The 121,896-nt window shown below is 35.0% G+C and overlaps 1 protein-coding gene across 1 annotated transcript; it reads right to left on the bottom strand.

The window, feature by feature from the left end:
• Nucleotides 1–5,231: 5,231 nt before the first annotated feature.
• On the bottom strand, nucleotides 5,232–96,435 carry inaE (inactivation no afterpotential E). Its single transcript, XM_089233723.1, has 18 exons — nucleotides 96,152–96,435; nucleotides 46,519–46,730; nucleotides 45,806–45,907; nucleotides 45,533–45,710; nucleotides 40,833–40,917; nucleotides 37,402–37,536; nucleotides 33,089–33,166; nucleotides 32,148–32,272; nucleotides 30,888–31,035; nucleotides 26,487–26,570; nucleotides 26,271–26,348; nucleotides 24,250–24,330; nucleotides 21,584–21,726; nucleotides 21,148–21,289; nucleotides 20,717–20,919; nucleotides 19,528–19,551; nucleotides 18,821–18,953; nucleotides 5,232–6,700 (listed from the first exon to the last, which is right to left on the bottom strand). Exons 1-18 carry the CDS (start codon nucleotides 96,244–96,246, stop codon nucleotides 5,492–5,494), a joined length of 3,255 nt encoding a protein of 1,084 aa, XP_089089849.1. The 5' UTR covers nucleotides 96,247–96,435; the 3' UTR covers nucleotides 5,232–5,491.
• Between the last annotated feature and the right edge of the window lie 25,461 nt (nucleotides 96,436–121,896).

Below are 121,896 nucleotides of genomic sequence, written 5' to 3'. Positions count from 1 at the left end.
CAGTCTTACTTATGTTATGCTATTAACATTGTGTTTGCTGCAGAATGAAGAAATTTGGTCAGCTTGAGCTAGAAAACAAATTACTTACATTGCGATACAGAGGATTAAAGAAATAAGGGAACATTGGATGAGAAAAGTGTTTAATATGGTATTAAAAAACCCAAGGAATCAGAAAATTAACTACTAAGTTTTTACAGCTGCCCAGATTGTAGCAAAAACAAAGCACAGTCATGGTGAAATCAAAAGGAATGGCAAAAAAAACTTTCACTGAATAGAATTAGAGATCATTGCTTCTCTCTCTCATATGTATGATTTGCAACAAAACAAACTATGTCAATGTAGCAAATTATTGAGAAAACTCCTATACAGGTATCCTGTACAACAGTAGCTAATATTCTGAAGTAAAATAAAAATATTTTCTATTCACATGCAAACACAGAGCTCTGTTAATGCAGAAGCATGAAGCTGACAGATTTTACAGTGGGCAAAAACCACCATCACTAGGTTGGATAGTTGTATTTACAAGTTGGAAAAAGTTTAATTTGGATCAGAGCCAGAACTAGAGATAGGTGGTAGGCCTTGGGGGAATCTTGAGGATGCGGCAAATTTTATGAGGAAGAAAGAATTTTTTATAAAATAATGGAATTTTGTAGTGAAAGGGGCAAAAAAAAAATGGGCTTCCCCCCCCCCCCCCCAAAAAAAAAAGTTTTAGTTAGGGTGTGTGGATGGTAACAAATTCCATTAGTATGATTTGCAACACAAACCCAAATAGTTTTTGACAAGAAGGTAGTGTTCAAGTTATATGAGCATGTTTTGAAATGGTCAAAAATACCTGTGAAGACTGACCATATATCACTTGTTAAGGAAGTGAAAAACACATAAATTTAATAAATTAGTATTATCCAGTCTATTACCACAGTTGCTCTGCATATTAAATACAAACTAAAGTCTTAACCGGCAAATTGCCGACCAAAGCGGCTAAGGAAAAAGAAGATACTTTTTTCCCAACAATAATTTGTAACAAATAAATTAGCTACTGAGTGTATATAATAGTAGCTGTGCTAAGAGGGGGAACCCAAAAAATTATGTTTTCTGGGCAGAAGTCTGACCATTAATTCCATCTACTCCCACTTGGTACATCTTGACTATCTGCCACATTACTTGGTTAAGAAAAATTCCAGGAGAAATAGTGAAGTGTTTTTCCTCCCTGTACCTCTAGAATGCAGTTTTATCTATTTTTTCAATGTCAGACATGCAGACACTGAACTTACGTACTGAACAGCAAACTTATTAGTAACATTAAGTACACAGTTTCCTGGAGCTCATGTTAGAAATTTTGACCCTTTACAACACAATTTTCTTTTCCAAACGAAACAAGACGATATAAATAAGGTCTTTTGGAGATTGACGAGGGGTTCGGGGAAAAAATCATACTGATTTTGACCTTATATACACTCATGTCCATAAATTAAGGATAATTCAGAATCACACGGAAATCGAAATCTAAAGTAAAAATTTCACCTGTAGAATTATCACACACATCTGCAAGAATGATATGCAAATTTCAGGAAGCCACCAGATGATGCTGATAGTACATCACAATGACGAGAGTGTAAGAGGGGGGTATATAAGGAATGGTGGCAAAGAAATGAAATAGTTCACAAGAGTTCTGTAAGGCGCTCAGTGCCATAAGCGAATAGTTATGACACAGAGGACGCATGTGGATGATTTTTTACGTGGTAGAATTATCGGCCGCCTGGAATGTGGGCGTACTCAGATGGAAGTATCCGAGGAACTTGGAATTGCCCAAAGTGTCATCTCTAGGCTTTGGCAACGATTTCAAGATAACGGAAATGTCAGTAGACGTTACAGTACAGGTCGCCCCCGAGTTACAACGCCGAATGAAGACCGGTATTTGGCAGTAACTGCCAAAAGAAGCAGACGGAGCACAACGTCCAACCTGTTTCGTCAGCTATCTGCAGCCACGGGTACCACAGTTTCAAGGCAAACCGTGTACAGACGTTTGGGAGATATTGGCCTATATGCTCGCAGGCCTGTCAGATGTGTTCCGCTCACGGCAACTCACTGTCGGCAGCGATTAGCCTGGAGTAGAGAACATGCAATGTGGACATCGTCACAGTGGGCTTGTGTGATGTTTTCCGACGAGTCCAGGTTTAGCTTGCAGTCTGATTCACGTCGGGCTTTTAAATGGAGAACGCCAGGTACCCGTTACCACCACATTGAACGACACCGTTACGGTGGTGCAGCATTGCTCGTTTGGGGTGGAATTATACTGGGTTCCAGAACAGATCTGCATGTTCAAACCGGAACCATGAAAGCCCAAATTTATCGGGACATCATTCTGGAACAACATGTACGTTTGTTTAGGGGTGCCATGGGCGCAGAATTTGTGTTTATGGATGACAACGCCCGTCCTCACCGAGCAAAAATTGTAAACGAATGCCTTGAATCTGAAGATATAACCTGTATGGAACGGCCAGCACTCTCACCTGACTTGAATCCGATAGAGCATGTGTGGGACATGCTTGGCCGACGAGTTGCAGCCCGTCAACCACCTCCTACATGTGTACCGGAACTTCGGAGAGCATTGCTTGCTGAGTGGAGTGATCTTCCCCAAGATCAGCTCGATAATTTGATACTCAGCATGCCTAGGCGTTGTACGGACTGTATTTCATCGCATGGGAGACATACAATGTATTAACCATCATACCAACCATGTAATAGAAAGTTTTTGTAAAGGAGATATTTTTTACAATTACTCCAGGGAGCAAAAATCGTAGTTTTTATGAATGGTATCATACATACACCATCGTTTTTGTTCTTTATCTTTTGTTTAATAAATGGGCTTTATGAATACGTAACGTTTGTTTTGTTTCTGAACCTTTATTTGCTGGAGCTGGCATTATCCTTAATTTATGGACATGAGTGTAGAAAGATGGCACCTTCTCAGCAGATGTTCATCTTTCACATCAACTGTACTTGGTTCTCTGCTATCTTCAAATCAGTTAATTGCAATGGTGTCTTTTGTCTAGTTATGATAGACTTAAACGACACCAGTCACCAAATATTTCACAAACTGCCCATGTACATAAAACCTCAATACAGTAACTCACACAAAATTAATAACAATGAAACTAAAAATCTTTCGGAAGAAGAAAATACACTGTCTATAAAAATATGGTTATCATCTCTGAGTATGGATAGCTTCTCGGTTTATCCCATCATGAAGCATAGGTGGAGGGGATATGCGGGACCTATACAACAATATTTTTTCACTGAAGGGGGGAAGCTTGCCTTTCCCTTGTATCCACCTATGTCATGAAGATAGTCTAGTCATATTATTATGAACTTCTACTGCAGTATAATCTGTCTAACGATACTGTAGGGACCTACAAAAAATATTGTTATAGACAGGTTATCATTTTAGACCGTTTGAATATTTGCACTATTTTCTATTGAATAGAAATCCCACCAGGACCAAAGGAAATATCATTATAAACGGGTTTCACTGTACATTTAACATTAACTATCTGTAGCTAATGAAATAAAGCAAGAGTGACTCTGTGTCAAACTAATGAAACTAGGTCAGTTTGTGAAATATTTGGTGGCTGGTGTTGTTTAAGTATACCATAACTAGACAAAAGACACCATTGCAATTAACTGATTTGAAGATAGAGAACCAAGTACAGTTGATGTGAAAGATGAACATCTGCTGAGAAGGTGCCAACTTTCTATATAAGGTCAAAGTCAGTATGATGTTTTCCCCGAACCCCTCGTCAATCTCCAAAAGACCTTATTTATACCAAGTCTTGTTTTGTTTGGAAAAAAAATTGTGTTGTAAAGGGTCAAAATTTCTAACATGAGCTCCAGGAAACTGTGTACTTAATGTTACTAATAAGTTTGCTGTTCAGTACGTAAGTTCAGTGTCTGCATGTCTGACATTGAAAAAATAGATAAAACTGCATTCTAGAGGTACAGGGAGAAAAAACACTTCACGCTATTTCTCCTGGATGTTTCTTAACCAAGTAATGTGGAGGATAGTCAAGATGTACCAAGTGGGAGTAGATGGAATTAATGATCAGACTTCTGTCTAGAAAACATAACTTTTGGGTTCCCCCTCTTAGTACAGCTACTATTATATACACTCAGTGGCTAATTAATTTTCCCCTTAGAATATTTTTTAACTTTCCTAATATTTCCAATAACTTCATGCCTATGGTTCTGTTTTATTTCATCATTCTGGATTCAGCAGTCAGGTACAGTACCTGTTTCAATTCATCTATAGATCCAAATTTGAAAGAATAGATAAAAATTAAAGATTCACTTGTAGAAGTAAAGCCAAAAATTGATTTGCAAGAGATATAAATTTGGTTGCCTAGGGACATCTTAATGATATCATAGGTCTTCAGGCAAAGTGATGTTCTGAAGCTTCCTACTTGACTGAAAAACTACCAGCCTATCAATTTACATACATACTCTCAAAAACCATAGCATCAAATCTCATTATCATGAGGCCCATGCATTAAGTCGGTCTTGCACTAGCCCGTAATAGACATTTGAAATGATTGTTAAAAAAAGAACTGGTATCTGTAATCACCTTTTATCAGCAAAATATAAGTGTTAACTGACTGGTACATGAATGAAAATATCTGCTCTGTTTTATAGTAAAAATATTTATGTAAACATTTCCATAGAGCAGTGCTTCTCAAACTATGTCCTGGGAATGTGCAGATTTTCCATGGTTGGTAATTAAATTTAACAGTTTATTTTTTCATTAAATAAACATCTTATATAATGGTTTAATTTTGTTATTCATGTGAATGTTTCGCAAAAGTGTAATGATTGTGCTTTCTGTGACCATGCCCGTTCTGTATGATATACATCAGCGCTTCTCAATCTTCTGAACTCAAGGACCAGTAAAATGGAAAATGTCTGAAACAATTCAATGACCCCCCACCCATAGACGGAACTTATTGTATAAGTAGATTTAAAGTTAAAATACATGTAAGTTGGCAATTTTAGATTACTTAGAATTAAATTTTCAAGACTGCCTGTGGGCTACCCATCCAATCTTTGCAGACCTTCATAGGTTGATAAACACACAAAAAGCTTTGAAATACTGCCTTATAGAGTTTCAACTCATTAATTTTTCAAAGTGAATTTTATAAGAAATATTTTAAGGGTGAAGGAATGTGTTTATTCACATAAAATCTTCTCAAACAAACATTAAATAATTTAATCAGGATGATATTTACATATTCAGTGGAATTAATTCTATAAAGTTACTGAGCTGATCCAATTTTCATTAAATCATCACTTTGATGATTCACTTTGAATTTGGTGTTGCATTTGACATTTGAATCATGTGTATTCTGGGTTTTGTAGAAATTTTGGAAGAGCATGATTTTTTTTCTTCACTTTTCGAGAGAGTAAAAGTTTCCCGTAGCTGCTCTTTCTCTTTTTTTTTCCACTATAAACTGCTCTCCGTTGGTGGCTCTCTGTAAATTTTTTTTGGGGAATGTGGAGCTAAAACATCAACATCCACTGTAATATTCCGATGAATTGGTTTACGAGGAGAAGAAGTAGTAATGGGCTCTTCGTGAACAGGAGCTAGATCTTGTATCCTGCTGGGGTTCTGCTCCTCACGAATGTTATTTTCTGAAGGCTTCTCGATAGTTCTAAAAAGCTGAATATCAGACATTGAGTGCTTGATGCTTGGGGATGATACAGGACTGCAGCTTGAGTAGTTACACGGTGGGTACATGTAACCATGTGTTCCATATTCCTGTTGGGTACTGAATTCTGGGTAAGTTGGTACAAATGATTCTCCAGAATTATACATACTATCTTCAGATTCTTCTCGAGCAATATTGTTCTTTTCTTGATTATCATACAAATCAAATGTCACCCGTTTTGGTTCATGTGGAGTGAAGAGTTTCTCTATTGTTTGTTCGGTACTTGTACTGGCGTATGTACTATCTGTACTGAGATGGTCATTGGCATTCCTTTCCATTTTGAGACTGTCTGATAATTGTCTGATATCAAGACTTAATTTGGAAGGATCTATTTGCCTTGGGGAATCGGGTACTTCTCTGCTTGAATCAATCTCAACTGTAGCTTCTGTTACAACTCTATGACAAACTGAAGAAGTGTTCCCAGTTCCTACTGAAGTTTCACCAGAATTCACTTTTACTGCAGAGCATCTAATCTTTTCACCATAATAAGAAGATTCCGAGACTGGTCGATGAACTGCTGGTGACTGAGCTATGGGTTCCATAGTAGACACACCGCCCCACGACAATCTATTCCCATTGTTCAATTTCTGATGACTACCTTTTGAAGAAATACTTGACACATCAGACAATGTCTCTGGGGACGCAAGTGGAGCTAAACCGATAAAGTCTTCTTTCTTTCTAACTCCCTGAGATGTTGGCTCTTCATCCATAACTTCAACAACGGTGCTATTATAGTCCCAGCTCAACACGCATGATGATGGTCTACTTTGTGCAATTTGGCTACTCTCTGGCAATAGATCCGTGAAGCTTGTTTCTAATACAAGACAGTGGGGCGGAGTACGAGATCCACTTCCTGCAGGTGCAGTATTAGGAGTCAAAAGTTGTCGGCGCTCTGATTCTGATAATCGTCTCTGGGGTTTGGCTGGACCTGTGTTTATTAGTAGCTGAAAAGTATAAGATAGATATTAGTTCCTAATATTTTGGTTCTTTATGGATACAGGGTAGTGGACGGCAATACAATATTATTAACCTTTTAACTGCCAATGTTCCTAATTGAGAATATTGTTTATTAATCAGAAAAAATATTTTTCCTTCATCAAAGCACCTGATTTTTTTTTTCATGAAGGTGTGGAATTACAAATGTAATTTGCAAAACAAAAATTTCATAAATTTTACACTTGCGCCATAAATTTGATGGTTTTTTTTAAAATCACCTATTTTGAAGGAAGAATAAAATTTAATTCTTTTGTTTTTAAATTTATTGTTGTTTTTATGGATACGGGCAAATCCAGAAAACATAAGGAAAATTTTTTTCATGAACTGTTTGGTCGATATCTCTAAACAAAAGCAATACAATGTAAAATGAAAAAAAAGAAAATAAATCAAAATCTGAATGCAGCCGGTAAAAGGTTAAAATAATGATTATAAAATTGAGATCATAAAGATAAATCAAATAAGTAAAATAATAATCATCAAATAAGATAATGAGAGCATTAGAAACTTTTGAAACATTACTACAACTACAAATAGGCATATATGCACAGCAACTTGAAGAATTTTAAACATTAATAGAGCCATTCATTAAATTTTCCTATACAAATAGCTCCATAACTCAAATGTAATTAAAATTTAGTTTTTGGTGTAAAATAAATGACCGTCTATATTAGCGCTTTTCAAAGTGTGCATTGCCAACTTTTGTCCGGGATGTTGTGGGTAGCTGGAGATATTGATTTGTGCGTCTATTCTAGTTCTAAAGTGGTTCTTTTATAAGTGAAAATATCTACTTGACCAGTGGTTTCCAAACTTTAGTCACGGAGCACTTTTTAGGTAAAAATTTCATTGCGGAACACTAACGTTAATGCTCAACCGGTGTGCAACTAAGATTTAAATGTATTAAGTTTCAATGTATGCCATTACCACACGTCCCGTTTCACCAAAAATGTCTCGTTTTTTGGAAAACGGAAGTTATTTTAATAATGTTTTTTATTTAGTCAAATTGGCCGTCTCCTGAACCGATAACTTTTTCTTTTGTGCCAATTTTCATTCGATCGTAATTATTCTACCAACAGGTAGAATGATAGATAATTTTACCTTTTCACAAGAGTTGCTTCATATCTGAGGGTTTCTATAACTTTTTGTAGAAGAATGTAAATAAGTTGGCAGAGGTTTTGGGATGAGATCCGGAAACCAAGGGCAGGATCATTCACCCAGTGCTGCCTAGGGTTAACCTCTTTACGATCAGGGACGTAATATTGCGTCGAGAAATGCCAGAGGAATGACTTCAATCAAGCTTTCTATTCCTTCAACCTCTTTTTTACCTCAATGCGAAACTTATTGTAACCATACGAAACATTTGTGTTTCCCCCTGTCTGTTCTCCCACCACCATCATGATATCTCAACGAGATAACGATCAACTGATAACGGCAAACTGAGATAACAATGGTGTGGTGGTTCTCCTCAGCTTTTTTTCCCCTTTTCCACACACACAAAAACGTATCTTTCTTTCTAGAACTAATCTTTCTATTATATACTGTACATAGAAGTGAGAAAGAGAACAAGTAAAAAAAAAATACTGCAAAATAAGTTTAAAGATGAGGGCGAAAAAAAAGCAAGGTACTGTACTAAGGCCGAGATCCCACCAAGGTTTTCGCCGCTCGTCGATTTGAAATTTTCGCGGCAGAAAACTCGTCGCTTCCGCCGCCAGCGGCGTATTGGTGCGCGTATAGTATAAATCTATATCTTTTCGATTCCCCCTCTAGTGCTGCTGCGACGCAGTGGGATCTGGGCCTATATAATATATATAGTCTGTTATCCATATATCTCTCTCTCCTCCCCACCTTTATTTTCTTTCTTTCCTTTTTTTTACCGTGAAACCACGCTTTCACATTTATCGCCTATACGTTTAAAGCCGGCATTACACTATAAAATGTGGATAAAAGTTCGTTCATAAAACTTGAAAAATGCAACCAATAGGCGGATCAGTTAATTCGCTCTAATGTAACAGATGTGCTTATTGGTTACATTTTTCAAGTTTTATAAAAGAATTTTTATCAAAGTTTTATGGTGTAATACCAGCCTAAGGCCGAGATTACACTATAAAATTTTGGTAAAAGATCTTTTATAAAACTGAAAAAAAATTCAACCAATAAGCGCATCGGTTACATTTCAGAAAATTCAACCGGTGATCTTATTGGTTGAATTTCTCGTGTTTTATCAGAGCTTTTACAAAACTTTTATCACTGTAAAAGTTTGATAAAAGGTGTTTTACAAAACTTGAAAAAAACAACCAATGAACGTATTGGTTAAATTTGCTCCAATATAACCGAAATGCTCATTGAGTGCATTTTTCAAGATTTATAAAAGGACTGTTATAAAACTTGAAAAAAGCAACCAATAAGCCTATTGGTTACATTCGCCGATGCGCTTATTGGTTGCATTTTTCAAGTATTATAAAAGAACTTTTATAAAACTTTTATAGTGTAATCTTGGCCTAATACAGATCATTCAAATTTATCGTGAGATTCTTGTACGGGAAGTGGTTATCTGAAACCAGTGGCACATGGGCTAGAGAAAAAGTTTCCCACACCAACCATTTACCGTTCTCGACCTACCTGGAGCGGTTTAAAAAGACAAGCCACGACAAATGCTTATGCGGGGGTAGTGGGTAGCCCACTTCATTACGCAACTGTTTGCCCACACACAATACAATTTCACGTGGTGAAACTGAGGGTAAAATTAATTGAGGAGTGGTACTGCTGGATGGCGAGGAACCTACGATCATCCAAGACTCGATCTCACGAGATTTCTTGAGGACAACCTGGAGTACGTTCATGATAAACGACCTCCAGTTGCTAGACGAACAGATCATCTCCCACCCCCCATCAGATCGAATAAGGCAGCAACTGGTAACACCACCTCCTAAAAAACGTTGCCAGAGCATGGAAATGCAGAAGATTTCACTGACAACGATAACGACTCGGACTTTCTCCCACAGTCACTGATGGCCTTGAGGTGTCACACAAGGGCATAGGATATATAATGAATGTGTTATTTAACATGATGCTCTTGAACTTAAGTGGACATTTTTAAACTTTTGCGTCCATAGCCTTTTCACTGTCGTATTTTTCTGTGCCCCATGCATTTGTTATACACCGTCCCCTGTGCCACTTTGTTTTTCCATGTGTCTGCACTGAGTTTGGATATTTCATTTTCTGTGGCCTCATGCGTTTGTTTTGCACCGTCCACTATACGGCTTTGCACTTCAGCCGACTACCATTGTGTCGCAAACGGGGTTCGAATCTGAATCCTCGCGATGTCCACATGTTTCAATCACTAATTAGAGTGGCAACGAGGTAGCGGTGCCGCGAACAGACTCGTTTTTTCTTAGCTCCTGCCGTACGAGAGATCTATTTTATCCCCCCGTTGTGTGTTATTAATTTTTCTTAGGTGATTTCAGGCCCTGAAAATCTCTCGGCACACAATGCTAACACCGTGCTTTGTAATGATTTTTTTGTTTCTACAGCCATGTGTTGATAGTGAGAAATGATCGATCCATGCAAAAAATGTGTTTTTCGAACTTGAATCAATCAATCGTATGTTGACCGGTGTCTAGTCCCCATTTCTCGGTACATAGTCTTGGGCTGCAGCAATCATTTGAATGTAAAATAGTACGAAATGTAATGAAAAATTCGTTTAAACGGAGATATGGTTCACACCTGGAGGTCTCATTTTCCTACTGCTGCTTATTGGTGGTGTCAAGCAAAACACAGAACTACAAAAAATAAATTTTTGGATAAATACCAAAAAAATAAATTTTTTTGTATAAATACCAAAAAAGGACATGAGTTCGATTGAAAATTATACGCAAGTTTTTTTTCCTCTAAGATCGTCACTCCAGTCACTCCATCGCTCTCAGATCGAACAACCTACAGACAATTTGAAACGGGCAGGAAAGTACTCGCCCCTGAGGTATCGGACTTGGAATCTTACGAAGTAACTAAAGCAATATGGAATACGCTGCGGACCCTGAGGGTGATGTGAAGGATGCAATCAATTTATTGATTAAAAATTGCATGTTTCGATCACACAAAAACTGGAGCGGGGTCTATCTGCTCAGAGAGAGATTGGAAAAGTTCGATGCACAGGCCGAAAATGTTAAAATTGTTGAGTTCGATGGCACTCTGCATATATATACGGACGTCTAGAGCATGCTCGAAAGAAAGAATCCACGGCTTCCCACATATAATGTATATAATGACTTGATACTGAAGATTGATGATTTAGAAAATAGTAATAGACCCAATAATCTGTTATTCTTTGGAGTTCCTGAAACTGGTGATGGAGTGTGATACCGAGGGTACATACACTTACAGAATAATATTTTGTAAAAAATATCTGATTCTCTCTTGAAAACACTTCGAACGGGTACATAGATTGGGAAGAGTATGTGCGGATCGCCCAAGGCCAATTATCTGTCGTCTCCTGAACTTCAAGGGCAAGGAGGTCATGAAAAAAGCTGCTTTGAAACTGAAAGGATATGGATTTTCTAGATTTTAGATTTCAGTGTCTGTACAATATGAAAAAACCTTTGGCTTTCGGGCAAGATATTAAATTATCGGGCCCGAAACCACGCCTCTATTTCTATAAATTTAAAGAGAATGGGAAAACATTTATATACTGTGAGAAATTGAATTTTCTGATTGAGTTATGCCGAAACTAATATTTGGAAAGAAAGTGATTAGCCTCCTCCGGGAATCGAACCCGGGTCCCCTTGCATACCGGGTAAGTGCGCTAACCAATACACCAGATACACCAATCATTTTTCTTTCCAAATATCAGTTTCGGCATAACATCCGGAAAAAATTCAATTTCTCGGTATATTTTTCAGGCCGAAAAAAAAAATACCATCTCTTCATACATTTATATCAGGGTTGTTTGGTTTAAACCAAGTGGTTTTTTTCAAAAAATCAAATAAAAGTGGCCTAAATATCATTTTTTTCCTTGAAAAATATCATATTGGTTTATTATTAGCCAAAATGTTTCATTTTTACCACATTTTATATCTTTGGGGTACATTCTGATGGTACATCTTTAAATGACATAAGATTTTATAAGTGGTTTTTTTCAAAAAGTCCCATAAAAGTAGCCAGAATATATATATATTTTTCATATGAAATATCTAAGTTAGTTAAAGCTATATACAGAAGCAAAAATTTCTCATTCTTGCCACATTTTCTAACCTTTGGCTACATTCTGATGCTCTTTCTTCAGCAAATTCTTGAATAAGGATTGCATCACACATCTAAATGTAGTGGTGTATTTCTCACAGGTTTCTTTTTCCCTTCACAAAGAAGCAGCAACAGTAGTGACACCATCATGCTAGGGGCAGGTGGTCTTATAATCCAATAAAGACACCAGCTGTCCTTAAAGGACAAAGACTAGTGTACTAGTAGTTACATTACCGTCACATACATTTTCATTTTCTTTCCCATAAGAAGTAGCACATCTACTGTATATCTCCCATTCTTAATATTCAATAGTTGTTTTTTTTTATACTTTCGTGGTTAATCCCAGTTAATCAAAGGTTCTACTGGATAGTAGTAACAGATTTATGAAACATAATCAGCTATATACAGGGTGATTATAATTTAAGTTTTGATTCCAAAACTATACAATAAGTACTAGTCAGAATGACTTGAAAATTTGCATGGATACTCCTGGAGCAATGGAAGTTTCTTTCGCAAAAGGAAAAAAGTGCAAAGTAGTGCAAAATGTGCAAGTAGATGATGCTGTACACTTGGCCAGCAGTATAATCTATTTTGTGCAACCACATCATTTCGGCACTTCCACAGCATCAGTGTGTGGATAGAACAACTTCTTGCACATTGCAATACCAGCAAAACAGCTGCTGAAGACCCATTTTGACAATAACAGGATGCAACTTAACCCTTGCAACTTCTGGCGTGGGGGGTGCCACAAAATGTTATGAGCAGTGGTCAGATTGCAAACTTTGGTGAATTGCAATCTCCAGCGCATCCCCTATATGTCAGCAGTTCCTCGGGAATATTAATGGGGGGAGGGGGGGGGGAAGGTTGGTTCAATAAAGGTGAATTGCAAGCGCATCCACATCATGACCATGACATACTCTGTTGTTGAATAAGAATTTTTGTGCTTTCACCTCATATCCAGAACACAGTGGACAACATTTTTAACATTTCTTGAGTAAGTTGTAGTTTTTTGATTACTTCGTTTTTTTGTGATGTTTCCATTAATTATGAAATCGTGAAATGCTATAATTATCATTTTGCCATGACTGGCTATCGTTTCCGTTCTGCAAGCAAATTTCCCACGTGTTGGATGTCATTAATTTTACATTTTTAAGTTGTTTTTTTTTCCTTTACCAAATAAAATTCCATTTCTTCAGGAATATTCATATCAATTTTCAAGTCATTCTGACAATCGTTCTTTTTTTACAGAACGAAAATGTTTTGAAATCAGAACCTTAGTTATAATCACCCTGTATATCGTAAATCATTGCTAATTAATCTGCATTATTTATGCTTCATTAAATACATTATATTCACCTAATTTTTATTAGTTTTTGCAAAATAGCTTCCTAATTAAGCATACTGAAAGTAACTGGAGAAAAAAACCTTTATATATATATATTATATGATTAATAATGACATTAAAAGAATTTTCATACACACAGTGATCCATTGAGTTGCAAAAAATAATTAAATTGCAAAAGTTGTTTTTTGTTAAAATGTAAGAAATATTTTTTGATTAATTAATATGGGAATAGTGTTAATTACATTAATACATATTTTATTTTAATTAATTATTAGAAGTTTGAATGATTTTTCAGAAATTTTATTGTTTTAATGTTAATACTATTTAAAACAAAAAAATCGGTTTAAACCAAAAAAAACCCGGTTTTTTGGGTTTTTTTACCAACCCTGATTTATATACTGTTTATCGAAATTCCGATTCAATCGAGGAATTCAAAATTCAAATTTTTAAACTGAAATTGATACCTGTGGGCGGCAATATTTTCCTACCGATGACAACCTCAAGATCCGATGAAACAGCAAGGACCATATTCATCGACATGGTTTAAACTACAGTCACAATTTTTTGATAAGAAATGAACATAGATTGGTTAAAAACACGAATTTAACCAATCCGTGTCGATCTCTTATCAAAAAATTGTGACTATAGTTCAAACCATGTCGGTGAATACGGCCCTAAGTCTTCTAAGAATTTTATTTTACAATGTCGCGGGTATTTTTAGTATATAAATTTTTATTTCCCGATGTTGACGGTTTCAAATCTTCGGGGATAGGCAGGGCGAGCGGGGGAATCACATAGGTTATAAAACTGATAAAATTAAAAATCTGAAATTTGTCTCGAAATCTAGATTCTCTATTGTTGTCGAATTTTCTTTGACGAGTGATCTAAAATATTTAACAGTTTTTGGCTATTTCTCCCTCCTGGCCAAGAATATAATACTAATTTTAGATAGTTTTTATCGGACTTGTCTCTCTGAACTGATTTGTAACTTCGATAATGGCACGATTGTTGAGGACTTTAACAGTAGATTAGCTGACAAAACATATTTTCCTATAATACATGATGAAAATGATACTGTTAGTAGAGCCTCAAATGGATATGATAAATAACGAGTGTGGCCATTCTTGTATGATTTTTTCTTAACCAACAACTTGATCTTACTGAATGGTTATTCAAGGGGAAATGTGCACATGGCGCGTTCACGTATTACTCCTATAATGGATCTAGTACGGTTGATTTATTTGCTATCACATATAATACAATTTTTTTCATGACAAATTTTGGACGATTATTTTTCTGATCATTTTCCAATTAGTGCTAAATTTATCTCAGCTACTGTCCCTGAAACCAAAAGGTCAATAACAAGTTACAAAATAATCCGCGAGGCAGCGACACTTTTGGTTTGTTAATATGATACAGTATAATAGTTTTATAATTATATTAATTTAAAGGTAATGCCAAAAATCAAATTCAGCTGGCGTGACCGCGATGAGTGTGGGGGGGAGGGGGGCATTGAGAACATGTAAAAAAAATATTTTACACCGGCTGAAAATTTATTTACATGTTATTTGGACTATTTTATGATGGATGTTTTCAGCCGGTATTCTGAGGGTGAGTTATAAAAAAAAAAGTTCTGTAAAAAAATATTTTACACCGTATGAAAATTCAACACGAGATAGTTATTTAGGTATTAATTCTTCATTTTATCAGATACCCTGAAGCAGAACATGATGCAGACATATCGCAGGAAATCGGTATTGATGAATATTCTGAAGCAAGTGCACTTTTTCGGTTCCTTCAGTTTCGAGATAGAGAGGTTTCACTGTAGTACTTAGGATTCCGTTTAGAAGCTCCGGCAAATTTCATACAGCCTACTTACACTTCCTGGCAGTCTAAAACAGCTATACTACCAATGATAAAAATAGTTGGAGGAGACCGTATCAATTCCTTGGTCACGGCCCTGAAACTTTTTGATTCCTTTTTGTTTTCTACGGCCTCACACACACATATGCATCTCCCATTTGGGTATATTATAATTTATTGATAAAATGGATCAAATATCTAGCATTTTCAGTAAGAGACTTAATAGTTTCTAGAAATATCCCTAGATACGCTGTAAGAGCAGAAATTGGCCGTCCAAGTTTCGTTTAACGGCCGTATTCACCGACAGAGTTTAAACTACAATCGCAGGTTAAAAGATTAGAGATCGACGCGGATTTTTTGGTAAAAATCCTGAATTTAACCAATCCGTGTCGATCGCCAATCCTTTCACCTGCGATTGTAGTTTAAACTGTGTCGATGAATAGGGCCGTAAATAATATATTTTAAAATTCTAGATACATTTGCTTGAGATGAACCATTCCCGTCTGACAAGAATAAGTTATGACCAGCTATTTCACACACACTCCTGCAACTCGACCACCAATAATAAAAGCAACTGAGCTTTATATAAGTTAAAAATATTCTTGACAACGCTGGCTATATAGCTTTATTTAGATTCAACTAAATCCAAGTCTTGCAAGAAAGGGTTATCTTCCCCTGATTTATCGAGAGAGTATAGAAAAAAACCAGAGTTTCCAAACTGCTGTCTCCCATATTGTAAATAGTAAAATTTTTTCCCACTATAAAGATAAAAAAAAACTTTCTTGAGAGATGGAAGATTACTTTTTTTTCTTCCCTTTCCATATCTCAATTAAAAGGGTTTTTGTCCAACTCAGACTTAATCACAGATATCAATTTTCGTTAATAATAAAAATGTTTCCATAGATCCCATTAACAATTGTACGTATTGTAACCTTTCAGCTCTTGAGGATTGGAATCGTGTGCTTTTTTCATTGCCTTTTTTACTCTAATCCCAGATCCAAATATTTAAATATTAAATCTCCCTTCAGGTCCCGTTCATATAGGTCAATTAATGTCTATCACTGACTACGTTTTCTCAATATATCTGTTTATCTTGGCGTATATTCGCCTACGCTCCCTGTGTACCGCGAGTTCGATATTTTTTTATTTTTGTCTTTATTACATTCCGTCCCCTCTCTTAATATCTATGTTAGCCACATTGCTATTTATCTGTATATTATGCTAATTCTTATTCTATGTGTGTGTATTTATTATTCATTCATTTTTTTCTCTTGTATTGCTGTATATTTTAAGTTTTGGCACTTCCATATATGATTGATTATATTTATAATACATTATATATTTTGTAGCATTACTGTAAAGCAATAACAACGCATTGCCACTAATTGAAGGACCAACTGGTAAAAATCAATAAATAATTTATTATTATTATTATGTTTCGATCTCTAATTAGTATCTAGAACTGGACTTTTATCGTGCAACAGTGGCAAGTGTGTGGTGAGAGTCGGGCGTAGCCAGAAATTTCGTTCGGGGGGGGGGGACCAAAGTGATAGAACAATAGATTTGGCCATCTTTTTCCCTTTTTTCGGCCATTTTTTCACATTTCGCTGGTGGGTGTTAGTTACACATTGCACGCAAGTACAGGTGAAAATGTTATCCCAGGTGCTTAGATTGGCACCGCAAGCTAAACTTACGCCATCGATTTACAACCGGGGGTGTGCCTTTGCACCAGTGAACATTTCTCACAGGAAAAAAGACATTCCCTCTAATTCATTTCTCTTGATTGGAAGACCAATAGAGAATGCACGCAATTATATATATATTATATATTCACCATTCAAAATACAGGGCGTCCATAATTAAAAGACCCTATTTTTTAAAGTAGCCTGCAGGTGAAACCAGTCATCAGAAAAGTGAGAAATTTTGTGAAGGATTTCAGGAAGTGATGGGAATTTGTTTCGTGGAAAAAAGTTAGTTGCACGTGTCGCGACCAGATGGCGTTTCACTTTGAATACCTATAGTAAACATATAAATTTATGTGACGTCACGCAGCATCTGTTATAAAACCTAGAAATATTCGCGGAGATCTTGTTTCTCAACGTGTTTGCTTCTCACAATGACGATAAGTTTACGAAATAGCGCTTTCTGGTCAAAATTGTTTTACCAAAACAGCAATTCCGCTGTATCTGCTCTACGGAAACATCGGACTTGGAAGAGGATTCGAGAAGGTCCAATGAATGTTAAAAACCTTCGGAGTATGATAACGAAATTTGAAACCACAGGATCATAATGGCCTTGGAATATTCTCTGGACAGACGAAGCGCATGTGCAGTCAATACTCACAACTGCCGAATTTGGGAACCACAAAATCCGCACGCTATCTTAGAGGTTCACCAAAAGCATTCACCAAAAGTGACGGTATGGTGTAGATTTACTGCATCATTTATTCTCGGTCTCTACTTCTACGAGGAGTTACGTTCTACAGGTCCAGTGACATGTTCGATCACCGGGAAGCGATATGCATTGCCATTACAAAACGAAATTGTTCCGGCTCTGCAAGCATGTCACTGCCTTGCAGACACTATCTTTATGCACGACGGAGCTCCTCCACACATTGCAGTGTGTGTTAAGAATGTTCTTAAAATACATTTTACAGAAGAACGTGTCATCAGCCGGCACTTCCCTAATCTATGGCCTCCCCGATCTCCGGACCTTAATCCATGCGATTTTTGGCTTGGGGGGCATTTGAAACGTCTCGTAAGTCGTGGCAATCCAAGAACTTTACCTGACCTTAAAGGCAGCATTTTCCGCCAAGTGCTGAACATTTCCCCGCACACACTTTGGTCAGTTGTGGAACATGCCATCTTGCGATTTTGCATGGTATCTGAAAATGATGGCCATAATGTGGAACATGTTTTGTTGTAGTAACAATTGTAAAAGTGTTTAATAATTGTTAAAATTGTAAACGTTTGCCTAAATGTGTAATTTCTTAATAAAACGCCCTCTGGTTGTGACATGTGCAACTAATTTTTTCCCCCTGAAACGAATTCCCATCACTTCATGAAGTCCTCCACAAAATTTCGCAATTTCCTGATGTCTGGTTTCGTCTGTAGGCTACTTTAAAATAGGGTCTTTTAATTATGGACGATCTGTATATTTGTAAGTGAGCCGTTGTACTCTAACTTTAGGTGTTGCGTGAGGGGAAAAATGTTGAAAATTCCTGCTGTAAAATACACGTAATTAATAGTCACTGGTGATTTTGTTGATTATTTTACGGAGTAAATATTCTGATTTGTGCTCGCTTACGTTTATCGATAGAAACTGCACTTTGTTTCTACTTAACGATTTAAAAAAAAATTTTACGTTGGGTGGAGGGAAGGGGGTGTATCGGTAAAAAAAAAATTCCAAAGAAACATCGCACCTTGACACGAGGCACAGGAGCGAAGAATTCGCTTTGTTCAGTAGCCTACGGAAAAAATACGGTTGGTCGTGGAACACCGGTTGTGTGTGTGAGGATCACTGCTGTATTTTTTTTTAATTCGACAGAATAGAATCTCGCGCGCACGCACACACACACACACACACACACACACACACACACAAACACAGTGTATCTATGAGTGCATACTTTTTCCAGAGCATCGAGAACTTTGTCAGGCATATGATCTTGAACCATAACTGGAGATATAAGAACTTCATCAAAATCTGTATTGTCTGCCCACAACGCTTGATATACAGGATCATGCTTTTTGACTATTTTCCTGTTCCGCAAAAAAATTAGAAGAATAACATAGCTACTTTAGGAAAATATGTATGAAATGAAAATTAGGTAGGCTACGTCTAAAAATATTTATAACACTAACTATTATTCATATACTGTAGTACAGGGACGTAACTAGGCTTTTTTGCCGCCCCCCACAACTTTAAAATTCGATCATTTTATAACGGTGTTTGCTCCCCCTTGAAATTGCCACCCGGGGCAGTTGCCCCCTGCTCCCCTCTAGTTTCGGCCCTGCTGTAGTATATAGCTTTCCGTCAAAAAACAAAGCAAGTCATGTTATAATTCCATTTTGAAATGAATGAATCTCTTATTTAACGTCCAGTATGTAACTGATAATAATGTAAAGAAAATTTGGTATACTATGTTAAAAAAATATATTTTCTGTTGGTTCCCACAAATTCATGAAATAAAAATAATTCGTAGTGGATTTTTATTTTCTTCCTGCGTATTAGTTCGTATTTGCAATGCACACAAAATTCATTAATTAAATCAAATAATTAAGTTATAAACAATTAAAAACCATTGAAAAGTGTTTTTGAGTTGTTTTTACTCACCTCCATTTAGTTTCATACTTTTGGCTGTTGGGAAGAAAAAAAACCATTGGTATGATAGATGCTAATTTTTGAAAAATTAGTCAAGTGGTTTAGACCTTAAAAAATGTGAACAAAACAAAAACAATTAAATTAAAAAAAAAAGAACCAATAGAAAATGGTTGGTTGCATGATTCAGTTTTTCGTTGAATCTGTAAATTATATAGGCAAAAATAGCGTTCATTTATCACTGCGATTCATGCATTACATTTGTACTCTTTTGTATGTCATCAAGATGAGTGGAAAAAGGCAGCAACAAATATTAGACTATTCATAAAAAGTCTACTACTTTTTCTGATTCTACAAGTCGAAGACTTGTTAAAAGATGGAAATTTCATTTCCCCTCAAGATTTCGCCCCTGCCCAGGAAGCTGTGTCAGTGCTCTGAGAGAGTTTCTGTATTCGATTTTGATTACATTTAAAATCAAATGAATTTTTTTATTTTTTCAGCCTAACAAACATTTATAGATTTAACATAGCTAGGAAGTATTATTCAAGAACAATTAAAAGCATTCAGAGGTTAATCTGAAAAATTGCGGGCCATTCTAATCGTGATCAGAGTCATATTGTCGTGAGAGCATTTGTCTAGAACAATTGGGTGGCAAAAATGTGCAAAACTTTTCATGCTACAAGTATCCCCTGCAAATGCGTAGGATGCTTTTGTACCTCTAGATATGCATAAGAGGCGTGTGTTGTGCACTCTTAGGAATGCGTTAGAGGCGTACACACCCCTATCTACACCCTTTCACATGCGTAGGAGGCATGCTTGCTCCTAGAAATGCTTGTACGCATCCTTGAAAATGCGTGGTAGGCTTGCGTATGCCCAAAACTACGTAAGAGACATGCATGCCATTTAAAATGCGTAATTCGAAAAGCAGCAGTATCTAATAAATACATCAGATTCAAGTAGAATGAATGTACTTTGAAAGGCATATATATATTTTTTTCGTTTTATATGTATGTCATGGATGTTAGCGTTCACATTCTTTTATTATTACCTTTTCAATCAACGGCTAGTTAGAACTTTATCACCAACATACTTTAATGTCGTGATCGGCATCACGACAGTATAATTGTTGCGTGTATAAGAAAAATAAAAAGACAATGTCCTAAAAAAATGCAAGAAAGTACGCAAAATGGCAAAAGGTACTTACTCTTCTTTCTTTGGATGGTTTCTAACGATATGAATGATTTTACCAGGAGGATATAATGGTTGATGGACCGTAAGAGCTATTGAGGAATCACTTGGGTGTGTTGCAACGTCTCTAAAGCCTGACTTGTCCGCAAAACCATCAGAGGTATCGAGTTTCAAATCTTCTGGACAGCAACAAAGTACACCTCCCATGATGATTTTCCACTTAAGAAAAAAATCACTTCGTTATTTCATGTCTCTAATTGACTGAAGTAGTATCGTTTCAGGATACTGACTATTTTAACTATTTAATTGAAATATAAACTTACATATAAGTTTTAGATGCTATTCGCTAAGCTGAAAAACCAAAGTAAGTATGGTGTGATAAACTTTTTTAACCTATTCATATTTACCTGAGTTTTTTACGCTTTACAATTTTTGTATATGGTTTACCTTTGGATCTTGGCTCCTTTTGATCGCATTGATAAGATCGGATCGTAGAGCTTCCATCTGATGCAGACCTATTCGTGGAACGACGTCTTTTCCCAAAACAACCGAAGTTATGAAACCTTTAGTGTATTCCACAGCTGGCATGCTGAACGTGACAGTGTGAATAAATTAAATTAAGAAATATCTAGCACAAAAATCAAATAAGACACTTATTTTTTTTATCAATGTTACTATAGTTCAAGTGACAACGCACACTGAAAAACTCATAAATATTTGAACATTTTTGCCTATTTTCTCCTCGTTACAATTGTCAGTACTCACCATTTTTCCTCTGATTGGAAAAAAAACAAAAACCATAAAGATTGTATCCAGCCAGAACAGTTTGTTATAAAACTGTTTTAATATCAAAGATTTTCAAAATGAAAAAATCTTATTGTACCTCAGAAGACCTCCAGGGGGAGAATAAGCGTAGCATACAAGATTCGGGTATTCACTCTTCAATAAAATAGCTAGTATAGCGGCTGTTCCAGCACCCAAAGAGTGGCCAACGAGAACGAGATCATAATGATGTGTTCCTTTTTCCTGAAATTGCCAGAATGAATATATTTCGAATCAGTTAATTGAAAGTGCTTGGAATAGATTATTAATCTATTATTATAAGATTAATAATCTATTATTATAAGATTAATAATCTATTATTATAAGATTAATAATCTATTATTATAAGATTAATAATCTATTATTATAAGATTAATAATCTATTATTATAAGATTAATAATCTATCATTATAATATTATAAGCTTTCTTATACTTTTTATTTCAGAAGTGTTATTAGTTCAGTTTTTCCCTTAAAAATTAATAATAGCTATGGATGGAAACTGAAAGTACATACACGTACTACGATACCAGAAAATGAAAAAATAACCCTATTAAAAACGTGCTTGATCAACTGCAGCAATACAGGAGACATTTTATGTGTGTAAAAAAATGGGAAGCAATATAATAAGAGGTAGAACTCCCACGTGCAGTAATACAGGCTTCTGATCTGGCAAGCAAACCATCGTACCAATGCTGAATAACATGTTGTGATCAAAGCTGAACCACTGATAGACCACTGTTTCCCAAAGTGGGCGATGGAATGGTCCAAGAGGGCGATAAAAGCTACGGTATAACATAGGATTCTATGGGTTCACTTGAGTTGGGGCGATGAGAGAAAAAAACTACTGAAGAAGGGGGCGATGGAAAACAAAAAGTTAGAAAAACTATGTGATAGACCATTCTCCATGTACTTTGAAATTGGACACGTAATTCTAGGATGATTATCGACTGTCCGGGTGCACAACAAATTCTTTGACCTATCAAATCGCAGACATGCTCGATAAGAGATGTGTCGGCCAAGGAAGTTGTTTCACTTCCTGAAGAGCATGCTGAACTGCTCGAGCTGTGATTGGCACGAAAATTGAGCTCAAAACGTGTACAAATATTCAATCATTACACTGTACTCACTTCACTTCTGCAATATGGATGGCAGCACTGAAAAATCAGATATGACACTAGATTCACATCAGACTGTTAGGGGTAGTAAATTACCCATGGCGATAGACCGGAGTCGTGGTCGGTTGAAAGAAAGTTCACAACGTGGCTGTTTTAGGTTAGCTTATGCATCTGTATCAACGTGTTCAAAATGTTCGTTAGTCGAATCCTTATTCGTTAGCCAAGGCAGAAAAAATCTTCGTAAGTTGTTTGTTAACCGAGGTATCACTGTATATAGACTCTTGCAAATTCGGCACATATCAGACTAGGGTGTGCCGGATTACTGGAAGTTAAATGGAAGAAGCCTATTTAAATACTATAAACTTCTGCGCAGAGAGATGCACACAGTGACATGTTTTCCTCTTTTATATTCGAAGAACCCCCTAGAAACGCTGGATTACTGGACAGGCCTGACTAGCACACGGCCGAATTATCGAGAGAAAGAGTCTACTGCATTTCAGTTTAGTCTGATCGACCACCGATAGATGACGTCTTCATTTCCAACCCAACTCGTTAACGGCAGTAAATTGCGTATAGTGATATGGCCGTAGTTGGTGTGTGGTGAAGTAATGATACATAACCAAGGTGAAATAATGGACTCCTCTCTCTTTCGCAATAGTTTTCAAACGAATATAGTGTGTTCGGTTTTAAGTCGAAAGACTGCCAAATGACTTTTTTGAATTGAATTTTTTTGGTTGTACACGCCAGGTTCAGGATATACTCGATGAAATGAAATTGAAAACAGCCAACACTTCCTATAGCAGAAAGTCTCTGCGCGAAGCTTTGATGTCACTGAAGTCGTCCGTTTCACCTGTAGCCATTGGATAAAGCAGGCCAACGTATTCGAAATCTTTACCTTTTTTTGCAGTATATTCAATGACTATAGGTGAAATGGACGACTTCAGTGACGTCACGAGCTTCGCGTGGAGGCTTTCTGCTATAGAAGGTGTTGAAACAGCTGCTCCCAGTTTCTGTTCAGGACTCTGCCACGAATCTGGGCTGGAAGAGATCTCGGCAACGGGATAAGTCCAGTGTCAAAGTTCTGGCGTTCGTTCATTCATGCTCCCAGTTTCTAGTTAGAAAGTTTTGGATATCTTAATGAACTTTAGAGAAAACTTTCTAATTTTTAATTATTTTTTTCTCACCATTCGCACAAAATCCCGTTCCTTTATCATTTCAGGTACTTGCTCTTGAGCCTGTTGATTGCGCTAACGACCATCTTTTCACTACAGTCCCCCCCCCCTCCCTTTACGGGGTAGCATGATAGTAAATTCGTATATGAAAAATATCTGGCAGTGCGCGGTAATTTTAAATTCAATTATTCAATATCAAAATCGGAAAGCATTTTGAATAGTATATCATGAGCGTAAACTTGTATCCGGCCCATGGGACAGAGTCCCATCCCCCAAAATTTGCCACTATTTCCATAATATCTATAGAAATATATTGAGATATTATATTAAATATTAAATATATTTCCAATAACTAAGCCTACGTAATATATCATGCATTAGATTAAAATACCGACATCAGATGAAAATAACGACAATTTTGAGTATCGTTGTACTTACCGGACTGAAACTCAGAGCTTGCATGAGAATAGACTCGTCAACCAATTTTTTCTTGATATATTCAGCTGCCTGTATCATGCCCTGAAAAATACATTTTTTTATAAAGTTTAAGGACTTTGAATATTTATAATGGAAAGTAAAGGACTTGTGCTGGCCGTCCACAGGAAGCTTCTACGAGCTACAAGTCACGTGTATGCGTAAGACTACCATAGCGGTCTTGCGCATAGCATACACGCGACTTGTTTTCACTCGTAGTAGCTCCTAGCGAACGACAGGCCTTAGACATGGGTGGAATTCAATTTTTAGTCATGGTAATTCTCTCATTTTTTTAATTGACAATCCTCTGCCATATTTTTAGTTTTTTGATACCACGTTTGGGACATCCTTTGTTTTAGACCAAAAAAAATGAGAAAAAAGGATTGTTCGCTGTCTAAGGCCGGCATTACACTATAAAAGTTTTGTAAAAGCTCTTTGAGAAAAAACTTGAAAAATGTAACCAACAAGTGTATCGGTTACATTTGAGCGAACGTAACCGAGATGCTTATTGGCTACATTTTTGAAATTTTATAACAGAAATTTTATCAAACTTTTATAGTATAATTCCAGCCTAAATCACATCTCTCCCACATGTTTCATACTTTTATAGGACTATATTTATCAAGGGTTCCATGGTCATTCACAACAATGATGTTCTGCGCCAATACGGGGTCGTTTAATATTTCTGATGGAACTCATAAACCGTAACATACCCCATGAGGATCTTCAGATACTGCCATGTTGAGTAATGTGTCACTGCTACAAAATTTAATGTAGCCGTTATATCTTTAAAATTAAAACTGTCATTTTGTTGTTAATCATTTAACTTCTTGGTCCTCAAAAAAAAGTCTGAATTATTATCTTTTTATAACTTACAAGGAAATTGTCCCAAAATGACGTCTTCGAAAAGTTTTGAAAAAATTACAACTGATTCTGCTCACTTAAATATGTACAAAAATATAAAAAAATCCGGCGGAATTATTATAGATTGCTCAAAAAAAAAAAAAAAAAAAAGTAAATATTAATATTTTGAACGCCAACAGAGGCTAAGAATGAATATAAAAATTCCGCAACCCTAAAGTGACGTCATTCAAACAACACAAGATCAGGTATAGCGCAGAAAAAGAAAGAGAAAAAAAAAAGACCTATAGAGATTGTAAAAAAAAAGAGTATAAAATGAATTTTTTTTATAGATAATATATATATATATCGCCAAGAAGCGCAAGATGTGATGAGTAGCCAAGTGTTGTCATTTTAATACTTTTTTCCGGCTTTAATAATTTCATTCCTCCGATAATTTTTTTGTTTTTATATGTTTGCGTATGAGATGCATGTACTTAAATTTATTCATAATTTTTTGAGGACGACCCCTCAGGACCCTCTCCTTATTAGTCCATCAGGAATGGAAAATATCTGACATAATAAGAGGTGAAAAACATTAATCTTTTAATAAGTAAAAATAATCTGAATAAAACAACCCATAGTTGAGATCACCCTATTTGTGCACAGTGCCTAAAAATGTAAATTTTCAAGCCAACACAGCGATAAGGTGCAAAAACATAGTAATTTTGCATCTTGAATGTATCGATAAATATGGAATGTATATATTAAAAAAATATGGAACTTTTTTTTGCAAATGACTTCTTGGAGCAGCTACACTTGGAGAGTTTTAACGCCAGAGAATTGTATGTGAAAAGTAAATTAATTAATTTTTTTTATGTTTATGAACCGTCAGAAAAATACATTAAAAAAAAAACCGAATATCATTTGAAAAATTTTTTGCAATTGTAAGTATATACTTCCAAAGTCAACTATTGCAGATGATGAACTATTCTATAAATTGCTAATCTTGTAGTCTTGTTTCGTTTATAACTTGACACATAGAATATTTTACTTACAGTGACATGAAGTTTAATTTGAAGTTTTGACCGTAAAGTTTTGATTTCTGATGATATAGTGAATGCATGAATATGAAGGTAAATTACCTTGTGTCCAAGCCAGTCATCATGACGTGGTTGAGTTGGTAATTGATCAGCTTCGGCGTTCAGATCCGTCACGACATCCTGCACGAAAACTTTGGAGGTTTTTATCAAGAAAACTTGAATTCTACGCAAAAATACAGTCAATATGTGTCTTCATTTATTACCGTAAGTATTGTATTGGCAAAAAATTAGAGTATATTGCTGAAGCAATAGAATTACCTGCAGCGATAACGTACCACGTATGGAAATGACTATGGACCGTTTCTCATGGTCAAGGGCAACGAAGAACGGAGTTTCACCGATCTGAGAAATTAAATATAGTAATATTAGATACATATACCGTGTTACTGTACCAACACTCTCTATAGCAGAAGGCCTCCGCGCGAAGCTCGTGAAGTCACTGAAGAAGCTATTTCACCTATAGCCATTGGATATACTGCAAAATAAGGTAAAGATATCGCATGCATCGGCTTGCTATATCCAATGGTTACAGGTGAAATGACTTATTCAGTGACGTCGCGAGTTTTGCGCGGAGGCCTTCTGCTATAGATGGTGTTGACTGTGTATACATGGTGAAATATTTAGAAATCTCTTCGAGAGAGAGAGACATTTGATGTTTTACTACAGACAATGTATGCACGTCATCGTACACGAAGCTCATACCCACGAATACAATCTATCAATCTTAAATGCATATCTATAATTTGTATGTACAGGGTATATACCGACAAACCAAACACGATCCAGGCTCTGTCCCTCCCGAGATATAAGCCTTTTACCCATGCGGGTTGGGTCGCGCTGGGCGAGGGTATATACCGAGTGCGTCAAAAGTTTGTTAAAACTTTAAAAAAAATTAGTTAAAAAGGAACAAATGATAAAAAAAAAATTGTGGTTTGTGCGAATGAGATCATAGAGACCTCTTATTCTTTTAAGCCTCTCAGTAGCAATGACGAGATATCTCGCCCCCTTAAAACCCTCTTATTTCGGCAATGCCGAGCTCTGTAAAGCAGGTTTTCTTCACGAACATGTTTTCCACCCCCCCCCCCCCAACCTGTTAGATTAACTCCCAGTGGGTGGAGTCAGCTTTTGTTCAAAGTGGGATAACAGAAGGAGAGAGACGGTGTTTTTTCTTCCTTTTTTGGGGCAGTATAGGAATGTGCACAGATAAATGATAGAAAGACAGAATATTTCCCTTCCCCGTTTTTTTTTTTATCATTCACGGAGTTGAAAGAGGAAAATATCACCTGCACACAAAATCGTAAAAATATTCTTGAATAAAAGTGAGGCATTTTGTAGAGGGCTTAGTGATTTCCACTGTGACAGCTATAATATGGATCAGTGAAGTTTTAAAAACCGCTTTTAAATGGTTAATAAGAAAAGAGTAAATATTTAGTTCCAAAAGTCATCGATACAGTGATCTAACATGCAATATATGAATTAGGTTATGTAAATTAGGCTGCCGGCAGAATGCACGTGCATCCATCTAATTCATTGACGCTCCGATTTGCATAAATATGTCGAGAATATTGTATATCAACACCATCTATCGGTGATTCCCGGAACTAATTACTTTCTTAATTAAAAAAATCCGATTAATCCCTGATCTTATTCTGCAAACCACTCTTCTTTCTCTTATCATTTGGTCCTTTCTGCTTAATTTTTAAAGTTTTAACGGGATTTTGACTCACACAGTATAGTCAACTATCACTTGTAAAAATTCTGTGTGTGTGTATATGTTATTTTATTTATTTATTTTTCTTACACAAAATAAAGTGTTCCAGACTCTGCCACGAAGCTGGGCTGAAAGAGATTTCGGAAACGGGATAAGTCCAGTGGTAAAGTTCTGGCGTTCATTCATTCAGTCAACTATCACTGTAGGGCCACTCTAGGGCGACGGTTCTCAACCTTTTTAGACTCGCGAAGCCCTTTTTAGTATATAATTTTTATGGCGGAGCCTCGCAGGCCTCCTTTTATTTATCACATTTACTGATTTATTTCATTTTTCTCGAGCGGACGCGGAGCCTCTGGGAAGTGCACATGAAGCACCGGTTAAGAACCGCTAGCTTAGAATGTCTAAGATTCTAGATCAGTGTTTCCCAAAGTGTGCAATATCGCCCACTAGGGGAAGATGAAAGGGTCCACGGGGGTGGTAGAAACTTTGGGTATAGTATGGGACTCACTGGGTTGGCTCGAGTCGGAGAGGAGATGGGAAGATAAATTTTTTTTAAAGAAAGGGGGCGATGAAACAGAAAATTTTTGAGAAATTATGTCCTGTACAGTCCAGTCGATGTGTAGGCGTTTATATTAATGCTTCTTTTTATGATAACTAAATTTAGAAAATAATCTTTTAAATTTTATGGTTCGAGATGCCCCATGGAAATCGGAACGTTTCTAGCTTTTTGCATTTTTTCCAAAGAAACAAAGGCCCACGGTAACCAATAGTTTGCATCAACAATACAACTGTTCATCAGTCTTCATGACCTAGAAGAGCTTATAGAAAACCATTACGAAATAAATACAGGGTGGTTAAAAATAAACTGGTACTACTTAGACGTATGTAGTGGAGATATTTTGATGAAACTTGGTATGTAGAAGATATGGACCATGGGGAAAAGAAAGATTCAATAAAAAAAACAAAACAAATAAAAAAAAAACTATTTTTGACCACCAGGTGAAAATGTGGTGATTTTTTATCGCAGTTACCCTTTTCCTCGTGGTCCAAATAACGCATATGCCAAGTTTTAATGAAATACGTCCACCACGACGGGCGCTACATGGGTCGAAGTAATGTCAGTATAATTAAGCTTAGTAGTGTCAGTTTACTTATACTGACACTACTCAGATCAATGTAGCGCCCGTTGTGGTGGAAGCATTTGAAACTTTTGAAACTTGGTACATGCGTTATTTAGATCATGAGGGAAAAAGATAACTTCAATAGAATAGCACCACTTTTTCACCTGGTGGTCAAATATCGAACTATTTTTTTATTGAATCTTTCTTTTCCCCCGTGGTTTATATATCATATACACCAAGTTTCAACAAAATATCTCCATCACAATGGGTACTACATACGTCTGAGTAGTGTCAGTTTATTTTTAACCACTTTGTATATGCGGGCCTAGACGACCACTTTCTTGTTTGTGTGTTTGTGCAGACACTTTTGTTCTATTGTACGGCACTGAAAAACCATTTACGTGCTTGTCGCGGGTTTCGGCCGCCACTTTCATTCTTGCAGACCTGTACGGCCAATTTAGTTGTCGAGCTTTGCCAATCACTCACTTTGTTAGCTCGTGTCTAACAGCGGCTACTGATTTACTGTCGACAACTACAAATTGCTTAGCACGAATTTCATGCCGTCTTCTGCGCTCCTCTTTTTTGATATTCTGCCCCATAGTTAGTTTCGAAGTTCACATCATGATCCATTCTGATTCTTTGTCTCTTCTCACTCCCCCCCCCCCCCCAGTTTCTAAGAATGTTTAAAATCCTAGACCGTTCAGTTCCATGTGTAGGCTCTTACATATAGGTGCCGGAACCTAGGGGCTGAGGCCATTTGAGCCCCCTCAATAATTTCTGAAAAAACAATGCAATGCACCTTCCTGCGTATGCGATTGAGTCCCGTATATACGGGATGACCATCAATTTTCAGCCCCTCCAATGTTTTCTTCACGTCGGCTCGGCGCCTCTGGACTCTTATAATAATGCACCTTTTTTCTGATAAAACTATTTAGAATACAATCGTTTAAATATTACGGTTCAAGGTGCTCCCTGAAATAAGAACAATATTGCGAGCTTTTTGTATTTTTTTTCCAAAAAAACAAAGGCCACGGTTATTTTCGTCCTCGTTCCTTATACAAGTTCAGGTCGCATATTCATAACAGCGACTACTGGTTTATTGTTGTAACTTTTATTCACACCATTTCATACGCTCTTTTCTCACCCCCTCTTTTTTGACATTCTGACCCGGAATTAGTTCCCAAGTTCGTGTCACGATCCATTCCGATTCCTTGTCTCTTCTCAACCATCTTCGATTTTAAACCTTTTTAGACTCGTGGTGCTCTTTTCAGTATATAATTTCTGTGGTGCTCCGTAGACTTCTTTTCATTTATCATATTCACTGATTTATTTCATTTTCCTTGAGCGGTCGCGGAGCCCTGGTTGAGAACCGCTACTCCAGGGAAATAGAGGAAACTGAACATTTGAAGAGCCAGTTCAACACCATCAGTGTTAAGCCAGGTTTTCCTAGGAGCAGGTTTCTACAGCGCATGTAGCGTGAAAACTCTGATTGGTCAAAATAACTTGCATTTCCAGTTTTTAACCAATCAGCGTTTTTGCGCTGCACACTGCGTAGAAATTCTTCTCCTTGGAAAACCCGGCTTTACGCTGCTTCGAATTGTACAAAACCGGTTTTGACTTCAAAATCACCTCAGTCATACGTCAAAAACCGGTTTTTAAGGGGTGTGGATCCGACTTGAATAAATGACTAAAGCGGTAGCAAGACTATCATGCGGAGGTTTTTGTGGAGACATTCTAAATCAGCTCTAAACTGTAGACTAATTAATTCATGTAACTGTATAAAATGACTGTGGAGCGACAATTTGGACATAAATGACCCATTCTTACTTCAACGTGATAAGTTGCGTAAACAACTTCCATATTATGAAGCCGACAGAGGCGACGTAAAGCGGCGTAATTGCAGAAACAACAGTTGTCTTCCACGATGATGGCAGAGTCATATTTTTGTTTTTGTCTATGAGCAAAACAGTAGCACCTTGAAAAAAAAAAAGATTAAATATATAAGCAAAATATTTCACGCAGCTGCTGACATGATGTAAAAGATACAGTGGAACTTCGGTTAACGAGCTTAATTGGTTCCGCGAACGTGCTCGTTATTCGAATCAAACTCCATCATAGGAAATAATAAAAACACGGATAATTCGTTCCACAATTATTCATTCACATAAAAATGACCAATAGGAACGGCATTTAATCAATATAATACAATGCAATAATAGTTGTAATATATTTAATAGAATAAAATATATACGTAATAACGCCATAAACAAACATGCGATACGATAATGTATACAAATTACCTTGTCTAAACAACGAGAGAGAAGAGGACTATCTCGTGTTAGACGATTTACTGACTCACCGTTGTTTGTATTCTTATTCTTTTTGTGTGATTTTAAAAAGAACGTATACAATGACACTTGCTTTTGCTTCGTTTTTAGGATTTCTCGGAGATGGGAAATTGCATTGTCGTTGGACAGAGATTTATTGCTTGCTGTGCTTCTATTTCATTGCTACTTTTCCACAGTATTTTTCACAGATTCCCACATTTTGCACATCTTTCTTATCACATTGAAAAGTGAGAGAATTCTCTTCACTTCTCTCTTCCTTAGAAAAAGATACCCTCAATATAAGCTCTTGCTGTTGCGTGCAATAGAGGTCCATCGGTTCGTCAGTGGCCAAACAGAATTTATATAAAAAAACAAGCGCACATACGCGCGATTACAATGGACATCTAGTTTCGTATCGTAAACAGTCACGTTCTATTTTCCCAGTGAGGCACGCTGACCAGAGACTGTAGGGGAGAATATTACCTACAATTCCACAGTACGTATGAGCACGAAAGCGAAAAACCATCAGCTTAGTTGTGAAAACGTGACAATAAATAAAAAAAGCGAAAAGTTTTTGCTCGCTCGTAATGCAAATCAATGCTCGTTAATCGAATCATTTTTTTTTTCAAAATTTTTGCCCATTATGCGAATTGCTCGCTAACCGAACCACTCGTTAATTAACCGAAGTTCCACTGTATTAAGAAATCAAGTTGATGATTACAGTATTAATCTAACGAGTGAGGATCAAGTGATACATTACCTAAGATACGGACACAGTTGGCAAAAGCCAGTTTTGCTTCTAGCCATCATAAACATTGGCCATCCATATATAGCTAGAGCATAATGCAGATAATGTATAACAGTGAGAACTTCTTCAGCTACAGCCTGTATGGAAGAAAAAATCCTGTAACACGTCGTGTATAAGTGTTATTTCTTAACCCTTTAACCGACATAGCAGAAATCACTAAATCCCCCCCCCCCCCATAAAATACCATATCTTTTTTGAAAAAAAACAGATGTGATATATATGTATATCACATCTGCTATTTTCCTACTGAATAATATATTTCGATTTTCAGTAGGTGCAAAAGAGGATAAAGGAAAATGTGTTGAGAAAAATCAGCTTTACAAGATATCTGGGGTCATCGTTACTAAAATAAAAGGCTTTTAATAAGGCGGGATATCTCGTCAATGCCAGTGAGAGAGTTAAGCTATTTTCGACTGAAATTTTTTTCAACGCTTCGTTTTAACATTTAAGTAATTTTCACTAAAATTTTTATAAGTGTTAATCATTTTTTGGAATTAAAAGACCTATTTAATATCAGTATTTTTTTAATAATTCATTAAAAAAAAGAGGAGTAAATTTACAAAATATATTTTTTTTACGAAATTTTTTCATGATTTTTCAAAATTGAATTTTCAAAGAATTTTCATTATTTAAAAAAAATTGAAAAATTTTATCCTTATTTTCTATTAGGATTTTTTTTAATGTTCTGTCCATCAATATAATTGTATTGTTTTTCTAAAGTGTTTTCCGTCAAATGATACGTGAGGTCTCACGCAATCATGATTACTATTCATTATAATTGAATAAAATAATTAATATTAATCAAAAAGTTACGTTGATTAAAAAAACATTAAACTACCGCTCAATTTTTTCCCAAATTTGTCAAATACTTTATTTAATATTGTTATACGTACTGGATGGGTGATATCGAGGAATTTGGTAGCAGACGTGATTGGTACACCAGACAAGAACTGGTAAGTTTCATCATTCTTCTAGAGAGGAAAAAATTAAAATGTCAAAATTTTTATTGCGCATTAAATTCTTAAAAATTGTGGGACAACATCAAATTGTAATATTTCAAAAGAATTCAAAGACAATGTTAATGCAAGTAGCTTTTCACAAATCGCTCTATGATCTTATATCATTAATGAAAAATCAAGTGTGTTATACAGGGTGAACGTGACATACTCTGCCAAACGAAAGGGAGTGATAGACGAGCCCAAGTGGAAAATGAAACAGCCTACCAACCCTGTCCCATCTCGAACTGTTTTCGAGTTATGGTGGATAATCGATTACGGAAAAAAATGCGTCAAGTCTGAAAAAACCCAGATTTGTGAAGTTTCTCAAAAACCTATACGCAAACTACGCACATATTTAAAAAGCGCAGAAAAAATCCAAGAAGATCACATCAATTTCATTGAAATATCTGGATTTAATGGTGAGCTACAGAGGTACTGAAAGATTGTCAAAGTTTAAAATCTAATTGTCGCCAAAATTTTTAATTGCCAATTCCGCAAATACCCTTCTAGCTACAATCGGTCACGCCTAGAATAAACCAAATCGGTCATCTAGTTTAGGAGAAAATTAGTCGTTCATTTGCAGTACATGACTGAAATCTGTGGTCGTCGAAGTAATTTTAGTAGGCATTGGAGACAATTCGATTTTTCACTTCACCAATCTCTCAGCTCTTGAAGCTCACCATTTTTTTCCTGAAAAATTAATTTCTTACCAAAATCTGTAACCACCAATTCCTAATTTTCGTTGAATACAGTATCTACTCCGACAAACGCTGATTTCAATGATGTATTGCAAACAAAAGACTAAATTTCTCCTGACCTAGATCATCGATATGTTTTATTGTACGTTCTTTCGAAAGCTGGTAAAATGGATAAGTTTTTAGTAAATATGACTGATTATAGCTACAAGGGGGTTTGTGGAATTGAAGATTAAAAATTTTTGGCCGCAATGGGATTTTTGAACTTCGCCAATCGTTCAGCGTTTGTAGCTCGCTATCAAATCCAGATATTTCGATGAAACTGTTGTCACCTCTTATAAGATTTTTCTGTTATTTCCAAATATGTGATCATTTTGCGAGTAGGTCTTGCAGAAATTTTATAAATTAGGGTTTTTTTTTTCAGACTTGACGCATTTTATTTCCATAATCGATTATCCACCATAACTCGAAGGGTTGATATGGTGTTTTTCATGTTCCACTTGGGCTCGTCTATCACTCCCTTTTGTTTGGCAGAATATGCCCCTGTATTTCACCTTAAACACGCTCGTACTAGATTGTACAATTAAACTTTTATTCTGAAAAGGCCGTAAAATTTCCCTTTTATATACAGGGAGTCCATTCTTATTGTTGTCCAATAGCTGATTCTTCAATCGTTAGTCTTGGGGTGAATAAAAAGATTAGGTAAAAAAAATTATTTCTGTTGCGAAATTTAATTTTTATGTATTCCCTGGGTAAAAAATAATATTTCCTAGAACATTTTTCATACACCGACATTTTGAACAGAAATTTTTTTTTTGACCTAAATTGACCGCCGTATGAAATTTCGAATTTAGTGAATTTTAAGCAAATTTCTAAATTCAAAAAATCATTCCAGCTAAGCTATAAAAGGGCTGTATAAAAATTTACACGCAATAACGATACATAATTCTCAAACTTTTTTGACTCGCGGAGCCCTACTCAGTATATAATTTCTATGGCGGAGCCCTGTTTCACTCGAGGAGCCCTTTTTTGTACATCTTTTTTTTGGCAGAAAACCTTGTAGGCCTCTTTTATTTATTTATCTATCAAATTTACTGATTTATACTATTTTTCTCAACTCGCCGCGGAGCACCGGTTGAGCACCCCTGTAGTAGCCTAACATTAAGAGTTGTCAATTTGCTCCTGATGGATAATTTCATCAAAATTATTCGTCTCTGAGATAATTTTGTGTATGACCCTTTTCCAGTAAAAAAAAGATGACTAACTTTGATTAATCATAACCCGGTTAGTTTTGGTTACAAATTTATGATTATGTTTTTGGTTCACACGTTAGTGCCTGAAAAACATTTTAATAAACATGGCTGTACTTTTTGGCCCGTATAAAGAAAAAATTTCTTATATTTTTAGGAAACAATTTTTTATTACTTAAACGGATTATCTAGGACACCGGTTTGAACCTGAGGTCATACGGCTACCTTGCAGTCCGGGAATATTATGGAGGGGGGAGGGACACGGGTAGAAATCAAGTAGAAACGGAGCCATGACAGGTGGTTAAGAGGGTGAAAAGAGACCTGTGAAAAAAAGGAATAAAACTTAATTGAAATTACAGTGGAAAAAAAAGTGTGAGTAATTTCAGAATATAGCAAAGCGGCACAAAAAACCAGGGCAGAGGGTGAAAATCAACACATGGGTGCATCTACGACATACATGCCCAACTCATAGCCAGAGGGCCAAATGTGGCCCTCGGAGTCATCTGATGTGGCCCACGAATTCAAACTTAACTTTGTAAAAATGAAATAAGCGGCACATTTTCAGACCACTTATGTGACCCGCGGTGTATTCCGAAATCACTTGAGTGATCCACGGCATATTTATCGATCACTTGAGTGTAGAGCCGTCTTAAGAGCATCATGGGGGGGGGGGCGCACCGGGAGAAGTGATTTTTCGGAGTCCTTTACCTGGATACAAATGTCTCTACCCACCAATTTGCATGCCTTATATTCTCAAAATTTTTAATCAGAACTCATTTCCATGAGGCCTCGGGGCCGTTTTCGGTGGGCCTGTGCGTTAAGACAGCACTGCTTATATGACGGTGGTACAGTTCTAGAGCACTCGAGTGGTCCATGGCACAATTCCAGGGCACTTAAGCTACCCGTAAACGCATTTCCTGATCAACGAAGGCACTCACAGCTCTACTTAAGATCACTTAAGTGGCCCAACTCACATTTTCAGATCACTTAAGTGGCCCGCGGTGCAGTTCTACATCAGTCAAGTGGCCCGTGGCACATTTACGGATCACTTAAGTAACCTTGTGGCACTGTTACAGATTAACTTAATTATGGGGCCCGCGACACGTTTTGAAATTGGTGAAGTGGCCCACACTTTCCTTAAGGTTGAGCGCCCTTGATCCAGGATTAGTCCAGGGGCTTCTTATGTCTATGCCAGGGGGGACCTACACGATGAGTTCTAGTACTAAGATTTCCGAGAATAAGTATGTAAGTTTTTGCTTCCAGCCAAGTACGGGCTCCAGAATGCCAATTCAGTGGCACAGTGGTAAAATGCTCGTCTGCCACCGTGAAGTTGGCCATTATGGTCCCAGGTTCAAATCTTGGGAAGAATATAGAGATATTTCCCCTAACGAGCTTGAAGGGAACACCGATAGATGACCCCTTCATTTCTCCAACTCATTAATAGCAGTAAATCGTAATATAGCGATATGGCCAGAGTTGGTGTTTGGTAAAGTAAAACATCGATTTGCGGCGGCGGCAGCGGCAGCGATTGGGAGGAGGGGGGGGGCATGATTTGGGCATAGAACCCCTTCTTAAGAGGGAAACTTACTGAAATCTAGTCCAGAGATTAATCGTATTTATAAAATTTTTGCTGACTATATTAAATTTGCTCAAAAAATATATTCAATAAACAGAAATGGCCTCGCTCCTGGTTGAAGTGTGTGTGTGTGTGTGGGGGGGGGGGGGGGCTGGATAAGACCGAGGCACAAGAAAAAAATATAGTCCGAAAGGAATCGTGGGTGGAAGAGGATTAAGAAACACTGCTCTTGGATGATGTCCCGCAAAAACATTTGAAACATTTTTCGTGATTGGAATTTCGTCTTAAGGCGCGTATACATTAGCGCGTGAATCATGCAATGATAGCATTCGCAATTGGTTGTTCAGTAATTTGTACGTTGTTGTGAATGATTCTTGAGCTGTTTGAAAAAACTGGACCCACCAGGTCTATATGAACTGGAATCGGTTTATTCAGCGAACACAAAGGAAAGAAAAGGAACACACAAAAGGAAGTTTGTGTACCCACGAGCGGATTAGAATCGCTGTAGGGAGTCGTACGCTGCAAGATCGGCACGTTAATGTATACGTGCCTGAAGACTAACGATTAAGGAATTAACTATTGCAACGGAAAAAGTGGACACCCAGCATAATAATAGAGCTATACAATGATAAAGAATATTTTAGACATGTACTGTGTATTATTATTTGTTTCTGGTTTTTCCTTTACCTGTTGAACGATGGTTTGTCTCTCGATTCTTTGGAGTTTTCGCAAAAGTACTAAACCGGCAACTACATCTGATGGCACGACATCCAGATCACGAAAAAAATCTGACAGCAAGCGAGCTACGTCAGTGAAGTTATTCTGAAAACAAAGAAATTCAAAATGTACTACACGGAGCATGTTTATACAGTGTGTCCAGAAACTTCTTCAGACTTTTTTCTTTTCAATCATTGGTTGTAAGCAAAAATTTTCAATTGCAAAAATGTTTTAACCCTTTATCTACCGTATTTTGAAATACAAAAAAAAAAAAAGACTATAATTACAGTGAAACCTGTCTAAGACGGACACTGTATGAAACGGAAACCTGTTCAAAATAGAATCAAAATATATTCTGTTCCATGACTCGCATCGCGAGGATCCGGGTTCGAACCCCACCATCGCCATAGTGGAAGTTGGTTTTCTGTGTTGGTTCCCAACTTCGAGGCGCGAATGCGAGCTGATCGCCCCGTTAAAAACTCGCCACAGAAAGCAACAGGCCTACAACAATACAATTATTCAATCATTACACTTCATTCATAGTTAGAAAAATTGATGGTAGATGGAAGCACTACACACAACAAGCATGATACAGAGACAAACTTCACGGAAGGGTCTCACTATACGTACACACACATTCCAACATGTACCAATTTGTTAGAAATTCCGCAGAGGGATATGGACGAGGTGCATGCGTGGTTCAGTAGTAATCTGTTCCATGATTAGTACTTTGATTTGCACCTTTATTAAACGGAAATCTGTCTAAAACAGAATAATATTTCAGTCACTTGACCTTCCGTTTCGTACAGGTTTCACTGTATTATAAATGAAAATATAAATTAAAAAAATGATAAAATAATAAATAATTACGGGTGTAAATTATTTAATAGGTCAATTTAGTTCTTATCTATCACATAATGAAAAGTGGAATAAGAAAATGATAAAACAAATGTTAATAAAAATAAAAATATAATTATGATAAAAAAAAAAATATATATATATATATATATGATTATCATGCAAATTATTTGGATAGGTTATTTTAGTTCTAACTAAAGATAAATATATATAAAAATTCTGTTTTTCAAAAAACTAGTTGGTACATGACAAGTTATCTAACATGACAATTTAAATTACTGTCGATAGATAAAGAGTAGATTGAGGTAAATATTTATATTATGCTACTTTTATATGAATAAACTAATTTTTTTTAAAAATGACAGAATCTAATGCTTTATGTGTCCCCCCAGTCCCTATAGTTATTGCTAGAAAACGTTCTTCCTTTTAGAAATATGTTAAACAAAATAAGTTTCTTCTGGATTGGCCAAATTTTAACCGAGATATTTAAATTCAAAGGTTGACAGAAGATTCAGGGGTCGTTCACAAAATTGAACGAAAATTGAGCAAAATATTTCAATTTGTACTTAACCAAATAATGAGAAATTGGGTTGAAATACGTCTCTTGATATTACATTGTTTTGTACAAAAGAAAAATCGATAAACTCTATGAATTACCGTACTTATTCGTGAACTTGAAATTAACAAAATTGAGTTCGTGAATCATGACATGCAATGCTGTATTTTTTAAATATATGCCATCCATATTTATTATGGGCATCTTTTTCTCAGCCACCTCGTTGGGCATTTTTCCTGTTGTGGCCTTGTATTTGTATAAAATATGTAGTGAAATTATTAAAGAATATTACTTACTAATGAATCATAGGAATAGAAATTTACCTCATTTTTAAATATTTTTGAAATTAGAAGTTTTTGTTCACGATTAACGGTTGCGAAAAAAAAGACCTAAGGGTACGGACTTTCTGGATATTATACTATCTGATATACAGTCCTGGAAAATCTGTATTATATGGTGTAATGAACGTTAGGCGATGGAAGAAGCACGGATAGGCCTTATATGCATAAAAAACGTAATGTATTGTTCAAAATCAATAAACATATACATAAAAAATAATTCTAATAATATCCGACAGGTGACCCTAGATAGCAATGCCATCAGTTACGTAGTATGTGATACGGTTTTTTTTTTCTTTCGATTTATCATTATTAAGCTTCGTCTACATATGTGCACTATGCGTTGCCCTTCTGTGGTTTGCTGAGATTTCCCATCCATATGTACGGCTTTCACGAAAAATTTCGTTGCGAGCCAAGCAACGCCCACTAGACGAACGTCAGACTTGGGCGGATCCCCCGGCGATGGATTCAACAAAGGAGCTTGCGTTGCGTCTCTGATTTTGCGCAGGGCTACGGTTGAAATCAGGTGGTGCATGGGGAGCGGGAAGGAAGAGAAGAAAAAAAAAAGGGAGAGAAAATATGCATCACAGGAATTTGCAAAGCAAAACTGCGGTGAACGAAAGCAAGTAAGCATATATAGACGCGCCTTTAATAATCGTATTGCTCGTGCTTCTACTCACGTGATTTGCTGACACGGAATGCTGATTCGGTTGCTCGTGGGGTTAATTCGCCTGTTGTGTATATATCAAAGAGGTTCACGCTAATCTTCTCGAGTAATGTGAATGGTGCGAGGACTTATGAATTGATAAGTACTACTAAACTGAGCCTGTAATTCGCAAATATTTCTCTGGGGAACTTCTAACGAATTGAGGCATGTCGGAAATTGTTGGGTGAGCATATGCGTGACCCCAACAAATTTCACATTTGGATCCTCCCGAATCAAAGTCTGAAGGGAAACTGACACTTCTACGTGCTTCATTTAATTAGGAAGTCGTTGCTCTGTCTCTCCTGAGGCCACAAAAAAATTCATTGTTCCTAATTGCAATATTCGCTAAGATACTTGAATCCAAAAATGATGAAAGTTGGGAAAGAACAGCCTAAACTAACGGACAACAAACACTTCTTTCCCTCATTTATGCTATTCTTTCCCAACTTTACTCCGATTTTTGAATTCAGATATCTCAGCACACTTAAAACATGGAATTTTTTGTTGGCCTTCGTAGAGACAGGGCAACAACTTTCTAATAGGAAGTTAGAGGATAAGGTTAGTTAACTGGGGATCGTAAAGAAATTTAGATGTTTTATTTTATGACATCGTATTTTCACTCTTGAAAATGATAAAGTGTGATTTTTTAACACATTTTTAGCACTTTTCACATTAGAACCATACCTCTACGATGAACGGTTGATATGAGAAAAAGGCCAGATGAGGACTTACGGGACACCCTGTATAAAATTTTGCCATGTGTGTTAACAGTAGGTTATTGTTTAGAATTATATTCAGCCCGGTCATCCACTGGAAGCTACCACGTGCGAAAACAAGTCGTGTGTATGCGCAAGACCGCTATAGTAGTCTACGTATCCCGCGACTTGTTTTCGTTCGTGGTAGCTTCCAGTGGACGACCGGCCTCAGATGAAAAACGACTTACTCTTTGGCGATCAGAATGTCCCATGCAGCAGAACAATAACCGGCACCTGCGATTCCAGCTGTCTTGATATTCTCTCATCGCTTTCCTGGATAGAACACCAGAAATCACAGTAAAAACGAACATTTAATTATTAAACCATTGATCATATAGCAACATACTACCGATTAGAATACTGTTTCCCAAAGCGGGCAATGTCGAAGCCTGGTGGGCGATGGAATGGTCCAGGGGGTGATAGAAGCTACGTATTTAACATAGGATCCTATGGTTCACTTGAGTTGGGGGGCGATGAGAGAAAAACATTCTGATGAAGGGGGCGATGGAACAAGAAGTTTGGGGAAACTATGGATTAGAACAAGTATTTAACGCGCGTTGATTTCAGATACGTCATTTATTTTCCAAGGGACTGTCTATAAAGTTTGTGAAGTCATATCCTAATGCGCACCGTTCATCTTGGGCTATAGAAACATACTTTCAATTAAACTAAGTATCCAAATGACGTGATAATTTTAGATTCATTTCACTAGGGGCCGTTTATGTACCGAGATACAAAATTTAATTTTCTATATTGTCTCCGTCGTCTAATTTCCAATCAAAAATTTGTTGCGCTATCTTTCTGAGGCAAACAAAAAAAAAGTTTAATGTTTCTAAGTGCAATATTAGTAGAGATATTTGAGTTCAGAAACGCTGAAAAAATTAAAGAACATCATATACGTATTAAGGGGCAAACTCGAGAAAAAAAAATTCGAATTCCAGTTGCAATTTATTAAATTTTTTCTAAATTCTGAGTAACTTTCATTAAGCAAAAAGCTCAACGAATATTGCACTTAGAAACACGGATTTTTTTTGTTGGGTTCTGGTTAGACAGGGCAGTAACTTTCTAATTGTGTGGAAGTAAAAGAACATAACGGTACAAAAAATTTAATTTTGTACATATAATCAATACACATACGGCTCCCTAGTAAAATGAACGACATATCTAAAAAAAATGGGCACATTATTTGAATATTTTTTCAATTGAAAGTATGTTATTATCACCTATGGTCCAATACGGAGCCACAGCCAGGGGAGGGCGGCAGGGGATCTTGTGCCCTGAATGCTGGACGAGGAAATACTCCGAGTTACTCTTTTTCTATTCAAAATAACAGAGAATGGGGAGGGGGGGGGGAGGGCAAAATGCATGCTGGTGTATCCCGGTGACAGAGTGAATTGTCGTTTCTAGTTGCGGCCCTGGCTCAATAGATAAAGGTTGTATGAGGATATGACTTTACACACACTGTATATTTAAACACGAAATTTACATTTTCATATTCGGTCCTTTTTACCTGCAACTCTCATCCAGAAACTTTTAGTCTCGCATTTTACAAGTCCAATAAAAAAGTTCTATATTTGTAAGTGGCCCACATAATTGTTGAAACAAAACAACGCTTTGGAAGTCGGTTTGCGGTTCATTTTCTTCGAAAATGTGGTTTTGGGTTTTTATCTTCCGACATTTATAATAGTAACTAGGTATAATACCCGCGTAGTATAGTGCCCGAGTGGCGTGGTGGCTTGTCTGCCGCCGTGAAGGTTGCCGTTATGGTCCCAGAGGAGAATATAGATATTTTCGAAGTAACTACAGATGGATGGTGCCTTCATTTCCAACTCATCAATAGCAGTAAATTGCGATATGGCCAGAGGTGGTGAAGTAGGTATAATACTCGGCGCTGCCTGGGTTTTCTTCAGTTACTGGGAGTATTGAAAAATTGACAAACCATTATAACAGAATGAACTGTAAAATATACTGGCAGCATCAAAAAAGTGACAAACCATTGTAAAGGCATGTCTGAAACACATTGTTAGGGAACCACGGTAACCGAAGTAAACATTCCGAAAGTGACTGTTGGGGCCCAGAAACCATTGTTTTCCGACGATTTTTTGCCCAGCTCTGATGAACTTCTAAAGCAGCCTATAGTTCAATACCGGTCCTGTTTGGTATATAAAAAAATTTGGCGACGATCGATCTATAATTGTAGATTTGTACAAAGAACATACATACATACTTTCACATTTATATATGAGATAGCAACTATAGTTCTCCTAATTCAAATAAATATCATGACCAAGGCCCGGATGTCGTTGACCTAAAAATTCTAAAAAACAACCATAAAAAATGACCCACAAATTCGAAAAAATGCCCTAAAAATGTCTCAAAACCTAAAAGAAAAATTCCCGAATAATGCTATTGAAATGATAAAACAAATTTCTTCTGAAACTGAATCAGTCATTATATTGACTGGAGGTAAACGGGAAAAAAAATTCGTATAGTATTTATTGAAAATCAACATTTATTTCCAGATGGTATTTCATAAAATAATTGACAATGGAGTTTTACAAATAAACAATTCATAATTTATGAAAGGGTTAGGAATCTAAAGGCAAAATAGAAATTTTTGAAAAGACAAGATAAACTTCTCTCAACAGCAACAGCTATTCTTAGGGATATTTGATTTATTCAGTGTTAATTTCTCTTCAATTTCAAAACTTTAAGACATCCCTATAAAGGCATCAAAAATTTCTCTACAGGCTATAAAAAAAAAGAAGAGTCTGCTTCCCCCTTCCCCATTATTTTTCCAAATTTCATGATAGCGAATTGGTCTACCATAGAAATGAATTACCTTTTGGGTTGATAATACAATTGAATAATCAACGTTAGATTTACCCAAAATTCCAAAACGAAAACGGCTATACGAATTTCGGAACTACACTCATGTCCATAAATTAAGGATAATTCAGAATCACACGGAAATCGAAATCTAAAGTAAAAATTTCACCTGTAGAATTATCACACACATCTGCAAGAATGATATGCAAATTTCAGGAAGCCAACAGATGATGCCGATAGTGTAAGATGGGGGTATATAAGGAATGGTGGCAAAGAAGTGAAATAGTTCACAAGAGTTCTGTAAGGCGCTCAGTGCCATAAGCGAATAGTTATGACACAGAGGACGCATGTGGATGATTTTTTACGTGGTAGAATTATCGGCCGCCTGGAATGTGGGCGTACTCAGATGGAAGTATCCGAGGAACTTGGAATTGCCCAAAGTGTCGTCTCTAGGCTTTGGCAACGATTTCAAGATAACGGAAATGTCAGTAGACGTTACAGTACAGGTCGCCCCCGAGTTACAACGCCGAATGAAGACCGGTATTTGGCAGTAACTGCCAAAAGAAGCAGACGGAGCACAGCGTCCAACCTGTTTCGTCAGCTATCTGCAGCCACGGGTACCACAGTTTCAAGGCAAACCGTGTACAGACGTTTGGGAGATATTGGCCTATATGCTCGCAGGCCTGTCAGATGTGTTCCGCTCACGGCAACTCACTGTCGGCAGCGATTAGCCTGGAGTAGAGAACATGCAATGTGGACATCGTCACAGTGGGCTTGTGTGATGTTTTCCGACGAGTCCAGGTTTAGCTTGCAGTCTGATTCACGTCGGGCTTTCAAATGGAGAACGCCAGGTACCCGTTACCACCACATTGAACGACACCGTTACGGTGGTGCAGCATTGCTCGTTTGGGGTGAAGCTATACTGGGTTCCAGAACAGATCTGCATGTTCAAACCGGAACCATGAAAGCCCAAATTTATCGGGACATCATTCTTGAACAACATGTACGTTTGTTTAGGGGTGCCATGGGCGCAGAATTTGTGTTTATGGATGACAACGCCCGTCCTCACCGAGCAAACATCGTAAACGAATGCCTTGAATCTGAGGATATAACCCGTATGGAATGGCCAGTATTCTCACCTGACTTGAATCCGATAGAGCATGTGTGGGACATGCTTGGCCGATGAGTTGCAGCCCGTCAACCACCTCCTACATGTGTACCGGAACTTCGGAGAGCATTGCTTGCTGAGTGGAGTGATCTTCCCCAAGATCAGATCGATAATTTGATACTCAGCATGCCTAGGCGCTGTACGGACTGTATTTCATCGCATGGGAGACATACAATGTATTAACCATCATACCAACCATGTAATAGTAAGTTTTTGTAAAGGAGATATTTTTTACAACTGCTCTAGGGAGCAAAAATCGTAGTTTTTATGAATGGTATCATACATACACCATCGTTTTTGTTCTTTATCTTTTGTTTAATAAATGGGCTTTATGAATAAGTAACGTTTGTTTTTTTCTGAACCTTTATTTGCTTGAGCTGGCATTATCCTCAATTTATGGACATGAGTGTATATGAAGCTCCTTCATCAGTAGCAGAAACAAAGAAGAAAGAAAATATTGAAAAACTCCTTATAGCGGGAGTTACTCGCTGTTGTAGACAAGAGTCAAATTCAAAATTCCCCCCCCCCCCCTCGTAGTACATGCAAGTACTACACCATGTTCCATTTTATATAATGAAAATTCCTCGCTCTCAACATCCCATATAGGATCAGAATTTCTTGAATTCACTTTCATTTATTGTTTGATTAAGTGTGGTTGTAAAATTGATCTTGGAATATTTACTAAATACTAAATTTATCTGGAATTGTTTCTAAATTTTGTTTGTAATCTATAAAAGAAGATACGAGTTTAGTGATGAAAATAAAAATGTTTTTTTTATTGTCGTGCCGTTAGAGTAAGTAGAAAAAAAATCAAATTGAAAATTGGAATGTTTGATTGCTGAAATCAAGGAACTTTTGAAAACGGAATAAAATATGTGTAAATTCGTGTACCTGTGTCTCCAGTTTCTGTTGCTACTTCCAGATCTTCTATACCGAAATTTGACCCTGCCTTCGCGTAAGCTTCTTTGGTAACGTTTCATTTTGACCCAAGAACGTCCAGCAGTATCAAAAGTGCACCAGGTAGTTACCAATACGCTGATGAGTACACCCCAGTTACATATGATGATACCTATAAATGATTATTATTTGAGAGTGACATTCATACGAAAGTTAGAGATATATAGTCTTTCAAACATTTAATCAAATTATATAAGTAGTTCATACCTAGTACAGCTCTTTTGGCCAGACCCATCGGGCAAGAACTATAATGCCGCCCTACCCAGACAATACCAACAATAAGCCATGCAACTTCAACCACTAAGATACCTGTATAAAATAAACCATTCAGTAAGAGCGCTGTGGAATCAGATAAGCGAAAAAATTCACACACCATGAAGTTTTTTTGGTACAGTATGTATAAATCAGGTTACATTTTCACAATAATACTAATAGCTTTTTCTACTGAGTTATTTATTTATGACAAAGGTGTCCAACCTTTTTGGTGCATATTGAGAGGGAAACTGTCTTGGGCCGCACTCGAAATGCGAATGATAGCAGATGCGAGTATTTTGAAGCAAAATTTACTTTCGCGTGTGGGAAAAAAAATGAATGTTTTTTTTCCTTTTCTTTTCGGCGGCGAAATATACTTTGAAGTCTACTAGAAACAATATGAATATATCAGAACAATATTTATTTATGTAAGTTTCAAAGTGCTTATTGAGCTGCATTAATATCTGATCTGGACAGCATCATGTAGCCCACGGTTGGACACCACCGATTTATAGCAATAACTAATGAAGAGATGAACATTTTTCATTCGTACTTCATGTATTTTTATTGCAATTAAAACAATTATGAATAGAACCAAAAATTAAAAATGAAGTGAACTGTGTGTGTGTCCAATCCTCTTCAAAGGGTAGAGTTCAAATGTTACTCACCGAGCCGTACATAGAGAAGATACTGCATGGATGTTCGTGGAGCTGTGACTAGAATGGTTCCTCTCATGCTGACCCATGAAATGAAAGCTTCAACCACCACGCATCCTGACAGTATTACCATGTAGCCGAGCACATGTTCATAAAGATCGCTGACACAAGCAGAGTCTTGCCCGAAATCTACGCTACCCAATATTACGGCTAGTACAATGAGCCTGAATCGGAACAAAAACGATCTTATGTTAATGTCATCAAGAGGACCATTACTCAAGTTACGCTGTGGTAATTGAAATTGGTAATAATTGTATGATTGATTTTGACGTAAAAAGCAATCAAGTTTTTGAATGCCATTCACAAGAGTCATTCATAATTAACTTACTTAAAAGAAACAATATTATTTGATCAATAACTTGTGGAAAAATTGTGGTACTTTATAAAAATTTCCTATAGATGGATGATAAGAAAATTAAAAACCAAGAAGAAAATCGAAGTATATACATATGCAATATTAATAATCCAAATAGCTTACGTAAATGTTATTAGCTTAGTGCGTTTGTAAATTTGTTGCGGTAAAAGTGTTTTTCAGTATGATGTGTATCAACAGCGCGACTAAACTCAGTTAATGCTACCTCACCCTTTCCTATATTTGGCCAGCGTATGCCCTCAGAGGCGGGACGCTTAATATTTTTGCTTTTCCCATATTTGGTCGGAAATTGAATGCTTTAGTGATTCGAATATTCAAACAGTCGATTGATACTTTAGTACATAAATTCTGGTTGGATTCATCAAAGAACAAGTTACACCAGTCATATTTTACTTAATTTTCATTTCAATTTAATAACTTGATTTACTTATATATATTTTACTAATTTAATTAATTTAATACCTAACTTAAATGACCGGCTAACTTTCGGCTATGTTTAATTCTTGGCTCTTATCTCCAGCTTAGACATGAAAATATTTTTTTGAACGTTCGATCTAGCGTTCTAAAGTTTTGAAATAGTATAATTTCAGCTGGAATGGAAAAACCTTATCTAATCGGAAACCGGTTCTGTAGAAAAAGAAAGATCTGCAAGAACAATTTTCCTTAGGGAAGATAGATGGCGCTGCACTGAAGGCCCGTTTACACGCGTGGAGTAATTTAGCAGTCAAGTCGTCAAGTATTTTTAAAATGTAGGCAAATGTATACGTAAAGGGCCGTTTAGTTAAGTTGTCAAGTAGACAATTAGATAGATAGATCCAGTATTATTTTTTCGGTTAAATAGGCGCTATGCGCATGTGCCAGTGGGCGCTGTCTCGTATTATCCACAATGAGCATTGACCACTTGATTACCTACGTTGGGACAGTTTTTTGAGCACTTGACGACTTAACTACTGAACTACCTGGTGCTTGTAAACGGGTCTCTTAATAGAAGTGCCCATCAAAAAGTCTCACAGTCTAGAATTAATTGCTTTATAGCTAACGACTACACGCTGACACATGACTAACCAGGACATATGTTAGATATATGGCAAAGCTGATATGCCGTACATATGTAAAAACTCTCCAGATACAGTATTTTGCCGAAAGGCCTGCACTGGGATTTATGAGAAAATAAATTTTATGAATAATTTGAAAAAACGGAGGAGTGGAAAATTATACTTTATTTAATTTTTTGATGAAAATCACATTCATTTTGCTTCAAAGCAATGTGTTTTGTTACTTATACATTTATAATTAAGTTTTTATGTATGTAGTCTCTATATCTTATAAAATTCATCCTTTCTAATTAATTATTATAGGCCCATGAAACCTTTCCAGAGAGGGTTTTAAATCTTTACTTAAATGGGTTGCCGTAATAAGTTGGGTTAAAATTTATAAATTTGTTTTTATTGTGATCTACGTATATTTTCTACGTTGCATTTGTAGCAATATTCACCAGTACAATCGGATTCGAGATCCATATCATATGGTTTTTAAACAGAGTCCTACCCACACATAAGTAAGGCGATCATATACGTACTGGGAATGTGATGATTTTATGAATGTACGTGAATGTTAGCGGTATAGAGAGATGAATTTTTCTAAATCGATAATAATACAGTATAATATACTATCTTATTACAAACGTGGGTTTCAGCATGATGAATTCGATGAAATTGAATTATCAGGCAACTTGAGAAAGTACCTACCTACTTCCTCTTGTCTATATCAAAAATTTTCTTTCCTCGGAAGAAATAAAAAGAACGTAAAAAATAAAATAAAATAGCTTCAAAAAGTTGCGTTGAATGAACTCAACGACAAACATAATTTCCTCGTGTTTCAATTCTTCGACAGCAGTGTCAAAATATATCGTAAATAACTAGTGATGTATTACACACGTAACTTTACTATTTTTTCCCCTCCTCTTCATTGCTGTCTTCTTTCTACTTGGTGTAACGTGCTGTTTTCTTCAAAACGAAGAATTCCCCATTATTTCCAGTTCACGTTTAAAGCGAAAAAAAAAAACAAGTATTTTTCCGTTTTGGGGTAATATATTTTCTCCTTCTAACTTGTGACGTTTTATCGAGAAACAGTAATAGACGAAGAAAAAAATACATATAAAGAAAGTATAATGCTCGGTCAAAGGTTTGTGCATTACCTCATAGTTTGTGTGGTGTCAAGTACGAATTTAGTATACAGTGGATCCCGTTAAAAATGCCTTTTCAAAAACCATCATGGAGAAAACGTAGGTAGAATATCTCGATGAGTATTAGTAAGAGTTGGGACTACGAAAATAAGTCGTACTAAGCTGGAAAACTTTCCACCACACATGCACCCCGCCCACACCCCCTCCCCCCGCGGAACCCCCAACGAATCGGTACATGTGAGAATGTGCGTGTACGTGTAGTGAAACCTGAAGAAGTATTTTGTTTCTCTGTAATGCTTGTTATGTGTAGTGCTGCCATCTGCCACCAGTTTTTCTAACTATGAGTGAAGTGTTATGATTTATCGTTGTAGGACTGTTGCTCTCTGTGGCGAGACTTTTTAACGGGGAGTTCGGCTCGCATTTGCGCCTTGAAGTTGGGAACCACAGAAAACCAACTTGAGCCGACCACCACTGTGGGGTTCGAACCCGGATCCTCGCATCGCGAGTCCGTCACAGCGGCGAATAGTTAAAATGCAATTAATTATTGATAATCATGATAGTCCATTTCTTTCACATTGTGCTTTTTGAAACAAAATCTAACGTGAGCACAGAAAGCATTAAAAATCATGTTTTTGGAAACACGAGTGCTGAGGTGGATTTTCCGGTAAATACGGTAATAACCTAATACGGTAATAACCTTTACATTTTAAAGAAGAAATACTAAATATGATTTAACTGGTGATTTTATTGTATGCAGTGGAACCTCAATATAACGGTACTCTGTGGATCAAAAAATATATCGAGAAAAAGCAGGGAGGTGGGTATTTAACATAAGGGGTATATACTGTATATATATATACATTTCCAAACAAGACTCTAGAAAATATGGTTGTAGAGAGATTCATCATTATATCGAGTATCGTTGTAACGAGGTTTTACTGTACTTATGAGCAAAAACTCTCTAACTATTTTGCGTAAAATAAAGGAAGGCTCGAAGCGGAACGGAAAAATTGTAATGGGTAAATTTTAAATCATTTTTTGGAATAATACTACAATATAATCGTTAAATGCTTCGAAAATGTCATTGAACATTAAATACAGAAAATTTGCATGTTTAAAAGTTTTCTTGTAATGTAAAGTATTAGCAAAATTGTTTTCTTAAGTTTGAAATTCTTTTCACACTTTCCTTAAAATGTGTTTGCCATACTTTTGTCTTTTATACACGTTAGCCATGGTCGATGAATAATTGAATCGTTCGCAAAACAGAATTTTTTATACACATCCCATTAAACGAGTGACGTAACTGGGGGGAAAATGAGACGCGGATCTCCGACAGGCGACGAAAGTTCTAGTCATAGGCCGTAGTAGAATTCTTATTGAAAATTGCGTGGCAGTAAAGGATAATCCAATGCCAGGTGCCACGATTATGGCGACAGTCGGTTGTAGTTTCCACGATTCATTCGACGACATTTCGTATTGGTAAAACCCATTAGTTGAATGACCGTTTTAATACATGCACAATCCGTAAAATACTTTCTTTTAAACTTCATCATTTATGTAAAGAATTTGCTGGAATAAAGATTTAACATGTATACAGAGATATCTAAGATTGTTTAGAAAAACAAAATCTTGGCCATCTATATACAGTTACAGAATTACAGAAAATAAAATGTCCTGGCCGACTGACTGATTTATCATCGCCGAGCCGAAACCACTGAAGCTATAAATATCAAATTTGGTCAAAAGTTCTATTTTATGAAGTAAAGACTCACTAAGAAGAGGTTTCTCGAAATCCAACCCCTAAAGGGGTCAAAAGGGGGTTCAAAGGTCCCATATAGATAAATCACACAAAGCCGAAACCGCTGAATATATAGTCATAAAATTTGTTAAAAAGTTTTGTTTCATGATGATTTTATTTTATTAAAGACTCACTAAGAAGGGTTTTTTCGAAATTCGACCCCTAAGGGGGACATAAAGAGGGGGAAGGTTGAAAATTAGCATTCAGGAAATTTGGTCAGTAGTTTTATTTCATGACGTAAAGACTAACTAAAAGGTTTTCTTTTTCAAAATTCGACCCTTGAAGGGTGTCATAACGGGGTTCAATAAGGGAGGGGGTGATATGGAGAAATCACTCCGAGATAAAACCGTAACTATAAATATGAAATTTTGTCAGTATTTTTGTATTTTAATATAGAGACTCACTGAGAAGTGATTTTTCAAAATTCAACCTTCTGAGGGGTTTCAAAGGTTATATGGACTTAATTATCACTGAACCGAAATCGCTGAATCCATAAATATGAAATTTATTCAGTATTGTATTTTATAAAATAGATACCAACTAAGACGGGATTTTTGAAAATTCATTCCCCAAGGGGATCATGAAGGGTTCAAATATTATTTGGGGGAATCATCGCCGAATAATTTTCAGAGTACCAAATCCACGCGAGCGAAGCCACGGGTAACAGCTAGTTTCTTATAAATATACGTTCTTTTCAAAAAATTAGATCACACCGGAAATTTAAGAGAGCAGATCACGAAATGCTCAAATTGGAAAGCCCAAATTAACCGTATGATTGTATAATTTGTATTTTCATTTTATAAGAAATCCTTCTTGTGCATATCAGTAGCAAAAAATTTGCATAATTTGATTGAATGCGTTTTGAAACGCCAAATTACTTTTCCTCTTTGTTTCAGTAAATAAGAACACAAAAGAAGTTGTTTAAAAAAATTAGAACATCTGACTAAAAACAGATTATCCTATGAATATTTTCGTGCAAATTAACATAAACTTGAACGGATTTGTGTTTTATGCCTCCCTGGTTATGTACGCAAACCTAGAATGGTTCAATCTTCGCATTACGGGTAAAAAAAACGGTAAATTTCTGCAAACGCAAAATTACATGTGCATTCGTTTGCACAGTACTAGAAAGCACGTGCTGATATTGTACGAATACATTGTACTATGGCAATCTGTGGCCTTGATCATGAATTTCATGCATCAATATTTTGACCCCATCCGAGAAGCTGTGTCGATGTTGCATCAATTCGCATAGGAGACAACTTTGGGGTGTTCTAATTTTTGAAACAAATAGGAAAAAGTAATTTGGCATTTCAAGACGCATCCAACTTCATGAAAATTTTTCGCTACCGATATGCTCAAGAAAAACCTCTTAGAGGAAGAAAATGAAAATTAAAACCGTACTTGTTAATTTAGACTTTCCAATTTGAGCATTTCGTGTTCTGCTTTCGTAAATTTCTGGGGTGTTCTAATTTTTTGAAAAGAATTTGTTTATTCTATAAAGTTCAAAAATCCAGAAGTCGAAAAAAATTATACTGAAACTGTTATTTGAACCCATAAACCAAGCGGAAAGTTTTTAAGTAAATCATTTTTCCATTTATCTGCTGAAATAGTGTAGAATATTTATTCGCAGAGATAGACCTATACGAATGTAAAAAAAATATTATTATTCTCTAAGAAGTATTTATTTACTAGGTGGTGGTTCGAAATTCAATCATTATAGAACACATTTTGTGAAGAGCTAAACAAATCTCAGTTTCACAGTTTGAAAACATTCCCGCCCCGTGAACTGAAATTCAATCAATAACGAAATACCATTGATAACGAGAAGGCAGATATTTATCAATATTCCATCCACGAATCGTTGAGAATTCGAAAAACCGAAAAGCTTCGACACGATTTCAAGTTTTCCCCACCAATCTTTCAAAAGATGGAGTTGAATTTTCTTGAAAAAGAATACTGTGTGTGTGTAAGAAAATAGTTTGGTGAGACGAATGTATTCATTCCATTACGAAACAATAAGCGGAGACTTACATTAAGCAGAAAAATAATGTTTAAACACGTGATCTATGGTATTGAAATTGATGGGTTTCGCAATGGCTGATTATTTCTCAAAATAAAAATTTGTCTTTTTTTTTTAAATGTTAATATTCTCAGTTATAGGTCTACACAATCATTTGTTTCATGAGCGTATTGGGCAATGCAAGATTACGTAATCCATCTAATCAGTATAACGTTTTAAATGGAAAGATTTTTCAAATCGATAAAATTTCTTTATAAAGGATGAAAACATGAGTTCGCGTTTCAGGTCAAATATCTCGTGAACCGTTGGTCATAGAAATATACTTTCAATTTGAAACAGAATGCAAATAATGTACCCATTTTAGAGATTTGTCATTTATTTTACTAGAAACCATATATGTATTGGGATGCAAAATTTTTTTTTTTATACGATCCTCTTGCCCTCTAACTTCCAATTAAAAAGTTGCTGTTGTGTCTCGAACGCCCTCAATATTCACCGATATATTTAAATGAAAAAAAAAAAAGAGAGAAATAACAGCATATGAACAGCACAGATGAAGCATATTCATCGCGATTAATTTTCATTGATTTTTGAACACTCGAATATCTCGTCTAATACTACCCTTAGAATTTCTTTTGTTGGGCTTAGTAAAGACTGGGCAACAACTTTTCAGTTGGAAGTTAGAGGAAATAGACCGTATGAAAAAAATGTCAAGTATTTTACCTCACAGTACATATATCCTGTAGTAATTGATGGCCCTTAATATATCATGTCCTTAGTAACAGAAATAACGCATAAAATGTGGATACGTTATTCAAATACTTTTTCGAATTGAGAATATGTTTCTATAACCAACGGTTTACGAGTTATTTGAGCTGAAACGGGCTCAGGTTTTATCCTGCATATGAGAATGAAGTCAGTTTTCCACGTTTATATTTCTTGTGCAATGAAAGGGAAAATAGTAGAGTGCTGCAATACACTATCTACCAATAAGTATTTGGACACCTATGCAAATGACGATATCTGCGGTCCTGAGATACGTCACGCCCTCCGCCGGTATATATCGTGTAGGAAACAACATCGGCATTAGTCGCATGCAAGATGCCGCGCAGTTCGGAGCTCTCTGATTTCGAGAAAGGTATAATTATCGGGTATCACAAAAATGACCGATCCTTAAGGGACATATCTAGCGAGCTGAAGTACCCAAAATCGACAGTGGCCTATGTGATTAAGAAGTGGAAGGTGAGCTGTGATTGTCGGAATTTGCCCCGAGTCGGCAGACCAACGAAACTGGGAGATAGAGACCGACGGGTGCTGTCCAGAGAAATTCAGAAGAACCGCACCCAACCGATGGCCCTCATCCGCAAGGAGTTTCAACAGGCATCCGGGAGTATTGTTTCAATGAATACCATCCGTAAGGAAGCACATCTGATTGGTTTTCATGGTCGTGCTGCTGCCCATAAGCCTTTGATCACAAAGTCCAACCGCGTTGCTCGATTAATGTGGTGCAAAGCACATCGAAATTGGACCGTAGATCAGTGGAAACGGGTTCTTTGGAGCGACGAATCAAGGTTCACCCTCTACCGTTCGGATGGCTGGGTCTGGCGTCTGCCTGGAGAACGTCTCCTGCCAGAATGCATTGTGCCAACCATAGACTTAAGATATAAATAGACCGCGCACGCTATTCATAAAACTTGTCGAACGTGAAGAAAAGATGAGCAGTATTGTCGGGGAAAGAACAGGTTCTGCGCTATTACATTTGGCGCGTTTTCGCAGAAGCTACGATGTTGCTGTAACGAAATTTGACTCAATTCGATCAAGTTGATGAAAACTTTCCTTTATTTTTTCAATGAATTTCACTCATTTTTATGTGAAATATTTAGGGAGTATCAGATTTGAAAAAATAAATTCTATAAAATAAACAAATATTGGAAAACCGAATTTTTTTATTTTCCATTAAGGGATAATTCTTAATAATTTCTTAACACATGGGTTTTTAAATTTTAATTGAATATATAATATTTGAAGGAAGTGAATATAAACAGTATAAATTTCATGAAATAAATTTTTTTGGCACAGTTTTTAATAGCTTTCTAAATATCTATACACACACAGGAAACAAAATATTGTATACAACAAATATATAATGTTTATGTTACTGTAAATTTGATACATTATACATAACATGTTGGAGTAAAAATAAATGCTAGAAAATCGTATATGTTGTAAAGCCTAATTCATTTATATTTTTAAATATTCTCTTCATTCACTTTGTCGCTTTTAATTTCGAAAATTTATTTATACTAGGGGTTATTGAAACAAAAATATATCTTTCCAGAACATTACAATTACTCTATATACTCATGATTAATGTATAATTAACTATAATGCATCATATTATGTTATGTAATGTAACACATTCACACTCATGCCATATTCAGTCATGAAATAATATTCAAACAATAAGAAAAAGTTTCATTTCTAACATTCCTGAAAAACCTTTTATAACCTCATCACACAAAACTGTAAACACTTACATAATATTTCAGGATTAAAATAGATTTTACTCAAGAAAATTACAGAATCTCATCATCAATTTCTCTAAATTATAAGAATTAAAATTCCATGTAGAATTAAAATTCCATATATATATATATATACACACTTTAAATTATTACATATATACTCTACATGGAATTTTAATTCTTATAATTTAGAGAAATTGATGATGAGATTCTGTAATTTTATATATATATATATATATAATATTTTAGGATATAATATTTCATATATATAACATAATATTTACACATGCCACACATATATATATATATAAATGTGACATATGTAATCTCTTCGCTCCAAAAGTATGCATATGTTAATCTTAATTTAAGGTATTAAATCGTTTTTAGAATGATTCTTTTTCAAGATAACATCTGAGGTACACAATATATGACTTCAGGTCTTAGTACAGATATTGACTCAAAAAATCAATTGAATAATTAATTTTCTTGTTTGAAGAGGCAATTTCACATACAACAAACATAAATTAATGAATAAAAATATTTCTTTTCTGTAATAGTTTTATCTCAGGTGTGAAGAGGGGTAAAAATACTATTATTTTTAGAGGTTGTTATGCATTTTTATGCCAAACTGCAATTGTCTAGAGGGGGGGGGAAGTTTTCCTCCCATTCTATTTAAATAGAATATTTTTCATAAATTTCTCCTTCTGAAAAGCATATTTTCTTCCAAGTTGAGCAAAACTCGAATGAACTCACTAGCTCGCCAAATCTCGCCAAATCTTGCGGAGACGTATATTTCAGTTAAAACTTCATAAAACTCACAATTTCAATCATTTATTGCCAAAAATTGTATTAAAACATTTAATAATGATTCATGACATTTGAATTTTACCAAAACTTGGAACTTTAATTGAATTAAATCCAAAATGGAGTTGTTAAAAACTGAGATTACGTCAGAAATCCATTGCATCGTCAATTTAATATTCCAATTTTTAATTTATAAGAAGGGGAATAAGCAAAAAAGTATTCCCTTGTGAAAGGATAATGTTCCTCCTTTCCTAAACCGTTCAGAACATCCGAAAGCTGCACACGTGGTGACCATTCTAATGAAAAATAAGACAGCACGTGTAGATCGTCATACGAGTAGCCATAAGGAAAGCATTGCCAGCGAGATTCCCTGACCAGCCTTTCGACCGGAGTCACGTGACTCCGGATCTTTGCTTCACATTGTAACCCCTCGCGCGCACTCTATAGTATTATTACTCTGTGGTGCCAACAGTCAAGTTCGGCGGAGGTGGAATTATGGTCTGGGGGTGTTTCTCCTGGTATGGACTGGGACCCTTGGTCCCCATTCATGGTAAGCTCAACGCCGATGCCTACTGCACTATTTTGGATGACAATGTGCTTCCTACGTTGTGGCAGTTTTACGGGGTGGACCCCTGTTACTTCCAGGACGACAATGCCAGCTGTCATACTGCGAGGTTAACCAAGGCTTGGTATGGTGCCAATGGGGTTCATCGAATGGACTGGCCTGCCCAGAGCCCAGACCTGAACCCTATCGAGAACCTCTGGTCGACGAGTTGGATCGCCGAATTAAGGGGTGCCCTACCCGTCCAAAATCGGTGAAGGAACTGACATGTCTTCTCCAAGCCGAGTGGAAGAAAATACCACTAGCCGTCATACAAGGACTTGTGGAAAGTATGCCCCGGAGGGTTCACGCTGTAATTGCCTCTCGTGGAGGCTCTACCAACTATTGATTTTGAATAAAGTTAGTTTTTCTTTTCTATCACAGGTGTCCAAATACTTATTGGTAGATAGTGTATACTGGTCAGTAAAATATCCATTCTCATCGTTCCAATAAATTTTCTACGTATTCATGAAATTACAACCATCTCAGTCTTTTTTTTTTTGTCAGAATGTTTCCTCACCTAAGATACTATATTTTACTTAACATGAGATAGAAGAACCAAGACGACCACACAAGTAATTGTCGGGAATGAATCAAAGTGAGTGATTGGCAAGTAGATAAAAAAGGTTCTCGTCCAACAAGAATAAAATTTGATTAGTTTATTTGAAATATGGAATTGCAGCGAATATTAAATACAGATTAAAAAAAAGGAAAACCTCAAGACAGTGCATGATTTTTTTTCCGAGCTGATAATTTTTTTCTTAGTTAATGACACGTATAGAAAGCCGAAAAAAATCATTTAAAAAATCTATTTTGAATTGTACAGGTCCTTAAAGAGGATGTAGAGTGCCTCAAAAATCGCATATAAAATAAATGTATTTTGGAATAATATTATACTTTCTATAAATAAATAAATATATATATATACATATATATAACTGTTTTCTTTGCGATTTACACTAAATAAGATGTATATGTATTTGGCTTTTCGTTGGGATTTTTCTGAGTATTATTAGGCAAAGTTTACTTACTCTTCCAAAAAAATTCGGATTGCAAACTTCAAGCTAAAAAAAAAAATGCAAAAAAAAACATTTTAACAAATTAGTGAAATCACAGCCACACATGCTTTGCAACAGGTGTGGCCAACTTTTCAGTGTTGGGTGGCCAACATAATGGCTAGCTTCAGCGTCGCGTAACACTTCTGTGTATAAGCCGTACTAGTAAAATGAGCCATGAAACTCGCAGATCTGTATAAATAATATGGTGATATGGCTATTTAGTTATTAAAATTTTATTCTGGGGTCTACTTCTTCATTAACTGACACAAATTTATTGTTTATCTGGTTATGTTCCCGATACAGTATGATGAGCACAGCAAATCACTATTTTTCTAGAAAATTACTAGAAATAATGAATACTAGAAATAATGAATGTAAATAGTTTGATAATCAGGAAGTCCGCCGTTGAAACCAATAGCTCAGATATATATATAGTGGTCAGAAAATCATTTCCATACACAGCATTTCACCTAGTCTCGAGGGCCACATAAAATCCCCTCGCGGGCCATCTGTTGACCACCCCTGCTCTGCAACAAACAAGGAGTTGCTGTCGTTAAGTTGAGACATCTATCAGCAAATTCAAGATATAAAATAGAAACGCCTCACCTTATGTGCAAATGTGATTCAAATTTTTATCTTTAAACTGGCTGCAGTAATCAACGCTTAAAGAACCCTTTGTACATATGCAAAGCTATGCATTTAAGGGTTCGTGAGTTCGTAATCAATTTGGTCGTCGTCACGAATAAAAATTCTATAAACGAGATATACCTCAAATTTAAATTTCTCGTCTCAGATAAGAAAACTGTTTTTTTCTTTTCACTACATTAGAATTCATTTTTCCACTCTGATGCACTGAGTTGGAGAATCGGACTTTGAAATGAAACACCACCATGTGTCTTATATGGATATATTGATCCACTCTCGAGAATTTCATTTTTATTTCACTGAAACTCCAGCTTACATTGAACATTAGTAGCTGAAGATAGAACACATTTTGCAAAAAAAAAAAAGAAAATCAGTTAAAAATTCCTTTTTTGTGGAAGTTTTTCAGACAAATAATGTAGAAAAAATATGAAAAGAATAAAGCTACAGTAGTTTGACGATGTCGTCGAATGTTACATGAAAGAGATAATAGAATAAAGCACGACCACTCCCCATGGAATTTCTGCTTTTTCGTCTAGAAGACAATATGTTTTCTCTTATAATTTGACTGATATACTCCATCATTTCTTTTTATCTCCAGACACATCCGACATTTTTCCTAGACATGTTATGTTATGATTGAAATCGCGTTAATTCTCCGATTTGGAATTCTCGCACGACCAGTAACTACTTGAAATGAAAATAAGCCAGAGGAAAGAATGAAAGTGAAAAAGGAAATAGCCATTTCAAACATTTAGAATAAGTAGCTGGGATATTCTTCGTGCAGTAAGAAAGATCCTCACACACGAACATACATACTGCACGTGCTTATCGACTATGACCTATCATTTCATATGTGAAAAAGGATATTTTCGTTTTAGCTCGTCAATCGATTTTTCTCTTCTAATATATTGTAATACGTATATCAATTCCGATTGCATTCAATGTCAGCGACACAAGCCAAAGACACGGTTTTTTATAAGAATTTATAACGAGGGAAATAATATATCAGCAAATGTAACCCATAAATTCGTTTGACACTTTGATGAGTAATGTTCATATCTAAACACCCTGGCTTATGTACCGTAAAATAAGACGACTATGAGGATAACTTTGTGGGGAAAATCTCTATGATTTGAATTAATGTTCATAGCAGAATATAAATACCTTTTATAAGATAGTAATTTTTATTGATCGTGAAGAAAACAATGGTATTAAGTTTTTTTTGAAGAGATTTGTTGAAGGAATATGTGTCAGGGTTTTACGTTTGTTAAAGATTATTATCAAATAAAGAAAGAATTAAAGATTCTTTATTATTTAAAGTAATTTCAAATGCGATTCTCCGAGGTTAAACGTGTTAAAAGTAACTTGTTTCAACAAATGGTTTTCAAGAGTTTTATAGAGATGATGCAACTCTCTCTTACGAATTACTACATGGGGCATTTCAAGAAATAGGGCCGTTTGGCTATGAAAAAATTAACTGAAAATATAGTTGCATGTGCATATACGCATGTGCACAGTAATTCTGACTGATTTGTTCTTGGGCACGTAAATGCAAAATTTTCAACCGTATCTCGTGAATCATTTTTGTGTTGCAGTGAATAATGATGATCGCGAAAATGAATATTTCCGTCGATTGGGAGGTTCACTCAGTAATCGAATTTGTCGATGCAAAACGGTAGATTAAGAAGTAAATCAAACCAATCTCAATAAAGTTCATGGCAACTATGTTTTGGAGCAAAAATGGCGAACTTTATAGAACATGGAATTAATCTTACGTCGAAAGTTTACTGCGGAAAACTCGAAATTTCAGTGAACAATTCGCAAACTCTACGGAAATAGTGGGAGATTTCATGCAGAGATAGGAGAAAAGCTTGTTCTACGATATCAAAATATGTGAGAAGAATACGATGAGTATACCGAAAAATATTGAATTAATAGTACAGTATGTATTTTTGGAACTATTAACACGTTTTTGTTTTTCACATTTATTCTTATTTTGATGACCGATAGGCTCTTAATTTTGAAAAACCTCTCGTATTACTGTATATGAAATATTTATTTCCCACATACATCGCAAAATTAAATTCGTCTGCATTCCTAAGGAAGTGATGCTAAAGAAAAGGGTTTAAACGAAGGTTTTTGACAGCTGGCTCATGCGAAGATATATTTAGGAGAGAGAGAAAATTCAACTGCTCTCACCCGGAAAGTGAAAGGACTTGGGTTCGATTCCCCGCAGGGGAGGCAGTTGAATCTTTTCTCTTTCCTAAATATATCGTTGCATCAACCAGCTGTTAAAAACCTTCGTATGGATAGCGAAGAGTGACATCATCCTCGGAAAAGGGTTTAAGTCCTGTATTTAAGAGGCTAATACATTGATGATGATTACTGTTCATTAAATTGAAAAGAAATATATTCATGGTTACATGAAACTGATATTAATCCTTAAATGCACAATATTTTTTTTTTCGAGCTGAATTTTTTTTTTCACAGTTACGGACATGGGTAGTAGGCCGGAAAAATCGTTTAAAAAATTTATTTCGAATTTTGCTGCTTATACAGGGCCCCAAAAAAGATGTACAGAGCCTTAAAAATCACGTATAAAATAAATGTATTGAACTAATATTACTTTCCAAATATATAAATACCTTCTTTGTGATACAGATTATAGTAGGAAAAAAAATTCTGGTTCCAAACTTTCAAGATAAAAAATTAGACAAACAAAATGCAAACAAAACATTTAAACAAATTAGCGAAATTACAGCCACACACACAAGCCACATAAAAAGTTTTTGTCGTTAACTGGAACATCTACCAGCAAATTCAAAATATAAAATGGAAAGAATATGACCTCACCTTATTTGCAAAGGCAATTCTAAATTTTTATCTTAAAACTGGCTGCAGTGATGAACGTTTAAAGAACCCTTTGCACATACTGTATGCGAAGCTATGTATTTAAGGGTTAACCTTATGATAAAATAGTGAGGCAAACGCATGTGTTGAAATTCAAAGATAAATTTCAAAAGAATTTTTTTGAAAAAATAATATTGCAAGAGATCTCTATGAAATGAAACTATTTAGAAAGAGAGGAAAATCATATCTTTTCGATTACATATTAAACACACAAGTGTGTGAGTTATAATTTTTAACTGTATATATTAAAAGAGTGGGATATCACCATCAAGAGCTTTTTTAATATATTTGAAATGATCCGAAGAGAAAACGATTCTATAAATTTAATTTTTTTTACCCAATAGCTATGAAAAATGGTTTTTCTTTAACGAATTTTTGATATTCCCGACGATTAAGGTAATTTTTTTTCAAGGTATTTGAAAGAAAAGGTGGAATTTTTTCAAAGAATTCCATTTCCATTTTTTTTTTGGAAGATTCTGATTTGATCGAGATGCTTCTTCACTTTGAACTTGGCCTGTGCAAAAAACCGAACGATTCCTTTACTTTTTCTTTTGTTCACATCTTTTCGCCTGTCATTTTTTTTTATTTTCGCTCTGGATATTTTCTCCCCTTCATTAAGTTCGTACTCTCTCTTCCACTATTTTCTTTTTCCTCCCTTCACCATTTTTGTGTCTATATATAGAATTTGGCTTCTTATTTTCTCTTGCTCCTAACTTACATTTCGTATGAAAATGAATCATTTTCTTCCCCAAAGGCACTATGAAATCGATGCGCAAGCCATTCTCGATGGCTACTAGCCAATGCATGGCTTATATTTACTTTCGCGGAAACAATATCCTGTCCGAAAGTAAGATATATTACACAAATAAGATATCTTCAAGGAAAATGCTGTACGTATATATACTGTATATTTCATATGTATTTACTCTGTATGTACTCATGTTTCCATTTAAGTCATCTAATTACCTATAGTCTAATATTGAACTCCTCTCGATGCAACGATATCCTTTTCTACGATAAATCCCTCTGTAACGATATTTTTTTAAGATATTGTAAAACTGCTACAACGATAAGTTTTATATTTCACTCAAAATCACCTTCAGAGTTATTTTTTAATTCCTCACCAGCTGACGTAATACTTGAATGTTTCCTAAATATGTGTATTTCCGACTAATACATAATAGGATACATTATTAGGGGAACATTATTTTCATGACAATATAGAGATACCTTATAATAGCGTTTTTCTCTAGCTATGGTACGTGACGATTGAATAGGTGGCCACAAGCCGACTTAATAAATAATTTGATTCTAATTGCATGAAAAAATTATTCAACTGTTGCAATTGATATTGGTAATATCCTTATTAGTAACCATATTTCATCCAGAAAACATCGAATATTGTTAATTATAATCAAAAAATGCAATTTACAACAAGTTTGCTAGTTATTGCAAAAATTGTTGAAGGACAGAGAAAAAAGGGCTACTGCAAAATCGCAGTGAACAAAAATTTATTTCACGGAAAAAACATTCATCACATGACTAGGATAATAATATTTCATTAAGAAAGTTACACAACAGGAAATTGGAATCATAAATACGGAAAAATACGGGACATCACCAATTGCCAGTAAAAAATTAGCCGTAAGTCGGCAAAATCACCAATTATTGCTAAAATTACTGAAAAATCGGCGGGAAAAGAAGGGCTATATTGGAAATCCGAGGATGATGTCACTCTCTGCTATCCATACGAAGGTTTTTAACAGCTAGCTGATGCGAAGAGGAATTTAGGAAAGAGAGAAAATTCAACTACCCTCGTGTGAGGAATCGAACCCACGTCCTTGCCGGGTGAGCGCACTAAACTCAAAGGCAACGAATATCTCAATATTTCCTTAGAGCTTGTGTACACTGAACGCATGGAGGAAAGAATAACAATTTTTCCTCGTAAGTCGTTATTCTTTCCTCCATGCACTGAACGGGATGGTTGGACCTAATTCAGGCCAAAGCGCACATTTGCTAACACTGCCACCAGATGGCGTCTTATCCGAGGATGATGTGACTCTCCGCTTACCAGGCCCGTATATTGAAAATCTCAGTGAACTGAAATCTAGTTTCACGGGAAAAAACTGTGAACATAACAAATATGTGAGATTAATATTTATGACCAATAATTATGTTATGAAAATCATCTTCATTCACGATTTTAGTAAAGATTAAAAATTCAAATAAACTTTGTGGGAAAAGGGGCAATCATAGAAAACGGTTGGAATGGTCAAGGTACAGGTTGTCCCGCAAAATACGGGTAATATGGTAACTCAACTCATACTGTAACTTGGTGGTGGAAAGTATTGTTGCAGACACATTTCACTAGTCTTTTTGTTCAGGAAGATTGGGAAGCACTGTGTTACAATGTGTTATACTGTATATGTTACGCGGTAATTCGTTTATCACATGATAAACCCGGTTATTATACATAATAACCAATTATTATGCATAATAGCTGAGCATTCTGGTAAGTTTGATAAATTTCCCTAAATTTATCACTTTTATTCGTGATTATGCATGGTACCCAAGCGTCGTTGGTAAATTCAATAAGTACTAAAAAAATTATACCTTTTACCGGCGATAGTGCATGATACTCAAGCGTCACGTCTTTGGTGAACACGATAAATCGTACTATATGGTGTACTATACATGATAATTCATATGTATTGTATCATTATATCTGGTTACAATCGTAAAATTTGTTATTATTATTAGTAAGTATGTATAGTAACCGATTTATCACATTTATCGTAACAAAAAGTCCATTCACAACTTTCCGATTTAGCGTTAATTTTTCTAATTTTTGCTAGATTTATTGGAATCAATGTAACACAATCATGATGCAAAAATCAAAGTCGATTCAGAAATTTTGATTTTCAGATATATTCACATATCCTATAATAAAGCTGTCAGAAATATTCTAAAAAAAACCGAAAACGCAACGTTATTACAATCGTGCGCTATACTAATCAAATTCAAACGACACATATTCAGTTTCCGTTCCATAATTTAAAAAAAAATTAAATTCATAAAAAAATGAGATAAGACTTTTTTTTTTAAAAATTTCAGTTTTTATGAACGAATTCATCTAATGTTGTTCCCATTCATCAGTGTGACGCAACAACAGAGTCCGCTGTCTATTATTGAATTTTTGCTACAAACTAAATTATACATGAAAAATTTTTGGCTTTAATAATAAAAAAAAAAAATGGAGCTCATTATTCTTCCAGGAGAGCGAGAGAGAGGGGTTTATTCTGAACGTTTGGCTTCTCTCAAAAGATATAACCAAATCAAAATCTCGGAGAAAATAAAGTAATAAGAGGGAGGTTGTGTAGAGAGAGGTTTTTTTCCCCATTTTTTCCAAAGTTAATTTGCTCGGAAATAAGCTATTCCAGGCTATTTGCCGAACGCTATTCTGCTATTATGCTGTGTATAGGAGAGAGAAAAAAAAAAGGAATAAAATTTTATTCCATGAATTTGAAAGTCAATAGAGATTCAAAAGGGAGGCGAAAAAGCGAGCCAAAAACTATAGTAGACTACTTTCCGGCGCTTTTCTTTATTCCCCCGTGATCTAGTTTGGATCCTAAACCAGTGATTTGAAGCGAAAGGTGCTGGAAAATTCAACGGCCAATCGTTCATTCTGAAGATCGAAAAAGAAATCTGTTTGGCCTCCCGTTGGCTATTCTATTTCCTAGACGCAGCTCAGTTTTATTGAAAATGAGTGGCTGATGGTCACGTGCTACCCTACGTTTTCAGTCATTTTCTGATGGCACGAGCAGCTGACGATGTCAAGCTATGAACTCTATCGTTCGGAAAAGAATTTTTATGTATTTTCCTGGCAGACTAGTCTTTTGGAAGAAGATTCTCATATAGAGCGGAAAATATATATAAGAACAAAGAACATCCATTTTTTTATTTTGTGTCTGATATGTTCTCTTCATCTGTCATTGTCACGAGATGATTTTTAAAACATTGGAAATAAAATCACATAACGTCAAATAAATAAATAAATATATATATTCATACCAAAAAGCTTTCAGTTTATTTTCAATCTTTTCGTTTGCTCTTTTTTTCTTTAGGCATAAGTTTGAAATTTCTTATATAGAAATCCAAATACATTAGGAACATAAAATACGTAAGGCATATGTGAATGCAAAATAAATTAGTCATACTTCGATTTACGCGATTTTCTGTAAAAAAAATGCCTGGTTCTTGAATTCAGAAGAATTCGTAAGTGGTTATAGCTGAGATGAAAAAATATTTTAATTATAACGTGACCATGAGGAAATAATATATTGTACATTCATTCAGAACACCACATTTAACAAAGTTGAGTTGATTTTTAACACTTTCAGCGTCACAGCAGAAATTACTAAATCCCCTAATGAAACGCCATATCTTTTTTAATGAAGTAAGCTTCTTTCGATTTTCATCAGGTGCAAAGTAAGAGGTATAGGGAAAAGTGTTTCATTGGAAATCAACTTTACAAAATATCCAGACTTGTCAATGCTAAAGTAAGAGGTCTATAAGGAGGCGAGATATCACGCCAGTGTCACTTAAAGGGTTAAGGTACTAAAATAGAAATCGGGGATGCATCTGAAGATTTTAACTTTTTACTAGAGGTTTCGGAAATCAATTTGTGTGTGGGCCTGAAAACCATTTGACTTGAGTGACAGCTGACATTTTTAGAGAATGATTTGGTCACCATTTAATTCGTTGATTTAAACGTTGTTGCCGGTCTTGAAAAATTTCTTTCCAAATAATAATATTGAATAATTTATTCCACCCGGTGGATTCACTCACTTGCCACTGTAATCAAGTTTGATGCTCTTGCAAGTTTGTTTACTTGACTTTATGCAAAGAATAACCAATTGACCAATATTTAATGTATTTTTATCCAAAATCGCAACCAGACTTACGTTAATTCAACGAACGCACTTATTCTGTCCTACCTACCTACCGCGTAACTTTGAGATATTTACTATGTACAGAAATTTCTAGCATAATATACATTGTCATTACGGTTATATACTTATAAAAAGCATGGTAATACATCGGTTAGCGAATAGTTTGTTGGAAATAATGCCTAATGTACACATTTACGTAACTGAAAGAGTGCCAGGATTAGAGACTAAGACGCGAAAATTATTAATATTTTTTATTTATTTTTTATAATTATATTTATTTACAATAACTCCAGAAGGCACGAAATGCACTTACGCTGGAAAAGTAAAGGATAATAAAATATATTCATTGTTTTTTCAATAATTATCTATGAATCTCAAAGTTATCTATGAATCTTATAGTGCCGGACTCGTGATGCGAGGATCCGGGTTCGAACCCCACAGTGGTGGTCGGCTGAAGTTGGTTTTCTGTGGTTCCCAACTTCAAGGCGCAAATGCGAGCCGATCTCCCCGTTAAAAAGTCTCGCCACAGAGAGCAACAGTCCTACAACGGTAAATCATTCAATCATAACACTTCACTCATAGTTAGTAAAACTGGGGACAGATGACAGCACTACACATAACAAGCATTACACAGAAACAAACTTTACGTCAGGTTGCACTACACGTACACGCACATTCCCGCACGTACCGATTCGTTGGGGGGTTCCGTGGGGGGGGGGGGAGGTTTCATGTGTGGTGTAGTAGGTAGGGGCTCGGGGATCAGCCACCTCGTTGGGCAATTTGCCTGTTGTGGCGTTGTATTTGTATTTGTATTTGTATTTGTAAAGGCCATGTGAACGTAAACTGTGACAAAATAATTGACGATAGAGTGTTGAATGTGTAGATATTCATCCCATAGTTGTTAATTTAAAATTATTTTCAATGCGTTCTGCAGAAATAACTTAAATTAGTTAATGGTATTAAATAAATAAAAGGTTACGAGAGAGAGAGACTGTAAATGAATTGAGTTAGTTATTATAACCGTTATATAATATTTTAGTTGGTCTTCATAGTGAGAGCATTTGCATAGTTACGCACGTAGAGGTCTCTGAACGTGATTGGGTTAGAATAAAAGTAATAACTATATAATTCTATTCAATTAATCGATACTCAATTTCCCCTTAGAATAGGGGTTCTTGACCTTTTTCATCCGCGACCCAAAATCAACGTGATCAACCTCATGCGACAATCGCCTAATTTTAATTAAATATACGTCTGATTAACAGAATGTTTAGTTTTTGAACATAGTAAAACCCCGTCCATGGTGTCTTAACATAATGATGGGCAAACTATGGCCGCCAAATGTTTTCCGGTAGAAAAATATTAATACACACAACACAATAAATATCTAGTTTGACCATATTTCCGTCAAAAAATACGGGAAATAGAAAATCGGGATCCATACGACATGTCGCAAATTATCGCCAAAAAATTGTCAAATGCAAGATAAGTTACAAATTATAGCCAAAAAAATTGCCAAAGGTAAGTAAAGTTGCCAAATAATGCTAAAAATGATGCTGAAAAATCGCCAATGGTGGGAAGTAGGAAGCTTCCACTAGACAAAATTGGTAAAAATTTATAATTCACCACAAAAAAAGGTATATGTTTGACAAATATGTGAGATGAATATGTTTAAATGACATGATAATTATGGCTAAGTCGTGAAAAAAAATTCTGAATACTTGATTTCAAAAGTTCAAGTGAGACTCACTGGAAATAAGAGAGAAAACGGGAAATTTTATTAAAAAAAGTTGGAACGTCCACAGACGGAAATGCCCTGTAAAATACAGGTAACATATGGTGTCACACTATACATATAAGTTTCTCACCCACGGACTGAAAAGTTTGCGCACCACTGTCTTAACAGGTGGGCCAACAGGGCTCGAACCCAGGAACCTGAATCTGATAGGAAGGGGTCAGTTATTGAAAACCTTCAATAATTTCAAGTTATTTCCTTCATAAATTCTGAATTTTCATTAATTCTTGAATTATTTCTCTCTTTAATTTTCAATTATCATTTTTCATTAATATTTTTCATGTATTTTTTACATTAGTTTCAGAATTGTGTTTCATTAATTTTAGAATTATTTTAATTAATTTTACAATTATTTTAATTAATTTTACAATTATTTTAATTAATTTTACAATTATTTTAATTAATTTTACAATTATTTTAATTAATTTTACAATTATTTTAATTAATTTTACAATTATTTTTCATGAATTATTGAGTTCATCAATTAGGAATTTTTTCATTAATTCTGCATAGTAAGTGGGTTCTGACGGCCCATCTCAGGAGCCCTTGCGACCCAAGTTTGAGTCGCGACACATAGATTAAGAACACTTGCCTTAGAATGACAAATTTTGGCAAAGTTTGGTTTTTTTTCTGTTTTTCTGTGTGTGAATATTCATTCTGAACATTTTAACACACTCGAGATAAAATAATACATTTTCTTACGCGATACAGTTTTAAATTGTTGGAGTTAATCACTGGTAGAATCTAATTATAGTTATTTATTTACTTTATCAGATATCCAAAAGTGACATCAATATTTCTCACAACATAATAAAAAAAATTTTTTTCCTACTAAAAATATTCATTGAAATTCTTGTTGGCTTTTCAGTACGATAAGCCTCTCATTAAAAAAATATAAAAGACGAAAACAAGAAAAATAATAGAAAGACATGACAAAATTCTCGCATTTCTTCACATCATGCTTAATATACATCGTTCCTGACATTTATAAAGTGTGTATGAACTCATATCATTTTCTGGACTCATTTCACGCTTTGGCGAACTTTCATTCCTGTTCACAAAATACGTAAAACTCGGTGAAAAATTATGCCTTTTTTCCCCCGTTCTCTATTTATTTAAACATCTGATGACGAAAAATGGAAATTCCTGCATTCTATTGAACATGACCGAAATCGGAATACAATGGGAAAATTCAACACCAAAAACAAAACGGGAAAATTTATACAATCCATACAGTGATTATAAATACACGGAAAAAAAAAACCTTATTTTTTTTCCATCTGTATTTTCGTTTTCAGTGTATAGTGATAGTTCTTGTAAAAAAACATAAAAAAAGAGAGCGCCATCACACCACCTCCAAAATACAGTACACGATATTCAACTGTCAATAATTCGAAATTCAGACTCTCTGGGTGGTTGAATAATCTAAGAGACAGTGTATTTTTACTGTTCGGCGCTTTTTCGCAGGCGCCAATTTTGTCGAAATCTCCGTCTCGTGTCATTTCTTTGTCAAAATAAATCTTATATATCAGTTTTGAGCATTTTAAAAATTCCATGTTAAGAAAATATTTGCAAAAGAGCGTTATTTTCGTTTATACGAACTTTTGTTTTTTCGCATGTACGTTGATTACGTGGATATAACTTGGTTTTTTCCCAAAAATTACTTGCAATACGAATAAAAAAAATCTCGAGTGAGAAAAAAAAATTTTATGAATTCTAAAAAAAACACAGCCTCATATCTTAAATAATTAGGAAAGCCTTGGAACTTCGGATTATAAAAAAATCAGAAGCAAACTTTAATGCCCGAGAATTACTTGTCATCCTGTATGATTGATGATTGTTATTGTCTTCATGACAAAAGAAAAATAGACGAAATGAAATATCAAGATGGCTAGACAGGAAAATAGGAAAGTCAATAGTTTTGAGGAGAATAAAACTTTCGTAAACAAAAATGCGAAATTATTATTGAAAGTTTTGATTTTTCCAAAGCCCTAATTATTTCGCATAGCAAGTTTAAGTACAGGAATAAGCTGGGTTTACTAGTTTTTCTTTAGTATTGTCATTAAAAAAATTCAGTCGTTTCTTGGAAAAAATTAATAAATATCCTGAAAACTTTCGATGTCTTTGGGATTTTTGTTTCTCTTAATGTTTCTTAATAAATCGACATCGATGAGGTGGTTTGAGAGAAAAATTGTGAACATGACTGAATCAGACGTAAACTTGACACGCAGTGAGAATGAAAATACACAAAATGCACTTGACATCTTATAATCATAGTTTATAGATAAGGGAATATAATCAAAATACCTATTAATTCCGTGAAATGAATAACGAAGCTACACATAAATCGCTATCCATTCCGGTTTGTTCGAGTTACATATTTCGGATCACTGCAGCTATCCAAAGACTTAAGATGGTCGTGGAAGATAACCCCAACTACTTCATTAGAAATAAATGCTCGACTAAACAAACGACCAAGAATTTTCCAAGAAACAGCCATCTTCTTTCGGATAATTCACCGAAGGATTAGAATATCCACACTATGAAAAAGTTCTCTATTAATTCAATAATAATGGTTTCCTTCTCTCAGAAAAGTGCTCCTTGAGTTCTACCGTTTCACAAACTTAATTATTCTTAATTAGGATCTTAGCGAATGAAGGAAGAGAAGAAAAAGGACCCACGACACACACATACACGGACAGGTTTAATTCGCTAAGAAATTAAACACCAGTTCTAACAAGAAAAGCATCATCTTTTGCCTTCGAGTGGAAGAACAACAACTAAGTTATTTCATTCCCCCCCCCTCATTTTTCTCGCTTAAACTTCTTGTTCGTTTTGGAATAAATATCAAACAAAATCACAAAATTCTTGTGGCTGTAGCGAAACGATGAGAGAAAATTAATTAAAATATCACACTCGCTAATAATCTCCACTTATCTTCAAAGTACATACCATACAAGTTATCTCAATAGTTGTTTCCTGTAATTAAGCTCTAAAAATTATATCCCGAGAGTAATCTGGTAAAAAGAAAATGGGAAGCAAACGTATTACAGTGGATAATCCTTTGTTTGGTCAGTCTTCTCTTTTTGAGCACGTTTGACTTACATCTAATTATTTTTTCAAGTATGAAATTGCTTTATAAAAAGGTGAAATCCATAAATTTTACTATCGCTATATCTCGTTCTTTGCTTTTTTTTCCTTCCTACAGGAATATTGTGGTTTTTTTTTCACTATATATTTCATGAAATAAAAATACGTATCATATGGAATGAAAATCTTTTTGAAAAATTATGTCTTTATTAATGTAAATTAATTGTTTCTATAAGGGGTTAAATACTTTAACTCTTTAAGAGGTACAGCAGAAATCACTAAACCCCTTTCAAAACGTCATATCTTTTTAAATGAAATAGGCTCTCTTCGGATTTTCGGCAGGTGCAAAAATAGCGGTATAGGAAAAAGTGTTCCATTTGAGAAATCAACTTTACGAAATCTCTGGGCTTGTCAATGCTGAAATAAGATGTATTCAAGGAGGCGAGATATCTCGTCAATGCCACTTAAAAGGTTAAATCAAAATTAGAAAAAACTTATTCTGTCTGGAACAAGAAATAAAAATAATGAATGCAGTGTTTATTCAATAATGTTTCCGTTTCCAACATCTGTGGTGTGCGATATTGACTGCTCTGAATATATCATTTTTTACTCATTTCGGTGTTAATGACTTTCGCTAGAAGCTAAATGCCTTTTATTATGCAGGAAGCAATTTAGATGAACGTCAGATCTTTCGTGATTACATAGGTGAGGAAGAGGTGAATTCGGCCGAAATCACAAAAAGGACCTTTTAAGATTTGATGCCACTATTCACTCAATTTCCCTATTGAGTTACGCCCTCATCACATTCCTATATTTTTCAATTGCTCTTTTAATCAACTCGTAATTCTGTCTCGTTTATGGGGGAATCCTGAATATTTTTCATGCGTTTCTTATTTACCATAAAATTGTCAGCGAACTAAATGATATCGTATACCGAAAGAAAATTGGAATGATAAAAGTTTCTGATTGAAAAAAACAAATTCAGCCAAATAAAAACAATTGCATTATGTTACAAGATTATAAAAATATTATTAGTAAAAAATTTTACTAATACTATACTACTATACTACTAATACTACAATACTATACTACTACTAATGTGACTGCTCGAAAGTGAGGAACTAATTTCAATTATTTTCAAAATTTGCATTGTAATGAGTTCATACTCATGTATATGTACTGAAGACACATTCACGGTAAATAATATTGCAAATTATCCCTAGCCGTAACAAACATAGAACGTATTACCTATATTCATTCCGATATAATGAAATCCTAACATAAAAAGTCATGACGGTAATGAATAGCTTCAGATCCGGTTAGAAATAAGATATAGGATGGAATGGTTTGAAAAGGAGATTAAAGAAACCGAGAATGAATTAAGAACGAAATTAACAACTGTGGGCATACTCGGTGGATTACAGGTATTACATGACGAGAATCAATTTTGCTCCAGGTAGCTTTCACAAGCTGTACGAAAATTACAATACAAGGCATGTAAACCGAAATGGAGAATATTGATTAAATGAACAGGTATGCTTCTCGCTTAGTAACAATTCTCATCGGAACTTCAGCTAACATTGTGGTGTGGGTAATAATGGCAAAAAAACGACTAGTAACTTATCGATCAAGCATTCAAAATTTATCTTTAAAAAATTAAAAATTCAGCATTCCAGCAAAAACGTAGAAACTGTATCAAGTTCAAACAATTGCATTACGTTACAAGGTTTCATGAAGAATAAAGCCTGTAAATGTGTCTTTGCCTACAGCTTTGTAGTAATGGGACAAAACAGAGAAAAAGGATATCAGAAGCCCTCATTATCGGTATAGCTAAAGCATCGTTTAAGGCATTAGGTTAATAAGTGAATAAACATTTATCACTTTCCTTTTATTTTGCTGGAATACAGTTAATACTTCAAAATTATTTTCACTAGGGTTACGATAAGAAAGAAATGATTTTGACGGTAATCGTTACCAATGGGTTGTGAGCAGTAATTACTTTTCTACCCGGCAAAAAAGATGTTCAATTTGATTTTATTACTGAAGAGGTAATAAAAAGATAGTTTGAGGTCGTTGAATTGGCAATTATTACCCCCAAGACGAATAATAGACTTTGAATATAATCTTTATCAGCTCAGACATGATGCGCGCATAAAATGCGTCATCGATGTAAACTGTTCGTACTGCCCTGTATATGTAAACATTGGAAATAGACATGAATGAATGAACACAGGACTCTGCCACCGGACTTATCTCGTTACTGAGATCTCTTCCGTCCCAGCTTCGTGGCAGTTTGGAACAAAGTGCGTTTACTTAAGTCTTAGGTAGGTTAATATGTAGGAATAAATATGATAAAAAAGATGATAATCGAATTTACGACTTAAAAAAATTAACTAACACTACTTAAAATAAGAGAAACATTTGAAGGGGAAACGAGCTGTACGAATCAGAACAATTTTGAGTTTTTGGTGTAAAACAAAAACAGTGGAAACCTTTTTATTACCCATTCTGTTTGCTTTCTTTTTCATAATTGCGATCTGCATATTTTCGATTAATGAACACGCTGCGTGCTCATACATTAACTGCGCATGCCATTTCCAAATAATATCTTAGGAAATTGTATACATATTAAGAGAAGAAAATTTACCGTGTGACTAGTTTTCTTTACCTGTAAGAAGTGAAATGATCGAATCCTAATGGACATCACTCGATTATACTTACGAATTATAAGAGTAAATTGCAATAAAGATTGAGTACGGATTAAGTGAAATAATAGAACTTACCAGAAAGCTTTAAGCAGTGAATGTATATATAAACAGAATTTTTTCCTATTTCTCTCCGTCACAATGTTCAATACACAAATAAATGATTGCATATGTATTCTTTCTCTGTCAAGCTCTAACGACATGGCTATCGTACATACCAGTTTCCTATTGCTAACACTTTTGCTCTGCATATTGACTATCAGGGGTCAGCTCAGCTGTGAATAGCACCCCACTCTATTTTCTCATTCTCTCTCCTGTCTATTGATCCTTCTTCAAAGTCTATGTAAACGCATTTTGAAAGTTTTCTTAGGTGCTTCTCGAAAGACTTTTCTTCCTACCTCTCTATGTACTTTTGTAATTTTTTTATACATTTATTTCTTTTAAAGTTCAACCAAAAACAGATAAAAGTAGAGAGACAGAGAAACAGGATGACTTTTTCAAAACTCGACCATATATATACACCTTCGTCTCTTACTTATTTTTCTCTTTTTCTATCATCATCCTCCTCCTCCTCCTCGGAAATAATGCTCGGCGAGTAATGGGTGCAAAAATTACTTTTGAGGAGAAAAAAAAGAAACACACGCAGAGAGAAGTAGTACAGTATCTACCTGCCTTTTAAAAGAATTGAATTTTCTCTTTTGCTCCTTCTGGCAAAAGGAATTCAAGATGACGATTTCTTTCACCGACAACCAACGAATTATAAGACGCTTCGAAACGGCGACGGGAAAAAATCAAACTCCTTGGAAATGGAATAAAATAATATGGAAATAAAAAAAAAAAAACTACGCAAACACAGAACAAAAATTCTTTTCATTCTTCTAGTATCCTTTTTTTCCGTTTCCCCCCCCCCTCCTTTTTTTTTACTGAATAATAAAGTGTTCAACTTCCGAAAAATAACAAATGAATGTTTTCTTTTCATTAATTCATACATACTTTCTATTGGAACCAACAGAATAGACGTTACGTGTATTATTTCATTTTAAATGGCTTTATCTTCAAACAATGTATATAAAATATACAAGGGTAGCTTTAATTAATTTTCCAATTTCAAAATGGTCTGAAATAAGGAACCATTTGTCAGAGTATTTTGAATTTTTTTATGAACGTTTCTGTTAATACGGGGGAATTTTGTTTAAAGAATTAGAAAGAATAATAAATTCGCCTGTATGGAACAATTGATGCATGTTTACTATTAAAAGCAATACAAAATTGATAAAAATTTACGAGGGACATGATAAATGTGAAATATACTGTCCTTCGAATTTCGAAGCTTGAATCTCAAAATAGCATTTGAAACAACAGATCTGAGTGTTTCTGTTCTGTTAACAAGCAAAATTTCGAATCTTAACACCTGATCATGGTTGCCTCTTCATTCCTTTTTTCACAACGGAAACGTTTTCACACAAATTTATTCATCTTTATCAAACGAAATTCAATTTCTTCATGATTATCCACACACATTCAAAATTTTAAAACTTTCTGATCAGTGGTCCTTATTTCATACCATTCTGCAATCGGAACTTAAATTATGATTGCCTTATGTATCACCAAACACTCAAATCAATTTAATAATATTGTTTTAAATTTATAAATGACCTAAAATACACATTATCCCATTGTGTTTATGTCCATATAGCGATGCTTAAATACCTATATTATTTACCTAGTAACCCTGAATCATCATAAATGAGAACATGTTTTTTTTTCAACTTTATGCGTACATTGTATTCCTGATGGAAAGTGATTTTACATACAACATTAGTATGTTGAGTTACGAGCGTCTCGTATTGAGAGAAATTAAAATTACAAGTGAAAATAATTGCTAAATATGCTCCAACTTGTAAGCAAATATTCGACCCAGGAGCTTGAAATGTATGAGGAAAAAAGTTCGTTTGATACACGAAAGCTCGAGCGTTTGAATAAGTCGAAACCGACGGCGATTGTTACACTGTACTACGTAATGTACTTGTCATGTATAAGCAAAACTACCATTGTTCTGCATATAATATTTTTGTACTGTAGCACGCTAAAATTGATTTTTATTTGAGCATTCATATCATGGAAATGCAAAACGAATTTAAAAAATATCAATTAATATAAATATGAAATCAAAAATTACTTTGAGATGCGATTTTTCGTGTCACACACAAATAACTTTACCAAACGAATAAAATTCGTAACTCGAGGTACCACTGTAGATGGACATTTTATCTCATGATTATTAGCCTATCTAATCATGAGTCACGGTCAACAACCAAACTCATGTGGTAAAGTAAGCGTAAAGCATGATCGTGAATGAGAAGCGTCTTCGTGTTGTAAACTAATGTCAAATAAGCAGGGATCATTATTTTTTATGTCTAAAGTTTATAGATTTAATATTTATTGAGATGAGAGAACTTAACAAGCTGTGATTAATATTTATTAACTACAACTTCCAATTAAGATAAATTATTCAAACATATTATGCGAGAGAGAGAGCGTCATACCCGATCTTCATGTAATGGTAGTTCATTCTATGTTCTCTGGTACTAAAAAATCAACCGATTATAGCGAAATTCAATCTTATAGTAACTCAAAAGTAGAGCAGTTTAGAATAATGCATTAAATTAATACAGGGCGGACGAGAAGTCTTGGACACATTTTAATGGTTAATGTTCCCAATTGGGAACATCGATTTTATTAATCAGAAAAAATATTTTTTTTTTCATGGAAGTATATTTTTTTTTCTTGAAGGTTCCAAACTTAATTAGCAAAACAAAAATTTCAATAATTTCAACATATATCCATTTCATTTTTCTTTTAAATCACCTATTTTTAAGGAAGAATAAAATTTATAATTTTTTTGTTTTAATTTTAATGTTGTTTCTGTAGACATGAGCAAGTACAGGAAACATTTTTCATGAATTTTTGATTGATACCTCTAAATTAAAGAATCGGAAAGGGAAATAAAAACGGAAAAAATATAAAAATCAATCTAAATCTGAATTTGGCCTGTAAATGGCTAAATATCAATAACAAATCAACCAATTGGCATGAAAATGGTGCGGTTTGCACTAAATACTTTATTTATTGTTTATTTTTTGATAAATTAAAGAGAAAGCTTAAATTTCACATGCAGGTAGTACTGTAAAACAAAAACTCTGCATAACACATATAATGCAACACAAACAGTGCATAATTAATGTTTATGACAATTTGCGTTACATTAAACTTCCATATTTCAACATGAACACCTTTTCAGCCGTTTAGATGTAGCCTGAGCTAAAAAAAGGCGAAATATGGAAGTTTTATGTAACGTAAATTGTCAGAACCCTTAATTATACATTGTTTGTGTTGCATAGTGTTATGTAGAGTTTTTGCTTTACAGCACCACCTGTGTGCGGAATTTAAGCTTTCTCTTTAATTTATCAAAAAAACAACAACAAAAAACTCTAGGCCATGATAAGTATTTTAGTGCAAACCGCACCTTCTTACGTCACGTGGTCGATTTGTTATTAATTTTTAGAATGTGTTCAGGACTTTCCGTCCACCCTGTATATTCCTATGAAATCGGTAAAATTCACAAACACGTGTATACTTTCACATTGAACAAATATTTAGACTGAAATTTACTTTGAATGGAGGATATTATGTATTATATCTGTCTTTTTCCAAATCCTGAAACTTCCAAGAAAAATGACAGTTTAATATTTCTTAATTTTTTCGTATAATAATCTCTATATTTTCATCAGACTGGTAATTACCTTTACAAAACCAGTGCTCTATCTAGTTAAATTCAAATTCATTTTCCAAAATAATAAGTTTATATCGCTCGAACAAATTTTAAGCAAGTGGTTTTTGCCATTAATTATATGGTTTAAAAGTCTAGCTGTGTAGTCTAGCGAGTCTAGTCTTTTTCACACATGAAAGAAAGCTTATTTCTTCGAAGATTTCGTGTTCGTAAATTGACGTCGTCGAAAATGATTTATTAGGAGCGTACGTCTTATTCAGTCTTTGATGATTTCCTCACGAACGTACACAAGTACCAATTATTTTGAATTTCTGACAGCTTAACAAGTATAGTTAAAGACGTGCCTGGAGACTTCAACCCGTCAAAAAACTAATGAAATAGATCAAAATAAACGTTGATAATAATTTCGGATTTTTTTTAACTACTTGTGGAAGTTCGAGAACCTTAAAAAAATTATTTAAAAATTTTCTTTTCCAATTATTTTCTTTAATTGATATATACATATGTATACTGTATATATTCTGATTTCATCTTCACAGTGTGAACTTAATAAAACAAATCAATCATGCTTTTGATGATGTGCCGTATAATAACACACGTTTTATTTTTCTATTAAAGACTCGTAGGGGAGACTGTTATACCATTATTTTTTAAACTTTTTTTTCTCAATCAATCCTTAACGTAAAATTTCACAAAATTCATTTTTAGTATCTGTACACTGTATGAAACATCATATAAATTTCAAGTTACATTTCTTTCTTACTGTAATAATAAAATATGGATTTTTGAAAAGGAAAAAAATGTTCCAAAAAGGGCTCTTGCACCTTGAAGCATGTACTGTTGTAGAATTGAAACGGCAAAATTACAAAAATAAAAAAATACAAATATTACTGGAAAAAAACAATATATAATGAGGTTTTTTAATATAAATCATATATTGAAATAAAAATATAATGACAAAAATATGATTATATATATATGAAATAAGAATAAAATGGTAGTAGGAACTATGTATATATATACATATATATATATAAATGAAATGCATAATTATTCCTTAGAATACTTGCAGAAAGGGAAATTGTTTCTAAATCTTTAGTTCTATTAGTTCCTTTGATGCTAGGTGATTGCATTAGAGATACAATATCCGTGATGTCAACATTTGCTATATCTGGCTCTGAGGAACAATGAAATATATTCTCACCTCTCCTCCTAAGGAAATTTCATTTGGTAAAAGTTTTTGTTTGATGAATCCCACACCGTAAACTTTGTTTTTTTTCCCAACAAATTTGACTAGGAAATAACCGAAGGCGAATAGGAGGGACGAAATAGATATAGCTGAAGTGTTATGGGAAAAAATGCATAACTAAAATTTTAAATATAAATTCTATTTAAAAGCAAAAAAAACTAAAATTTTAAATATAAATTCTATTTAAAAGCAAAAAAGTAAAATTTTAAATATAAATTCTATTTAAAAGCAAAAAAAAAAGTACTAAAAATTAGTATAAGTTGAGTATTCCAAGGTAAAGTAGAAAAATTTCAAGTTTTATACTGTTCTAAGGTACACGATGCTCTATTATATGTGAAAAATATTAATAACTTTTTTCAAGATGCTTGGTATGATTGATCACTTGGTACGATTTATCAGGAAAATGCATAACTATTTCAAGTGTTTCAAGGTTTACTATGTGGTTAGGGTACAACAGTTTCCCCTATTTATTTTTTTTCTCCTTTTCACTAATCTATATAGATATATATAATTTATTTTCTGTGTGTTCTCTATACCAGTGGTTCTCAACCTTTGGAAGCCCACGGACCGGTTGATTTCTTTTTTGCGAGTGAAGGCCCGGTCATACACACGACTAATTGGAAATAAATGGGTAAAAGGAAATGATGAACCACTCACGGCCCGGTTGACTGATGTCAGGGCCCGGCGGTTGAGAAACAGAGAAACACTACAAATCTACAATTTTAGGCCGATCTTTGCCAAATTTTGCATATATACCGAACAGGGCCCGGATTGAACGAGAGGGTACTTTAAAAGTTCATCAGAGTAGGGCAACTGCCCCGAAATGGGTGAAAAACCGTCTGGCAACAATGGTTCCTGGACCTCAACAATCACTTTCTGAATGTTTACTTTGCTTACCGTGGTTCCCTAGAAATGCGTTTCAGACATGCATATGCCTTTCCGATGGTTTGTCACTCCTTTAGTGCTGCCAGTATTATGTATAATAAATAGTTTATTCTTTTATAACGGTTTGTCACTTTTCAATCCTCCCAGCAATTGAAGAAAACCTGGGCAGTGCCGGGTATTATAGCTAGTGTATATAACTTATATCAGTGAATTATTTTTCTTAAAAAATATTTCAGACATTTTTTTTTGTTTTGTTTTTAGATCAATAGTAATATCCACGTGTTTGAATATGATAGGAACAAATGAAGTACCGTAATTCGGGCTATTTTGTACCTACAGGGATTACTTTATACCAGTGTTTCTTAAATTTTTTTTCCCATGGCCCCCTTTCAACCATATATTCTTCTCGTGCCCCCTTTTTTGTTTTATTCAGGACCTTCATCCACCCTCATCCGGGAGTAAAGATGAATTTATGATTTCGCCACCCTCCTCCTGTGTTCTAATTTAATTTTCTTGACTAAGTTATTGCTCAATTTTTTCGCATCTGAACTTATTTTTTTAACAGTTTTCTGTGATCCTGCTCTTAACCACCCGTCATGGCTCCTCTCCCATTTGATTTTCACCCATGGACCCTTTAAAATATCCCAGGACCACGAGAGGGAAAAAGATTCAACGTCACTCAGTGGCTATTCTAATGAAAAAGAAGTTTTAATTTTACCCCCAGGAGACATAATCGGTCAACTCATGTATTTGAGTTACTAATGCATCTGCCATTTTGAATGTCGTTTGCTAAACATATCTGTGCTACTTCATTTCACCATGAGTTTTTGTCGAGAAAGAGCCGCATTTTGCTGCTAAAAAAAGAGTTAATTAGAAAATAAAAATGTTTAAACTAAAATATATATAGAAACTATATAATTGTCGTTCAAATCATACCTACAAGTTGCAATTAACTGGTTATTTATTATTATATGATCAATAGTAATTTGATGGTTATGTTCTCTGAGCAAAACTGAAGCTACTTTGCACCACCTAAAAGTCGCGCAGAGAAACCCCAAAGTAGTTTTTTTTTGCTCCGTTATCGTTTTAGGCTTAATTTAGCTCGCGCAATTGACATTACTAACCGAATTTGCGTGTCTTTTTTGTTGATAAAATAATGCCAAATTTTATTCATATTAGTTGCTTTTTTGCATGTTAAATTAGATGAGTGAATTTCATGAAATTTAAAATTTCAAAAATTAACTTTTGTGAATTTCGAGAATTTTTTCCATTCAAGACCAAAAAAAATCATTTCCTGTCTATTTCCCTTAGTACTATGTAGTAACACAACAAATTTGAAGTAGGTCGACAGTGCTCTAAAATATTGTTTTGCTCAGAAATAATCATTATTAGAGCCGGAAATTTTCAGACAAATGCCTATTTTTGCCTATTTTCACATTTTTCTTGTAAAAACGTTTTTTTTTAAATTTTTCCTAGCATAAATATATATTTTAACATTGTTTCAAGTTTGTTCGTGAATTTCAGAGGCCATATTCTGTAGAACTTGGATATTTTGAGTATGGGGAACTTCAAAAGAATTAATTTTTTTTAAATCTCTAACTCTTAGTAGTAATTATTATCAGAAAGTCCCTCCCCCTTCCATGCCCAAACGAGAATAGGTGCAGAATAGCCTCTGGCTTTGATGACAGCAGATATACTTCTAGGCATGGCCTCTACAAGTTACTGAAACCGTTGAGGAGGAATATTAGCCCATGCTAACAAAATGACAGCTCTTAATTCCCTCAGATTAGTAGGTGGTGCTTCAGAGCTTTTAAGAGATCTTTCAACCTCGTCCCACAAATGCTCAATTGGGTTTACATCTGGTGACTGAGGTGGGACATTGAAGCAATTGAAAGTCTGAATCATGTTCCTCAAACCAATGATCATGAGTTGCATTGCGCTGCAATTTGTTGCAGTGTAGCTCTTCTGCTGCTGCACACAATGCGTCTCAGTCGCCTGACACCTCTTTTGTTCACAAGCAATTTCCGCCCACTCATAGGCGGAGATAGACTTGGAAGTTTGGGGGGAGGGCACGGTCATTATTTCTGGAGGGCACGATGATGATGATGTCAATTCATATATGCATATATACGTTAGATCAGTCAACTTCACCTTTGATGCTGAGGGGGGGGGCATTGACCCCCCCCACGCCCCCCCCGTATTTCCGCCCATGCGCCCACTATTCCGCTTTCCACTCGAGGTTTTTTGGCTTAGCTGCCATTCTTTGAAGACTCGAGATACTGTTGTAAAGCCAAGAATGTTAGCGGCTTCGAAGATACTGGAACCGCTCCTCCTGGCACCCACAATCATTAAGCGTTCAACGTTAGTCAAGCCTCTTGTTTTCCAGATGAACAGGCAAATTGCAACGTTAACTGGTGCTTCTGACCAGGAGAAAACTTTTTATTGGCAAATCCGGTTTATTACGTTAGCGCACGTGCTGCGCGCACGAGTTGAAGGTAGAATGAGGGGTGTTCCTAATTTTTTGACCACTGAGTGTATACTCTCTAAGGAGTTGTGTCAATATCTAAAGAATTGACGAACCCGAAGGGATTCAGTGAATGAATAGAAGCTATCTGTATAAGAGAAAGAGAGCGTATTTGGTGTAAAGAAAATACGATGCGATTTTGAGCCTCTCTGAGTCTAATTACGTCCCAGAGGGAAGGGAAGGGCTAAGAATGGGAATCTTGCTTCTTAAAATACAACAGGACATATCACTAGTGACGTCAATTATGGGTGGAGTATGGCGTCATCTAAGCACAGCTATAGATATAAAAATCTTCTGATTCCTGATTTGGTAGTTTCCACCACACCCACGAAATTCCTGCATGACCTTCTTTAGCTCTTATTAGGTATGTATTCTTGATCAGCAGCTTATTGTTTCGGTATTAAGTCTGTATTATAATGATTCGTGAATTCTCGAGACACTTTTGAAGTCGAAATATAGAATCCATATAATATAGAATTGTCTTTGGATACTATATTATTATTAGTGAATCAGCAATTTTGAACTGAAATTTTGCAATAAATCTTCAAGATATCTCTCCGTTCACGGCAATATAGATTAGATAGGTATATAAAGTGTCATATCCTTATACATTCTTTATATTTTGAACCGTTGGTGATGGAAACATGCATGTACTTTTATTTAGAAAAGCATCTAAATAACGAGCTCGTTTTAGATACGTAATTTTTTCTACTAGGAGTTGTATCTGTACTGAGATATAAAAGTTAATTTTTTTACATGGGTCCCTTGTGTTCTCCAATTTCCAACGGTAAAGTTGCCTTGTCTCTTCTGAGCCCCCAAAAAATCCATGTTTCCAAGTTCAATATTCACTGAGATATTTGAATTCAGAAATTGCTGGCAATGAGAGAAAAACAGCATCTGACGCGTAGAATGATCTTGTGCGGTTTTTTTCGCAATTTTCAGTGATTTTTGAGTTCAAATATCTCAGCGAATACAGCACTTAGAAACATGGAATGTTTTTGTCGGGCTCAGGAAAAACAGTGCAATAACTTTTTAATCAACAGTTAGAGGACAAGGATACAGTATAAAAAAATAACACAGTACATATACGACCTCAATTGAAAGAAATGATATATCTAAAATAGGCACGTTATGTGGCTACTTTTTAATTGAAAATATGTTTCTATCACCAACGGTTGAAAAACCCTGTATATGAATTATACAGTCGACGCTCATTATAACGATTCCCTCCCCCCCACCATCGTTCTACGGTAAACAGACCTTACATTGGAAGGTCGTAATATCGGAAGGAAAACATATAGCACAGTCGTTATAAGAAAACATTTGTCACTTTTCCTTCTGGTCGTTGTAATGGAATTGTCACTTCGCTATAACGTGGGATCGACTGTACTAAGTGTCACTAGACTACGAAGTAAAATATCAGATTTACTCTGATACTTTTAAATGATGAAGTTCAAGTTTATCCATTTTCCTCGTATTAAGAGCTGAAAACAAAATACCACTAACAGTAAATAGAAAATGAAATATTAAAGATTTGTTTTTATTCGTTATTTATATTGATGAATATTATTGAATAATTTTTCATATAATATGGCATAATCCTTACCATTTGGAGTTCTTGTTTTAACAGTAATTTTAGCAAATTTTTTCATGAGTCGAGTTAAAAAAAAAAAATGCATAATGATAAAAATTCAAATTCTTTAAAATAAAATTTTGATTCTTATAACACAAGGTTACAAACACTTTTCTTTCAAAGGTAAAAAATTTCGCTTACTATATTACACCAATATCAAAATCTCCCAAGCATACTCTAATGAGATTTGACAACGAGAGCTTTTTCCCTTCCAAAAAATAAACGAACAATCTATGTAAAATTTTATTTCAAAATCAGCATTTTATTTTTTGTCGGAGTTACGTTTTCTAAGCTAGATAAGCTTGTTCTAAGAAGCTATTAGGTTCATGAGATTGTGTAGAACGAACAAAGAACGGATTATTTTGGCTAAATGTATTTAAAGAGTACACCGCAGATTAGTTTGACTTTTTTTGAAATTTTTTTTCGAAAATAAGATTCTTGTTACACTAATTCCGCTGAAGTTCCGCGATTGGTGAGACAAACATCTAACGCTTAAGTCGGGGTGCAATTTTGCATACAGATGTACTAAATACTGGTTAATTGGGAACTAAAAACACCAGGCTTTTCGAAAAAATTGCAATTAAAAAATGCAGGTTATCCTACATATATTCAAAACATTATCATTAAAATTTTTGAACTACTTTAAAATACACTTTGTACGTACGAATGTCTTATGTAGTGCGTTATTTGATAGCACTTTGGTTAATCGAAATAAAGTGGGCTTCTTGTGTTAAAGAAATTTAGCTTTGTTATTAGTTTTTGTTTCTTTGCATAACGTCATGTAAACAAACTTCCACGAATGTCGAAATTAATTGGATTGTCAATAAATATTAAATATTTTAAACTAACTTTTTCAAGACATGCAATAACATTTGATCCAACGTATCAAATAGTGACCAAACACCCTTTAAAAATTCAAGCTGTCGCCCAAGCCTTGATTCCAAATGGTTTTAAAGCCCAAGTTGATGTTCAAAATGTCTGGCAAAGTTTGCATCTTCGGCTACTTCCTCCATCTTAAAAATCAGCTCTGCTTGGCTACATGTGGTATTCCGATTGAATAAACAATATATATTCCCCCTTTATTATCACATCATGATTAAAATGTTGTTTTCATCTCAGATATACAAAGTTGTATATTCCCATATAAGCTTACAGACTATGTTGAATTCAAGAACCCATCATTTCTCACAGAAAATATAGCTTAACTCCAAAATTGTGCAAATCGGAGAATATGAGTGTATATCTTTTCTTTTTTTTTAGAATTTGAATCCAACAGTGAAAATATTGGCTTTGATAGGTCCGATCCAGTATGATTGATTCATAATAGATATCGTCTCAATTGCTTGAAAGACATTCAATAGTTTCTCGACTCTGGTGTTTGTAAGGTTTCCTATATTCAGAAGAAAATGCACGGGAGTACTTTTCAGCAGTGTTGTCGGTTCTTTTGTTTGTAACTGCGGCTAAGAAGGGCACCCACCACATTACTGTTTTCAAAAGGTCACGAGGAGTCTCTCTCACTTGGCCAGAAGATAATAATATTTTTATTTTATTTTTTCTGCGTGTATGCATTATGTGTGAAGCGCATCTTTCTTTAGTTTTCACTTCCTTGTGGAGGGTAAATAAAAATTTCGTTATTTTTGTGAAATCGATAACAGTGCGAGTCGGGCTTTATTCTGTCGCTGCCATATGGATAACAAACATTCGAAAGAACGGATGCTAGCTGCCATACACCGACGACGTTGAGATTTCCTCTGTTTTGATATGTGGCAGTCAACGGAACGAAATGCCAAAGGTTCAGATATTTCTAAAGCGTGGACCGGACAAAAAAATAAATAATAATATGAAGTAAACAAAGATGAGAGAAAAATAATTCGAAGTATGCTATGCCACAAACTTTGATGCAGAGAATAGATGCTTAAGATTTTCTCCGTATTGATTACTCAGCTTTTCTAAAATTTGCAGAACTCTGTGTCCATTACGGAAATTACGAAAATGGCATTAAGGAATTTTTTTGGAAAGTTAATAAATAAGAGGTTTTACTTTGTGTCTTTTAGGTGATGCCATTTCACTCAATGAAATGGAACTCAAAAATAAAAGTTATATTTAAACTGAAAACGATAAATTTTCACTCAATCGTATACATTTCAAGAAACACAATTAAAACTAACCAGATAAAAACTTGATGTATAGCTAAAAAAGTAACCTTTGCAATATTTCACTTGAATGAAGTCGCTATCGAATACTAAAATCATCAAATTAATATAATCATGAAATAAATATTTTGATATTATTGCCAGTTTTCTGACAGTCTGATAATATATAAACGAATATGAAATTTAATTATCTAATGTCTATAACTACACGTTTCATTTCTAATGGAGCTGCGTCCTTTTTCGTCTCAGTTCAAGAATCCAAAACCCAAAAACTTTTGTGGGGCCCTTGAGCCTTAATTTAATATATTTGGGGGGGGGGGGAATCTCTATCATGAAAATTAATATTATACTTGGAACGTAAAAAAGGCTTAAAAATGCCCATACAAGCACATGCATACGCACAAACTAGAACAAAAAATTAATGGATATTCAGAATAAAGAATTTACCGAAATAATTACTTTTAAAAAAACCAACTCAAACCAATGGTTCAAATTCAATCATTAAGTTTTTGTTGATATTATAAATATTTTTCCAATTAATTCTATATTTAAAATACCCATTTGACAGTGTTTAATTAAATTTTACATTTCTTGATTTGATCAGAGTATCATCATGATTCTTTTTATATTAGCGTAATTCATAGCCAGTACTTTCAATTCACTGTACCATAAAACGTGGGTGAGAATTTTCATGTATGGAAAATTCAAATTATGTGCCCCAAAATAATCCCAGAAAATTTTTTCGTCAATTTCTGGTCTTTTACGCTTGATTAACCCTTTAAGCGGCGTAACAGAAATCATCAAACCCCTATGAAATGCCATATCTTTTTAAATGAAGTAGGCTTTCTTCCGATTTTCAGCAGGTTAAGGGAGATAGGAAAAGCTGTTCTATTGAGAAATCAGCTTTAGAAAATATCTGATCTTGTAAATGCTAAAATAAGAGGCTTTTAAAGGGCGAGATAGTTCGTCATTGCCACTTAGAGGGTTAAATATATACCGACACATTCATATGATATTCGAAATTTTATTTGGTAAGCTTTACGCAGAAAAAAAAGCAAATCAAAACATTCTGCTCAATCTTTGTTACGTTGGTATTACTTCTACTGTTTGCTCCATTGTCAGTTTATGTTGACAACGTGTGTGGTTCTCGAGCTATTATGGTTGTAAGAGAAGATTTTAAGCGTTTTTCTTTCCTTTGTTGACCAAATTAAGATTATCACGAATTTTCATTAATTGATAGAATTTTGTTTGATTGTGGGGTGAGTATATTGTGACATGAGTTTTTGCACTGAAATAGCATTACACCAGCCTAACTGTGGTAGGAACTTTCGTAGTTTTTCAAGTGCAGGAAAAAATAAATTCTGGAAAAATTTTGTTGGGCAAGTGATAGAACATAATGCAAAGTTTATAATGAAGACGGAGTTCCTAATCAGGTTTTGGAACAAAACTTGAAAATGAATTTTTTTCTCAGAATACGAAGATTGCTGCTGTAGAATTGAAAAACATTGTTAGAGGGATAACGTCCTCCAAACAAGATAGAAGAAGATGCACGAGAGACATTTAAACAGGATGAATTTAGAATTTTTAGAATTTTTTCCAATAATGTTTTTTCACTTTTTTTTTCTTTTCTACTCTAGTCCAAATCATCATTCTATGTTTAAAATGCAGAATACTTGTTTACGCTGCAAATGCCATTTGGAAATTTTTAATGCTAATTACTTGCGTTTTGTAAGGTTATTTGACGTTTATTTTTGTTGTGTTAAGAAAAGGTTTTCCAAAAATAAATACTACATGATTTTTGAAGTTTGAAATCTTCTCTTGTTTGCGATTTGTGCTTTTAAATAATGTGATTTTTGCTATGACTTTTAAAGCCAAGGCAATCATCACCACAAACGGGGCGAGTATTGCCACCAATGATTTTTACTTCAACATATACAGATATTTATTGAAATTTCAAATTATAAGAAACAATTGTACGCTAAATGACAAAGATTATTGCATTTGCTATAAGTGGAAGGGCATAGCTACTAAAGCAAAATACGCGAAATTTTCTCAATTCTGACCCCATCTGACCGTAAATCCTTCGTGCCTTTACCACTAACGAAAGGGTTGTAAAGCCGAATGTTTCCAATATAGGCTACTGAATGATTAAATGTAATATCATTCATTTATTAGATTCCAAGGAAAGCACCATCAGAGCTCTGTGGTTAGATCACTGGCCTTCTAAACCAGGGGCCGTGTGTTCGATCCTCCCTAGTGGTGGCTGCCACATCGCATTTTTTAAAAAATTTTATTGGTGAATGATGACAGAGCCTGGGTGTGATATACGGTTTGATCCTAAATGCATACTTCTACATAACTGCAAAGGGTTCTTTAACCCATTTTTGACCTCTTCTCAAATTCATGACCAAATTGCAATTTTTTTTATATATGATCACTGATTACTTAAATAACATATTTGAGAAGTTTAAAAAAATTGGCTATTAATTTAGCATGCTTTTCTTTGTAGTTAACATAAATTTACAATTATTATAAATTAATTAACTTAATTTAATTAAAATAATTAGTGATTATTATATTGGAAAACCTCATGGTATCACACGTGACAAAAAAAAAGCTCAAGAAAAAGACTTTTTTTACTTTTTTATATTTTTAAAAAATTTATTTCTGTTCATGGTCATGTAAAAAAAAATTCCAGATCGAAAATAAGGATAAAATTTCCAAAAATTTTATTTTTTAAAAGCCATAAAAAATTAAATTTCCTTGTAAGAAAAATTTAAAAAATACTATGGCACTCATTGAACCTTTTAATTTCTGGAAATGTTAGTTTCATGCAAAAATTTGAATAAAAATTAATTGAATTTTTTTTTTAATAAAGCGTTGCGCAAATGTAACGCCAGTCAAAAATGGGGTTCATTACTGTAGCTAGTTTGAAGATAAATATTCAATATCGCCTTGTGCACATAAGGTGAGTTCATATTCTTTCCATTTTACATTTTGAATTTACTGATAGGTGCCCCAATTAACGAAAACAACTCTGTGTTTGTTGCAGAGCATGTGTAGCTGTGATTTCGCTGATTTGTAAAAATGTTTTGTTAAAATTTCTTCCTTTTTTATCTTGAAGTTTGCAATCCAAATATTTTTCTTAATATACTTTGAATCACGAAGAAGGTATAAACATTTGGAAAATAATATTACTTCAATACATTTATTTATTTAGAATACAAACCTGTGAAAGGCCAAAGGGCTCTGACTTCACTAGGTGCACAATACAAAAAATCGATAGAAATGGAAAGAAAAAGCACGGATATCAGTAAAAACAATTAATTGATCAGACACACAAACATTTGTTTTTATGTGCGGTTTTTGAGGCTTTGCTTCAATAAGGTCTTGTATATGCACTACAATTCAAAATAGATTTTGGTAAATTATTTTTCTGGCTTTTTTAATGCGTGCCATTAACTATGAAAAAAAAAAAAATCAGTTCGAAAAAAAAAAATTGAGCATTTATACAAATACAAATACAACGCCACAACAGGCAAAATGCCCAACGAGGTGGCTGATTTAAGGGTTAAAACGTAAAAGGATAGTATTAACTGTAAAACTATTCCTGCTGTCGAGCGTCGATGAAGACTAAAGATATTTAACTATTTATGTGTAAGTAGCTCCTCATCGCACGCAAAAACGCTTGAGCCACTTGAGAATAAGCACATAGCCTCCGACCACATGTGTATATTTATATAAGTTACTGCCAAAGCCAGAAATCAGCCAGTTAATGGATTGGCCTATTTCGTTGTAAATTGACCCGGCCAATGTCCGAATTTCGGGCTTTGGCCAGCCATTTCGCGAAGTAGCTGGAGATCCCTGGCCAAAGTCCGGAAAAAAAGGCATCATTAAAAAAAGGCATTTGGCGTATTTTTTTGTGATAATTATGTTCACATTAGCTACGGCGATCTATCGCAGTCACAATGGGTGACAATTTTTTTTTTCTTCAAAATTTTACAGAAAAACCTTTTTTTCGCTCCCCCTCGTCACATGGAGACAATTCAATACAGCTGCTATATATAGCCATGTATCACACGATAGCGATGAAAAAAAATTTATTTGGTGCTACCAGACCGTGTTGAATAAGAACATCGAACATTGGCCAGGGATGTCCAGTTACTTCCTGAATTGGCCGGACAAAGTCGAAATCCTTTCTGCAAATTGGACTTTGGCCAAAACTCTCGGCCATTTCACAAATTGGCCGCACTTCGGGCTTCGGCAGTAACATGTATACAGTAAATATCAGCTTTTTTCCGTTATACAGTGTTTCTCAAATGTTTTGAAACCACAGCCCGGTAAATTACAGAATACAGATGTTGAAAAAACAATTTTTCGTTCGGTGGGCATATTTCACCTTTTTTACATATTATTAGTCGACATATATCCCATGCTGATCGTCAAAAAATTCATATTAATTGATACAAAATTTGTTAGTTCAACTATTAATTGTTTAATCGTATCTACAATGATAATTGGACAAATGGGTCTTCATTGTAAGTCATCAGCTGAGAGCAGAAAGATGTTAACTTATCGATTAAACACTTAATGTCACTTGCACGCGATGGATAGTCAAACTCGGTTATAACGACCTTGGTTTTAACGACATCTCGGATAAAACGTCAATTATCGGTGGTTCCGACTGATCCCCCATATATAATAATGTTACATGAACCTTGCTTATAACATCGACAAAAAAAACGACCTCAGATATAATGACACTTTTATGGTTTTTCCCCAATAAATTAATGGAATTAGAGCTCAGCACATTGAGAGATGTTCGTCTGTTCTTCCACTGATATACAAATACAACGCCACAACAGGCAAATTGCCCAACGAGGTGGCTGACTTAAGAACATCATGGATCCCCGAGCCATTTTTTGGAGGCCCTACCTACTACTGCTACACCACACATGCACCCCCCAACGAATCGGTACATGCGGGAATGTGCGTGTACGTGTAGTGCAACCTGACGTAAAGTTTGTTTCTGTGTAATACTTGTTATGTGTAGTGCTGTCATCTGCACCCAGTTTTTCTAACTATGAGTGAAGTGTTATGGTTGAATGATTTACCGTTGTAGGGCTGTTGCTCTCTGTGGCGAGACTTTTTAACGGGGAGATCGGCTCGCATTTGCGCCTTGAAGTTGGGAACCACAGAAAACCAACTTCAGCCGACCACCACTGTGGGGTTCGAACCCGGATCCTCGCATCACGAGTCCGGCACTATAACCACTCGACCACCACAGCGGCAAAGTGTATTTTTCTGTAGGTGGGTGGGTTTGAACCCATGTACCCATGTACCCTGAACCCTTCCCATCTGTAACTCCGCATCTTACCAACCCACCACAACAGAACTTGTCTGACGATAAAAAATTTTTTTACATATTCGGCAGTTCGACTTGGTGATTCGTATAACCCGTATACGGGAATTCCTGCACTTTTCCGTAATTTTGCCATAAATTTTTATAAATGTGTCGTTTTTCAATTAAGAGCTTACCTTTACTAAAATCAGGCATGGAGATGATTTGCATAATTCATCAATTATATTTTATATGACTGTAAATACTATATAAATATTCATCTCGCATATTTGTCATGTTTTTTTGTCCATTTTTTTTCTTTTTTTTGTGAAATTTGCATGATTTACAAACTATTTCACATAATGATCACAATATGATCATAAATATTCCTCTCCCACATTTGCCAAGTTTTTTCTCTTTCTCACGAAATACGTTTTAGCAGACTTGCTGTTGCAATTTATTACCCATCAAGGGTTATTTATACGCAATAACTAGCAATTTTGTCGACAATTTATAAAATTTCATTTTCTGTATTTTTCTCGCTAAAATATGGTTACACTAATTATAATGAAATAACAATTTCATGTACAGTATTTGATTACATCTAATTATTTTTTTGATACCTAAATGGTCTTGAAAACATCAACCTCGGTTGTAACGACACTTCGGCTCAAAATTTCGTAGAATTTTCGATGTCGTTGTAACCGAGTTTGTATTTATAATTATACGAAATGTGTAACTTGGTACATCTATTAACCCTTTCCGTGGCATGATAGAAATCAGTAAGCCTACTTTATAATGCTATATCTCTTTTAATGAAGATTTTTCAGCAGGTGCAAACTAAGGAGTATTGGAAATAGTGTTCCATCGAGAAATAAACTTGTAACAAAGTTGAGCTGATTTTAACCCTTTCAGCGGCATAGCAGAGATGACTAAACTCCCTCCCCTTATATAAAACGTCAAATTTTTTCTAGTTAAGTAAGCTTCTTTCAATTTTCAGCAGGTGCAAAGTAAGAGGTATATCGTCAATGTCGCTTAGAAGGTTAATGAATAATTAGTAACAAAGTAAATTGAAAAAAGTTTAGGTCAAAGCAAAAAGACGTAAAAACTAGAAACTTTGTTACATTCAGGAAAGAGAGATGAGTATTCTTTCTTTGCCAGAAACATCCATATTCAACCCTTCGTTTATATCTTTTGCGTTCATTGATTAAACCAGTGCAGTACAGGAAACCAGTACAATTACAGGAGTAACCTCGTCATAACGGAAAGTTCCAAAGTTTAATAATAATAAAGAATGCTCTTTTTTTTTTTATCTGAAGAGATATATAAATTTCCAATTAATTAAACATTGATAGTTGTATTTCATTGAGTAAACATGGGTCCAAGGGCTTTTAAATTTTATTTTTCAATATGTAGAGCGATCCGCAAATGAAAATGTGTGTGTAAAATGCGTTGCACCTCCGTTAGTAATAAACTGAAGAAATAAGCAGTAAATAAACTCAGCAGAAAATAAATTATTTTTCATACCAATCAATGAATGTAAACAATCAACATGAATCCGGACCTTCTTGCTCTGGAGATTAATGTAGTGTATATGTACGTACATATTTTTTCAATTCTACCCTATGTTAAAGACTTTTTTATTTGATATATTTTAACCCTTTTTTTATAGCTAACTACAGTAATACCCCGATGTTACGCGATAGGTCAGATCGATGACAACCGCGGAAGTTGAATTCGCATTAGTTGAGGTAAAGTTTATAATAAGAAAATACATATAAATATTAGTTAATTAGTACTAAATTTTCAGAACACCTTTTTCTTTTTTTTACTATGACTGTAATGCTATGGTACTCTTCTATGGCTTCATAAAATGTAACTTCTGTTGTGACTGCAATCTGGTAGGGTAAAAAAGACTATTTCATTGAAATCCGTGCAAATGAAAATTACGTATTATACGCTCACCTTGGCCTATCGAAAGAAAGAAGCTGCTTGTGTTTGGAGGTGCTAGAAACAACTTAGTCATGAACTGAAATTAATCAAAGTTATACACACCAGGGGAATTGTCATCAAAAGAGCATCACACTAACAAAATTTCTTTTAAACTGGGCGTCGGACTTCAGGTATATAATTGTGATCTTTGTAAAAATGGCAGATACCAAACAAACTTTGAAATTCCGTTTTTGGCAAATTATTCATCTTTATACACTTTTGCCTTCCAAAAATCGGTGTAGTCTCATCACATATCACGTTCCGATGGAATAAAACAATTATTTACTTGATTATCATTTATTAATCTCAACTATCTCAGCAATAATCCCGTGATTATGATTGAATTTCATAAATGTGCATGTTCCACAGAAAATTACGTAAATCCGAAATTACGTATCTCAGGTAGCTAAATCGGGGTATATAAGAATTATTTGTTATAAACAGGACTTTCGTTAAAACGGACAACCTATAGCCCCCAATACTCCGTTATAATGAGATTCTATTATATTTTTAATAATTTCGTCATTTGAAAAGAGGGAAAAAAGATTTTTTTTCTGAATGATAAAAAAACTATTTTGTCTTCTTCCGCATCTTACTATTACCTTAAGGATAATTACTATTACCTTAAGTGATATAAGAGAGGAAGCTTATACGCATTTCTTCTAACTACATTAAGGCGAGTTAAGTCGTAAGACAAAGTTCATAAATTGCGAAACTTGAATTGATGTTTTCAAACTCCAAAACTGAAAGATGTCCCTTGTTTCTTATTCAAGATGAGAATGGCAATGAATTCGAGGTGAACCTCCCACCGCCAAATATGACTGATTTCATAAACCCAGCGGTTGAGGAAAAACACCGTTCTAATAATTTTACCATATGCATAGAAAAAAAAATTATCGTTTCAAAATAGAATTTTCTTATTATACGAATGATATTTATATTCGTTCTAATTTCTGCACTGATAAGAACTAATTACTATCATTTAGATTTCAATCACTGGTAGAAAAATTATGCTAATTATGAACTAGTAATTAGTACGAGTTAAAAAATGCCGTTCTTTAAATAAAAGAAATGTAAATGAGATCTTTTCATTAAATACTATTCTCAGGGAAAAAAAGATTTTTTCAATCTCGTCAGTAGGTTTGAAAAAATACGTGCGTATACTTTTATACATCGTCAGTAGGATGTAAGTGAGTTTATATACGTAGTTTTGGTTCTCTTTTCAAACAATGTTTTGTTTTTATGCGACATACTAACAGATAACCACATCTTTTTACTCACGGTTATGACCGATTTTCATATTGAGACTTTTCTTCGCTATTTCCATTCATTCAAAGAACCGTCCTGTCAGAAGTAAACTACGTCGTACATTGTTATTATTTTAATAACCATCGGCTATTCATTCATTCAGAGAAAACGTTTGCTAAAGAGGAAATGTTATTAAACATTGAACACATTTGTTTTCGAATAATCTTTTTTTTTTATCAGTTTGTGCATGCTAACGATCAATAAACGTTAATTTACTCGTTTATATAGTTCTTGAATAAGTGATTTTCATGCAATTTATTAAACATTAAAAGAAATGTTCTGAAGAACCAATCATTCCAATCAGAAATATCTTGTGTCAGTTTATGACTAAACACAGATCACCCATTTCTTTCTCGTCTTATGTAAGTTTATGTAAATCAATAACAAATTTCGAAGATAAATATTTAACCCTCTATGGTTTTTACTCCCATAAAAACGTGTTAAGAGAAATTATTAGTCTTTTACAAAAACGGATGTAAATTGATGGTGTTAGCATATTTTTAATTGAAACAATACATAAACACAGCAGCATAGCAGCATAATACGTTTTAGTGGATTCTTTAATTAGCTAAAATAGTTAATTATAAGAGTAAATTATGTCGTTATACTTTATTTTACTATTATCTTTAAACAGATGAAATCTTGCTTAGCAAAGTTGAATAGTTTTCATCTTGAATTTCATTTCCGATTCCCTTAATTTTTGATGCGATTTTATAAATCTCTAAACGCTTAAAATTTCATTAGCTCTCAATTCTAATTAAAAAAAGTATTTTACTTATATAGCCATATTTTTACTGAAATGACACTATAATATACTTCCTGAAATTCCAAAAAAATTAATTAATAAAATAAATAAAAATAAATTGTAATAGTGGGTTTTTCCATCATGTATTTACCATGTATATTCATATATACACTGGACCATAGAGGGTTAAGTATTTTAGCGATTTAAATTGTGTATTGCAGCTTATCCCTTAGTAAAAGTCTAGCGGGAAGTAAATGTCATGAAACACTGATTAAACTCTATGTGTATCTATATAATATACGATACACACATAAGAAGACCACTCTTTAAACAAACGTCATTCGCGTAGGAGCTTTCCCGGGAGTCCATTCCTGTTGTATATGGGATCGGGAATGTACTGAACTTACTGTATTTACCATTCCTCACACATCTGTACGGAGGCGTTAAGAGAACGTGACTAGTTTTTATTAAATTTAATTTTTGTTAATCGTTTGCACTTACCATGCTGTATGTAGCATCAGGAGAATGATGGCCGGGACAACGAAATCGTCGGATCCGACCGACCATCGGCGCTTGAAAACCACGATGCCCGGCATGGCTTGGGTCAGCCAGGGGATCTTGTGAAGAGCTGCTGCTGCTGTAGAGCTGCTTCTTCTCTTTGCCTGATCATGGAGGGAAACTGGCAAAGTTGATTTTCCTGGACAACAAGCGGATCGTTTCGCATCAAGCTTTTCCCCCCAACTCACTAACACCACACCGGCCAACTAACCAACCAACCTACACACAACCGACCGAGGCTGAGTCGAGCTATATATCTCTCTCTCCTACAAGGTTGCCATGCGAAGAAAATCATTTTTCGGCGCCAACAATTCACGATCAAGAGCGCGGAATTTTCCTTCGACCTTATTCTAGGATTCTTTCAGCGCCAATATCGACGACGTTACTTCTCAGAGAGAGAGAAAGAGATGATAACAACAGCATCAGCGGCGCTGGACTATTATCATTATTATCCGAAATAATAACAAACAAAAAATGGTTATAATACGGGAAAACAATTACTGAAGGTCTTGCTTTTTTTTATCATTATTCTCAGTACCTACTGTGGGAATCCGCAACATTTGTCTCAGTGATAAAGGTTGTCGTTTTTCTTATCGCTGCATTTCTCACCTCAAGCTAAAACTAAACTTTTCCTCTAGTTATTTATTAGATGGTTCGTACAGTCTTGTAATAAGATCAGTATGATCAATCGAAAAGGGTAATTATGGATATCAATTAAAATTTCTGGGTTTACTTCATTTTTTGGTTTTATTAATTAGTGTTTTTCAAAATCATAGATTAAAAAAAAAAATTTGGAAGTTTATCTGAAAACCGATTGTTTTTACATTGATTTTTCAATGAATTCGATATGATTCTACTGAAACTGGTAAATTCATTTGAACATTTTCTCTCACTCGATGAAATCAAAATAGAGGTAAACGTAATTAAATTTTATTTAATAATCTGTTGTTTAATAACCCACTATGTGGTTCCGTATATATTTGAATATACGTAGCAAATACATGGTCAAAAAACCTATTATACCTGTTTCTTTCTTTAATTTTTTTCAATATTTTAGAAAGTAAATCTTTTAGTGTCATTTCAGTACAAGATATGGCCATATAAGTACGATACGGAAAAAGCTGAATCCTTGTCGGTGACATTTTTAGACAGTTGTAGAAATTTTACGTGTTCAGATTTATAAAATCGCAACGAATTGAAGAAAATATAAATAAAATCCAAGGCAAAATTTATTCAATTTTGCTATAAGCAAGATTTTATCATTTTAAAAGATAACAGTAAAATAAATAAAAGCAGTATATTTCACCCTTAATTGACTATTTTAGTAATTAAAAAATCTACTCTAGTCAAATAAATTGCTGTGTTCATGTATTGTTTCAATTAAAAATATGCTAGAGCAGCACCAATGTACAGCCGTTTTTGTAGATTTTTTTTCCAATACGTTTTTATGGGGTCGAACCACAGAGGGTTGAAAATTACTAGGGCTGTTGACAACTAAAAGACCCTTTCCATACGAAATTTAAAAGTTATACAGTGTGCAAAAGCTTCCTGGATAACCTCATGGTATCAAGTCACTTTATTCAACGAAGTAAGCTGCGTTACGAAAATGTTGCCATTAATTTATCAATAAAATATCCCAGTATTTAGATGGTCTGAAAACATTCATTTCATAATTTTTTTGAGCTGAAAATGCAAAAAAAATGCAAGTTTGTTTCTAGTCATGAGCTCAATAATAAAAATATGAAAAAAATCGAATAAAATATTTCGTGTTAGAACATGCACTGATCATTACTTTGAGTTACCACATGACACCTATTTTAAGTCATATATTTCTTTATGGCATATAATTTCATCCACTTCATGTAAATTGAAAATATCAATTATACCCAATATTAGTAGGCCGGGATTCCACTATAAAAGTTTGATAAAATACCTTTTACAAAACTTGAAAAAAAAACAACCAATACGATCATTGGTTGCATTTTTAATGTTTTATAAAATAAGTTTTATAAAATTTTTATAATGTAATCCAGGCCTAAAAATCTTCATTGGTATTGCAATAAAAATGTCAATACTGGAAAAAATGTTTGTGCTTATTTTTTACATTCCAAAGAACAGTTTCGTAACCAGCAAAGGTTTCATTGGAACTAAAATGTCGGAAACCTCTGTGTTTGGATATTAGCTCTCACTGTGTTGCGATTGGAATTTAAAAGCTATTGAGATTGATTACATATGTGAATTTAATCGACAAAATTAATTTATTCTATAATACAATAGGGCTCTGCGAATTAAATACGGTAGATAATTGCTACAAGTTTTACACAGAAATGTTTCCGGTAGTGAATTAATATCAGTTAGAGCGTATAATATTAATTAATTTACTACACGATTATCGACGCGATTTATCAAATAATTCAAGGATGAAAGGCCGCATGTGTATATTTTTGCGTTCCGTCCCACGGGGCACGAAGTGTTATATATTAATTAACTCCCTTTCTCTCTCTCTCTCTCTTATAGTTTCATTCATTCTCAAGTAAATGACTGTAACATCCGTGCCAAATTTTTCGCCAAAAGCATCAAAACTTGCAGTGGAATAGAAAGCCAAAAATTTGCTTTTTCCCTCAACCCTGGTATTTTTTCATTGGTGCCTGGCAGCAGCCAGAGTGTGTGTGTGTGTGAGCCCCTTTTTCCGAATCCCACTTTCATTCACGATCCTATCGACGGCGGAACAAGCACATCATGAACCAACGAGGCCTTTTACAACAGCACTGAGAAGCTAATCGATAAAAACTGAGGCCTTTCCCGTCCCCTACTACTACTGGTACTGTGCGTACACTTTTTTCTATCCTGGGGAGGGGGGGGGGGGGGTGCCTCAAACGAACTTGAAAGATAGAGTACAAAAAAAAAGTATATTGGGGGTTGAACGGGATGGGCAGCTTGTTTCGTTATTATAATTACGCAGTCGATTCGTGACAATTGACAAGTTTTCGTCGATGAATGAAAAGCCTTGTCTCCAGGCCGGGATCGTATTTTTTTTTTGTATGTAATTTAAAGAAAAGAAAACAAGATAGTAAGTACAGAGTAGAGCCTGGATAATTCAAACATGGTTAATTCGAGTTACGGATAATTCAAACATGGTTAATTCGAGTTACGGATAATTCAAACTTTTGCGAACTCCCCCTGATTTTTCTATCTAATTCAATGTTAAAATTTCTTGTTTAATTCGAAATTTTTTTTTAATTTTTTGGATAATTCAAAGTTTGAGGAGAAAAAAATCATGGTTCTTTTTTGTATAAGCAAATTTAGTTTGGAAAAGTTATACAAGAAATCAGACTTTTTTTGCTTTTCTCGACCAAGTTGTTAAATAACGTTATTTTTAAAGACTAATAAAAGTTTGAAAAATTCTGTTTTTCAATTTAATGCCCATTTTTTGACATCGTTCAGCTGGAATGTAACGAGACTGTGTGCCAACCACTTGATACCGATTATGGTGTTCAACCTATAGATCAAGGTGTAACATTCAAAATTTCAATCTTTTGTCGTCATTAAAAGTACGAGAAGTATCGGAATGGTCAGATTGTGTAATACGTTAATTAAAATACAGTAATACCCCTCTTAACGGACACCAATCAGATGCGGTCACCCCTCTTTTAAGATGAAATAATAATTTCCCCTTATGTAATAAAAGTATGTGTTCCAAACCCCCGATTAACAGTCACCCCTCCCTTAGGGACGAATTATTTTGTCCCGTCGGTGTCCGCAAAAGAGAGGTTTTACTGTATATTTCCTTGATAGCATAAAAATGGTGAGCAAATTTCGGGAAACAGTTTCATTATTGATGATCATGAACTGTTTCTGTAAAACAGGCTTTGAACATGGTCAAGAAATTCTGCAGTGATGCTGATTCCAGAACAGTGGAATGTGTAGCAGCTAAGATCAGTAATTAAAATTATAAATTATTGAAATTTGGGTAACAGTTTCGTAACCGATTATAAAATTTTAACAATTGATAATTATCCTATGTGAATGTTGATGATTAAGTTGCAATTTGTAGGCATTTTACGGATCCAGGATATATATAAATTGGATAATTCGAACTTTTTTCCAGTGACTTTGGACTTTGAATCCAACTTAGTCTGACTGTACTTCGTATCGAAATAATTATTGAGAATGAAATGTTAGATTTCATCGGCGTTACGATAAGTTTTCTAACGAATAATTTTCACATAATATACGCAAGAAAATATGGTACTGCAAATACAATAAAATTCGGTTATAACGACATCGGAGATTTCATAAAATTTTGTCCTTATAACCGAGTTTGACGTTTTTAAGACCTTTTTTTTGACGGAAACTATAATCAGAAACAATCAAATACTATTGAAGCATGTGAAGTTTGTATTTCTTTATGATTAGAGGTGACTATATTCGATCGAGAAAAATACGGAAAATTGGGTTAATTAATATGGGACATCCTGATTCTTACCAAACACATTGCCACATGTCGGCGAAAGTGACAAATATTACTCAAAAATTACTCTTGGCGAGTAATACAGTGCTACAGCATGTCTGCTGAAATGTATTTCATGGGAAAGAGAAGAACTGGGCAAATATCCCTTTCTGACACGAGCATTCATTTTTTTGAATACAAAAAAATGTATTAAAAACATGAATTTTAGCAAATCTTAATTTCCTTTTCAAATTTTCAATTTTTTTTGTAAAGAAATATAATCCACTTCGTTCAGATTTTTTCAGCCAAAATGATGCAGGAAATATTCATCTTCACATACAATTTTTTCCATACAATTTTATTGCTAAATTTTATGTAATGAATCACACTTTTCTTCAGGCCCTTTCTCCAGGAAGCCATCTTAAAAAACCCCTGAAAGTTCAACTTTAAGTACTGTCTTCTGATGGAAGTCCCCCAAAGTTCATATTCGCCATACAGTCGAATCTCGTTTTAATGAATACCGATATGACGAAAAAATCTCGTTTTAATGAATACCGATATGACGAAAAAATCTCGTTTTAACGAACAATTTTCTAATTCCCCAGATAAGTTTGCATAGAAATAATACAAAAACCTGGAATTCCTTTATAACGAAATTTCGGTATAACGAAGTGATTTCTCGGCCTCTTGAAGTTCGTTATAACGGAATTTGACTGTATTTCCAACTCAAAACTTACTCAATCCTTCAAGTCAGTGCTTAATTCCCTGAGGTCAAAAGAAAAAAATTCTACAGTGAGAAAAAGCAACCCACACATTGCTCCCACCCATCCCTATTGTTTGAAAGGTACATGAGAGATGAATACACTCGAATCCCGTTAAAACAAACTCCAAGATACCTGAAAAATCACTTCGTTATAAAGGAATTCCAGGTTTTTGCATCGTTCCTATGTAAACTTATCTGAACGATTAGAAAAGTGTTCTTTGAAACGAGATATTGCTATAACGGTATTTATTAAAATCTGATTCGACTGTATTTATGGTCGTATTCATTGTATATAACAATTTATAAATCATAAAAATTACCTTATTCCTGATTTTACAGTAGTTAAGATTAGATATTGAAGCGAGCTTCGTTGAAAAAACGGGACATTTTTATAAGAAAAAGTCATTAATGGCAATATACGGGAACGTTTTGTATAGTGGTCATGCCAATGAAAAATTCCGACGTCAAACGCATATAATAAATCTTTTTTTTTTCTTGTTTTTCAACGTCAGGTATGGATGGAACAACAGCCGAACACTTCCTAGATGTGATCAGCCTCAATTTTAGGAATTTCTTCCAGAAAAGGTCTATATCTACCTATAGGATCTATTTTCAAAAGGTTATTGAAATGGAAACAAAAGTGATGAAAAAATAGTCGTTATACCCGAGTTGAGTTGGTTGCTTTTCTTCGAGGTTATAAGCACGGTTCATTAACATTATTCACTATGGAATCTGTCCGGACCGCCAATTACTGACGATATAGCCGAGGTGTCGTTGTAGCTGAGTTTGACTTTAAATGTGCACGCCTCCACACAGGTCGGATGCAGGGGGAGGGCGAAGGGCCGATAGCCCAACTCGTTCAGTAATAATATTGTAGGCTAGACATAAGCGGGAGGGCGGAGGTGGACATTCACTCCCTCACCCGTTCACTATACACACCCTCAGTGATTTGCCCCCCACCCTTCCGCCCGAGGAGCCTGTATCCGCTTATACACACCCATACCAAAGTAACGGTAACGTAATACAATGTGCTAAAACCACCCTAGAGTGATAGAGCCTGGACGAGTGTATGGTAACGCGCGTAATAAAAACCCAGTACCATTTTCTCGCAAAGGCAAACGAGACACGTGCGTAGGGTCACCGATTTTTCAGGGCCCAAAAATTATTCAACATATTCACTTTCTCATCTTGGGGGTCATTCAAGTATTACGTCAGCATCGGGGGGGGGGGGGAAGGGGGTTTCGGATTTGCTGACTTTTGATGACAAGGGGGGAAGGGGGGTTTGAAGGTTGTTTACGTCATCAACCACCCCTTTTTGAAGATATGAAATATTCTAAGCTGCTGACGGGGGGGGGGGGGGGGGTAAAGAATTGCTGAAAATATGCTTACGTAATACTTGAATGTCCCCTTGCTGAGTTTTTGAAAGTTGTTTATAAAATTGAACACTGTTATATGAATTGTGAAATAAACAAATTTAATAAAATAATTATCACTTCAGAGCTGCCCTTATGAACCTCCCAAAAATTTTGGGTAGGCTGTGTCATAGACACGGCTGCGTTTATATAAACTGCCATCATCATCATGCCTCCCCCGACTTTCGAGTCTATCTCCGCCTATGAGTTCTGATACCTCTTCCGATCTGGTCACCAGGCTGGCAGCCTGCTTTCGCAACAAAATTGATTTACGCTATATCTCGAGAGGTTCGCAACGTATACACGACAATGGTATTGTCTGCTAGCTATTGAAAACACAAGTCCGATGAAACCCATTTAATTATGTCAGTACCTACCACGCGATTCAAGGCACAAAAGACATATTCACGTCAAAACTTGCGGCCGTGTTTATGACACAAAACTACCCAACTTCTTTTTATTGCAAAAAAAAAAAAAACACACCCACATGCACATTACACAAATACTGGACAATCAAACGAAAAGGGATGCAAAAGAAAAAAAGACATATGCATACACATAATACACAATATGTATGCCCAAGGGACACTATGTCCTTCCAAGAAGGAGTGGTTCTCTAAAGATTTCAAGTCGAAAGCTATGATAGAGAGATTATCTGCAGATGCATACAAGTCCTGGAAATTGTTAGTTGGAACACGGCTAGAAACTTGTCTGATATGGAAACTGATTTCATTATATTTTTAAATTCGTGTGTACTTTTTACGATCATAAAGAAAAAGTTTTTCTTTTTTCTTAGAAACAAATATGAAAAAAAAACAATTTTATTGAGAGGAAAAACTTAAAAATTTAAATGACACTAAAAAAAACAAAAAAAACTAGAAATATCAAAACGCACACTGAAAAAAAAAACCGATCTGAACAGAAGTATTTTCTCTCTCGAATGATTTTTAAAAAATATATATATATACAAAGTGAAACCTTGATATAACGATACTCTGGATAAATAAAAATATCCTTGTAGAGGGATTATCGTTGTATCGAAAGTAACATTGCCATCATGCGTCACCGAAAATTTATGTTGTTATCGGCATCTTTTCCAAGTCGGAATTGAAACAACCATCACAGAAAATGTATGCAATTGTGTTTTTATTCGCGGCAAAAAATTGAAATTAGTAAACTTCAGTTAATTTTTTTGCTTCTGTAAAGAAGTTTATCGCATCACATTTTTATGTACTACTTAAAAAGCAGCTGCACGGTATTTTCATTTACACTTTCAGGGGCATGTTGCGTAAAATACACAAATGCTATTAGACTTTGGTAGAAAAAAGCTAGTGAGGAATTTAAAAATATATTGAAGATGATTTTGCGAAATAGAATCACATATCGTTGAAGCAGTTTCAAAATTTATTCAGAAACATCGTTATAGAGGGATTTGTCGCAGTAAAGGATATCGTTGTATCAAGAGGGGTTCAGCATTAGCTATAGAAAAATACTGAAAAAATGTTGCTGTCGAGGGATTTATCGTTATATCAAATATCGTTGTTGAGAGGTTTCAGTATATACCTAGGTATATATTCTATTAATGTCGTATAACTTATGTGTATGTTAATGAATGAGAATTTCATTAATATTAACGTATGCAATAACGCAGCAATAACTAAGGACTTTTAATAGCTGAAGCCATATTCGTAATTAATTTATAAGTGCATAATTTCAAAGCATGTTAGAACAAAACCGTCTACGGCCAGACAGACAGTGAATATTCATCAAATACACGATGTCTACTAAAAGGTTAATTATTTTCCCGAATCCTACAACGCCTACGAAATCAATTTCGTTTTCCGAATTCGTCGAGCTCTTCGATGAATAACTGGTACCTGTATCTTTAATATAGAAATTAGACGTGTTAGGATCCCCCTTCGAAGCATCTTGTCGAAATTGACTTTCTGTGGCTTCAGGAGAGCTATCTCTTATACTTTTCATTCTGAGACTAACATTCCTCGGGCTTCCACGAGATAGACGACGCATTTATGTAGGAACGAAAGCTTTCTCCCTCACTTGTCCAATTAAACTAGTTCGTCAATATCAGATTAGAATTCGATCACACAAAGCCGAATGTTGGCTGGCGAACAACGTACGTCAAAACTCGTATTAACGTCGTCTCTATAGCGATGACACCTAGTAAACAGTCAACAAATGAGGAAATCAACTCTTTCGCCCTATTCATCCGAATCTAATTTTGCCGGTGAGCCCTTTCCCTTTCTATTAAAAGAAGTTATTGATGAAGTCTTTATATGAGAACAATATCGAGTCTTGAGTAAGTTCTACCATTTTCAAAATGAATGTCGATGAATAAAGAGATAATATACAGGGTAGAGAGAAAGGAAAGTCGCTTGGCCGTATTTCACTGGCTAACCGTTGATCCTAGAATACAGGAATCTTCAACGCATGGCCCGCGGGCCACATTTGGTTCTCGGAGCTTTTTTGTCGTGGCCAGCCGATCATTTTCAGAAAATGATCTGAAAACATTAATTTTAGAATTAATGAAAGAAATGATTTCGGAATTAATGAAAGAAATGATTTCGGAATTAATGAAAGATAATTTCGGAATTAATGAAATAAATAATTTCGGAATTAAAGAAATAATTTCGGAATTAAAGAAATAATTTCAGAATTAAAGAAATAATTTTGGAATTAAAGATATAATTTCAGACTTAACGAAAGAAATAATTTCAGAACAAATCGGTGGAAATTCAGAATTAATGAAAAAAATAATTCCAGAATTGGTGAAAAAATAACTTTTTATAGAAATAATTTCATAAATTTTTATAGAAATAATTTTTCATAAATTTTTATAGAAATAATTTTTCATAAATTTTTATAGAAATAATTTCATAAATTTTTATAGAAATAATTTCATAAATTTTTATAGAAATAATTTTTCATAAATTTTTATAGAAATAATTTCATAAATTTTTATAGAAATAATTTTTCATAAATTTTTATAGAAATAATTTTTCATAAATTTTTATAGAAATAATTTCATAAATTTTTATAGAATAATTTCACAATCAATAAAAGAATAATTGCATAATTATTAAAAGAAATAATTTAAAGATACGTATATTGAGGAAAAAAGAAATTTTGGAATTACCGAAATAAATAATTACAGAATCTTAGAATTAATTTATTCAAGCAGTAATTAATCAAATTTTTTTCAGAATTTGTGAAAAAAAATTATCTCAGAATTAATCAAAACTGATGATTAATAAAAGAAATAATTTTAGAATAAATAAAAGTCTTGAATTGTTTTTGCTCTTGCTTAACCCCATTGACCCCTTCTATTAAGATGACACTAAATAATATGAAATGGTGACCCCGCGGGTTTCGTGGGAAGATTCAATTTAGCTGCCGTGTCTGAAAGGTGGAAGACCTCTGTCCTAGAGGCATACATCCAATTACGAAAAGTTTCCAAATAACGCGTACACCTCAGTTACATCATTCATATTGCGAGGGATTACGTAGGTATTAAAATAAAAAAACTAGCTTTTTATACGGACACCCTGCCCTCAAAAATTCAATTAGAAATTTGTTGGCCTGTTTCTCGTGAGGCCAAACATTTCACGTTTATGAGTGCAATATTCAGTGAGATTTATTCGAATTAGAAAAATTGAGGAAAGAACACCATAATGAGCTTGTCCGTTAGTTTATGCTGTTTTTCCCAACTTTTCTCCGTTTTTTGAATTCAAATATCTCAACGAATATTGAACTTAGAAACGTGAACTTTTCTTGTTGGCCTCAAGAAACAGGACAACAACTTTCTAATTTTGTTTTTTAGGGCAGGGTGTCTGTTTAAAAAGTTAGTTTTTTTTATTTTAGTACTATCCATACCCAGATAAGACAACCATAAATATTTTTATGGGCATTGTACTATATTTTATCATGTATATATAGTCTTTAGTTTCTATAATTGCATTTTTAATTGGGTTGCTGTATTTTAGAAATATAATTTTTTTTAAAATGACCTGATGATCACGTATTCCCGGGAGACCTTTACGATCTGTCGAGAAAATTTGTTAGTGATAATGGAATTTGTCCATAATTCCATTATCCATATCTGTTTTATGGGCATCGTTTTCTCAGCCACCTCGTTAGGCATTCTGCCTGTTGTGGCCTTATATTTGTATTTTAATAACTATGCAACCCCTTGCAATATCAATGACGTATCTGAGATCTATACGTTATTTGAATACTTTTTCCATCTAAAAATACACCTCTAGAATCAACGGTTCGCCAGTAAAATGCAGCCAAGGGACTTGGCCTCCTTAGCACCCTGTATAGTGAGGGAGATGAATTTTGTACGTTCACTATAACGTGGGAAAGACGTGACCGTTGAACGTTATACAGAGCATCGAGCTCAAAAAGGGTCCTATTCTCCTTTATCTTGGAGTAGTAACACAATAATATTACATTGGTATAAAATATGGCATAAAATGATAATATTAAACAGAAAAGAAAAACGGAGACATCAAATGTTTGACAAGCTGGTGGATAAGACAGTTTTCCGCAACAAATGTTATTTTCATTTATTGCGAAAAATTGTCTTGTCCACCAGCTTGTCAAACAATTGATGTCTTCGTTCGTGAAACTGTCTTAAACATTGACTTGAAAGAAGAACTATAGAATGTTTGAATATTTACAATAAAAATAAAAATAAATAAAATAAAATAAATATACATATATATATATGCATATGCAAGCGCACACACATTTTTTAAAATTCGGACACATATTTTATTTTTGAAATATATGACATCCATATTTTTAATGGGCATCTTTTTCTCAGCCACCTCGTTGGGCATTTTGCCTGTTGTGGCGTTGTATTTGTATATTTTGTCGGAAAGACATTTGAAATCGAATTCTATCTGCATTTATTTTTCTTTAAAACTATACAGTAGTGAGCTTTAAATCATTCACTACTCCATTATAAGTAATTAAAAAGTAATTTCTAAGGAAGCACAATAAACGCCCATCCTAACACGAGTCTAGATCCGCGCCTAATGGCGTAGTTTTTTTCTCCCCGATAAATCAAAAATATAGTTCAAAAGTTCATTCACAGATGGCGCTGCATTCAGGGTAAGCCCATTTAAATCAGCTTGATTTAAATCGTGATTAAAATCGAAAATATAATTAATTGATTTAAATCGTGATTAAAATCACGTAATGATTAAAAAAAAGTAATGATGGTAAAATTTTGTTTCCCTCCCGACCATAGGAAAAATTTGAAATAGTTTTGACAGTATTGCTTTCTAGCTGATGTTTTTGGAGATTAGAAATACATATCCTTACAATTGAACATGGTTTCAGTTCTTTGTCTACGGCATTGACAGAGATTTTGCAAGTAGACACATAAAGTTACAAAAATATGTTCTTATTTTTGCTGTGTTTCTTCTGAACTTTTCAAGTTTAGTGAACTATATTTAATAATTACAATCTATGCATTCTCCTGATCACCATAGTAAACCTTGAAACACTTGAAATAGTTATGCATTTTCCTGATAAATCGTACCAAGTGATCAATCATACCAAGCATCTTGAAAAAAGTTATTAATATTTTTCACAAATAATAGAGCATCGTGTACCTTGGAACAGTATAAAACTTGAAATTTTTCTACTGTACCTTGGAATACTCAACTTATACTAATTTTTAATACTTTTTTTTTTTTGCTTTTAAATAGAATTTATATTTAAAATTTTAGTTATGTATTTTAAATATAAATTTCGAATTTTTTTTTCCTATAAAAACTTCAGCTATATCTATTTCCTCTCTTTCATTTGCCTTCGGTTATTTCCTATAGTCAAATTTGTTGGAAAAAACAAAGTTTACAGTGTGGGATGCGTCAAACAAAAACTTTTACCAAATGAAATTTAATTAGGAGGAGAGGCGAGAATATATATTTTATTGCTTATCAGTGACAGATATAACAAATGTGGACAACACAGATATTGCATCTCTAATACAATCACCTAGCTTCATCTGTATAAATACGTTCCTACCTCCACTATTGTTAGTTTTGTTTATATATAATAATATGTGTCCTTATTTTGATATTTTATAATTCAAAATATTAAAAAAGTACTTACTGTATTATTTTCCTGTAACGTTTGAATTTTTTATCTTTGTAATTTTACCATTTCACGGTAAAACAGTGCATGCTTCAAGGTAGAAGACCCCTTGTTGTACCTTGGAACATTTTTGCATAAATTTAGAATTTATATCATGTTTCATACAGTATACAGTCACTAAAAATGAGTTGCGTGAAATTTTACGGTAAAACTTGACTGGGGAAAAAAAAGTTTGAAAAATGATGTGCCAAGGTAAGGTCTCCCCTAATTATTATCCTACGTGAATGTTGATGATTGAGTTGCAATTTACAGTCATTTTACGTATCCAGGATAGATTAATTAGGTAATTCGAATTTTGGGAAATTCGATCTTTTTCCAGTGACTTTCGACTTCGAATTAACCCACATCGACTGCATTTGTCTTGTGATGGAGCTGGTAAAAGAATGGTCATTATAGAGAGCTCTGGGCATGACGAAGACACGTAGTATGACACTAACTTCCGCGAATCAGTTCCCATTAATCAATCATCGTTCGATTAGGTAACCGTAGCTTTTCAATGCACACGAAAAACGCGCTTCTGGATGCAGACTTGTTATACTGGACGATGACCTACACCTTTCACGGTTAATCATTATTAATTATCCACAACTAGGAGTTTTCGAGCTGAAATTTCTTTTTCCCATCCTTTCTCGAGAATTTTGTTTTCCCTGTTTCTCATTCCCGAATTCCCATAAAACGGAAAAATTCCTCTTTAAACCTTATAATACTCATACTGCAGCGTTTCTCACACACAACCTTTCTGAATCCAAAGATCAGTAACATGTATGAAACAATTTGACGGACCACTTGTATCCCTTATTACAAATACAAATACAACGCCACAACAGGCAAACCGCCCAACGAGGTGGCTGACTTAAGAACATCATGGATCCCCGAGCCCCTACCTACTACTGCTACACCACACCACACCCCGCGGAACCCCCCCCCCCCAACGAATCGGTAAATGCGGGAATGTGCGTGTAGTGCAACCTGACGTATAGTTTGTTTCTGTGTAATGCTTGTTATGTGTAGTGCTGTCATCTGCCCCCAGTTTTACTAACTATGAGTGAAGTGTTATGGTTGAATGATTTACCGTTGTAGGACTGTTGCTCTCTGTGGCGAGACTTTTTAACGGGGAGATCGGCTCGCATTTGCGCCTTGAAGTTGGAAACCACAGAAAACCAACTTCAGCTGACCACCACTGTGGGGTTCGAACCCGGATCCTCGCATCACGAGTCCGGCACTATAACCACTCGACCACCACAGCGGTTACGAGACATTCCTTTAATGTTGGTTCAATTTTTTATACCATAAATATTGAATTTGTAATATTTACTAATGTTAGGAACACACACCGATTTCATAAAATATACATTTTATATTATGATAATTATGACAAAAAAATATGTATATATATATATTCATCTCTCGTATTTTTCAGGTTCAACGTTTTTTTCGCAATGTTTCTGCAACTTTAATAACAATTGGTGATTGTTGCTACTTCTGGCTCCGTTTTTGATGACAATTGGTGATGTCCCGTATTTTACTCAGTTTAACGTATTTTTCTCAATGAAATATTGGTCATCTGATAATTTGAATATTTTTTTCCCGTGAAATACATTTTTGTTTGCTATGATTTGTAGCAGTTCTTCATTTCCCCCACAGTACATCAACTTCAGCAGCAATTAGCAAATTGCATTTAAAGCAATGAATTGCATTTTTTGACTAAATTTAGTGATACCCCGTATTTATCACATTCCGTGGGATTGCAATCCCCGATATTTTCCACGATTATATACACCCAATGGCCACAAAATTAGGAACACCTTGCTACTCACCACTAATATCGTGTGGGACCTCCTCTGGCTTTGATGACAGCAGATATTCTTCTAAACATGGACTCTACAAGTTACTGAAACCGTTGAGGAGGAATATTAGCCCATGCTAGGAAATGGCAGCTCTTAATTCCCTCAGATTAGAAGATGGTGTTTCGGAGCTTTTAACAGACCCTTTCAATCTCGTCCTAGAAATGATCAATCGGGTTGAGATTGGGTGACTGAGGGGGACTATTGAAACAATTTGCACCTCTGAATCATGTTCTTCAAATCAATTTGAGATAATTCCAGCCCCGTCCAGCATTGACCTGCTGGAAATAGCCATCATCATCAGGAAACATTATGGCCCTAAACGGGTGCACGTGGTCAGCAACGATATGGAGGTAAAACGATGTAGCCACCAAAAGCCATGTTCTTCGGTTTTGAAGCGAAATCAAAGGGGCTCTTGTTGGTCGCCGGCTATTAAATCGCCCATTCGTTTTAAGATCCGTCTTGTAGAGCGTACGGATATGCTTTGCGAGGATCCTAAGTTTTATTTGCGCCAGAATTTGTTGCGTTGTAGCTCTTCTGTTGCTGCACACAATGCGTCTCAGTTACCTGGCACCTCTTTTGTTCACAAGCGATTTCCGCCCACCATTCCGTTTTCCGATCGAATTTTTTTGGCTTAGCTGCCATTCTTTGAAAAATCGAGATACTGTTGTACGAGAAAAGCCAAGAAGGTTAGAGGCTTCGAAGATACTGGAACTGCTCCTCCTGGTGCATGCAATCATGCCGCGCTCAACGTCAGTCAAACCTCTTGTTTTCTCCATGAGCAAGCGAATTGCAACGTTAACTGATGCTTCTGACCAGCAAAAAACTTTTTTATCCGCAAATCTAGTTTATTACGTCAGCGCATGTGCTGCACGGATGAGTAGAAGTTTGAGTGAGGGGATGTTCCTAATTTTCTGGCCGCGGGTGCATATTGAACCCAAGTGTGAAGGTATAATTTTTATTTGAAATCATATGAGAAAAAACCAACATCAATTACAAAGGTTGAATAGTTTTTTATTCAGATAGAATTAGTTTTTTTAAATTTACTTTATCGAGACTGCTTGCGGACCACCTGTGGTCCACGGCAATAGGTTGTTGTTAATGCGGTCCATAAACGCACTGCTCATGGTTCTTAAGAAGTAAAAAAAACAAACCCTCAACTTAGTTGAGCGTTGTTGTCATTCGAATTGCTAACTTTCTGTTAGCAACTTCCATGCTTTTGGTATTATGTGTTCTTTTCAACAAATCTAACCTGGGTTTCCTGTAGTTGTGTATATTCAAATAAATAAATAAATAGATTATACCAGTGTTTCTCAACCGGTTTTAAGCCCATGGCCCCTTTGAAACATATTTTCTTCTCGTGGATCCCCTGTATTCATGGCCCTCATATCGTTCAGCAGTCCCTAGGCTGGGATCTTTAGTGGGGCCACAGACCAGACATTTCACGGGCTCTCTATAGTGCATTTATAGAGTGCAAAAAAAGCAAAAAATGGTGAGAATCATCTCGGGCCTCCAGGCTAGAACCCTGTCAGCCTTACCTATGTGGATGTCATACCTGTCTTATTCACAGCCCCCCACCCTCATTCAACAGTAAGACCCTAGAAAGGGTCTTACTCTTGAATGAGTCTAATCGAATTGAATTTAATCAACACCAAATTCATAATGAATAAAAATTTTATAAATAGAATCGATCCCTAGAACTCTGGGCCAGTCACGTGTCCAGAAGCAAGGGGGATGATTATCACGCCCAAGAGCCTCATTATATGGCAAAAATAGGTCTATTTAAAATACGGGACGATCCCACGAACTACACGATAAATCGAACCACCCGACACCTCACCCTAAGCTGGAGTTCGGTGAGCTTCCTTCTTGTGGGGGTTTTATGTATGGCCGTCTCAACGTCGCTGGTTCCCAGGCCAAGTGATGGTCTGGGGCCTCACACATAGCTGGAATAACAGCTTACGTACTTACATTTGGAAATCGTAGTAACAGATCTGATCATGCAGGCCACCTATGGATATGAGACCCTTGGTCATGTGGGTTAAGATGGTCCTAGTTCTATGGACAACTCTGCTGGATTCTGAAAGTAGTTAGGCCTTCCTTTTTTTCCCACCGCATTTCACTTGAAAGCTTTATTTCTTCACAGATCTCTGTGATCCCCCTTACCACTTGTCGTGGCTCCCCTTTCATCTGATTTTCATCCGTGGGCCACAAGGGGGACATATGGGCCTCAGGTTGAGAACCGCTGAATTATACTAGTTATATTATTAGTATAATCTATTTACAACATAGTTTCCCAAACTCTTCATTTCATCGCCCCCTTCAGAAATTTTTTTTCTCATCGCCCCCAATTCAACTGAACTCAGAGGATCCCATGTTAAATCCGTAGCTTCTATCGCCCCCCTGTACCAGTCCATCTCCCACCAAGGGGCGATATTGCCCATTTTGGGAAACACTGATTTACAATGAAAAGTCGATACAACGATACTCTGCGTACCAAGAAAAAATATCGTTGTAGGGGGATTATCATTGCATCGTGAGGTAGCATTACCATCAGGAGCGGCCAAATTTATGCTGTTGTTGGCATCTCTTCTGAATCGACATTATTAGTATCACCATAAAATGTATTTTTAGCATTGATTCGGCAGTGAAAAAGTGTTAGAAGTTCCGCAGAGGGATATGGACGAGTTGCATGTGTGGTTCAGTAGTGAAAAATTATAATTGATTAGTTGATAAATAAAAAAAATTCAGTTGGTTGTTTCACCTGCATAATATTTTACCGCCCAAGACTTTTGTGTACTACACAGGAAGTACTGCCCGGGAACTTAACTAACATTTTCAGAGGGTAGATGGTGAAAATACACATGCCATTAATCATACTCAAAAGAAAAAAAACTGGTGAGGAATTTAAAAATATAATGAAGAAAATTTTGAGTGAAATATAAAAAAATGATCGTTGTAGCAGTTTTACGATTTCCTCAAAAATATCGTTATACAGAGATTTATCGTAATAAAGGGTATCGTTATATCGAGAAGAGTTTAACATTAGACCAGTGTTTCCCAAATTGGGAAATATATGGAAATGTCCAGGGGATACGGGTATAATATAGGAATCCTATGGGTGGGCTTCAGTTGGAGGGCGATGAGAAAAAAAATTTCTGGAGAAGGGGAGCGATGGAACAAAAAGTTTGGGAACCTATGCATTAGACCAGGGTTTCTCAAACTTTTTCCACCCGTGTGGCACCCCTTACTCTAATAAACGCTTTTCCTTGGGTCCCAAAAGCAATTTAACAAAGAATCTCTTCGAAAAACCTTTGTGGAGTCGCTGCTTCACGGAGCACAGTGTGAGAAGCCCTGCATTATACTATAGGTAATTTCAAGTCAGATTTGAAAAAATATCGTTGTATCGAGTATCGTATCGTTGTAGCGAAGTCTCACTGTATTTATTTGAGTATATATATACACAACTACAGGAAACCCAATTACAGTTGTTGAAAAGAACACATACCAAAAGCACGGAAAAAACACATTTAGTGTATTTAAATAAAATCACTCAGGAATAAAATAAGTCAGAAAAAAATTCATTAAAAACAAAATACATAAACACAAATAGTACATACGCAAATTACAGTTGTACCATCAGATCTGTAATATTTTTTATAGAAGTATAAAAAAGGGTCAATGGATTTAGATAAGCTATTTGTGTGTGCATATGTAGATGTTACGGTAAATGTGATAAATCAGTGAGAGATCATCCAAAGTAACCGGTTATTATGCATAATCATCACAATTATCTCGGTAAGCTTGATTAAATTTTCCTACATTTATCACTTTGACCGGGAATTATGCATTATTCCCGAACGAAGTTGGTAAGTATGATAAATATATAGAAGAAATCATGCAGAAATATCATTTAAATTCTATCAATTATCGGTATCTCCGGTACGTGCGATGTGCACGACACATATTTTCTCATAAAAATTAAATTAAATTAAAATAAGTGGTATAAGGATAAAAAGTATCAATTATATTAGTCTTTTTTAATATTAGATTTCACATTTATCAACATTTTTAAACATAATTAACATCACCGACCGAATCTATCATCCTAGACTGAAGTTTAAGCAAATTATCTAGTAAATTCAAGTAATTCATTGACGATTTTTCATATTTACCAATGAACTGGGGAATAATATATAATCACCGGTGAATGGAGTAAATTCATAAAATTTATCAAACTTACCAAAATGGTCGGTGGTTATGCATAACTACCCGATTTATCACATTTACCGTAAAATAGATATTTTTAGCCAAGACAATTAAAATTCGACCGAGTGGCTGTTTTTCAAGTGCATGTGAATTACAGGAATATATAATCTCGTGTTATGGACTTCGTAGCTATGTCCCACATCTTGCTGGGAAAAAAGCAGCATAAGGAACAGCCATTGGCTATAGCAGGGTTTTTCCAACCTTTTTTGTTTCACGGCACGCTTACATGGATATTTCGAAAAGTACAGTTTTAATATTAAGTAGTTTTTAATTATTTAATTAATCACTACGATTATTAATTTATTATTTAATTAATTAGTTACATACAAACATTTTCTTGTTATTTGTTATTAAAAGTTAATGGAAATTCCTGCAACGAAACTTAATTAGATATCTGAGCTTGACGCTTTTTTGTACACACTACTTTCTTTGCAAGGTCGAATTCAGAGAAGCACACTCGCAAAGCTTCTTCCAGGGATTCAGGATATGATAGATTTTTATTTTTCATGTTGTATATTACCGAAAAACTGGATTCACATGAATGAGACGTTAAGAACAAAAGAAGTATTGTGCTTTTTTGTTATATGTACACTATAAGCCAGGCATCTTCAACTCGTTGCTCGAGGGCACCACTGTGCTGCTGCCTGAAGCATCAGCAGTGCTCGATGCTAGTGTCCGATCTCGTGCTCCCGAGAACTTGGCCAACATTCCAGTTAAACAACTTGTACAAATTGCATTCAAGTATTAAAATCACTCCTGATTTTCATACGTCAAATTTGCCGTAAGGGTGCTCTTCCTTTGATGATGGGTACAGGCAGTGCTGGCGACTATCGAAAGGTTGAAAACCTCTGCTATAAACCATAAGTCAGGAGTCACTTCGGAATTTATAAAGTTTTTGGCACTTCTAAAAAAATGCTGGAACAATCGTTCTGTAATTTCGGGCATGCAAACTCATTGCTTTAACTTACACTTTCTGGTCCAAATTCACGAATGTTTTAAGGAGACCGACAAAAAAATTTAAAAAAGAAGAAAGTGTTTTGATCAACGCTGTATCATACAAAGTTGCAAATGATTTGTAACTTTCGCAGAATATTTTACTTGATTTGTGCAATGCCTGTGTGCATTTTTGTGTGAAAATAGTACGTATATTAACGAAGATATAAATATTTCTTATGGAAATTTCAATTTTATGTTACAGTTTTTTTTTTTTTTTTTTTTTTTTTTTTTGCGTATAACCACAGCCCGGAAGTTTGAGCATTAAAAATGGTTGAAATAGACAGCCAAAAGGCACTAAAAAAAGCATTTATAATTTATAGAAGGAAGAAAAAATAATTAGAAACAAAGAAGAGATATTAAAGGTTCAAGAGTACTAGATGAAAAATAGGTTGCGCTTAATCCGTCTCTACTGTTTAAATTATAGTTTATATTAACTGCCGCTGTGCGGTCGTGTGGGCATCGTGCTGTACTCTCGTCCTGAAGATCGGCTGAAGTTGGTTTTTTTGCGGTTTTGCAGGTTCGGGGCGCGAATGCGAGCCAGTCTCCCATTTAAAAAGTCTCTCCGCAAATAGCAAGCAGACACGATATTATGAAAAGATGACGTCACTCTCCACTACCGTACGAAGGTTTTAACAACTGACTCGTTGCGAAGATATATATTGGAAAGAGAGAAAATTCAACTGCCTTTGCGGAGAATTGAACCCACGTCATTTCACTTTACGGGTGAACGCACTAGACTACAAAGGCAACCCGAATCTCTCACTTTCCTAGGAGCTCGTGTGCACTGAAAGGGACCGTACATGGAGGGCTGTCCATAATCAATCGTCCTAACCGTCCTCTTTCCAATATATATCTTCGCAACGAGCCAGTTGTTAAAAACCTTCGTAACACGATATATTAACAAAACATGAAAATTTAAGCATTTGCATCTTTACTTCAGAAAATGGAAGACAGATGGCAGCATGAACACGAAACAAGCGCAACTCTACAATATAAATACGTTAGAGCCACACATCCACTCAGAACACACATTCCGGCATGTGCCGATTCGTTAAAAATTCCGAAGAGGAATGTGTACGAGGTGCATATACGGTTAAAAGTAGTAGTAGTAGTTTATATTAACTGCATTATTATCCAAGTTAAATTGATTTCAAGTCCAAAATAAAATTTTATTAGACCCTCAGGACCCTCTGTCAATTCCAAGACCACCATTACCAGACGCGGAGCCCGTAGAGAAAATTATCTGTGGGGCTCCTCGAGTTGCGATTAATTCTCGTTTATTTATTGTATTATTTGGAATAATCATTATCATATCTGTAGTCGAAACATAGCGGGACTCCTTCAAGCGCGGAACTCTGTTTGGCCGCATCTGTCGCACACCCCTGAGGGCGACTGGTCAATTTAATCGGATACTAAATATGTGGCTGAGAAAAAGATGCCATTAACAAATATGGATGTCATGTATTTCTAAAATACAGCAAACCGCCCCCCCCCCCTCCGCTCCCCAATTAAAAATGCAATTATAAAAACTATATATACATGATAAAATATTATACAATACCCATAAAAAATATTTATGGTTGTCTTTTTCTAAGTATGGATAGCTTCTCGATTTACCCCAACATGTTAATCGTATTTCTTTTCAAACGTGTCAATTGTGTTAGAATTTACTACCCCCGTAGGTAAGTGGGTAAGCTATTCCATTTACTAACAACCCTGTTAGAGGAAAATTCCCTGCGACACCACAATCTAGAATTGTCCCTTACCAACCGGTACTGGTGGACCAGGTTAAAAATGGTCATTACAAAAAAGTAACGTCAGAATTTTTCGAATTTTTTTTTTCAGGGATGACGAATACAATGAGAAACGATATCTTGAAAATTCATTCAAAAATTCTTGGTACTTTTCTTCAAATATTTTTTCTCTCATCGGAGAAACGTTGGGAAAGAACAGCATAAATTAACGGACAACGCTTTTTTACCCTCATTTATGCTGTTCTTTCCCAACCTTTCTCCATTTTCGGAATTCAAATATCTTGGTGAATATTTCATTCAGAAACGTGAATATTTTTGTTGGCATCAGGAGAGACGGGGCAACAATTTTCTCATAGGCGTTTTTGAGCACAGGGTGTCCGTACAAAAAGTTATTTTTATTTTAATAATTATATAATTCCTTGCAACATGAATGATGCATCTGAGTTCTACACGTTATTTGGATACATTTTCTAATTTGAAGTATGCCTTTAGGATCAACGGTAAAATGCGGTGCGTGCTGGTAGCTATAGCATCCTGTTTAAAGAGGTGGTGTCTAAGCCCTCTTTTATTTTGTCCTGGGGCTATGATGTTGTTGAGACGGCAATAGGGAAATGCCTTTTTTTTTCAGATATGTATACGAACGACGACCACGCCGTTATATACGGAGAACGCGAGGTTTCAAATTAATAATAAAACGTTTATTTGGACATGAGTAAAAGTACGATTGACTCAAGTCGATACAAAAAAAATCTGCCACAAAAGGCGGGAAAAAGTAACAGATAATAACTGTGCATATTCAAAAACGTTTTTCAGTTCCGTAGAACAACCCTGTAACTATCAAGGGTTCCGCGAAGTTTTACGTTGGAAACCCCTGTTGTAGATATCTGCATTACACATATCGTTTGCATAGGCGGAGATAGACTTGAAAGTCTTGTGGGGGGGGGGGGCATGATGATGATGTAAAATCAAAAAATTATATATACGCAAATACATTATATCAGTCGGCTTTACCTTCGACGCTGGGGGGGGGGGGGGCATTGCCCACCATGACCCCCCCCCCCCTCCGTATCGTATCTCCGCCCATGATCGTTTGGCGAAGAGTATCCGTAAAACACCCCGGTGTGTACAAGAACCACACTGGTTATTCACAGCTGAGAACTTTCAACTGTTCCGATAAAGAACAATTTTTTTAAATCGTGAATACGCAGGTTCTTTCATAAACTCTATTGAATCCTTTCTATTAAAATCCCGTCAAGAGATTTGTAAATCATTTCTTTTATAACAATAACAACATTTTTAATCAATACTCTTTTTTCATCACTTATTCATAAAAACACATGATTTTTCCTTCCTTGAAATCATGTTGGACGGTTGACAACACTACTTTCATCTACCCATTAAAAAATTTACTTCTTAAGAAAAAAAAACACGTACGTTTTAACTAAAACTAGAGACAATGTAATTTAAAATAAACTTCTCTACAAACTTTCTTTAGAATCAGGATCGCGTTACCAAATTCGCGTTCTCTTGGGTAAAAAAATTTCTGAGCAACGCAATTTCACATCGTTCATTAGCATCTGTACGTGAAACACCTACGACTCAATTTTTATTAACAGATTGACCTACAAACTCTTATTATTGGATGATTTTTTGCTCGGCTAAGATACACGAAATCAATGAGCTTTCTGGATATTATGCCGAGGTGAACTTGGAAAAAAATTGCGTTCTCTCCACCGGGATTCGAATATAGGAAACCTTGCATACCGGGCAAGCACACTGACCATTATACCATATAGAGAGACGATCCTTTCTCATTTCAAACTTTATTATTGTTAGTTCTTTAACCCACGGACGCAACTGGGGGAGCAGGCGGGTCTAGTGCTTCGGGTGCTGGACGGAAGGGGGCACCGAATTTGCTTATTCTGCATTATTATTGTGCTTATTATTAAACTTCTTATTCTACATTACATGTGGGCGTCCCAAAATGCGTTCTTGCCCCGGCTGAATAAGTATCTAGTTGCGGTCCTGCTTTTTCCTAACCTAATATATTCACAAATATTTTTCTATGTTCTGAGTATTTTACAGTGAATCCCAGCATTCTTTAAATTTCTGCAAAAATACATTAATTTAAAAAAAAAAAAAAAATTGAAATATTTTCAGCTTTTAGGTTTAGATGCAGTGAATTATAAAAAAAGTGAGCTTCAACAAAGAAAATTTTATATTCTTTTATCACCATCTTCGACCCGAAATTAAATCTAATTGAAAACTCGTCTGGAATACTTGCTACGTCTTTCCATCAATTATTGACTGTCGATGGCAGAAAAAGAGCGATAAAAACCACGTGGAAGACCATTTCTTACATGGATGGAGATAGACTTCAAACACACTGGGGGGAGGCAGCATGATGATGATGATGATGATGTCAATTCACATATACAGGGTGATTGAGAAAAGATGGGAAAAACTTTAACACACAGGTGATAGTACACGCCAATACAAACAACTGTCATCAAAGAATGCATGATCTAACATCAAACGCGCTAGCGCGTTTCGAAACGGCCGCTCCACAAACGTTAGAACGGCATTCCTGTTGAATTTTATCGGGAGAAAAGAATACCATACATGCAAATGGGGGAAAAAAATAAACCGTATGCAATCTGCGTCACAGTGAATAAAAGGCGCGGACGCCAGCCATCACCACCTAGAGATAGAAGGCCTTCGCACTCTGCTTGTAACGTGAAGTAAGTAGTCCATTTTCCCTCAGAATATTCAGGGAAAAAATATTCCCTGCTCGTGCCAGTATCATCGTTGCGAGGAAAAGAAATGATCGGGCTCAGAATTGGCGATTTCTATGCCCCACATCCAATCACTATGAGGTATTTGTGAGTCAATCAGGTATATTCTACGCCAAAATAAGAAGAAACGAAATAGGATGCTGTGTTTCAAAATGTGGCAAACTTGCTAGGTAGTCTGAATGACGTTTATGGCAAACACTGCAGAGGCCTTCTATCTCTATGTGGTGATGCGCCAGCCCTGTGAAGTTATTGTAGCGTGTAACCGTTCTAACAGTAGTAACGTACGGGATAATGGCGCCTTTTCTTCAGGGACGCAGATTCGCGTACGGTTTCTTTTTCCCCCGGTTACATGCATGCATATTCTTTTTCTCCCGATAAATTTCAACAGCAATGCCGTTCGTTTGCGGAGCGGCCGTTTCGAAAAAACATATCAGTCGGCCCAGTCATTGACCCCCGTACATCCACCCGATTTCTGATAGGAAACACTTTTATAGACATGATTGAATCAATGCCAAATAGCATATTTTCGATTATATCAAATGGCGGTAGCTTAACGAATTATTTAAGAAAAACTTGCGCATTTTTTTACCACCACAAACTATATATACAGGGTCTCCACTCTTATCGTTGTTCAATGGCTATTTTCTGAACCGTTGGTTTTAGAGACTTTTAATTAGAAAAAAATGTTTCAAATGATATCGCCCATCATCTTAAATGCCGTTCAAATAAAAAAAATTAATAAAAATGTTGCAAAATTTACATTTTTATACGATCCTCATGTCGTCTAACATCCAATTAAAAAGTCGTGTTGCCCTGTGTCTTTTGAGGCCAACAAAAAATTTCCATGCTTCCAAGTGCAATATTCGTTGAGATATTTGAATTTAAAATCAGAAAAAAATGGGGGAAGAACAGCCTAAATGAGGGAAGGTTAGTTTATGCTGTTATTCCCCTTTTTTCTCTCATTTTTGAATTTCCAAATAGCTCAAATATTGCACTTGACACGTTTTTTTTTTGCACATCAGGAGGGACAAGACAACTTTCTAATTAAAAGTTAGAGGACACAGAAGGACTGTATAAAAATTTAAATTTTGTAACTTTATTAATTTTTTTTTCATTTGAACGGTATTTGATGATGGGTGTATGACATTTAAAAAAAAAATTTCTAATTGTAAGTTGTCTCTAAAATCAATGGTTCAGGAAATAGCCATTGAACAACTAA

This window comes from Pholcus phalangioides, unplaced genomic scaffold (assembly GCF_987345545.1).
Source record: "Pholcus phalangioides strain wild (caught in Gottingen) unplaced genomic scaffold, Ppha-v1.0 ptg000007l_1, whole genome shotgun sequence".
In the NCBI taxonomy this organism is placed as follows: Eukaryota; Metazoa; Arthropoda; class Arachnida; order Araneae; family Pholcidae; genus Pholcus; species Pholcus phalangioides.
Note: the sequence above shows the minus strand (reverse complement) of the source record. Positions and strands in the feature narration are given on the sequence as shown.

Excerpts from the sequence above, each read along its gene's own strand:
- inaE (XM_089233723.1), bottom strand. The coding sequence starts at position 96,246 with ATGCCGGGCATCGTGGTTTTCAAGCGCCGATGGTCGGTCGGATCCGAC. Across the intron at positions 32,273-33,088 it reads TCCTCGATATCACCCATCCA|GCTGTAGCTGAAGAAGTTCT; the intron begins GTACGTATAACA and ends TCTTCCATACAG. Across the intron at positions 31,036-32,147 it reads CAACTGTGTCCGTATCTTAG|GTGCTACTGTTTTGCTCATA; the intron begins GTAATGTATCAC and ends TTTTTTTTCAAG.